The following is a 144,179-nucleotide window of genomic DNA, read 5'->3' as shown; positions in this document are numbered from 1 at the left end:
CAATCTCCGATGAAAGGAAGAATCAGAAGTAAAATGAGAGCCGAAATGACGACTCTCTCTCCCACGTTTGCAATCAAACAGCATTATGACGACTCCAAGATAACTTGTATTCGAAATTTCTGAAATGGAAGCAGCCGTGTTGGGGTTTGTCTAAATATTTAATACATGAAGAATGTACTGTCACGTATATTATTATAAGATACTACCTGAAAAGTAGAAACTACTACTAACATGCGAATGTAAATGCTAAAACGTTTTGCCTTTGGATCGTTTCAGAAGTTATCATAGAATTAAACTTCATTCAAATTTTTAAGATTTAATTCCATAATTCTGTATAACAAGTCCACTGGCAGCATTGTATAACGACGTAAATAATGTAATTGTACTAAGATTGTAACGTATTGTACCAGGAAAAGACAAAGGAAAAAGGGCATGAGAATTAACTAAAAGGTGTTCAGTTCTTAGGAGCAGGTACAGAGAGAGGTATTCGCAGTGCGAAGTAATATATGGTACTTTAAAATTTCAAGTTTATTCAACTTTCAATAGAATGAATAATTCCCCTATTATTTCGAATTTGAAAATAGAAAATAAAAATGTAAATATTTTATTTTGAATTTAATGTGCCCGACTCCAGCAATATCATAAATTTTCAATGAATGTTTGGAATAAATGAAATTCATAATTAATAATTCCTTTCAAGTTCTTAGAGTTCGTCTTGAGAAATAACGCAAAATATTATGTTAAAATAAATATCACTTCAGTTTGAGAATGAATAATCCTATAGTCTCTCTAAAATGTTATCATTTCAAAAATTCCTACAATCTCTTTGTAAAAGAACGTAAAGTAAATCTTCTTGCAAAGTATAGTGTTGTGTTCCATTGCATAAGTACTGTCCAACACTTGGAAATATTATGTTAATTACGTTACTTTCAATCAGCAATGATAGTTTGTCGAAAATGAAGAAATCACTGTCTTAAAGTTCAATCTTTGAGAAAACGATTGCTAGTAAAGGCACTTATATCACCTGATTAGTCTTGAAAGTGGAACTGGAAAATACGGTTCAGCGAACAGCATTTGGAACTCCTGTGCCATCGATGTCGTGATGTCCACCGTAATACCATGTACCATCTCCAGCGATGTACCACGTTAAGTCCCACGATGTACCATGTTAAGTCCCACGTTGACTTGAACATCAGGTTGATACGGTGAAAATCAATCAATCAATCAATCAATCAATCAATCAATCAATCAATCAATCAATCAATCAATCAATCAATCAATCAATCAATCAATCAATCAATCAATCAATCAATCAATCAATCAATCAATCAATACTGATCTGCATTTAGGGCATTCGCCCAGGTGGCAGATTCCCTATCTGTTGTTTTCCTAGCCTTTTCCTAAATGATTTCAAAGAAATTTGAATTTTTTTCTATTCGCTTTACGTCGCACTGACACAGATAGGTCTTATGGCGACGATGGGATAGGAGAGGCCTAGGAAGTGGAAGGAAGCGGCCGTGGCCTTAATTAAGGTACAGCCCCAGCATTTTCCTGGTGTGAAAATGGGAAACCACGGAAAACCATCTTCAGGGCTGCCGACAGTGGGGCTCAAACCTACTATCTCCCGATTACTGGATACTGGCCGCACTTAAGCGACTGCAGCTATCGAGCTCGGTAATTTGAAATTTATTGAACATCTCCCTTGGTAAGTTGTTCGAATCCCTAACTCCCCTTCCTATAAATGAATATTTGCCCCGGTTTGCACTCTTGAATTCCAACTTTATCTTCATATTGTGATCTTTCCTAATTTTATAAACGCCACTCAAACTTATTGGGCCGATGACCTTCGATGTTAGGCCCCTTAAAACAACAAGCATCATCAAACTTATTCGTCTACTAATATCATTCCACGCCATCTCTCCGCTGACAGCTCGGAACATACTACTTAGTCGAGCAGCTCGTCTTCTTTTTGCCAATTCTTCCCAGCCCAAACTTTGCAACATTTTTGTAACGCTACTCTTTTGTAGGAAATCACCCGGAACAAATCGGACTGCTTTTCTTTGGATTTTTTCCAGTTCTTGAATCAGGTAATCCTGGTGAGGGTCCCATACACTGGAGCCATACTCTAGTTGGGGGTCTTACCAGAGACTTATATGCCCTCTCCTTTACATCCTTACTACAACCCCTAAATACCCTCATAACCATGTGCAGAGATCTGTACCCTTTATTTACAATCCCATTTATGTGATTACCCCAGTGAAAAAGGTACTCTGTCAGGTTTTATGGTGTCATAACTGAATTTCGCGAACACGAGAAAGTTCAGCGGGCGGTGTGGGTTACGAGTGTCAAATTGGTACGATTTTACTGAGTGAAAAATGTTTAAGTCTTTAGCAGAAAGTAATTATTGCTTGACTAATTGGAAGCACAGTTCGAAACAAGGTTATCGTACACAGTTTATACTATTTACACACGTAATTCAAAGTTTGTTCAATGTACAACATATGTTTGAATTCTAATTGAATACGAGTTCAAATGAATACCATTCTACGAAGTGTAAAATGTAGTTCACTCGCGACACAAGTCTGGTTTAGTTCAAACTTTCCTAAATATTCATCGCACACGAAGTAAATAGATATTATGAATTATTTCCACTGAATAAAGTTAGTATTCAATTTATGTGTCGTAAAACTGCCTCACCGGGCGAGTTGGCCGTGCGCTTAGCGGCGCGCGGCTGTGAGCTTGCATCCGGGAGATAGTAGGTTCGAATCCCACTGTCGGCAGCCCTGAAGATGGTTTTCCTTGGTTTTCCATTTTCATACCAAGCAAATGCTGGGGCTGTACCATAATTAAGGCCACGGCCGCTTCCTTACAACTCCCAGGCCTTTCCTATCCCATCTTCGCCATAAGACCTATCTGTGACGCAAAGCCAATAGCAAACAAAATAGCCTTAATGTTCACTCAGTTATTCACTATAACAGTTCAAAGTAAATCACGTTTGAGTGTTAACACAAGACAAAGTTAAATAAAGTTGTTCACTTTCTACCACAAAAAGTACTGATTTTGTGAATCGTGGAAATATTATAAGTTCTGAAATGTTTAAGTTAGTCTCGAAGCACTGGAAATTTTCTATGTTCCAAAATACTGTACAATTTTTACAAGTACGACGAAGATGGCATCGAGGTTATTACGCGACAAAATTACTGGGATCGACTCTTGCAGACTCGTACGCGGAGATCAGCATGACAGTCTGTCAGCTGTGAGTTGCAAGTTGTAACTGAATATGCATTGCCAGACCCTATCCTTTTATACGGATTGTAGAGGTCAGCTGTTTCTCCTCGTGAAAAAAAAGCAGTTTCTTTGTAGCTGAATAACTTGAAAATCCCTGGATCGATTTTCATGAAATTATAGCTTGTTGACATTAAGATAATGAGCTACAGGATGGTATATGCCAGTTTTAAATATCTCAAAGGTTTTAGAAATTAGTAAAATTCTTCTGGGATATTCTAGACAGTCAGGTGAAGTTCACGTGATAGTTGCGTCATCCACATACTTGCAGCTGGTGACGTATCTCGCTCGTTGCTCGCAACTCCGTGGCGTACCGTTACCTCGCCCACTCTTCACATACGTTCGAGTCGTCCCGTTGCAAATATTCATGTAACCAAAACTATGTTCCAGGCCATAGGCATTTCCTGGTACAGTATTCAGTAACTTCATAAATTGGTCCGGTGTGAAATATGAAACTGGCTCAGATAAAAGTGTATGATTTGTATCCGTGGGAGATTAAAATGAGATTCGATCGTTAAGTTAAAAACCTCTGTAAATTTGATTTAACGACTGTCACGGTACAAGGCAAAAATGCATTTATGTGCAAGGGGCCTGACATTTTCTAGTAACTAAAATTATTTCCTCTGTGAATGTAATATGAATATTTAAGGTGAAAGTCTAAAGTGCTTGCAAGTATCGCCTCTTATACCTGAGTTAATTTACCCAAATCCCCGAAAGCGTACACCAATAATTAAATAATGAACACTAATCAGGAATTAAGTACGTGCATATTCTACAGACAACTCTCCAGTGCATATTGCATTACATTTCAATACACACCGTTTACTCTGGAGACAAACGACTAACTACTTCCACTCATCTTCAGTATTGAAGAAGGAAGTAGTGACGTGAAGACAGTAGTCACTTTCCTAGGTTATAACCAACCTAGGTTATACCCACCATGAGTCTACTGTTTTCAGTATTATGCAATTTACGCAATTTGGAAGACAGTAGCCGATTTGCGGTCAGAATAACTAAAGATTCTATGAGGATAAATAAGAATAACTTTCGCGGTTATCAAGCAAATATTTCTCGATTCGTCAAAATTAATATTGCTGATATAAACGAGGAATATGCTTATATACTCTACACACATTTGCAAAATGGGCACACCATGAATGGATCTTGCGGGTACAGCTAAGGTTGTCACACAGTATTATCCAACGTTGACGTGTCAAAATTCTGTCTAACACCGATTGCTTGCGTAGAAACGCCATCCATTCCTTTTACATAAGTCACAATACACCGAGTAAGGTACACAGCGCCCTATACACATAGGAACATGGCTCGGCGAACTCGGTTCCTAAAATTGGTTCTTGAACCAAGTTCGCTTCTCTTTCGCTACACACAGGTTTATCCAGCACGAAGAACTCAGCCTTACACTTGTGGAAATGAGCGTTTCGAATGTTGCGGCTGTTGTTATTGTGCTTGACGAGTTGCATTGTTTCTAGGAAGAAGAGGAAGAAAAGGAGTACATGGTGCAAGGACTGTTTACGGGAAAGAGGCATGTGGTCGCGTATGAATACTGTATTTTAAACATGCTCAGAGACACAAGTGAAACTTTCAAAATGCATGGAGGTCGCATTGCCTGCCATCCCGACTAATGTTCTTATCAACCGCTCGCTGCAAAAGCTTGGTCTCATATTGTCAACTCATCCGGCTATAACCGCTTTGTACAGCGGACAGGAAGACCATGTTTGCACCAACCACTACACATGATTCATCACTGGCAACTCCACGAACCAAATTTGCAACTCGAACATGGTTCGTGAGATAACACGCACAAGCGATCTTGGTTCGCGAAATTTGAATAAGACCCAAGTTCGCGGAATCATGTTCGTATGTGTACAGGGCACTTAGGAAGCCGTATGATCACTTTGAACCATATAGCTAAGTTGAGTGCACGTGCAGCGTACCCCGATGGCACATTTGACAAGCACTTGACCACCTACACGAGTTTGAGAGAGAGGCCACATCGTCGGCCTAATAGAGGTAACTTGGATGTTCTTCTCGCCTATTGAACGTTCCGGTTGTACTGTCCGTCAGTGTTGGATGAAGAGGGAGCGTGTGGATACAGACACGCGTCGAGAGGACTTGGATCGACCCCAGCGAGCTCTCAAATGGGGAATCGATTCTTTTTTCGACAGGCTGTACGCAATGCATGGGCGTCACTTCTCACTATCCAGAGACACGTCACGGTAGCTGGGGATACGCGTGTGCCGACCAATACCACATTTAGGTGGGCTTCCCTTACGGCGTCTACCATTGCGACTTGAACATCGCCAGGCATGTTCAAAAGTCTGCCACGATTCCCTCTCCCCACTGAAGATGATGGCCCCTGATGGTATGACTTTCATAAACTTTGTTTACTGAGTGTGCTTCTCTTCCTGATGCAGCTCGACAGCACAATTTTATGGCAGGATAACGCACGGCCTCACACAGCATGAATATCTCCGGATTGCCTTCGTGATGTTATCAAGCTTTCTTGGCTAGCAAGGTCTGAAGTTCCCTCATCCAGCGAGAACCTTTAGGACGAGATTGGATGACAACTTTGGCCAGCGACAACCACGTCGGGTTTGCATTGTCAGTTGGGCCAACTAGGGCAGGAAAATTTTTCTCAGGAAAACATCCGACGTCTGTATGCCTTCATGATAGACGTATTGCCACCTGAATGAGTACTGTGTATGCTCCAACACTATGCATAGAATTCTTGATGTCGTACAATATTTTAATACTTTCCTTATACTACCATATCCCATGCACTAATCCACCCACATGCCTCTATAATGGATGGCTCTGCCATGGTGCACATGGTTTCCGTTTGCATATGCGCTTATTTTTTATATTATTCAATCAAGCACCAAGCTGGATATAGAAAATGTACGACACATCGAAAACATCGAATGATTTTCATTTGTTCGGAAATTTCAAGCACGCAGTTTTATATTGCGCAATGGGAGAGGACAAACCATATTGAGGCAGAATTTTTTTATGATGCGTGTTGTGATTTGGTGAGCTAGGTTGAGAACAAATGTATCGAATATATAATTTTAATCCCATATTACGAAGAGAAAAATGGATGATAGATACATTAAATATACTGTATGCTCACCAGTGAAATTAATTGAAGAAATTATATTTTGATTTAGAGCCAGTTTAAGGTTATTTATTAGAAATTTAACGTACAAAGCGGAAGAACGGGAAATAACTGCACCATTATTTACTGTGTTTAATATATTGTGCCGTACATTGGAAGACTGTTATAATAATGGTCTATTTATCCACCATTGTTTCTTAAGTAAGAGGCTCCCACTCGTGAGAAGCATTTGAAGAGTAAGAAGTGCTGACAAATCTTTTGTGCCTGACTTCTCTCGTTTATCTTCCCTGACCGACAATTGTACGTTACTTCATTATCCTTCCATTGCAATAGTGTTTAACAATCTGAGGTCTGTATTACCTTTCAATTTCCCGCCTTTCATAATCGATCTGTTTCGGGTAGATATCCTCATTTCTTATGGAGACTGGAACTTTTCTTATTTAGAGCACTTCCTCTTCCGACGAATGGGGATTTGAACAAGCTCAAGGTACCCTTTACCTGACAAAATAGGCACTATAGAGATTTGTTTATGTAGCTCACTAATTGTTATATGATCACTTAGTAACGGCAAAAGGTGAGCTCAGAATCCTTGGAAATGAATATGCTATCTCTTCATCATGAGACTTTGTGAAGGACGCTTTTCATTATTTCATTGTCTTATATCTTGTTCCATGTTTTTTTAGTTTTCTCCAGTTATCATTCTTGTGTAATTGAGCGCATTGCTATTCTCTCCGTTCTTTGTCTTGCCTCAAATTACTATTTAGCATAACCATAAAGTTATCATGGGTTGACAACGATCATAACGGAATTCTCTGAGCAAAACCACTATCATAGTCATTGTTAATTTATATCCATGTGAGAAGGCACGATATCCGAGTGACATTGAAACCATGACGACACGCATCCTAGGCAACGCATGAGGGTATTTTGAAATGAAATTTCACATCCGTACGACTCGGATTCAGTGATAAAACTGGAGACCACGCGGCTATAATCACGATATGAACAGTAATGTGGAATTTAAAATATTCCATGTGAGAGGAATTTTTCGTAAACCGTTATCACTGCTTATTTCCTTGCTTTCGTGAAACACCAACTTATCTCCTTCTTCATTGCACGGATAATGAAATTTAACAATTCATTGTATGAAGTTAAATGGATTCTTTCCCAAGGTCATCCTAATACCATCAATTTACTAAGGGGTATTGTGATTGGTTTGTAGTAAATTCGCAATCAGAGATTATCGACTTCATGTTAAACTTCAAGATGCTGAAATATTCTGCTCCCAACTAACTCCTGTTTGTCATCACTTATATCGTTCGTACCACGCCTCTCTGACTTAGCTAATTTCTTATTCGTAACACCAAATCTCCGTAGTTTGTTACCCTAGGCTTCAAACTCATTTTGAAACATCAAAAATTAAATTAGGCACCGGTATATAAAGGATTATTTCTGATTATATTAGACATGTTTGCGAAATAGTAATATACACATGTTGAAAACTAGAAAATCAGCTGGAATTGATAAGAGTCCTGAGGATATACTAAAGACAATGGGTTGGGATATAGTATCATATCTGAAGTACTTATTTTATTATTATTTGCATGAAGGAGCTATACCAAATGAATGGAGAGTTGCTATAGTAGCCCCTGTGTATAAAGGAAAGGGTGATATACATAAAGCTGAAAATTACACACCAGTCAGTTTAAAATGCATTGCATGTACGCATTGGGAAAGCATTCTCTCTGAATTTATTAGACATGTTCTCGAAATTAATAACAGTTTAGATAGAAGGCAGTTCGGGTTTAAGAAAGGTTTTTCCACTGAAGCTCAACTTGTAGGATTTCAGCAAGGTATAACAGATATCTTGGATTCAGGATGTCAAATGGACTGTTTCGGGATTGACCTATCTAAGGCATTTGTTAGGGTAGATTATGGAAGACTACTGGCAAAAATGAGTGCAATTGGGCTAAATAAAAGAGTGAATGAATATCTGCTATATTTCTAGAAAACAGAACTCAGATAATTAGAGTCGGCGAAGCTTTATCTGAACCTGTAATAATTAAGGGAGGAATTCCTCAAGGCAGTATTTTTGGACCTTTACGTTTTCTTTTATACACGAATTATATGAGTTAAGAACTGGAAACAGACATGCTTTTTGCGGATGATGTTATTCTGTACAGAGTAATAAATAAGTTACAAGAATGTGAGCAACTGCAAAATGACCTCGATAATGTTGTGATACGGGCAGTAGGCAATGTTATGATGATAAACTGGGTTAAAAGTCAGGTTGTGAGTTTCACAAATAGGAAAAGTCCTCTCACTTTTAATTACTGCATGTATGTGGTGACAGTTCCTCTATTTGCTATTTGCTTTACATCGCACCGACACAGATAGGTCTTATGGCGAAGACGGGATAGTAAAGGCCTAGGAATGGGAAGGAAGCGGCCGTGGCCTTAATTAAGGTACAGCCTGGTATAAAAATGGGAAACCAAAGAAAATCATATTCCGGGCTGCCGACAGTGGGATTCGAACCCACTATCTCCCGGATGCAAGCTTAAAGCTGCGCGCCCCTAACCGCACGGCCAACTCGCAAGGTGAAAGTTCATTTTTGGGATCATTGTAAGTACCTAGGTGTTAATATACGGAAAAGTCTTTATTGGGGCAATCACATAAATGCGATTGTAAATAACGGGTACAGATCTCTGCCCATGGTTATGAGTGTGTTTAGGGGTTGTAGTAAAGACGTAACTGAGAGGGCATATAAGTCTCCGGTAATACCCCAACTAGAGTATGGTTCCAATGTATGGGAACTTCACCAGGATACTTGATTAAAGAACTGGATAATATCCAAGGAAAAACAGCTCGATGTGTTTTGGGTGATTTCCGACAAAGGAGCGGCGTTAAAAAATGTTGCAAAGCTTGGACTAGGATGACTTCGGAGAAAGAAGACGAGCTGCTCTGCTAAGTGGTAGGTTCTGAGCTGTCAATGGAGTGTTGGCAAGGAATGACATTAGTAGACGAATAAGTTTGAGTGGTGTTTTTAAAAGTAGGAAAGATCACAAAATGAAGATAAAGTTGGAATTCAAGAGGATAGATTTGGGCAAATATTAGTTTATGGGAAGGGTAGTTAGGGATTGGAGCAACTTATCAAGGGAGATGTTCAATAAATTTCCAATTTTTCTGCGATAATTTAAGAAAAGACTAGGAATCTGCCACCTGGGAGACTAATCTAAATAAAGATCAGTAGTGATTGATTGATCCTCTTCTTGTATATGCCTCATATCACGTTATTACATTTACGATTAAAACCATACAAGTAGGCCTATGCGTTTTGGTCATCCTAGGGTTCATTTTTTAAATTTGGGAAATATCAGATACTTACAATACAATACAATGGATTTATTTTGTCTGGCAATATTAAGGTCATTAGACCCTCTCTTCCATCTAACCAGATAATACAGTATTTACACTTGCAAAGTTAAAATAAATGGACTTAAAACGGAAACAGTCCGCCTCTGTGGTGTAGTGGCTAGCGTGATTAGCTGCCACCCCCGGAGGCCCGGGTTCGATTCCCGGCTCTGTCACGAAATTTGAAAAGTGGTACGAAGGCTGGAACGGGGTCCACTCAGCCTCGGGAGGTCAACTGAGTAGAGGTGGGTTCGATTCCCACCTCAGCCAACCTGGAAGTGGTTTTCCGTGGTTTCCCACTTCTCCTCCAGGCGAATGCCGGGATGGTACCTAACTTAAGGCCACGGCCGCTTCCTTCCCTCTTCCTTGCCCATCCCTTTCAATCTTCCCATCCCTCCACAAGGCCCCTCTTCAGCATAGCAGGTGAGGCCGCCTGGGCGAGGTACTGGTCATACTCCCCACTTGTATCCCCCGACCAAGAGTCTGAAGCTCCAGGACACTGCCCTTGAGGGGGTAGAGGCGGGATCCCTCGCTAAGTCCGGGGGAAAAAACCGAACCTGGAGAGTAAACAGATGATGGTGATGATGAAAACTGAAACATCTTGCAACAACTAAACAATAAAATATGATAAAGAGAAATAATACAAAATAGGAAAAATAGAAGAACGATGAAGATGAAGATGGTTATGACATGATTATCTAATTTACATTAACCTTATTATATATTATATATATCGTTTGAGGAAAGCTAAATCTACAATATTTCCATAACATACGAATTAAAATTTAGGACTTCATTTATTACTTAGTAGGTAGCGGTGACAAAGTTGCCTACAACTAGCAGGTGAGTCTCCTCTGACAGAGGCGGGTAGTGTATTCCATTGTCGTGCCGAAGAAATTACAAATGGGTTTGTGTATCGTGTGGTGCGGAGAAGTGCAATAAAGAAGAGTGTATCAAATTTTGACCCTGTTCCGAAACTGTGATTGGATGAGAGGTGGTGACGTTGATTTACAAGCAGGGAGGTGGGCATGAGGAGAGTATTCGATGAAGAAGGCATAAAGCATGAAGATTAAGGCACTGTAAATCTTTCAGAAATAAATGGGTAATAATGAAGGAAACAGTGTCTTTAAATCCTCCGTGGGTAAAGGCAGTTTATAGGCCTGTATAAGTTTAACTTTTGAAATTAGGTCAGATGAACATCAGTTGCATACAAGATTACATTTTACGTAATGGGACGAAATAAATTGAAAGTCTTATGAATGAAATTCATTGGTAAAAGGATTCCCAAAAATAAAATGAGAGTTTTTAAAATGTGTGCATGGATCATTATTCCAAGAACCTCCCTTGGGAGTCCCTCAAAATTAATTAAACATTCCTGTGCTATTATGCTTGACAATGAACAGCCAGTTTAGAAAGTTTATCCGATCATGCGATTCGGTTCACTTCACACTACAGCATTGTACGTAAACAACGATTTCGTACAGATGGGTATATGGAATGTGTTTGTAGTAACGAATGCAGTTCACATAATCAAACAACCTCAAGGGGTGGAAAGAACGAAAGGGACAAAATAAAACTAATTATCTCAGTGACTGGATGGAAGGTATGAATCGTGCACACCTTCATTATCACAAAATCGCATATCTGAAAACAAAATATCGTTTCGGATGTGGCAGATGCATCATGAATTGCCACTCTGCAAAGGTCTGAATCTTGAAGGAGGTTAAATGTATGTAATATGAAAGCCTCGCAAATAAGGTCACTGTCATCAAATATATTTCTTTCCTACTTTGAAATATAACATAGCTTTCTGATACTATGCACTGAAAAGTTAAACTTTGACTGGCATTTCTACTTAAGGTAACCAGGAAGTAAGAATCGCCGTAAAGCGCAACAGTTCAGATTTTTCTCTTATATTTCCTAAAATTTTCAAGGTAATTTCTTGATATTTTCTGGAGATGTTTAAGAATCTTTAATATAAGTTTTCTTTAACTTTGTTATCAAAAGATGAACAGAAAAGATTTTATGGACATTTTTAAGGGGGAAAAATTAAAAAATTTGACATTTATTTGTACCTATTTCTCATTACCAACTGGTGGAACTAAAATGAATTTTCTATTGTAAGTTCATCAGTTGTTGCTAGTTCATGGGAACTACAAAAAATTGTCTACCTTATTCTGGTTATAAGATACGATGTTTTAAAGTGTAGCCAATTTTTCAAGCTTTTTACTGTGTGTAATTTCATACAGTTCTGAAAATAATTATGGTACTTAAGCAATAATAGTTCGCAGGAATTATCTGAAACTAGATTGTATGTGTAAAAACTCATTAAGAGTGGTGCGACCAGTCCGGAGAAAATCTTACATTTACGTTCAATTTTTTTTTGTGGGAAATCAAGAAACAAAATAGTAGTGAAATGACCTGACATTAATACCTCCCAGGAAAATGATCCTCCCGACTATTCTCATCTCCCTCCTTTTTCTTTTTCTGAAATCTTCTTTCTCTCCTGGATTCCTTTGTCATGGCCTCAGTTGTACTATTGTTATAGAATATGCGATCATTATCAACGGAGCGAAGAGGTTTATTACAGTTACTTCCAGGTAATATTCCCATTGTTTTTAAGACTTCAATTCTTGATACTACACCATCATTATATGTCAGCACAGCATTATATGCACCTATCCTATGTGCCTGAATACCCAGTTGCAGTTGTTCAGACTTCCATTTACATTCTGCGTTTTTTTCATGAACACATTTTTTCATAAGAGAGGCTTCGGTGAGGTCTCGATAAATTTGTTTTATACCTTCCACTATTATCATTGGTAAGGCATGCTGATGACTGGGTTCCAGCTACTGCTACCGATTTTTCGTTCTTACACCATGAGTCAGCCTCCTTCGGACAAAGATATTGAATTGGATTTTCATCCCTTTTACGAAAACTGATTGTCAAATTCAAAGTGGGTGTGGCACTTTCTAGCTATACATTGAAAGCTTTTTTAATTAAAAAAGTAATTTCGCTGTGTTTGACATAAAACATTTCGTAAATAAATACAAATATTGTTAAGCCATACAAATATATTTTGGCCTTTTTTCACTTCCTGGCTGCCATAATTCTCTGCCTTGGCTGCTGCTGATTAACTGGTAGCTAATGTACTAGATGTACTTCACGTGTTACTACAGTAAATGAAATACATTTCTGTATCATCTGCAGAATACACTCCCAGTTGCATATGTTGGGATGAGAGGTAAATCAATATTCCTGAATTTTACATACTGTATAAATTAGTCTCTTCAATACCTATACATAAAAAGTAGAAATATGGACTTTTTCATATGTAGTACAGCTGTCAACGTCCTTTTATTGTCGAGAATGGCAAAGGGCAAAGTTTTCAGTTTTGCTTTACGTCGCACACGTGTTGAGTGTTTGCAAACATATATAGTACCCACTCATTGTACACAGGTGACCATCATACTATAAACCATGGAAATGGTGTTTGTAAATATGGTAAATAGCGAGCGTTTGTAAACGTCAATTAACATAACCTGAGGTAAGGCTTTTTGCAATGTTATTCTGTACAGAGTAATAAAGTTACAAGATTGTGGGCAACTGCAAAATGACCTCGATAATGTGAGATGGACAGTAGGCAATGGTATGATGATAAATGGGGTTAAAAGTCAGGTTGTGAGTTTCACAAATAGGAAAACTCCTCTCCGCTTATTACTGCTTTGATGGAGCGAAAGTTCCTTTCGGGGATCATTGTAAATATCTGGGGGTTAATATAAGGAAAGATCTCCAATGGGGTAATCACATAAATGGGAGTGTAAATAAAGGATACAGATCTCTGCACATGGTTATGAGGGTATTTAGGGGTTGTAGTAAGGATGTAAAGGAGAGGGCATATCAGTCCCTGGTAGGATCCCAACTAGAGTATGGTCCCGATGTATAGGACCCTCACCAGAATTACTTGATTCAAGAACTGGAAAAATTCAAAGAAAACCAGCTCGATTTTTTGGGTGATTTTCGACGAAAAAGTAGCGTTACAAAAATTTTGCAAAGTTTGGGCTGGGAAGAACTGGGAGAAAGAAGACGAGCTGCTTGACTAAGTGGTATGTTCCGAGCTGTCAGCGGAGAAATGGCGGGGAATGACATTAGTAGACGAATAAGTTTGAGTGCCGTCTTTAAAAGTAGGAAAGATCACAATATGACGGTAATGTTGGAATTCAAGAGGACAAATTGGGGCAAGTATTCATTTATAGGAAGAGGAGTTAGGGACTGGAATAACTTACCAAGGGAGATGTTCAATAAATGTCCAATGTCATTGAAATCATTTAAGAAAAGGCTAGGGAAACAACTGATAGGTAATCTGCCACCTGGGCGACTGCTCTAAATGCAGGTCAGTACCATTTTGATTGATTGATTGATTGGTTGATTGATTGACTGATTCATTGATTGATTGATTGATTGATTGATTGATTCGTGCTGTGATTTATTCTGTTACTCTGATTTTCGTCCAGATGTGTTCTGTTTCTCTTAAGAAATTGCTTGTCCTTACAATGGAAGTGACCATTCTCGCTTCGTCAGTCACAGAGTACGGACGTGCTCGGACAGCTCTTCCGTGTTAGTCGTGTCAACAAGTGAGGCGCTTCATATTAGTGTATTCGTATAATCGGACCATTATTTAATAGTGAACTAGGTGTCTAATGTTCATTTGTGGTATTTATTTGGACTAATATCTATTTAATATAAAAGTGCTACGGTGATGGCTGACCCGCCCGATACAGGACAACTTATCAACATCGCATTACAGGCATGCTATCAACTTCCGGAACATTCTACTCCGCCAGGACTGAGCGCCGGCCCACTAACGGAACTCCAGCAACATTCAATCACACCTCAACACCATCAACAAGATAATACTCAATCTCAATTACGTGACTCGTCTTCATAAGTAAAACTTGGTGAATGGAGTACTCAACGTTTACGTAGCCTAACCAATATCATGGACGTAGAGCAGGAGCCTAATGAAACGGATACACCTGTCCTGTTAAACATCATGAGCAATAGTAACGATGCCGCACATCAAAGTCAGTACCTACCGCGTTGTAAAATCCAGTCAATCAACTGGATGCTACTACCAATCGTTTAATTGTACAGGATCGTAGTAAAAATAACAGATATAGTAGCACGGATCAAGGACCATTTTACGTATTCGTCGAAAGCCTCAACAAGAACATAGGCAGACTCCACCCTATGGCGATAGGTAAATTGTTATATTCCACTAATCAGGGCTACAAACATGATATAGTTGACATAATACCTTCTGGACGTAATAGAATAAACGTAGAAACAAAGAGAGGTGGAGCAGGTAACAGTCTAGTTACATCTCCAGTGTTTACAACCAATAACCTTGAGGCGTATATTCCCAATTTTCTGATACAGAAACAAGGGATAATAAGAGATGTCGACAGAACATTAACCGAGGAGGAAATTAAAAGCTACATGAAGTGTGACGCTCCGATTGTCACTGTGAAACGCTTCACGCGTCCCAATACGGAAATCCTAATGAACACTCACCAATACCAGTATGTTCAATAACATTTCGGTCTCAGTGGCTTCCAACTCATGTGGCACTGTTTGGAACACGATGCCCTGTAGAACCATTAATATTACGACTTCTAGTATGTGGAAATTGTTTACGATTCTGACATCGTCACTTAGAATCCCGTAGTGCCACGCGCTGCAGCAAGTGCGGAGGTCCTCACTCAATGACGTCATGCTCGAACACAACTGAGCCACAATGTGTACACTGCATGGGCCCGCATCTCGCCACGGACCGGACCTGCCCTGTTTACAAACAACAACAGGAAGTCAAACAAACTCTCGATAAGTTCAACATGCGATACATGACTCAACCATATTCACAAGTTACTAGATTAGAACGCAGCCCGGAAGGCGGTTTCGTTGCGCAGAGAGAGACAGAAGTATGAGATGGTGGCTACTCATAACACCATGTATGTGTAAACATTTTTTCATCCAGTTATATCTTTAATTCCAAAGCGATGACCTATATTTTCTTCAGGCTTAAATGTTCCCTGAAAATCCAAATTAATTTTTAACATCAAACCCTGAGAAAGTGTTGAGGAAAATTTTCGAGATATTAAGGAAGGTTAATGGACGGTCCAGTTTCAATGCCGTAGGATATTCGCCGTTTTTATACATATCAAATATTGTTGTACGCAGAACATTTTTAATGAAATTATCGAGGACCGTCACTGGCTTCTTCCTCTAAGGGTTCTTCTCCGGCGACCTGAACACCGCATTATTTTTATTTCCGAAGCTTGTTTTATCCTCTGTATTGTACGCAGGCCGATACCACACGCGATTGCTGTCTTATTTTGAAGCGTGGCAACATGGCGTTTTTCACTTTCTCCGCCTATGAACGCCTGCTGCTGCATGCTTACCAAATACAAATACACTTTAAATACTATTTCCCTCGCCTGTCGACAGAATACTTGTCTTTGTGCTCTTCCTGGATCTATCGTACACACGCAAATAGTTCCCTAAATGCGTTGATTATGATATTTACAAATAAAACTCGAAACATTCACTCGTGACCCGCACAAACAGGCACCTCTTACTGAAATGATTCTATTGGCTCAGCGGAAAACACGTCATACTACAACGCGCGCGAATATTACTGCGCAACCCTCTTCAAACCGCCTTCCGGGCTGCGTTCTACTCTAGTACAGTATTTAACTACCAAGATCCAATATCGTTCCCTCGCTTACCGACAGTGGCTTTACAACCAGTTGCACAGAATCTTATGCCGACTAACAATTATACCATGGCACCTGGTTATCAGCAACAGTCAATCGAAGTTGAAACAAGTACTCGAAATAACTCTCAGCGAGGGTCAACATTTACTTCAAGACCAAGACTACCAAAAAGGAACCCAATAATACAAACACCTAATTACCCACCTATTCAACAGAAAATGTATGTTTCTCATCATCTCCACATTACACCCATTATTCATAACCCATATCCCCACAACCCCACAACGTCCAGCCTTCCCCCAATCGTTTTGTTCTCTAGCAGTTGAACAAATACTACAGCTCATAGTGCGTATGATCTCTGAAGTCCGGACATCCCCTTCTAGTAACATTCAACTAGATCCTCTTCGTCAATTGTTACTTATTTTGGAAGAAACAAAATAATCGATAAACAATCAACGTATTCAAATTAAGGAAATGGGGAAAATTATTCAATGGAATACACGCTCTCTGAATGCAAATCTAGCCTCACTTCTACATGAAATCGCTCAACGAAACATCGCTATTGTTGTACTTTCTGAAACGTGGTTGAAACAAGATAGTAATATATCGATTTCCGGCCATTTAATATGTCGTAATGACCGAGAAGATGGTTGGGGTGGAGTAGCTATTATAATTAACAGATCCTGCGATATTATTAATTCTTTACAAGAGTCTGATTCGCCCAATATTTGATTATGGTTGTTCTTCGGAAACGCACAAAGTTATTCGCACAGCTTCGGTCATTATGTATCCCATTCCCCACAAATGTTAACATTCTTCTTCAAGACCACGATAGCAAAATCTACAGAGCACTGGTCCAGTTTCGAAAAGACACCAATCTAACTCTGTAAACCCTGATGCATAAGCCACCAGCTGAAATAATTAATAAAGATAATCTCCTAACTGTTACACCCCATTAACTACTACATTTCTACCATGGCCTTCCCACCCTGTAGTAATGCTATGACCGGCCTCATGGCGAGAAGATATAGCACCATCCTTATCCTTATCACTACCAGCTGGCCATATGGTGTCTAACCAAAGTCCATTCTTGTAAAAAAAACTGAAGTGACTCACAGCGCACTGAGGAGTGTCTCTATACTGTGGTGTGCGTTCTTACCTATTAAATCAATTTATATAAAATAAGCGTTTTAAATGTACCATCTACAGCATATCCTAAAATATTTATCTCTGTAAGTATGCCTTTCAATGTCATTCTCTGCTATCCCATATGAATGCGGTACAATATTCTCCTTCATTCTACATAATAATATTATCCCGTATTGATGGAGAACCTACGTGGCTCAGGCGGCAGCGCGCCGGCCACTCACCGCTGGATACCTTGTTTCAAATCCTGGTCACTCCATACGAGATTTGTGCTGGACAAAGCGGAAGCGGGACAGGTTTAATCCGGGTACTCCGGTTTTCCCTGTCATCTTTCATTCCAGCAACCCTCTCCATTATCATTTCATTTCATCTGTCAGTCATTAATCTTTGCCCCAGATGAGTGCGACAGGCCTCGGCAGCCGGCACAATTCCTATCCTCGCCGCAAAATGGGGGTTTCGTTCATCCCACCGCTGACCCGGTCATTGACAGGAAAACAGGTTGTAGGTTTTCATTTTTATTATTGATAGAGTCTGGATGCTCTAAGAACCATAAATGAGAAGTATCTACTGAATCTTCAAGTTTGTTTAGTAGGCCAGTGCCTTCAAAAACCAGAGATTCTACATTTTGGCAGATGTGTCTGTTCTATTGCGGAATGCGATTCTGCATTAATTATAGAGAACTGAGAAGGAAGAGGCTTTAGCACAAGACTAATGAAGCACCCTAGGATTTTCATGGAACTAAAGGGACGGACCTTCAAATGCAACCTCGAGAACATCGAGATATGAATTCGTATTGAAAAATACTGTTCTCCCTGGCCAGAATTACAACACACATCCAACATACATACATACATACATACATACATACATACATACATACATACATACATACATACATATATACAGTACATACATTTCTGTTAGCTTATTTAATATTTCAATATAGCTATTTTGACCCTTTCAGCACCATAAGATTCCCAGGGAATAAAAAGTGATAAAACTAAATTTTATGTACAATTTAAGCTATAAAAATGAAATGCTTTGCTTATAAAACATTTATAGAAATTTTCACTTTTCCAATATAGCTTGTTTCATATGTGACCCAAATGCCGGAAAGGGTGAAAAAGTAAAAGAGTTTCCTTTTTTTTAGAACGCAGTTTATACCTCTGAATATTGTTGAACACTTCAAGTACTATTTGTAGAGTATACGGAAAGAGTTTTGCAAGTTTCAGAAACATAGAAATACATAAAATAGGTATTTGTACACCTAGAGATAGTTTCCATAACATTCTTGAACAGTTGGTAGAATTTTCTCACATAGAGAAGGTTCTCGAACTGCAACTTGAAACTGACTTGAGATCACTTTTCTCATTATCTTTGAAGTGAAGAGCAGCCCTAATTCCTTCAAATCGTTTCCTAGCCATCACAGATGATATGTAAGGTACTCGGAGAACAGCATGAGTTTACCAGTAATCCCTGATGGTAAACATTACCTCATTACAAATTTCATCCCTAAGAAAGCTTTCAATTCTTCTGCACTTATGACAAACGGGAGTCCATTCTGCATCACATTTAAACCCTCTGCTTTATGATCTCGATAATAAGCTTGTTAAGTCATAATGTCTTTTCAAAACAAGAAAAAGGATAAAAACTCTCCGTACCAAAATTAATTTTTATTTCACAGAATGGATATTGGACTCTACAACACTGACTTGTGTGAACACTTTGTTCCAAATGAACGTATCTTCATCATTATTCCGTTTCCCCTGGTGTATCCGAAGTGTGATAGGAGACACGGGTCACTCTGATGCAGATGGAATATTGCCGTCAGGAATAGGAGAATCTATTTCCAGTTCTTCTCCAACAACATCCAATCCCCTTCCAGAAAAACTAATTTTTCTGCATCAGGGGTAGATCTTCATAGCCACTTGAATCAGTGATGAGTAACTGCTCAATCTCCTCCTCCTTTGTAATAAAATATCTTTTCCTTCTGGACGACATCTGCAATAAATTGAAAATAAGATACATAGTTACGAAAAAATTGTTTTCACCAGAACTCAAACGTTCTAAAAGATAAAAACTGCGATTTATATAAGAACTGCGAATTCATCTGAGACAGCACCTTTCTTCTGGAAGCTAAATAATGAGTGAGTGTAACACTGATTGCCATCTAGTGCCGAGTGCACTCTGAATTTGGCGCCAATTTTTTATACATTATCGTCACACATAGTGAGTTCAGTGTTTCACAGACAACGTCGCAGGTAACGCCTAGACAATTGTTGTCTAATCTTGATTTAATTTAGTTTCCCTACAGAAAACTCAAGACAACCATACTTTTACCCTTACCGACATTTGGGTCACCCGTGACCCCTAAAGTTCATCGGTGTATAACGGATAATCGATTACAGAAAAAAGACTATTCTTAAGCAGATAACGACTAAGACGTATGCAATTTACAATCTTGTAGCGATAAGTAGTCTTCAGTATTTATGAACCACATAAATAAAGCACACATTCTTTAAGTCCGTTAAAGTCAAAATTTCTTGACTTTAAACATTTTTGTCTCAACCAAGTGGAAGACTCATAATAAACACTGCCCTACTCTTGAATAAGTTGTACTTTAAACATGTAATTATGCCAATAGAACATATTTAATTCCAGCTAGTAATCAAAAAATATTTCTGCGTATGGGTCACCGGTGCCCCTAATATCCTCAAACTTGGAAGAAATGGAACTGTTATTCATTAATAGCCATTACTTCATCTTGTAGAACTATAAAAGAACTTGAATAAGAATTTGTGATATCCGTTCTTGAGAAAAGAATGTAATTTTGCTCTTTAAATGGCTTGAGTCGCTGAGCAAATAAATGAGTGCACTGCAGTTAACTCCTCTCCCAGTCATTTCCATAACCTAATGAATCCGGGCGCTGCAAACCAGAGCGTGCATTGTGACAGTTCAGCTCTGTGAATTGGAATGGGCACGTTTAACAAAGTATAGTCATCTCAACTGTCACAAGCACACACTCTTTTGACATTTATTCGATTATCAACTTTCATTATTCACTTTAAATAGCAACTAACACACACTACTGCATTTGAATACCAATTTGTGCCAACCAGGCTATAAGCGGAGCAATTTTACGGTCAATCGACTCATTTTCACATTCATTTTAATACAAGAATGGCTGCATACAGTGCGATATCCAGACAGTGGAAACACACCAAGGAAAATATAATGTAAATCACAATTGTCACAAATTTCATAATACATACTGTCATGCTATTTAATCTGTAATGTTATTTAATTACCAGCGATTAGTGAGTTACCATTAAAAGGGAATACATTTCTGTACCACTTATCGATACCCACCTATTATTGAAATATTGTACAAACATTGTATAACGAGTCATTAGAATTCAGAGCATATTTTGAACATACTTCCTTTTCTGTAAAGACATCCGTTATGCATGCTTCACTAATTTCTAGAAGCCATGTGTACCTACTTCATTTGATACATCATATTATTATTATTATTATTATTATTATTATTATTATTATTATTATTATTATTATTATTATTATTATTATTATTATTATTATTATTATTATTATTAATGTTAATATTATTATTATTATTAAAATGCACTGTGTGTAGCAACAATAGCTGTAATAATGGCTGTAGTGAGGCATGGTGTCGTTCCCTATGACAGCTTCCATTATTTTCTCCTGATTGTTAACTTAACATATAACACTCATAAAACTTATAAATTATTAATAAATGTTTAAATGTTGTTCTTACTCAGTCTTTGTATTTGGCTAAAGGTTTTATTCAGCAATTGATCGAGCTATCCTATTATGACATACTTCATGTACTCTTGTCTTTACAATCTTTAAAATTTCACTTTATAAAACGATACGCTCTATTTACTTCTATGATTGTTTTCTTACGTTGTCCAACTGACTTAGAAAGTACTTTACGTAGTATAGTGGCTACTAAATGATGTACAAATTATTTGGCAATGACTATGCACGGTAATGTCAACACTGGACCAATTGCGCGTCAATGTTCTTTATGTAGACAAGTCAACTGTGTTCAGGAAGCATAAGCAAGCTTAGTAGATAACACGCAGTTAATAATAATATCATTAATAATAATGATGTTCAGTGATGCTATCGTAATTTATAAGGTAATTTTTGTAATGTTATGAGACTGCATAGAAATACAAGACATGAATCAGTATCAGCCTACCAGATGTTCAACATGGGTCCTTACATTGTATTTTTCAAGTTTAATCAGCAAGTTATATAATATATTATTACTAAGCAATCACCATATGCGTCACGTTGTAGTATACGTGCGTAGAAAGTCCTTCAAGTTTTCTTCGCATAAATCCCTTTCGCATACATATTATGTAAAATTATTGACCATTTATATACATCGCATCCAGTCTTACGTAATGCACCTTCGGAGCCACACTGAACATTTAAACTCCATGCAAGTGGTATTGACAATAAACCTCAAATCAAAAGTATATTAATCATTTTGGGAGAAATAATTTCTGATTGGTTTCTGATTGTATTTCAGTGTCCATTTGCTGAAACAAGAATGTGTTTAATGACGTCTTAAGTGTCCGTCTTTTATGTTATAAAAATGTTCGATCGCCTAGAAGTATTTTATATTTCCAAAAGAATGAACACATTTCCAAGTAAATCTCATGAAATTCTTATTGCTTCCAGTGAAAATTAATGTTTTTAATTCTCATTCACGGATATCGGAAAGTTACGTGCTAACCCTGCGGTAGCCCCTTTCGGTACCCCTTGATTGGGACTGGTGAGTCAGACGACTGGGAAGTTCCCAGCCGACCTGGAGGGCATGGCTGGCATTTCCATGTATTTCTCTCGCCGGCTGGCTTACTAGTGAGTTTCTTGGAGTTTCAGCGAGAATGTTCTGACTCTAGCCACCTCGCTAATATTCTGGTTCACATCACCCGAGCTATGAAATGGGAGGCTAGCTGCGGACAGTTAGTCAGCGTTGGGCTCCGTGGTGGAGTCAGAGTTGGTGCTGGACTCAGAGTCAGGGTCAGTGTTGAACTCCGTGGTTGAGTCAGTGTGAGACTCACAGTTTTTGGGTTCGGTCGCTGGGCTCAGAGCGATAGAGGTGTTGGCTGTCGATAGTATCCCAGCGAGGACGGAACGAGGAGCTGTTGTTGGTATCGGAGTGTCCTGAGAATGGCTGGACTGAAGACGCGTCGGGAACGGTGGAATGTGTACTATTTGAGAGTACTGTGTGTGCTTATGTAGATCTGTGAAATAAGCATCGCCATGAGTCACGAAGGGAAGCTGCTAACATGAGTGTGAGGATAATTGGACCTGTGTTAATATTCGCTGTTGTGAGTATCCTGCTCTTGAATACTCTTAAGCTGTTGTTGTTTATTTGTTTACTGCTTGTGACTGTGTGAATTACTGGACTGTCTCTGGAGTCGAACCAAGGAACAGTAATCATGTGTTGTGTAGCCCAAAGCCATGTATTTAAATCCAGCGGTCTACATACAACCGCTGTGTATGAAGTGACTGTGCTTGGCGAAGTGAAAGTAAAGACCGACTGCTGTGCCATAAGGAAGAGAGACTTGTAAACAGACAGCAATTTGTAAGCGTGACCATTCATGGTTGATTAGAATTGTGTGTGCATATACGCGCCTGTACATTTGTTGGGTCATTCTGAAATGAATTAGATTAATAAAACATACGGAGTTTTATTCGTAAGAGAAATGTTAGACTCCCAAGTTGTGTTATTACTGTAAGACGCGTAATTAGTTATGAACAAACGTTGGCTATTGAAAAGATCATCAATGTCGCAAACACAGTTACATAAAATTTCCCGTTCCTTTTAAAACGATGGTCATTCCTTTATATTTAAGTTACCGTCAAGTTATCCCTTTAATGTGAACGCCAAAGGGAACAACTCCCCTCTCACCCCCCCCCCCCCCAATATTCCGGTACCTACTTCTCCTCCGTGAAATTCTCTCTCAGTGTTCTTGTGACTGTTTCTAAGCAGTGTGCTGTATCCTTGACCGAACGAAACATTTATTTATAATCAAAGTAAGCTTCCAGTCCCTTACGTGACTACACGGGAACCACATTTCTGCCTGGAGTCTCTACGACAATGGCATTACTTTTCATTACATAAACGCACAATGACTCTTACAAAGAACTAATCCCTTTGGTGAAGTACTTAATAGCATGAACTATAATCACTTTCTGACCGAACTCAGGCATCAGTGGATTGCATTATTCCCTGGATCATCAAATGATACACCATTACAACACTTTCTGAAGCAACACTTCTCAATATCCTTAAAGTTTTCCTTTATCTGGAATTGAAAAAATTGCAATTTAATTTGCTAATTGTATCAACCTTCAGTGCAAAATGGGTCATGGACAGATTGATTACATGAGATTTTCCTTAACATAAAAACGTGTGATTTCTTTACATCTATGAGGGTCTTGTTAATAATAACTTTTGAATATATGATACAACGAATTTACTCATCTTGCATGATAGTAGATAGACAATGAGAAGCAACAAACATTCCTACATTAATATCCGACAGTGGTAATAAAAATGTCCATGGAGACTTTCAAATAATATTAAATGCAGTACCGGTACCTACATGACTGCAAATTTTATCAATACAGTACAGAAATACAAGAGACAATCTTACCTTTTATCAGCTGTGTTGATATATGACATGCCAGAATTACGGCGTATTTCCCTCGTCTGTAGCTTTCCTAATTCTGGGAAGAGTCTCTTCTACAGGCATTTATTTTCATATTTTCTCTAAACACGTATACGAAACATCTGAGCTTCGATTTGATATATATTCACTTCTATCAGCAGAAATGCCAGACGTTTCTCCTTCCGAGACTATTCATGCGTCAGCCATTTCGCTTGTGCTAACTCGCCGTTAAATCAGCCACGAGCAATTTGACAACAACGGCGCAACTCAATACAGAATATCGCATGCCATCTATGGACACTGCGGTGAAGCCATTCATGTAGTATCTAGAGTAGCTACCAGGGAAACTGTTTGTGAAAGTTACTGAATAATGAGAAAGTTACTGAATAACGAGACAAAACTTACTTACACCCTTCTTCCACCCATGTATTCAATTTTAACGAAGCAGAATATTGGGCTTTAAGAAAAAGAAACATATTTTATATTGTGGAGTAAGAAATTAAATTCCCTGTACATTCCAAACAAATCTGTTCTAAAAAATATAAACTTCATAAAATTAACTTCTGCTACAGTAATTTACTTATATTAGTCATCATTTTGTTTTCTTTCTTGCATTTTATTTTTATTACTTTCTTTCCTTTTTCTTCATCCTTTTACCCTCCAGGGTTGGATTTTCCCTCGGACTCAGCGAGGGATCCCACCTCTATCACTTTGTCATGCTGCGAGGAAAAACCGTGGTGACCTTGAGGTGAAGAGTCAGAGAGTATGTTTAATTTTACAAATCTGACAAACCTAGACTGGGAAGTTTCATTCCCTGTGCGTGACGTCACGCAGTAGACCGAAATGTTTCCTTGCTCCGGTATGGTATGCACAAGCATGGAGTGGCGATAGGTTATACTAAGAAATCAGCGGGTTACCTCCGCAGTTCACTCACAAGGAATTATAAGGGGTACGTGCAGGATTACGGAATACCTTACAGATGCTTCAGGAAGGAGGAAGACCTATATAAATAGTGGACAGTTTAATACTCATAACTAGTTCCTCTAAAATGTATGCCAGGTTGGCCGAGCGGTCTAAGGCGCCAGACTTAAGTTCTGGTTCCCGAGAGGGAGCGTGGGTTCGAACCCCACACCTGGCAATGTTTTTTCAGACTGAATATTACGTATCCCTTAAACACTAAACTAAATAATGAGAAAATAAAAGTATGCCAGTATATCAAAGTCGACCTATTCTTCTTCTTCTCCCTCCTCTATTCTTCTTCTTCCTCCTCCTCATTTTCTTCTTCTTCTTTATTCTCATCTGTCTCTCAGTCTTCTTATTTAACCCCACTCCACTGTCTTCACTCGTAATCTCTAGGTTCATGCCTTTGCGTACTCCTATTCGTTTGTTAAATTTTTATCACTGAGCGTTAAGGATAGTAGAATAGTTAAGAGAACTATTCATTATTACGATAACTGCGAGGCGAGAGAATGTTTGACGGTACACTGGTAAGTTAGATGCAGCAATTTGTAAACGGTCAAATGACAGTTGCCTGCAGTCCGACTCGTTGGCTGAATGGTCAGCGTACTGGCCTTCGGTTCAGACGGTCCCGTGTTCGATTCCCGGCCGGGTCGGGGGATTTTAACCTTCATTGGTTAATTCCAATTGCCCGGGGGCTGGGTGTTCGTGCTGTCCCCAACATCCCTGCAAATCACACACCACACATAACACTATCCTCCACCACAATAACACGCAGTGTCCTACAAATGGCAGATGCCGCCCACCCTCATCGGAGGGTCTGCCTTACATGGGCTGCACTCGGCTAGAAATAGCCACACGAAATTTAAAAAAAACAGTTGCCTGCAATAAGGTTGTTCGGGATTTATAGTAATGCTTATTTGGACAAGTCTCCATCTAGACAATGCTGAGTGTAGTGCATACTAGAAACATGTTCAACTGACTCTGTTTTTAGCGTTTTACTTCCGGTCAACATTATTCGACATTCTAAATTTTCTCTTTCCTGGCAAAGCTCCGTATTTTCCTTAGTCACCATTGCAAGAAAAATCTCTTGCGATATCTGTCCTAAACACACCTCCATTTCACTTTTCATACGTAAATCTAATTCCCGTAACATGATACCATTTCGTTCGCTTAATTAATTGTCTCTAGAAGTTGCATTCACCCACTGCTATAATCCGACGTGTGACCTCAGCATGGGCCAGCTGATATATGAGGTACGATGCAAGTCGTTAGCTCGTAGAACGGGGAAGGGATTTACGATTCGGCAATGTCGTGTTGAAAAGCCATGAACTAGTCCTAAGGAAGATGGTTCAGTTTATCCAACTTCGATACAGCTGATTAGGAGTATCCTTTATACTATTAAAATAAACATATGACTCACAATGCTCTCAAGGCACAATGGCAATTATATTACATTCACTTGATGAATCAGTTGATGGGTAACAAGGTCATAAATTGCACTTTTGTCTTCTGACGCAATAACACTACAGTGTTCTGCATCATCGAATTCACCTGTGATTTCATTTGAATTTTTACATCACATTCTATGATTAGTTACACGTTTTAAAAGTGAGTTGCACTTTCATTTTTATCTTATACTAGCTGTAGTACCCAGCGTTGCCCGGATAGTGTTTGAATGTTTACCTTTAAGATTTGTATTGCCAGTTAATTATGTGTAAAGTGAATTTTTGTAGAATTCCTTATTGAGACGTTGATTGATATTTTACTATATATAATGTAGTTTTAGAATCATTTAAATTTGTTCGATTTCGAGATTTAAGTTATTTCATTTTCGAGTGAAACTTTGTCCTTGTGGAAACCCGGACTTACTGGGAAAAATTTTATCATTTTCAGAAAAATAGAAGGCTATGCATGTAGTTACCCGTCGCGCTATAGATATGGTGTTCACGATTCCAACTCTCATTAAGACTGCCACCAATCAGCCTCGCGACCCACAAAAATGTGGATTCAACACTAATCTCCGTCATTTTAGACTATTAACTTTTTACCTCATATCATCCCCCGTACCAATGGAGGATGAACTTGGGCTTAAACGGTATCTAGAGCGTCACAATTCATCTCAGCGCCATATAAACAATGGATTTGACATTCATGTCGGTTATTTTTCATTATTTCTACGTGTCATCCACTTCCATTCCTCACCTCTAGTCGGGGTAGAAATTTCTCACCTCCATAGTATTTTGTTCCTTTTTTCCAGATAGTAAGCCGTACGTGTACCAAGTTTGGTTAAGAGCTATGCTGTTACATATACATATATCCATAATCATGATTATTTTGGGTGTTTTCAGTCTCATAACTTTTCACTCCCATGCCGACAGGGTTGTACTTGGACTTAGACGACATTCGGAATGTCATTATTCATCTCAACGACCCCGCAAACTATGGGTTCAAAAATAATAAATGGTTGGTTTCGACTATTCTTACATGCCATTCCCTTCCAATCCCCACCCCTAGGGTTGATAGGGATGTCTCACATCCTTAACCTGTATCTTTCAAATGTGTTCCAAGTTAGGTTGAGAGCTATGCTGGAACACACACACACACATATATACTGTACATCTATAATCCCGGCATTTTGGACATTCTTTTTCTTCTCATCCCTATGGAGACTGCCATTTTACATTTTGACTGGAATATCACTATCCACCTCAGCAATCAACATAACTACGGATTCGGCACAAATATAAGTCGATCGTTTTCGATTTTGTTTACACTTAACTCCCTCCCCTAGGGGCGCTAGGGGTATCTAACCTCTGCAGTACTTGTTTCCTGATAGTAAGTCATATGTAAACCAAGTTTGGTTAAAAGGTATATCCACATGCATCAATAAAGTCGGTTACTTTTACATTCATTTTCACCCCTTTCCAACCCCCATTTCCACTGCGGCTGAAGTATAACTTAACCGACATCTAGAGTATCACAGGTCAACTCAGTGACCTCGAACTATGGATTTGACATTAATATCAGTCACTTTCCATTATTTTTATATTTCACCTCTCCCGTAGGGTTGTTTAAGTGTGTTTACCCTCACAGTAATTTTGGTCGTTTTGTATTATTTTTGTAATTCACCTCTTTCTATTTCCGCTCCTGCGGGTGTCTTAGTCCCACAGTATTTTTTTCAGATATTAAGTCATATTCTGTGTGCCAAGTTTGGTTGACAGCTGTGCTGGAACGTACATACACGTAAGTCCATAGTCTCAATCATTTTTGGACGTATTATTTTTCACTCCCTCTAAACCCCCGTGCCGATCGGGGCTTAAATTTACTTAAACGGTATCTAGAGTGTCACAGATCATCTCCGAGACCCCAAAAACTTTAGATTCGACACTAATATCGGTCGTTTTCGATTAATTTTACATTTCATCTAGGGATGCTAGGGGTGTATGCCTCCACGGTATTTTTTTCCAGATAGTAATGCACATTTGTACCAAGTTTGATTGGAAGCTCTGATGGAACACACACACATATGTCCATAATCTCGGTCATTATTGGATATTTTATTTTCCACCCTTTCTCAGCCCCTGTGCCGATGGGGAATGAACTTTGACTTAATCGACATTCATAGTGTCATTGTTAATCTAAGCTACCTTGAAAACTATAAATTCGAATATTTTTATAAGCCAAGCCCTACCCACTCCATCCCTAGGTGTGCTAGGGGTGACATACCTCCACATTGTTTATCTCCAGATATGAAGTCGTAAGTGTACCAAGTTTGGTTGATATTGTCTAGTGGTTTAGGAGGATTTGTGGAATACATACTCATAAACTACATAATTCACTTCTTATTTCGTATTATATAGACTCGCCTTTGCTCGTTTTGGGCCCCGTCCTCATAACCCCCAGTTGCTCTTCGTTAGGAGTGGGTGAGAACTTGTGACATTCCACTGTGGATATTCTATATTCTTCACAGTACTGGTATCTTAAATTCTTTTCAAATCTATTGCACAGGAAACCAACCAACTAACCCAATGGAACTACAGCCCTTGAAGGGCCTTGGTCTACCAAGCGACCGCTGCTCAGCCCGAAGGCCTGCAGATTGGGAGAAGTCGTGTGGTCAGCGCGGCGAATCCTCTCGGCCATTATTCTTGGTTTTCTAGACGGGGCCGCTATCTCACCGTCAGATAGCTGCTCAATTCTAATCACGTAGGCTGAGTGGAACCCGAACCAGCCCTCAGGTCCAGGAAGAAATCCCTGACCTAGCCGGGAATCGAATCGAACCCGGGGTCTCCGGGTTAGAGGCATGCACGCTACCACTACACCATGGGGCCGGTCTATTGCATAACAACATTCTTCACACTTGGCAGCCTATCAAAATTGGTCCTACGACATGAAAGCACATCTCGATCACAGCATGTTGGACTGATATTTCCAATAAATACGCGCAGTCATGAACCTCCCAACAAGGAAGGTACTTTATAAACACGGCGGCGTGTTACCATTCTCCTACAGTATATACAGTATAGCATTTCCTACCAGGCTATCATGATACAGCGTAAGTTGCTATCGCCTAGGGACAATCTGTCCATCAACTCTCCCCAGTCTTAGTGTGGCTTTGCTATTAAATTAATTACATAAAATTATTCATAAAAACTTCCCATCGGATTTCGTTCAAACTACTTCCTAAACCACCTCAGGAGTAACAAGAACAAACTGAGAAATTTTCAGTGAAATCGGTCCAGTAGTTTTGGAATCCATTCAAGACAAGCACAAAAACAAAGATAGTTTCACTTGTCTATATACACTGACTGACAGAGCAAATGCAACACCAAGAAGGAGTGGTCAGAACTTTATGCCAATTGCAGGGTAGACTGGCGTCACTGAGGTGTGCTCATGATGTGAAATGCGCCGCTGTGCTGCGCACGTAGCGAACGATAAATGGGACACGGCGTTGCCGAATGGCCCACTTCGTACCGTGATTTCTCAGCCGACAGTCATTGTAGAACGTGTTGTCGTGTGCCACAGGACACGTGTATAGCTAAGAATGCCAGGCCGCCGTCAACGGAGGCATTTCCAGCAGACAGACGACTTTACGAGGGGTATGGTGATCGGGCTGAGAAGGGCAGGTTGGTCGCTTCGTCAAATCGCAGCCGATACCCATAGGGATGTGTCCACGGTGCAGCGCCTGTGGCGAAGATGGTTGGCGCAGGGACATGTGGCACGTGCGAGGGGTCCAGGCGCAGCCCGAATGACGTCAGCACGCGAGGATCGGCGCATCCGCCGCCAAGCGGTGGCAGCCCCGCACGCCACGTCAACCGCCATTCTTCAGCATGTGCAAGACACCCTGGCTGTTCCAATATCGACCAGAACAATTTCCCGTCGATTGGTTGAAGGAGGCCTGCACTCCCGGCGTCCGCTCAGAAGACTACCATTGACTCCACAGCATAGACGTGCACGCCTGGCATGGTGCCGGGCTAGAGCGACTTGGATTAGGGAATGGCGGAACGTCGTGTTCTCCGATGAGTCACGCTTCTGTTCTGTCAGTGATAGTCACCGCAGACGAGTGTGGCGTCGGCGTGGAGAAAGGTCAAATCCGGCAGTAACTGTGGAGCGCCCTACCGCTAGACAACGCGGCATCATGGTTTGGGGCGGTATTGCGTATGATTCCACGTCACCTCTAGTGCGTATTCAAGGCACGTTAAATGCCCACCGCTACGTGCAGCATGTGCTGCGGCCGGTGGCACTCCCGTACCTTCAGGGGCTGCCCAATGCTCTGTTTCAGCAGGATAATGCCCGCCCGCACACTGCTCGCATCTCCCAACAGGCTCAGCGAGGTGTACATATGCTTCCGTGGCCAGCGTACTCTCCGGATCTCTCACCAATCGAACACGTGTGGGATCTCACTGGACGCCGTTTGCAAACTCTGCCCCAGCCTCGCACGGACGATCAACTGTGGCAAATGGTTGACAGAGAATGGAGAACCATCCCTCAGGACACCATCCGCACTCTTATTGACTCTGTACCTCGACGTGTTTCTGCGTGCATCGCCGCTCGCGGTGGTCCTACATCCTACTGAGTCGATGCCGTGCGCATTGTGTAACCTGCATATCGGTTTGAAATAAACATCAATTATTCGTCCGTGCCGTCACCGTTTTTTCCCCAACTTTCATCCCTTTCGAACCACTCCTTCTTGGTGTTGCATTTGCTCTGTCAGTCAGTGTATATAAAGTAGCTTGTCCTGACTGACTGACTGACTGACTGACTGACTGATTCATCATCGCCGAGCCAAAACTACTGGACATAATGAAATTAAATTTTGGGGATACATTCATATTAAGATGTAGGTGCTCGCTAAGAGAGGATTTTTGGATATTCCTTCGGTAAGGGGGTGAAAAGGGGGGTAAAATTTTAAAATGAGTCAATCTATATCTCAAAACTTTACAAGTTTACAAATGTAAAAATTGGTATTTAGAATCTTCTTTAAAAATAAGGAAATACGTATTTTTTCAGGAAATCCCAATAGCAGGGATGAAAAAGGGTGAAAAAGGGGTTGAAAGCCTTTAATCAGGATACCGGTACTTATATCTCAGAAACTCAAGGTATTACAGACCTGAAAATTGGTACTTTTGATCTCTTTTAAAAATAAAGAAACACGTATTTTTTGTTTATGGAAAATCCAAATAATGGGAGGGAGAAAATGGGGGTGAATTTTTAAAATCAATGTATCTATATCTCAAAACTTTGAAAGTTTACAGATGTAGAAATTAGTATTTAGAGTCTTCATTAAAAATAAAGAAACACGTATTTTTTGTTTTCGGAAAATCCCAATAGGAAAGGTGGAAAGGGGTGGAAAAAGGGTAGAATGCCTTTAATGAGACTACTTATATCTCAGAAACTGAAGATATTACAGACCTGAAAATTGGTACCTTTGATCTCTTTTAAAAATAAAGAAACACGCATTTTTTTTGTTTTTGGAAAATGCAATTAATGGGAGGGTGAAAAGGGGGTGAATTTTTAAAATGAGTGAATCTCTATCTCCAAACTTTTAAAGTTTGCAGATGTAAAAACTGGTATTTAGAATCTTCATTAAAAATAAAGAAACACGTATTTTTTGTTTTCGGAAAATCGCAATAGGAGGAGTGAAAAGGGGTGGAAAAAGGTTAGAATGCCTTTAATGAGGCTACTTATATCTCAGAAACTGAAGATATTACAGACCTGAAAATCGGTGTTTGGGATCTCCTTTAAAAATAAAGAGACACGTATTTTTTTATTTCTGGAAAATCCAATTAAGGGAGGGGGTGAAAAGTGGGTAATATTTTAAAATGAGTGTATCTATATCTCAAAACTTTTAAAGGTTATAGATGTGAAAATTGGTATTTAGAATCTCCTTTAAAAATAAAAAAACACGTATATTTTGTTTTCGGAAGATCCAATTAATGGCGGTTAAACAGGAGTGACAAATTGGGGTGAATTTTTGAAAGACTATATCTACAGAATATCTTGGAAACGAAAAATGTTACAGACGTAAAAAGTGGGTGTTTGGAATCTCCTGTAAATGTAAAGAAACATAGGTGATTTGTTTTTGGAAACTCCACTTAAGGGGAACTCAAAAGGGGTGAAATTTTGAAATGAGAATTTTTACAGTATATCTAAAAAACTTAACATGTTACAGAAGTGAACAATGGTTTTTTTATCTCTATTAAACATAAAGGAACGTGTATTTTTAGTTTTCGGAAATATCACCTGGGTGGAGGCGGGGGGTAAAAGTGACTGAAAATGGTGTTGAATTCTTTTAATTAGGCTACTGATATATCAAAAATGAAGATTTTACAGACGTGAAATTTGAAATTTTCAATCTGCTTTAAAAGTAAAAACACACGTATTCTCTTAAAATCCAATGAGGCGGGGAGGGGGGTGAAAGAATTGAAAAATTAATTGGTTTAATTGTATGAGAATACATACATCTAATAAAAACTAAAGTTATTACAGATGTGAAAATTCGTATTTGGATCTCCTTTAAAAACAAAGAAAAACGCGTTTTGGGCGGGAAACCATCTTTGAGGGCGGGAGTGTAAAGGAGGTGAATTCTTTTCATGAGGACACATAAATCAAAAACTGAAGAAGTTAGAGTCGTGATAATTGGTATTTAGAAGATCCTTTACTATTAAAGAAACAAGTATTTTTTTCGGGAAAGTTCACTTAGGGGGGGGAGTAGTGTGAAATGAAGTGAAAAAAGTAAATTACTTTTATGGGGATACTTATATCTCAAAACTGAAGGTAATACACGTGAACATTGGTGTTTGGAATCTCCCTTAAACATAAAGAAACAAGCCTTCTTTTAATTTTTTTGGGGGGGGGGGGTGGCGGTAAATAAACTTAACGGCGGTGGGTTGTAGAAGGATGTGAGACCAATTGATTTTACTGTTATTAATGTACTTATAAGTATCCTCCGTTGCTCAGGCGGCACCGCGCCGGCCTCTCAAAGCTGGGTTCCGTGGTTAAAATCCCGGTCACTCCATGTGACATTCGTGCTGGACAAAACGGAGGCGGGACAGGTTTTTCTCCGGATACTCCGGTTTTTCCTGTCATCAATCATTCCAGCAACACATAATAGTTATAATAATAATAATAATAATAATAATAATAATAATAATAATAATAATAATAATAATAATAATAATAATGTTCCGGACCGTCGTCAATTGTGCGGACCGCGCTGGAAACGGCTCCTGGATGGGTAATGACTAAGAATGCAGTCCGGCCGCGGGTTCAGTGCCGCCAAATCACCCAATATGACACCATGCCGGATCTCCTGAAGGATTTTATCCATATTAAAAATGATTAAAGGAAATGATGGCAAAGATTTACGGACCCAACTGACCTATAGGAATACCTGAGCCTAGCCCGGGAAGTACGAAATCGATTGCTGGAAAGGAATATTGAAAAATGGGAGGAAACGTGCTGTAAAATAATAGAAAACGAGTCAGATCGGGAATTTTGGAGTATTCTCGCAGAAGACGAGTCAGATCGCGAATTTCGGCGGATTATATATCTAAAACAATAAGCATTCAATTATAAATTTCAGTATAATACCGTAGCGAAGCACGGGTATCTTGCTAGTATGTATATATAAATTCCTTTGATCATTTGATACTAAACGCTGCCAAGTTTAGGTGGTTGCAGTTAGAAGATAACCATATGCAACAGATTTATTAATACGCACTCCCGCATGTTTTTCTACACGCTAGCAATTAGCTACTGTGTGCACAAATAATTGCGCTCTCACTGTGCACCACCGTCTATTGTAATCTTCGAGTAACGTACAAGCAATAACACCTTGACTGTCTACTGTCTATAAACACGAGGTGATGATTCCTTCAACTCCAACTACACTGCACTTGTTGCAGGATAACAAGCTCTTTTGCCTTCACTGATGTGAATTTTAGGAAATACAAGGTTTTTCAGGGATACCATATTTGTGTGCATATCATAATATGCAAAAGTGTCTGCCGGAAAGAATGCTTATCGCAGAAATTCATTAGTCACGTATTCCTAAATATTAAATATCTTCCAGTATGTTCTGTTCATCCCAACTGCTTGTACTGCTCTTTTTATATCGTACATGGGAGCATTATTTCTTTAGTCGAACGCTTTTATTTTCTACTTCAGCACTGGGACATCATTTATCATGGAAGGTATGTAGTGTATTTATTGCAGCTTCAAAAAATATATTGAACTAGCTTTAAGAAACACTCAGTGTCAGTAAGGGAGTCTTTAAATTTATTTTCTGTCTACCTGTTCGCCGTGCCCGAGTACATGTGTGTGTGTGTGTGTGTTATTATGAACTTCTGAAGAGTTGCTTCGATTTTTGATAAAACAAAGTATGGTGACATATTTCTGTTTTAACTTGAGTACTACATTTTCCGATCAGGTCTAAGCTACGAAATGCTAATGTTAAATGCCTAATTTTCATAAGTCCTCCTTCACTAAATATAGAATGGATGAACCAGTTTCAGTCAAACTTGGTGTGGTATTACGGGGTAGTATAACTATCTTTGAAGGGTAAACTTCACGACATTCATTTTTATAACTGTCATTAACCACCTCAGCAGTTGTAGATTTAATTTCCATGCTCTTAAGAGTGTAAATCTTCAATGACGTATAATTTCAGTGGAGCTGTAAATGAATTATAGGAGCACCCGAATTTTTCACCTTTCTGTTTTATAAGTTCTTCTAGTTATGAACGGTGGCTGATCGAAAAATCACTGATCGATCTATTTATTTTGTTAGTTGCTTTACGTCGCACCGACACAGATAGGTCTTATGGCGACGAGATCTATTTTACTACCCCTGTTCTCTTTCAGAAACCTCAGAATAGCGAATCCAATTAAAAATAAATTTGGCATAATTTCAGGATGTCTTACAAGGATTTATTTAGATTTCCTTCATGTCGGTGGTGTAAACTGAAAGATTTGTAGACTCACCATCTAATTCTACCTAGAGTTCACCTTCATTGACGGTTTTAATTTTAACAGCTATATTGAGTCATGGTTCAAAAGGTCGAATTTCAATTTTTACTCAATATGTGCTGTTTGACGTATTCTTTGTAATAATATGCTTTGAACATACCCCAGCGCGAGTGGAGTGGATTAAAGTCCCATCCCAACTCTCGCCACGTGCGAGTAAGCTCTTGCAACTGGGCTCTCGTCCGCTGTACGCGCCAAAAGTCTCCTTCAGCTGGCTCTTCTATTAGTGGTTAAATTTCAAAACCTAAAAATCTGTAAAGGAATCTGCAGGAGTGGAGTAAACAAATAAAAAGATTCTATGAAATTGTGGAGAAGAACATGGTTTGGTATCTGGGAAAGTTATTCCTCGTAAAAACCCGATAAATATTGAGAAATTTTGTCAAGCAACATACCGGCTTGAGAGCACCAATCGAGGAAAGAAACTTTGACAGAGGAGGGATTTGAACATTGATCTCCGAGCTGACAGGGTCGCCATCGCCACGCAGCAAGCACGCTACAATGACACCGGTTGACAGTGAAGGTGTGTTTGTGTTTGATGGCTCTCACGCCGGTCTTAAACCACGTGCAAATTTTGCAGTACCGTCTCACAAAACCCACTTGAATTCGATCGCGATGCGATAGGATTTGCTGACTTCAGCAGCAGATAAAATGGCAACGGCGCGAGATATCGAAATATTCTTTAAAATTATTTATCTGTATGATCATTCCTCCAACGCTCATGTACGTGGTTCACGTTGCTTCCGACCACTCTGTATAATGATTCAGCTATGTCTTGCGAAAGATCAACAGTGTGGATCCTCATCACTCTGTCGGCTGAACGGGCACAATGCACTATATATGTACAGCAGGGCCTCTCAGGGTGCACGCGCGTGGTGCATGCACTGTGCACGGTGCAAAAGACGACTTGGCTTGGTTGACCAGAGTGCAGACCCCCCACTCCTCGATTTGTAGCAATAGCGCTTACTCTCCCTTTCCTCACGCCTGTCTCGCTCGCTCCGCCTGTCTCCCTCTACCCCACATGCGCCGTAGCGCTCCAAATCCGGGCTGACTTGAGCCGAGTATAGGCGAGTTGAGCCGAGCTCAGCCGAGTAGCCCAGAGACGAAGCGTTGATCCGAGCCATGCCGAGCGGCAGCGATGCACAGTGCACGGAGCTCTTGCGCCTCTATCTGCACGCGTGAGATTTTGGGCGTTTGAGAGGCCCTGATGTACAGTATACAGGAGTATCAAAACTCTATGATAAAATGTCAGGAATGAATACATATTATGAGGAGAAGAAAAATATGGTATGACGACGTGGGTCCGGAAATGCTCATTTACAGCGCTGTCCGAGTATGTATTTACTGAGTGCTCGCCAACACGTGCAGAATGAAATACTAGAAACTGGTTACAACTGTTACCCAAGTAATTACGTTGCGAATAAATTTGATGTGGCTCTTAACGACCTACAGATTATAGCCTGTCCCCTCCAGTTCTTGGTGATGGCTTGTTCGGACCCTGCATTAATGCGGAAGAGAACTACACCGATTCCTTGCGTACTACATTCATGATTACTTGGAAGACATACCACTAGCATATTGTAGACAGCCGTACTCCAAGCACGTTGCCGCTCCTGCACATTTCAGCCCCTTTCCGGTAGACACCTTAATGTGTAACTTATAACCCAGGGCGCTGGATGGGTGGAGTTGAAGCAAATGCTTGCCCAATACGCTCCGCTCACGTGAGCTCCCTGGACTTTTACCTCGGGGAACAAGTAAAGTCTGTCGTGTATTTGACTACTGTCGGTCATGAACCAATTTAAATGTCGGATAATTCTGGAATTATACAATTTCGGGCTCATGGTTTTATACCATTCCGTTTTCTCCTCCTCACATGAGGAATCCATTCCTAAAACTTTGCCGTTGAATTTTCATGCACCCTGCACAAAGTCCACGTGCGCAATGGCAAGAGAGGAAACCAGGTCTCGTGGCCTTGGCGGGTTACATAATGACGTGGGTAGAAAGGCGGAATTACATAAAGGAGTATTATATAGAGAATTGAATCATACGTGAAGTAAATAGTGGAATTTATTCAAATATTTGGCTCGCAATCGGTTAAACTGAAAATATGGATAAAATCCCGAACTGTCTAAACAATAATGACGGATGATCGCCAATTAACCCAAAATGAACAACATAGGAATCAAAGCTAGTACTGGGGTGATTCAGAAACTTGCTAATTTCGTTATGTAGATTACAATATGATTTTCGTTTTAGGTTTAAGATACAATTTACGACACTGGAAGAAAAATATGCAATCGCCATGAAATAAGGAACGTAGAATGCGGAAAGTTTCGCAATATATTTGTCGAGGTAACATGTTTAATTGATTAAAGTTACAAGATTATAGGTTAATATCCACGCGAGGAAAGCTATCGCAAATGTCCCACGCTGGTCCATTAAAAACGTGACTGTTGAACGCAGGCATGCAAACGTGCATGAATTGTGTCGTACAGGTGCCGGGTGTCAGTTCGTGGGATGGAGTTCCATTCCTATTGCAATTATTGGTCGTCCAATACAGGGACGGTTAATGTCGGTTGTGGATGGCGCTGGAGTTGCTGTCCCATATGTGCTCGATTTAGAGCAAGTTGGGTTACAACAGTGGCATGGGGGCGTACAATTACCTGTTGTAAAACACCCCCGGGAATGCTGTTCATGAATGGCAGCACAACTGGTCGAATCACCAGACCAACGTACATATCTGCAGTCAGGGTGCGTGGGATAACTACGAGAGTGCTCCTGCAGTCATAGGCAATTGCTCTCGATGTAGATCCAGTGTGTCGATGCCGCAGATTGGTGGAATGCAGGTGCTCACCTGGCCTCCTTCTAATAACACAGTGCAATCACTGGCACCAAGGCAGAACCGGCTTTCATCGGAAAACTCGACGGACCTCCACTCAATCCTCCAATGAGCTCTCGCTTGAAACCACTGAATTCGAAAACGTCGGTAGTCTGGACTAAGTGGAATGTACGGCGTAGGGCGTCCGGCTCGGTGCTGTCCTTCAGGTAACCGATTTCGAACAGTTGGTTGCGTCACTATTGTGCCAAATGCCGCTCGAATTGCTGCTGCAGACGCAATCCGCTGCGCCACAGCCATACAACGAATACGGTGGTCCTCCCTCTGGGTGGTGCGACGGGGACGTCCGAAGCCCGATTTCTTGCGAGCGTACCTTCTGGAGACCACTGCTGCCAGCACGCATGCATAGTGGAGACATTCCTGCCAAGTCGTTCTGCAATAGCGCGGAAGGAAAATGCACCTACACGTAGCCTTATTATACTGCCTCCTCCAACCGCAGTGAGCTGTTGATACTGGTCTATTCTTCGTCGCGTAAAGGCATTCTTAATCCACTCACAGTCACTGTATCCAATCTCACAGGTAACTAACGATCTCGTACAGAACAGCCCGCATTTAAAGTAAACCTAATGTGCTACGTCATGGGGACGCTACTAGCGCCACGCTAATGCGATTGTAGGGAAATTTGAATCAACGTCACCTTTGAGATTTATCAACACGCCGAGCAACGTTCATTAATCTGCCACAACCCACTCTTGGTGGGATATATTTTTCCGCCAGTGTATCTTGTGCGCGAACATGGCGATACCGCCGTCAGTTGGAACCTGAAATAAAAAAGATGCGAAATATGTTACCAATTCAAAAATATCACTCGGTGTCACAGATTATCCTAATAATTTTAAATTGCAGTTTTACTTAAATGGCCACGCGTTAAATGAAATATCATTCCTGAATAGTAAATAACACTTCTTCTTAAACTGTAGTACTCCTTACTGGAGGATACGGTTAACTAACATGACCTTACACTGAATCAAGTCTTAACATGACTTTAAAAAAATGAAATGGCCTAAGGCTTTGAGTGCCGGGAGTGTCCGAGGACAAGTTCGGCTCGCCAGGTGCAGGTCTTTTGATTTGACTCCCGTTGGCGACCTGCACGTCGTGATGAGGATGAAGTGATGATGAAGACGACACATACACCCAGCTCCCGTGTCAGCGAAATTAACTAATTATGGTTAAAATTCCAGACCCTGGCGGGAATCGAACCCGGGACCCCTGTGACCAAAGGCCAGCACGCTAACCATCTAGCCATGGAGCCGGACAACATGACTTTAAATAAAGCTGAAAAAATTTTTTCACCAAACTATAATGGCGCCTCACACGAAAATGGATAACAGGATTGGTTGGACGATAAAAGCGATGATTTTAACACATAGACAAAATATTACACAAAATAAGTCGCATCTTTTGGAACAGGATGGAACATCTGCAGATTCCTAAACTACCGACTACCGTAAAATCTACACAAATCATAAAACATGAAAAATAGGGAAAACACAATGATAATACGTTGCAATATTAGTCTCGCGACATAAAATTTATTTTCTGCGCATGGCCGGGCAGGGTAATACCACAAAATATGCACGGCTAAATTAACATGGTCATTAGTTGATATCAAATGCCATAATCATTCTAAATATGCATTTGACTCACGCGGTTCGAAAGAATGGCATTATGAAAATTTTACGACCACCCGATCGTAAAAATATTATGAGTTGAATTAAAAAATCCGCACAAAAGTCACGCGTTACACATGGCAAACAGAAATGCGTAACTGATCTATTATAGCATTTGAAATATGTAGTTAATCTCAGAAGATTAATAATATAATTCTCGTAAGTAGGCATCGCTATTTCAATAGTTTAATGTGAGTCCGCTCAATTCAAACTCAGTAAGACGGTGCTTCATATCATACAAAAGGGACTGATCCATATAACCAAGTCCCACATCAAAATTATTTCAGCGACAATTGTAAATATTCCACATAATAACCAATCCTATAAATTCACAAGACACGTACGAACACACATAATAACAGTGCAGAAATAACACAGAATGTGAATGACTTCACTCCGCCGTTATCAAAATTGAATCGTTTGTTTCAGAAACGACACTTCTCCAACGTACCAAATTGTTCATAAAACAGGAAAAACTGTCTGTAGTGTGTAATGTCATTTCTATCCTTCCCATATTTATTATGCTTATTCTACTGTTGAAATGACTATGAGAGATAGGTTATTTGTATGAATTAGTCCAATACGTTCCTTTACAGATTTTTGTTGAAAATGGTGGAGACGTACTGTTTCTGCAACAAACACCATTAATGAGAATATAAGGAAGTGTAACATTGATTTTAACGTCATTTCAATTTCAAAAGGAACTTTATTTGTACTGAGAAAATACAGTGTTTAAACCCATTATTTACTAGTTATTTGTAAGACTTACTTATTTGCACATATTATGATTAGGCCACATTGTATAGAAAAATAAACAGAAGAATACTCCTTTTATGTCCCTTTCCAAAGTTCAAAATATATATAAAACAAAACAACACAATATATTACAAGTAACATGTAAGTCTCTTATCTTTGAACAATGCTTCTCACTCCTATTGCGCTTGATGTTGTCCATGCAAACAGTTCATTATAAAACTCATGGTGTTCTTCTGGTATGTAAGATTCCAACTTCTTTTTGTCTGCTAATTTATTTTCATTTAATGGAACACAGCCTTGTGGATAAGCAAGTCTAGTTGGTAACACAGGGAGACGGGTTGCAGAAATAAGCAACTTGAAAGTATGAACGCACAGTCCATCAATACAGTATTTTCCTAAGACATGATTTGCCTCATACTGAAACTCCATAAATTGATTTATATGAAACGCGACTTTTGCATCTCTTTTCACACCTCTTCCTAGCGACTCAACTGAAAGAACTGACACAACTACTTTGTGAAGCGGGTTGGTTTGAAGTAAAAAAACACCGCTCCAGGATAAGTATTCTTTCTGCACAAAACGGAAACTTTAATTCGCGACTGACAGGCAGAGATATATGGTAGAAGTGTTTTCCTGCACAAAATGGTAGCCCTTCGTGCATTAATCATGGCAGTATTAATAACTCATATAGTGTCAACAAGTGGAAAAGTGCTGATTCTGCAACAAACGATTCAATTATTGTTAAACAACCGCCTATTAATTGTTGGTGGTATCATCCTGGTGCAGGTCAGTCTGCGACATTCCAGAGTCTTCTCCGGACGAACACTAACATTTAGCCCTCCATCATAGTCAACTTAGAAGGTTTGAACAAAACAAATCCATCGTCTTATTTCAAGCAAAGGTACACATCACACATGTGAAAATCCCGCATGACACTCGTTGAATTCCTGCTCGATGTCTTCTGCCTTGAACTTTTAGCATATGGTTGCCCGAAAGCCAACAACAGAGCGCTGAATGGGATTAGGGCCCATCCAACCAGACTAAGTGTAAAAAAACGGATTTACTTAGATTTCACATAATTCCAAATGCAAAGGTCGTGCGTAAATGACATTTGACATGTATATAATACATAAAATTAGCTTTTTACCTGCTAATGTTTAGTACGATGACAGGTTTTTGAAGGAAGGGTAAGTGATGTAAGAAAATTAATAATAGGAACATAAACTCAAATATACGTTTACACTATAATTATATTATGAATGAATTATTAAATAAATACGATTTAGTGCTCATTAATCCAGAATCATTGTTGTCTGAACTAAGACACTCGAAAAATATCTGGTGTGAAAGTGGTACAAATTTCATAAAGTTCAATATGTCCTCAGAGATTTTCTTCGTTGCATTTCTGCCATAGGGATATATTGTGTTCAACACAACGTCACGTAGTAAATATGGATTCCCCTTCTCTTTTCGTAGGCTTATTGTTTCCTCAGTACCCTCCCCCTCCCAAAATGAATACGCATAAAAACGGTTCGTTCCACAAACCGAAACTAAGATGCATTTCTTAAAATATCTACTTTATGGTTTTACACAGTCACCTTAATGAACATTTTATTTAAGCTTTTGCGATATATACAATCCTCAGTAGATTTTTTCAACGACAGCCAAGTAATTTTAAGTTGCATTCCATTGCAAGAAGTTAGGATATAACCTATATTTCTCGCATGCTTTTCTGCAGTCATGTTTTCCTGTAAAGTCAAGTAAATATGCTTTTTTCATATTACAGATAGGTAACTTGTAAAAGTCAAAAAATATATTTGCTTCTCTTTCCTGAGACAGTTTATAGGCCTACAAGGGATAAGGTAATGTTGTGCTACAAGCTAATAAATAAGAAACTATCAGTAATTGCAAAATTTATATAATCAAAGCTTATTCCAAAATCAAGCGTGTTTACTGATTTAAAATTCAACTGAATAAATAAAATAGAATTCAACTTACAATTACACTACGCAACCATACAAAACAAATTTTAAATAGTAGTAATAAATTATTGAAAACTGCATCACTGTTGAACAAATCCTTGGCAATTAATTTAATAATTTACTCTAGGAATGCTCATTTTCAAATAATTGCGTTCAGGAATATTATTGAAATTCGGGAAACGTAATAAAAATTAAATTATTAAAATTTCAGATATATGTGTTACTTTAATTTAAACGAAGTAAATTATCATCAGTGAAGCTTCGTCACAGAAGACGTGTAACCACACTTAAGTCTAGAGTCGCTACGTCTCCATTTTATGTAACACTAGCACGATACCCGTGCTTCGCTACGGTATTATAATGAAATTTATAACTGAATGCTTAACGTTTTATATATAATCCGACGAAATTCGCGATCTAACTCGTTTTCTGAGAGAATCCGCCAAAATTCGTTATCTGACTCGTTTTCTGAGAGATTACGGTAAAGTTCATCCCATTTTTCAATCTTTCTTTCCAGCAATCGATTTCGTACTTCCCGGGCTATGTCCAGGTATTCTACCCGGTCAGTTGGGTCCCTAAATCTTTGCCATCTATTTCTATTTTTAATATGGATCAAATCCTTGAGGAGATCCTGCGTGGTGTCGTCTTGGGTGTTTTGGCGGTACTGAAGCCGCAGCCGGACTGCAACCGTAGTCATTACCCTGCCAGGACCCGTTTCCAGCGCGGTCCGCACATTTTGACGACGGTCCAGAACATTATTATTATTATTATTATTATTATTATTATTATTATTATTATTATTATTATTATTCCCGACTCCTTGGCTGAACGGTCAGCGTACTGGTCTTCGGTTCAGATGGTCACGGGTTCGATTCCCGGCTGAGTCGGGGATTTTAACCTTAATTGGTTAATTCCAATGGCCCAGGGATGGGTGTGCGTGTTGTCTTCATCATCATTTCATCCTCATCACGACGCGCAGGTCGCCTACAGGAGTCAAATTGAAAGACCTGCACCCGGCGAGCCGAACCCGTCCTGGGATAACCCGGCATTAAAAGCCATACGACATTTCATTTTATTATTATTATTATTATTATTATTATTATTATTATTATTATTATTATTATTATTATTATTATTATTATTATTATTATTATTATTATTATTATTATTATTATTATTATTATTATTATTATTATTATTATTACTGATGATCTGGAACCCACAGCAACATGCAAGACCGCTATTTGGCCGTAAATTACATCTGCTGCCATTGTCATTGCTGACAATGTGTCCAGCACCATCGTCGCGCGTAGGCAAGTGTGCGAGATTTCTGGCGACACAAATGATATACTTCCATGCGTTATTGACCTTATTATGGAGGTGAACAATTGCACGGTCAATATAATTCCTATCATTTATTTCAATCGTGTTGAAATTTTTATTTATATGCCAGGAGAATCTACTGTAATCTAACTTTATAAAGATGGCTCTTGAAAACGAACACAGGAAAGATTAAAAATGATCAGTTTATGATCAGAATAAGTACATTATGAACAGTAAAATCAATTGGTCTCAACTCCTTTTTCACCCCATTGCCGTTACATTGATTTACCACCCACCCCCAAATAAGAAGGCGGGTTTCCATATGTTTAAATAAGATATCTAATACCAATGTTCATGTCTGTTACATTCAGTTCTGAGATATAAGTATCCCCATGTTAACAATTCACATTTATTTTACTTCCTTTCACACTCCCCCCCCCCCCCTTAAGTGAATTTTCCGTTAAAACACGTGTTTCTTTAATAGTAAAGGATCTTCTAAATACCAATTATCACGACTCTAACATCTTCAGTTTTTGAGATGTGTGCCCTCATAAAAGGAATTCAACTCAATTTTACCCCCGCCCCAAGATGATTTTCCCCAAAACATTTTTTCTTTTGTTTTTAATGGAGATCCAAATACCAATTTTAACGTCTGCAAAATCTTTCGTTTTTGAGATAATGGTATCCTCATATAAATAATTCAAATAATTTTTCAATTTCCCTCCCACCCTTTAGGCGGATTTCTGAAAACAAAACATACCTACTCCTTTATTTTTAAAGGAGATTCCAAATGCCAAATTTCACGTCTATAACATCTTCAGCTTTTGAGATATCAGTATCCTAATTAAAATAATTCAACCCCATTTTCAGACACTTTTACACCTACACCCAAGTCGTTTTTCAGAAAACAAAAAATACCGGTTTCTTTATTTTAATAGAGATAAAAATACTATTTTCCACTTCGGTAACATGTTAAGTTTTTCGATATACTGTAGAAATGCACATTTTAAAATTTCACCCCCTTTTTAGTTCCTCTTAAGTGGAGTTTCCAAAAACAAATCACCTATATTTCTTTACTTTTACATGAGATTCCAAATACCAATCTTTACGTCTGTAACATTTTACGTTTCTGAGATATACTGTAGATATATCTTTCTAAAAATTCACCCAAATTTGTCACTCCTCTTTAACCCCCATTTATTGGATTTTCCAAAAACAAAAAAATACATGTTTCTTTATTTTCAAAGGAAATCCTAAATACCAATTATCAGGTCTGCAGTATCTTCTGTTTCTGAGATATATGTATCCTCATTTAAGGTATTCAACCCATTTTTCACCCCTCCTATTGGGATTTTCCTAAAACAGAAAATACGTGTTTCTTTATTTTAAAGGGGATTCTAAATACCAATTTTTACATGTGTACAATTTAAAAGTTTTGGGATATATATATATACTAGCTGTAGTACCCGGCGTTGTCCGGGTAGCTTTTGATTGTTTACCTTTAGTATTTGTAGGTTCTACCAGTTAGTTAAGTGTGAAGTAGATGGTTATTGATTTATTTTTGAGATATTGATTTTACGACCTATTATGTAGTTTTAGAGTTATTTAGATGTATCTGGTTTCAAGTTAGATTATTTAATTTTCGAGTAATTTGCATGTCAGCCCCTCTCATTCCCCACACCCAGCGGAGGCTGTGATTCTTCATCTCCATAGTATTTTTTCTAAGATGGTAAGTCATATGTGTACCAAATTTCGTTGAGAGCAATTCTGGAACATACCCACATGCAGTACATCCATAATATCCGTTATATTTACATTCATTTTCACCCCCTCTCAACCTCCATACTGATTGCGGCTGAAGTATGCTTTAACCATCCACAGTGTCACAGATCAACTCTGTGACCTCGTAAAGAAAGTATTCGACATTAATATCAGTAAAAAATCGTTTATTTTTATATTCCACCGTCTCCCCCAGGTGTGCTAGGGTTTGTTTTACCCCAACAGTATTTTTTTCAGATAGCAAGTCATATGTGTACCAATTTTATATGAGGGCTATGCTGGATGAAAAATACATCCGTATTTTTGGTCATTTTGAGCATTTTCCTTTTCACCCCTTCTAATATCCATGCCGATAGGGGCTGAACAACGACAACCGGAGTCTGATTATTCATCTCAGCGACGTCGAAATGTATGTCTGTACCTTAATTAAGGCCCGGGCGCTTCCTTCCAATTCCTAGGCCTTTCCTATCCCATCGTCGCCGTAAGACATATCTGTGTCGGTACGACGTAAAGCAAATTAGCAAAAAGGAAATAAATAAATAGAAATGCATGGATTCGACACAACTGTCGGTTATTTTTATATATCATTCCCCATCGTTCCTCCACCCGGAAGGAGGCTAAAATTGGACATGAAAAATTTCCGGCGTGTCACTATTCATCTCAGCGACAGCGAAAAGTATGGATTCAACACTACTTTTGGTGATTTTTATATCTCACTCCCTGGCCCCCTGCCTAACCCCCACGTGGCTTGTCTCATGATACTAAAAATTCGGAGTGCCGCTATTCATCTCACTGACGGCGAAAAATGTGGATTCGACATTATTTTCGACAATTTTTATGTATAACTACCCCTTCGCCCCCACCCCAGAGAAGCTGAATTTGGACTTATAAAAAATCCGGAGTCTCACTATTCATCTCAACAACCACGAAAAGTATGGATTCGACACTTTTTCAAATATTTTATGTCACCCCTTCGCCCCCCCGCCTCAATGGGTACGTGGTGGTGTCCTACCCCCACGCGGTTTGTCAAAAGAAATCCGGAGTGTCAATATTCATCTCAGCGACCCCGAAAAGGATGGATTCGACCCCATGTTCTGTTATTTTGATTTATCACCCCCCCTCGACCCCCACCCCAAAGGCGGCAGAACTTCGACTTTAAAAAATTCCGGAATGTCACTATTCATCTCAGTGACAGTAAAAAGTATGGATTCGACACTATTTTCGAATATTTCATGTCACACCCTTACACCCCCCCGCCCCTATGGGTACATGGGGTGACTTACTCCCACGCGGCTTGTCAAAAGAAATCCGGTGTGTCGCTATTCATCTCAGCGACTCCGAAAAGGATGGATTCGACTCTATTTCCTATTACTTTGATATATCACTCCCTCCTCGCACCCCCCCCCCACCTTCCCAAAAGGGGGATGAATTTGGACTTGGAAAGATTCCGTAGTATCACTATTCATCTCAGAGAATCCGAAAACGATGGATTCGACACTATTTTCATATACTTTTATATGTGACACCCTTCGTCCCCCGCCCCTATGGGTACATGGTTGTCTTACCCCACGCGGTTTGTCAAAAGAAATCCAGAGTGTCACTATTCATTTCAGCGAACCCGAAAAGGATGGGTTCGACACTATTTCCTATTACTTTGATGTATCATTCCCCCTCGCCCCCACCTAAAAGGGGGCCGAATTTGGACTTGGAAAAATTCCATAGTATCACTATTCATCTCAGCGAATCCGAAAACGATGGATTCGGCACTATTTTCGTATATTCTTATATGTGACCCCACTCGCCCCCCCCTATGGGGACATGGGGTGTCTTACTCCCACGCGGTTTGTCAAAAGAAATCCGGAGGGTTACTATTCATCTCAGTGACCTCGAAAAGGGTGGATTCGACACTATTTCCTATTACTTTGATATATCACTCCCCCCCTCGCCCCCACCCAAAAGGCAGATGAATTTGGGTTTGGAAAAGCTCCGGAGTACCACTATTCATCTCAGCGAATCCGAAAACGATGGATTCGACACTATTTTCGTATATTTTGATATGTGACCCCACTCGCCCCCTCCTTCCCTAAGGGTACATGGGGTGTCCTCCTCCACGCGGTTTGTCAAAAGAAATCCGGAGTGTTACTATTCATCTCAGCGACCCCGAAAAGGATGGATTCGACACTATTTTCGATTATTTTGATATCTCACTCCCCTTTGCCCCCCAAACACAAAGGGGGCTGAAATTGATCTTTAAAAATTCCGGAGTGTCAGTATTCATCTGAGCGACCCCCGAAAAGTATGGATTGGACACTATTTTCGAATATTTTTAAATGTTACCCGCCTCGCCCCCCTCCCTAAGTATACTTCGGGTGTCTTTCCCCAGCGCGGTTTGTCAAAAGAAATCCGGAGTGTCACTATTCATCTCAGCGACCCCGAAAAGGATGGATTCGACACTATTTTCGATTATTTTGATATATCACTCGCCCTCGCTCCCCACTCCAAAGGGGGCTGAAAATGGTCTCTAAAAATTCCGGAGTGTCACGATTCATTTCAGCGACCACGAAAAGTATAGATTGGACACTATTTTCGAATATTTTATGTGTCACCCCTCCCCTCGCCCACCACCACCCCTATGGGTACGTGGGGTGTCTTACCCCACGCGGTTTGTCAAAAGAAATCAGGAGTGTCGCTATTCATCTCAGCGACCCCGAAAAGGATGGATTCGGCACTATTTTCGTTTATCTTGGCATATCACTCCCACTCGCCCCCCGCCCAGAAGGGCGCTGAATTTGGACTTGGAAAAATTCGGGATTATCACTATTCATCTCAGTGAATCCAAAAATGATGGATTCGACACCATTTTTGTATATTTTTATATGTGGCCCCCTCGCCCACCCGCCCCCACACCAAAGGTGACAGAAGTTGGACTTCAAAAATTCGGGTTGTCACTAATTATCTCAGCGACCATAAAAAGTATGGATTCGACACTATTTTCGAATATTTTATATGTCACCCCATTTGCGCCCCCCCCCCGCCCCTAAGGGGCCACGCGGTTTGTCAAAGGAAATCCGGAGTGTCACTATTCATCTCAGCGACCCCGAAAAGGATGGTTTCGACACCATTTCCTATTACTTTGATATATCACTTCCCCCTCGCCCCCTCCCAAAAGGGGGCTGAATGTGGACTTGGAAAAATTCGGGAGTATCACTTTTCATCTCAGTGAATCCAAAAATGATGTTATGGACACTATTTTCGTATATTTTTGTATGTATGACCCCCTCGCTCCCCCGCCCCCAAGGGTACTTAGGGTGTCTTACCCCCACGCGGTTTGTCTCCTGATACTAAGTCGTAAGTGTACCAAATTTGGTGTAAATTGCTCCACTGGTTTAGGAGGAGATGTAATACATACATACATACATACATACATACGTACATACATACATACAATGACATATATATATATATATATATATATATATATATATATATATATATATATATATATATATATCATTTTAAAAATTCAGCCCCCTTTTCACTCCCACAATTAACTGGATTTTCCAAAATAAAAATCGTGTTTCTTTATTTTTAAAGGAGATCCCTATTACCAAATTTTAGGTAAATTTAAAAACAAAAAATACGTATTTCTTTATTTTTGAAGGTGTTTCTAAATAGCAATTTTCAGTTTCTGAGATATAAGTATCCCCATAAAAGGCAATCAACCACTTTTTCACCCCTTTTCGTCCTTCGGATTGGGTTTTTCCGAAAATAAAAAATACGTATTTCTTTATTATTATAGGAGACTGTAAATACCTATTTTTACATCTGTAAACATTCAATGTTTTGAGATATAGATACACTCATTTTAAAATTTCACCCCCTTTTCACTTTCCATTAATTGGATTTTCCAAAAACAAAAAATGTATGTTTCTTTATTTTTAAAGGAGATCCCATATACTAATTTTCAGGTCTGTAATACGATCAGTGTCTGAGATATAAGTATCATCATTAAAGGAATTCAACCCATTTTTCACCCTTTTTCACCCCTCCTATTGGTATATTCCGAAAACAAAAAAAAGTGTTTATTTATTTTTAAGGGAGATTCTAAATACCAATTTTTACTTCTGCAAACTTTTAATGTTTTGAGATATAGATACACTCATTTTAAAATTTCATCCCCGCCTTTTTCACCCCCTTAGCGAGGGAATATCCAAAAATCCCTCCTTAGCGAGCACCTACATTGTAATCTAAATGTATCCTCAAAATTTCATTTCGTTATGTCTAGTAGTTTTGGCTCGGCGATGATGAATCAGTCAGTCAGTCAGTCAGTCAGTCAGTCAGTCAGGACATTTTCTTTTAAATATATAGATGTTACATTTGGTTACTTAATGCACTCTTAGAAATTCGTATCACTTTCGGTCATCCTATTACTTACACCTCGTGGGGTTCACCGATATCGCTAATGCATTTGTTAATATTTCCGCTCTGTATGTAAGTTGCTAGTGTTCTTGGTTGTATTTACTGTAAATGCACTCGTGCGCGATCTCTTGCTTTCTCATGAAACTACCGAGACTCACTGTCACGTAATATCATTGTCGCTTGGTGGTAATTAGCCGACCATCACTTAATAATTATGTTATTTGTTTAACGTCGCAATAACTACTCTTTTACGGTTTTCAGATACGCCGACGTGCCGGAATTTTTGTCCCGCAGTAGTTCTTTTACGTGCCAGTAAATCTACCGACACTAGGCTGACGCACCTTCAAATACCACCGGATCATCACTTGGTGCTACCTTGACTTACGCGCAACCTGTCTCGTTATCATGTGGGCCGATGACCTTAGATGTTAGGCTCCTTTAAACAACAAGCATCATCATCATCATCGCTATCGTGTCCAATGGTAAGTTCCCGTAATGAAAGGAAAGGTGAAATGGGTAGCTAATCTTGAGCCTTGATAATTGGACAGATATAAAGACCTCGGTAAATACTGCCATCAATATTTAAAGCTGTAAGAACCAGTTCAGCATAACAAACAATCTCTCCAGACCTGTTGCAAAGTAAGTACAAAGCGGAAGTAAAATTAAAACGACAAATTATTGCTGAAAACAAAAATTACTGACTCATCATTGCAATAAATTACTAAAGCATTCCCACAAGTGAAATAAACAATAAACAAATCCTATTCTGTGCTGGAATAAACTTCGCATGCCACACGATCATTCCAACACTCTGAAATATAATAATAATTTCGTGTGGCTATTTCTCATTTTTTTTTTTTTTTGCTAGTGGCTTTACGTCGCACCAACACAGATAAGTCTTATGGCAACGGCGGTATAGGAAAGACCTAGGAGTTGGAAGGAAGCGGCCGTGGCCTTAATTAAGGTATAGCCCCAGCATTTGCCTGGTGTGAAAATGGGAAACCACGGAAAACCATCTTTAGGGCTGCCGAACCCACTAGCTCCCGGATGCAAGCTCACAGCCGCGTGCTCCTGACCACACGGCCAACTCGCCCGGTGTGGCTATTTCTAGCCGGGTGCAGCTCTTGTAACGCAGACCATCCGATGAGGGTATGCGGCATCTGCCATGTGTAGGTAACTGCGTCCTATTATGGTGGAGGATAGTATTATGTGTGATGTGTGAGTTTCAGGGATGTTGGGTACAGCACAATCACCCAGTCCGCGAGCCAATGAGTTGTGGGTGATTGTCAATAAAAAGAGTGGCGTTATGAAAATATTGCATGCATTGGGCTGGGAAGACTTCCGAGTAAGGAGATGAACTTCTCGACTAAGCAGTAAGTTCCGAGCTGTCAGTGGAGAGGTGGGGTAGAAGGATGTTGGTAGACGAATAAACGTGAACGGGGTTTTTTAAAGTAGGATCGACCACAAATGGACATAAAGCCTGAAATTATGAGTACAAATTGGACAATTATTTGTTTATAGGAACCATTAAAGTTTAAAATCTCCTACGCGGCCGGGAAACGAACCCGGAGCCCTTTGAACCGACGAGCACTGCGCTGACCATTCAGCCAAAGAGCCGGACACAATCTGAATTAAGATACACGTTGTTTAGATGCACTATATTAGATTCTATATTATTAGTATTATTATTAAATTGAGGAAAGAAGAGTTCAAAAGATCCTGGATTATATCGAAGATCAAGTGAAAACTTAGCTTAAAATGCAGATCACGTCGTCCAGGTAACCGTCACCGTAATAAATGCAGTCACATGCACAGGTCCGTACAAATTACGGTGTTCATAAGTGAAATAAAACCTCCAACTGTGTGAAATCATGTGAAATGCGAACAAACTGGTTGCGTCAGCTAATTAGAAAATATCAAATTTCTAAATTCATATCGATAGGGACAAGCATTAGTCCTTACAGCACCCTAGCCTTACTATCAAATCTCCAATAGTGAATGGACATCTCCAATAATCGATAAATGATATAATACTCAAATAACCAATTAATATTCCTAGCTAATTGGTGCTCAGATTCTCTCCACTTCAACAACATAACAGGCTCGACGACATAACGGTATCTTCCAACTGCATACATTATTTCAAACATACCGACGCAGAATACGAACACACGTATTATTACTTAAGATTATCATCAGCAAGCATCATACAAACTCAATTCATACCATTCATCCTTTATTTTAATCATTATGGCATGTCAGCCTCCAAAACTCATTATCATAATTAATATTTGCCTCCCATGTCCATTCACTAAATGAATGAATAGTTAAAGATGAGCTGCTATCGGCATTTGACACCAGGCCCTATACAGTAGAACCGTACTTTTAATCTCTTAATAGGTCGATAGTATGATTCTGCTGTACGGGACCATTACCAGGATTACTTGATCCGAGAACTAGAAAAGATTCAACGGAATGCACCACGACTGGTTCTGGGTGATTTTCCACAAAAGAGTAATGTTATGAAAATGTTGCATACATTGGGCTGGGAAGACTTCCGAGTAAGGAGACGAACTTTTTGACTAAGCAGTATGTTCCGAGCTGTCAGTGGTAGAGGTGGCGTAGAATGATGTTGGTAGACGAATAAACTTGAACCGATCACAAATGAAAAAAGTCGAAGTTCATGGGGACAAACGGGACAATTATTTGTTTACAGGAAAAGGAATTAGAAATGGGAATTATTTATCAAGGAAAATATTCGTAGATTTCCAACTTATTTCAAATTATTTAAAAAAATATTAGGTAAAAATATGACAGGAATACTGCCACCTGGGCGAGAGACCAAAATGCAGATCAATGGTGACTCAATACACGTCATCAAACACATCAAACCCATCACGTGGCAATCCACCACAGAAATGCGCAACGACGAAGATGCATCACTCCACATGGCGTTAGATACCCAGCCGTGAAACTTGGCTAAACCCATTCAGACTGGGAAATGTTCAGGAAGAATAGGAAGAAAACGGTGAAGAATAAGCAAGTGGTTTCAAATATGACACACCACAGTCTTGACCCACTTATACGGGACTATACACGAATGCCGTCATGTCCCTTCGCGTTAGCCACACCTGATTCCGTCCAAATACTTCCCCACGATAAGTACAAAAATCACATCAAAGTAACTTGAGGCAAAAATGTCATACAAATACACGGATATATTGACAGCAACGATAAAAAATTCCGGTACCCGTTACATAACCCGACAACAGTAAAGACAATATTAGCAGTCATAAGGCAAAAGCCAAGGTACCAGACCTCGGCATTCAGTTGGCTCAAAACATAATTTCAAATTTCATCTGGTAGACGTTGTTTATCTTTCAGGCCCATGAATAAAGACCGATTTCTAGTGCAATGGATAATTGGTTCCTGATTAAAATAATTCCATTGTATCGGTGAAGTAACGTTTCTGACCTAATGAGTGCGGCAAATGGAGGTTTAGGATTCACACTCAAGTGACCTGAATAACAAGGGATTAATGTGACGAAGTGGACACTAAGACTTGACCGATTTAACGTCATTTTTACCGATATACTCTAGTAATATCTCCGGATTAAATTCGACACCTTTGGAAGCAATAGGTTTTACCCGTATTAGATAATTCAGCGTAACAAAACTCTCAACAACGGTAAATTTTAAAAAGAATCTGATGTCAGTTTTAACATATTTCAAGCATTCATTTATTTAAAAACAGTGTTAGGCAACACATTCATGGATAACACTTCGGTTACTTTCAGAAAAGTAGTTAAAGCCGCATTAAGGATTTGCTGCTTAAATACGTCCCTGGAGTACATTTCAATCTCTATTTAAATTATAAGAAGATATTGGTTAGCAGTTGCATAATGAATGCAATGTTACCCGAGGCTTATAGTAACGTTTCCTTTCGCGCATCTAGAGGAGATATGACGGAGTAACAAGATCATGTGAGAAACGATGAAATCAGGGACAAGAACAGGAAATTGAAGACCACTGATAATCGGGCTACAGTGACAATGGATGGTAAAATGATTTACTGTTTAAAAGTAGTTAGAGAGGTTAGAAAAGACTGTAATCCTTCACCTTCATTGTATCTGTTTTACATTATTCGTTCCTTAATCTGAATAAATTCAGTTGAGTGGAATGTAGTAAGCAGCTGAGCTTATGTTGACGACTTGGTTTTAATGGCAGATTGTGCTGAATGTCCGCAATCTAATATCTTGGAGCCTAGAAATGGTGCAACGAGTACGATATGGAAACTAGAATTTTTGTGATGAAGCGTTTTCAGTTGCAAAGAAATCAAACAAGATTGCATGACAGTTTGAAAAAAATCACTGAAATAGATAGATCATAGATCATTTCCAGGAATTATCAAATCAAGGTGTAGAATAACTAATGCCATGAACCAACGGGAAACCTACTGTCCTGCAGTGAGATGTTGGCCTACTGTTTAAGGTGGTGGATCGGTGACAGACGCTCGTAACTGGCAGACTGATATATTTTTATCACGACTACGTGATACAGTTTCGAAATATGTAGAATTGGAAAAGACTAGGTGTTCTCCGTAGGCGATGAGTGTTGACCTGCCTCGATCAACTAGAGAATTGTACAGTATTCACCGCCATTTTCAATGTGACGCTGGCTAAACAAGCGAGCTCTAGATACACGGTTTGTTTTAATATTGGCTCGATGACTGGAAGAGTACGTGAAGTTACTGAGGCACTAAACAAGTGGAAAATCGATACCTGCACACTCTACAGAAGACCAGGTGGAGTGGAGCATACTCACAAGCCACCGGTGAGGAATATAAAATAATTTATAATGGTAGCCGTAGCCCAAGGACAATCAATAGCGCGGAGACCATTGCTCGCATAAAATTCGGTGAGACTATAGCTAAAATTGTGTGTTTATATGATAATTTAATCAATATTATTTTAGCTACAGTTACATGGTATGTATTACCACCTGAAGTTATGCTCTGTACGTATAAAACAAACGGTGACTTCTAGAAGATACTTGATGGAAAAGTTTCGTAAGAGCCATCCGAGGATACCATTAACATTTTGGCGATCTCAGCGGTCATTTTGGTTCAACGTAGAAGGGTATTGAACCTGTACTGAGTTGGTACGTGTTCAATGATGTGAATAATAAATATAATTTTTATCATAGGACTAAAATATATTTTTATCTCTCCCGCTTGGTAGTGCGAGATGGATAATACTGGTGATGGGCGCCAGTTTTTCGGCAAGAAATATACTTGGAAAAAGGAAATTCAATCTTTTGTCTTTGTTCAGGTGAAGGAGAGGTAGCATTCCTAGAGAAAGGGAATACGGGGAAATGTGTCGTTACGGGACTCGGGAATAACCATTACGGTCTGTGCCTGAATATCCCTAACGAAAGTTCTTGACTGGGCATCTTTAACGTGATTTAATAAATTATATATCTTTCCCGATAGGAGATATTTGCATGATTCTTTTTTCTTTGCGCTTGGTTGAGCATGTAGTAATGAAAAAAATTGTTTGTTTTTCTTCAGTTAGCACCTGAGATTTTAAAAATTGTTTATATATTATACCATGTTTTGCGAATAAAAGTATCTGTCAGTCTACTAAGTAAGTACAGTTTCCTAAAATATTATTATATTCACCGTATTTTGATCATGTAAGACGTGCATTGTAATTACGAAAACAAGAAAAATAATGAAAAGTATATAAAAATAATAATTGTTCAAAAATAATTTTTAAACAATAACGAAAATTGGAGCTCTTATGAAGATTTATTTATACACCTTTATGTGACGATAGTGGCTCGGAAAGCGATGTGAGCTAAGATGTTCAGAGTGAAGGTGATATTGAATTATAATCTTATGCACAAATGTAAATATTATTGACATCCGATATGAATTGGAAACAACATTTTACATTTCATTATAAATGGAATTCGTTTTAAAAACTACAGCCATGTTGCTACGCATCTCATATTTGAAGTAATACGTAAGAATGTCTACATATTAGTAAAGTTTTCAGTTTTTTCTGGAAATGATGGATTACGATTAAATAAGATAACACTTTCATCAGATACTAGTTTGTTGCGAGAAGCCATGTTATAGAGCACACTGAGTGACAACATGTACTAATACACACTCGTCGAATATATCGTACATTCTCAGATTTAGATAATACTGCCATCAGTCGAAATACTTTTGTAACTAATACATGAAGAAACACGATGCTGCCACCAAAATGCGTGCATAGCTTGTCCTCGATTTTTAGCGAATTGTCAAACCTTACTACGGGCTATGATCACAGCGTGACGTGAACGTCATTAAGATCGCTGCAAGCATTGCTTGCAGTTAGACTGGAATGAATTAAGAGCTTTGTGTGAGGCTACATAGTTAAAAGAGGATAGACATGGTTATTGGTGGAAAGATTTGAAAGTTCCTCCGGTGTACATAGAAGAGGAATCGTGTGATTGCTGAGATCCAGTCAGTGAACGGCATCTTTGGATTTTAGTAAACTATTGGTCTGAGAATGAATCAGGCCACGAACTGGGGGTATGGTTGGTAAAACATTCGACACTAGTAAAGAGAGGGTCTGTATTCCTTGGTTTTTCGTGAGTGTAAGGTATAATATGCCTTGTGCGCATTGTATCCACGTGATCAGAAGAATTCCAGGTGGAAAGGACAACACGTAACATTTGCGCGTCGATTTTAGCCAACCCTGAGGATGAACGAGCAACAAGAGAGGCAACGTCACATGTGTTCGTCTTCCAGGAGTTGTGGCTTGTGGCGTAACGCACTCACAAGAGTTCCATTTTATCGGACCGAGCTCGAGAGCTCCAGTCGCTTAAGTGCGGCCAGTATCCAGTATTCGGGAGATAGTAGGTTCGAACCCTACTGTAGACAGCCCTGAAAATGGTTTTCCGTGGTTTCCCACTTTCACACCAGGCAAATGCTGGGGCTGTACCTTAATTAAGGCCACGGCCGCTTCCTTCCCACTCCTAGCCCTTCCCTGTCCCATCGTCGCCATAAGACCTATCTGTGTCGGTGCGACGTAAAGCAACTAGCTAGCCATTTTATCGCGAAGTGATTAAGATGTTTCTACAGTTGAACATTCTGGCTGTACTGGCTTTTCCTAAACAAGAACAACAATTAATTAAAGGAAATTTAACTCTGAAGCAATGTGTTAGTGCCGGGAGATCCCAGGACGGGTTCGGCTCGCCAGGTGCATGTCTTTTGAATTGACTCCCGTAAGCGACCTGCGCGTCGTGACGAGGATGATGTGATGATGAAGACAACACATACTTCCAGCCCCCGTGCCAGAGAAATAAACCAATGATGGTTAAAATTCCCGACCCTGCCAGGAATCGAACCAGGAACCCCTGTGACCAAAAGCCAGCACGCTAACCATTTAGGCATGGAGCCGGACAGTGCTCGAGGTAATCTCTCCCCAAAACGTATGGCATTTAATTGTTCGATCTTCTGATAATAACTCCATAGCAACGGTTTTTCAGACACACTTGCGTCTCTGATGATCGTAATTATTTAATTCCAGGTTATTTTTACTTTGGATGTTAAGGAATAAATTATTTATTATTATTATTAATAGTATTATTATTATTATTATTATTATTATTATTATTATTATTATTATTATTATTATTACCGGGCGAGTTGGCCGTGCGCGTAGAGGCGCGCGGCTGTGAGCTTGCATCCGGGAGATAGTAGGTTCGAATCCCACTATCGGCAGCCCTAAAAATGGTTTTCCGTGGTTTCCCATTTTCACACCAGGCAAATGCTGGGGCTGTACCTTAATTAAGGCCACGTCCGCTTCCTTCCAACTCGTAGGCCTTTTCTATCCCATCGTCGCCATAAGACCTATCTGTGTCGGTGCAACGTAAAGCCCATAGCAAAAATTATTATTATTATTATTATTATTATTATTATTATTATTATTATTATTTAATTATAACTACAATAATAATACACCGTATCAGAAATAAACTCAGCAGTTATATAAAATTCAATGGCATTATAAATGTGCAAATCATGATCATAATAAGAAGGAATATTTATATACCACAAAGTAGTTCGTGAAAAAAAAATGAATTGAAAAGACTGGTCTACGTAGCACGCTTTCCCATGTGAATAACTTGTGGACCTATGATATATATTCGGAAATATAGAATAGCGCACAGCACCTTGACCCATTCGAATACTAATAATGATCAGACTCGCATAAATATGAATATCTCATGCAATTCATTGTTTCTAAACTGCTAAAACAACGGAGTTTCATACATACCTTAAAATATTTCAGTAGTCGTTGACTGTTATAAGTTTTCAGTGCTTTTACTATACCGTTTTACTGCCATCTCTCTTCACAGTCTATGCGCCATAGCATAGCGGAGATTACTCACGAATTCGGATTTCCGAAGTCAACAGTGCTGAAGGTGTGTCTTCAATATCCCAGAGATAATGTTACCACCCGTGTAAACCACCGCACGGGAAGACCACAGGTGTTTAACGAACGGATATCACGTCACCTCCTCAGCAACATATTGGGCGCTCAACTGGCCACTGTGGCCCAGATCACTGCCCAGTTGAATGTTGGAAGTCAGGAACCCATTTCTACCAGGACTGTAAAGAGCAACTGCACCGTACAGGATTCACCAGCCGACGACCATCTCGTGTCCCTTTGCTGACACCTTGACACAGAGCTCAACGACGTGCATGGACCCGAGAACATCGGCAAAGGACCACGGAACACTGGTGGCGTGTGGTATGGTCCGATGAATCCCGGTTCCAGTTTTTCGATTTGATGGACGCGTGAGAGTGAGGCGCATGCCCCATGAAGCTATGGATCCTGCGTATCAACAGTGTTTTGTTCAGGTGAGGGATGGCTCAATTCTCGTCTGGGCAGTGTTCTCATGGTCGCAATTAGGCCCCATTTTCCGGCTGCTGGGAGCGCTGTCAGGTGCACGTCATATGGACATTCCTTCAGACCACCTGCATCCCTTTCTAACCACAGAGTGCCCTGATGGATATGGCATATTTCAACAAGAGAACGCGGCATTCCACTGCTCTGTGCTGGCACACAGTTTGTTGGAGGAGCACGCCAGTGAAGTTACGACCATTGATTGGCTCTCCAGATCTCCCGATCTTAATCAAATTCAGCATTTATGGGATTCTGTCCATGGTGGTATACGCTTAATGAACCCCGCACTAACTATGCAACACCAATATTATTGTGGAAAACAATATAAGGTTGCGTGAGTCCAGATTTCCCCAGAATGATTCGATCACCTTGTAGAGTTGATGGCTCGCGGTACTGATGCTGATTTAAGGCCTCGCGGAGAAGCAACTCGTTATGAACGTCACATTTAGTGCCTTTCAATGAGTTTTGGCCACTTTGTGTACAATAGAGGTGACCATAGGACGCATTGTGGGTATGTGGGAATGTGGTCGTCCGATATCAAATATTGCTGAAACACTCAGTCACTCAGAAGACACAGTTTGGTTTCAGATAAGCAGATATCAGGCAGAATGCACAGAGGGCCTTAAAACTCGTAAAAAATTGGGGCAAACTAAGAAGGCAACTGAGGAGGTGGGCAAGAAGCCAGGCAAAATAATGAATAACCATTCAGTTTCCTTTTTTCCCGGATTACTTTTCTCCAATTATTTCAATGGCTATAAAATTATAATTTTTGTGGAAAACTAGTGCATTGTTTTAGATTATACTCTACTTTTCATTTTATACAAAAAACCATTATTTTCGTATGCTAGAAGCGTTCATTTTTTGTATTGACTTCTTTCTTTAAAAATGGCACTCCCTTATTTCTTTAAGACGTTTTACTATTATATGATATGATCTTATTTTTATTTTTTATAACTCGCCTGATATGTTCCTTTTTTTTAAATTGTGAATAATATTTTTTATTTGCAAGTAACTTAAATGTAATAATTTTTTTCTGTCTTTTATACGTAATGTTATCCCATTTACTTTCTCCCCTTTCTCACATAATTATATTAATAAAAAGCATAGCATGATATTTAAAAAAACACTATGACTTTAAATGAAACACAAATCGAGGTATTACGTTCTTAATGAATTTCTTGCGTCCAAATTTGATGTCTGTGCATATTTTGTGCAAAATATATTACTTCTTCTTTTGACAGTGCTTGCTAGTATTATTATACATTGACGAAAATAAGGGACATTCTTTCTTACAATAGTCAGGCGCGATGCCATATGACAGTAAGTTCATGGTCGAGACCGGTAATATTTCAGCCAGCCTTTGCACAAAATATTACAAAGAATTAGAAGCATTTGACCCCGTGAATTGACATACTAGCCCGTGTGAATTCCTCCCTTCATTCCCCTTTCTAAGGCATACTCAAAGTCGAGCACAGTGGGCGTGTGGGCAGGTGGGGAATCAAGTACCTTCCCTTCTGCACGTGTTTGGTTCATGTTAGATCTCCCGTCATACGCTCTCTCCGTCCCTCTCGCTCTTCAAGTGTGAGCATGTCTTATGAATGTGACCAATGAGAGAGAATGTGTAAGCACATACTGGACGCTTCTGAGGGCTGTACTGATTTCTTGCCATATTTCTGGCCAAGAGATTTTAATGATCACTAGAATACAGAATTATACATTATGTCATCTGGTATCAATCAAGAACGAAGTTACCCTTGACGTGGAAAGTATGATACGGTATGTAATAATCAATGAGAAAATTACATAATTTTATTGCAAAGAAGAAAGAAATAGGCCTATTTGTCAAGTACACTGCCGCGGCAGTAAAGAGTTAACCATCGACTTGACTGCACGTGTCTACAGATGGTTATAATTCATTACCTAGGAATTAATAAGGTAGAAGGAACACGAAATCCTGTAATAAGGCGTTCAAAAGTCCATCCAGGATGTAATATTAACAATTTCAGCCGTAAATCGAAAGCTACAGTGACATTATTTTGTTCAAGTTTTACTAAATCTTAACCCTTTGTTGCATTGTGTAACATATATGCAACATAGATTAACAAACTGTTTTGCACAACTCTGGTGGGCACTTCATGAACCAATGCATCTTCCACATGTGTTCCGAGATGTTTATATAATATATTTGACCTTAGTTACTCATAGGTTGGCTGTACTGTAGCATATGGTTTGAGATGGGAGAGCCTACACCCCTTTGTTGCATGACGTAGCATATATGCAACATAGATTAACAAATTGATTTCCACTCCTCTGGTGGGCATTTCATGAACCAGTGCATGTTCCACATGAGTTCCAAGTTGTTTATAGAATATCTTTGACCTTAGTTACCCATTTGTATATATTTTATGTAGGAACTAGTTGAATGGCAACCGTATCAAAGAGAAGGTTTATTCATGATGTAGCATATATGCAGCATTATTGATATTTTTTCAATATTTTCCCCGTTCTATAAACCTTATGGAAAGTCCAAAAATAACTTTTAAACAGGAAAATAAAAAATCATGCATTAAAGGGTTAAGAGTAACGAAATTTAGGGGAATCGGTCAAAAACATAACCTAGGCTTGTAGAAATAGTTAAACTTTCAATATTTTCTTGCGAAAACACGAGCAAGTAGAATTTATTATATTGTTGTTTCCTAAATTTGCTCTTAAATTATGTATTAAAACTGAGAATATTTGTATAGATAGTGTGGTGGCCATAATGTCACTTTGGATGTAAAAGAACCTGTAATTGTTTAACTACAATTCCGTTCAATCATATTAAGTATGACATCATCTTGCAACTTTCACCTACAATATACCAGGACACTTGAAAGCATTGCAGTTGCGTAAAATGTTCTGGTCTCTTGTACCCTAACTCTGGAACGAAGATGAATATAGAGTGCCATCTACTGTGGGAAAATTATCATGAGAACGAACGCACGGTCAACTGTTGCCTGGATGAAGTGACGACCCAAGGTAATTTAATATTGTACAAACGTAGACTGCTTAGGTATTTCCATATCACTGGATATTGTGGTATACGATGCCTTTCGGTCATCCTGAGAATATATTCTCAGACACCACCAACATTGTCGGCGATATCAGACTTGTGACACTTTGCAGAGATATGCTCCCTTTTTTCAGTTGTATGATTTCAATTTTCATTTCTATTCCAATAGATTCCGACACAAGATTATTTGTTTGTTTACAGTAAGCGTTTATGTTTTAGGATATTAAAAATTAAATTTAATTAACCTTCCCTCCTTGGGCGTACTTTGCTATAAGCTATCAACTTGTTAACTTTCTATATGGCAGAATAACCGGCCGTAGCTATAACTTAAGGTGTGTCTTATTCATCTATTGAGTCTATTAACTTTAAAAGAGTTTACCCTAATTGAGGTACTTTACCTGAACTGAATGGTACAATTCCATACACAGAAGTGCCACAAGAGAACAGAGTGATAGAGCGGGTGAGATTAATTTGTGAACCTAGGCAAGTTTGTAAATGTTGCGTTTCCCGAGCAGAACAGCAGTACTATACATGTTCCAGACAAGTTATTTAAATCTCCTCATATACTAGAGAGAGATAGAGCAAGTAATTTATTTTACTCCGGCTGCTGTAATGAATTTAGTATTATAACCTTGCATATCTGAGTTATGAAGTAGCTTAAGTCGGCCTGGTATAATTTACGAGAGATTACTTTTGCATTGTGCCTACATATCGATCGTGAATGTCGCGGTGCGTAGTTATGCCAGCTCTGTTCGTTGTTATGAGCAGTAATCGTACGTGTTTCTTTACCTCTTAAAATGAATGAAGTTATAGGGAGCTGCTATAAGTCATACAAATTCAAACACTCCATAGTGCGAAACAACTGAGTTAATGTACTCTACATGGCAAAAGTTTAATTCCTATAAATAAGTATTGACTCGTTGATAAATGTTTCTTTTTGAAGAGTTCATTGAATAAACTGAGCTCCATGAATGACAATGATGTCCTTTAATCACATGTACAGAATGTTACATCTCACGATCAAAGCACGATAAATAACACTGAAATCAAATACTAAACCTCGTGTCATGTAAATTAGAGTGGATTGATTATTTTTCATAATCAATTATTTTGAGCACGACGTTTCGTTTTTACACAAAAAGTAATTAGCTCAAAATGTCTAAGCCCCCAAGTTCAACCACTTCGTAGATTAAGGTAGAATTCACCATCGTCTTTTCTAGTTATGGCACAGTGCTTTTCTTTTGACTCAACTCTGTCCATGCTTCGACAGTCGCACCTTCTTCCTGCAGATTACCTATGGTGGTCTCTCTATCTTCCTGATCTCCTCGCCATTATCTGCAATTCGATCCGCAACCTCTTGCGTAAGTTTTCCTTCCAGGGTTTTCATCTTTGCTTCGTTTCTCCGTTCCTTTTCAGATAGTTTAATTTCCAACATTTCTTCATTCTTCTGTTGCACTTCGGCCAACTGAGTCCTGATTTCTTCGGTGATGGTTGAAAATCTCGCCTCCGTATCTGCACTGATTTTATCAATCGCGCTCCTATTCTTGCATATTTTTGTACGTGCTTCATCTAAACTACTAGTCACTTCTTCTAGCCGTTTCTCTGTCTTTACGGCTCCATCGGATATTTTCCCTGTCAGCTCCTCAACGGTCTTTTGTATTTAGTCTACCTGTTCCTCGGTTCGAGTCTCTATTTCGTCTATGCGCTTCTCTAAGCGATTCATACCCTCCTGACAACATCTCTCAATATTACTTCAATCTTTCCCTCAAGCTTCTCATTCCCCTCTACTAGTTGTTTCACTACGTCTTCGGAAATCTTATCATAAAGTTCATTTGAGTTCTTAAGTTCGCGTTTCTCAGCCTCTATTGTTGCTAATTTGTTTCTGTTCATAATCTCTGCATTGTTTTCATGCTCGCATGTCATAGATTACTGTTCGCGCTCCCTCGACTCCGCAGCTACCAAGTCCATTTTCTCCGTAATCTTCTGCATACGATCCTTCGACTCCTGTTCGCGCTCCCTGGCTTCCGCCGCTGCCAAGTCCATCCTAGCCAGAAGATCGGCTACAGTTACCGCCATCTCATTCAATTCGAATACGACTACGCAGCCATGCTTCCGGCGTAAAAGTCTATAGATATAGTACCAAGATTTCGAAATTTTAATTTTGGTTCATGTTTATGAGTTACTGTAGTCACGTCCTAGTTCGTGAACCATGGGCAACGGCTGAGTGGCCTAGTAAGTGGTCCTGAGAGTCGGGATACCAGTTGCTATGGAATGGGAGTGGGCATCTCGGACATATTCTGAGTCGTGGCCCTCCTTGTGCTCAGGCAGTTAGGACTATACAATTCACCGGTGGCCCATAACCCGTTAGAGGAGAGATCCTCACTTGGACTATGTGCAAGTAGGGCAGCATCCTGCTTCATGAATTTTCCGAGCTCAGAACACTTTAAGCAAGCCTCGGACCTATGGGAGTAATGGAGTCCCACTCCCATTTGACAGGCGAGGGACTCCTTGGAAACAACTTGGCGAACGAAATGGAATTCGGTGGGGAACTATCGATATTAATGGGGCTTATGGAAGAAAGAAGGTAGAACTGGCTGAGTCAGCAAAGAGGATGCATCTGGATGTGCTAGGAGTAAGTGATATTCGGGTAAGGGGAGATAAGAAGGAAGAGATAGGAGATTATAAACTGTACTTGACGGGTGTTAGAAAGGGAAGGTCAGAGTCTGGGGTAGGGCTCTTTATCAGGAATACCATTGCACGCAACATAGTTTCGGTTAGGCACGTAAATGAGCTAATGATGTGGGTAGATTTGTCAGTGGGTGGGGGATTAGTACAAGAATTGTGTCTGTGTATTCACCATGTGAGGGTGCAGATGAGGATGAAGTTGACAAGTTTTATGAAGCATTGAGTGACATTGTGGTCAGGGTCAACAGCAAGGGTAGAATAGTGCTAATGGGCGATTTCAATGTGAGAGTTGGAAATAGAACTGAAGGATACGAAAGGGTGATTGGTAAATGTAGGGAAGATATGGAAGCTAATGGGAATGGGAAGCGTTTGCTGGACTTCTGTCGTAGTATGGGTTTAGCTGTTACGAATACATTATTCAAGCATAAGGCTATTCACCGCTACACATGGGAGGCTAGGGGTACCAGATCCATAATAGACTATATCTTAACAGACTTTGAATTCAGGAAATCTTTTAGGAATGTACGAGTTTTTCGGGGATTTTTCGATGATACAGACCACTATCTGATCTGTAGTGAAATAAGTATCTCTAGGCCTAGGGTAGAGAAAGTGAAATCTGTCTGCAAACGAATAAGTGTAGAAAATCTCCAGGACGAGGAAATTAGACAGAAGTACATGGATATGATTAGTGAGAAGTTTCGAACAGTAGACAGTAAGCAGGTTCAGGATATAGAAAGTGAATGGGTGGCATACAGGGATTCTGTAGTAGAAACAGCGAGGGAATGCCTAGGAACAACTGTGTGTAAAGATGGGAAAAGGCGAACATCTTGGTGGAATGATGAAGTGAGAGCAGTCTGTAAACGTAAAAAGAAGGCTTACCAGAAATGGCTCCAAACAAGGGCAGAGGCAGGCAGGGATTTGTACGTAGATGAAAGAAACAGAGCGAAACAAATAGTTGTTGAATCCAAAAAGAAGTCATAGGAAGATTTTGGTAATAACCTGGAAAGGCTAGGTCAAGCAGCAGAGAAACCTTTCTAGACAGTAATAAAGAATATTAGGAAGGAAGGGAAAAATGAAATGAACAGTGTTTTGAGTAATTCAGGTGAACTCATAATAGATCCCAGGGAATCACTGGAGAGGTGAAGGGAATATTTTGAACATCTTCTCAATGTAAAAGGAAATCAGCATGGTGGTGTTGCAAACAGCCAAGCTCATGGGGAGGAGAAAAATGATGTTGGTGAAATTATGCTTGAGGAAGTGGAAAGGATAGTAAATAAACTCCATTGTCATAAGGCAGCAGGAATAGATGAAATTAGACCTGAAATGGAGAAGTATAGTGGGAAGGCAGGGATGAAATGGCTTCATAGAGTAGTAAAATTAGCATTGAGTGTTGGTAACGTACCTTCAGATTGGACAAAAGCAGTAATTGCACCTATCTATAAGCAAGGGAACAGGAAGGATTGCAATAACTATCGAGGTATCTCATTGATTAGTATACCAGGCAAAGTATTCACTGGCATCTTGGAAGGGAGGGTGCGATCAGTCGTTGAGAGGAAGTTGGATGAAAACCAGTGTGGTTTCAGACCACAGAGAGGCTGTCAGGATCAGATTTTCAGTATGCGCCAGGTAATTGAAAAATGCTACGGGAGGAATAGGCAGTTCTGTTTATGTTTCGTAGATCTAGAGAAAGCATATGACAGGGTACCGAGGGAAAAGATGTTCGCAATACTGGGGGACTATGGAATTAAAGGTAGATTATTAAAGTCAATCAAAGGCATTTATGTTGACAATTGGGCTTCAGTGAGAATTGATGGTAGAATGAGTTCTTGGTTCAGGGTACTTACAGGAGTTACACAAGGCTGTAATCTTTCACCTTTGCTGTTTGTAGTTTACATGGATCATATGCTGAAATGTATAAAATGGCAGGGAGGGATTCAGTTAGGTGGAAATGTAGTAAGCAGTTTGGCCTATGCTGACGACTTGGTCTTAATGGCAGACTGTGCCGAAAGCCTGCAGTCTAACATCTTGGAACTTGAAAATAGGTGCAATGAGTATGGAATGAAAATTAGCCTCTCGAAGACTAAATTGATGTCAGTAGGTAAGAAATACAACAGAACTGAATGTCAGATTGGTGATACAAAGCTAGAACAGGTCGATAATTTCAAGTATTTAGGCTGTGTTTTTCCCAGGATGGTAATATAGTAAGCAAGTTTGAATCAAGGTGTAGTAATGCTAATGCATTGAGCTCGCAGTTGCGATCAGCAATATTCTGTAAGAAGGAAGTCAGCTCCCAGACGAAACTATCTTTACATCGGTCTGTTTTCAGACCAACTTTGCTTTACGGGAGCGAAAGCTGGGTGGAGTCAGGATATCTTATTCATAAGTTAGAAGTAACAGACATGAAAGTTGCAAGAATGATTGCTGGTACAAACAGGTGGGAACAATGGCAGGAGGGTACTCGGAATAAGGAGATAAAGGCTAATTTAGGAATGAACTCGATGGATGAATCTGTACGCATAAACCGGCTTCGGTGGTGGGGTCATGTGAGGCGAATGGAGGAGGATAGGTTACCGAGGAGAATAATGGACTCTGTTATGGAGGGTAAGAGAAGTAGGGGGAGACTAAGGCTACGATGGTTAGACTCTGTTTCTAACGATTTAAAGATAAGAGGTATAGAACTAAATGTGGCCACAACACTAGTTGCAAATCGAGGATGGTGGCGACGTTTAGTAAATTCTCAGATGCTTGCAGACTGAACGCTGAAAGGCATAACAGTCTATAATGATAATGTATGTAATGTATGTATGTAAATTTCCAGTTTTTGCTGTCTACTTTACATAATCACAAACAATATGGCTTCCAAAATTCGCCATGCAGAACTGCATAACGAATAACTGGCATGTGCTTATAATATCGCGATAAAAGAAACAAATATCCACGCGTGTACAAATAATGTAGAAAAAATGTTATTTATGTATCCCCAAATGTTTAATAAAAATGTAGGCCTGTCCTAATTCGAGCTCAAATTTATGCATTAGACATCAATGCGTAAATACATTTGCACATTATCTCCCATTAAAGAATATGCTCCCCACAAAAATAGCCCATACACCTTCAGTCAATGACAATGGTGCCACTGTAATTACAAATTTACATCCGAGCTTGAGGCTAGCTCATATCCCTATCTTACGCAACTCATGACAAATTTATAATCACTGGCAATGCAAATTTGTTACACAGAAGAAATTTTTAGGCTACGTCCGTAGTCGAAAATATCTGAAGGATACACATCGTCTACTTGCCTCAATTGAGAAATCATTTCATTGCTCTGGAATTCCCAATGGAATCACATAATTATTTGACATGCCTCCACTATCGCCAATAATACGGCTGGTTGAGTACCAATCAACTTAAGTGAACATTCCAATGGAAACTACTGCCATTAACCACTCTACATAAAGTCAAACTATGTGTAAATAGGGTAGCATCCTGCTTCATGAATTTAACGAGCTCAAAACATTTTAAGCAAGCCTTGAACCTATGGGAGTAACGGAGTCCCACTCCCATTTGACAGGCAAGGAACTCCTTGGAAACAACTTGGCGAACGAAATGGAATTCGGTGGGGAGCTATCAATATTAATAGGGCTTATGGGAGATAAAGTAGAACTGGCTGAGTCAGCGAAGAGGATGCATCTGGATGTACTAGGAGTAAGTAATATTCGGGTAAGGAGAGATAACGAGGAAGAGATACGTGATTATAAAGTGTACTTTACGGGTGTTAAAAAGGGGAGGGGAGATTATACAGTAGGGAATACTATTGCACGCAACGTAGTTTCTGTTAGGCACGTAAATGGGCGAATGATGTGGGTAGATTTCGCAGTTGGAGGAATTAGGACGCGAATTGTCTTAGTGTATTGATCCATGTGTGGGTGCAGATGAGGATGAAGTTGACAAGTTTTATGAAGCATTGAGTGACATCTTAGTCAGGGTCAACGGCAAGGATAGGATAGTGCTAATGGGCGATTTCAATGCGAGAGTTGCAAATAGAACTGAAGGATACGAAAGGGTGATTGGTAAATGTGAGGAAGATATGGAAGATAATTAATATGGTAAGCGTTTACTGGACTTCTTTGCTCGTATGTGTTTAGCAGTTACGAATACGTTCTTTAAACATAAGTCTATTCAGGGCTACAAATGGGAGGCTACGGGTACTTGATTTATAATAGACTGTATGATAACCGTCTTCGAATTCAGAAAGTCTGTTAGGAATGTACGGGATTTCGGCGATTTTTCTATGATACAGACAAATATCTATGACGAGGAAATTAGACAGAAGTGCATGGATATTAATAGTGAGAAGTTCCGAGCAGTTGACAGTGAGCAGGCTCAGGATGTAGAAAGAGAATGGGTGGCATACAGGGATGCTGTAGTAGCAAGCAAGGAAATACCTAGGAACAACTGTGTGTAAAGATAGGAAAAAGCGAACATCTCGGTGGAAAGATGAAGTGAAAGCAGCTTGTAAACATAAAAAGGAGGCTTATCATAAATGGCTCAAAACAATTGCTGATGCAGACAGGGAACTTTACGTAGATGAAAGAAACAGAGCGAAACATATAGTTATTGAATCCAAAAATAAGCCGTGGAAATGTTTTGGAAATAACCTGGAAAGGTTGGTCAATCACCAGGGAAACCTTTCTGGACAGTAATAAAGAATCTTAGGAAGGGAGGGAAAAATGAAATTAAGAGTGATTTGGGTTAATTCGGGTGATCTAATAATAGATCGCAGGGAATCACTTTAGAGGTGGAGGGGATATTTTGAAAATCATGTCAGCGATAAAGGAAATCTTCATGGTGGTGTCGTGAACAACCGAGCTCATGGGGAGGAGGAAAATAATGTTGGTAAAATTACGCTTGAGAAAGTGGAAAAGGCGGTAAATAAACTTCATTGTCATAAAGCAGCAGGAATACATGGAATTAGACCTGAAATGGTGAAGTTTAGTGGGAAGGTAGGGATGAAATGGCTGCATAGAGTAGTAATATTAGCATGGAATGTTGGTAAGGTATCTTCAGATTGGAGAAAAAAGTTATTGCACCTATCTACAAGCAAGGGAACAGGAAGGATTGCAACAACCATCGAGGTATCCCATTGATTAGTATACCATGTAAAGTATTCGCTGGCTTCTTGGAAGGGAGGGTGCGATCAGTGGTTGAGCGGAAGTAACTGAAAAATATTACGAGAGGAATAGACAGTTGTGTTTATGTTTCGTAGACCTAGAGAAAGCATATGGCCGGGTTCCGAGGGATAAAATGTTCGCCATACTGGTGTGCTATGGAATTAAGGGTAGAATATCAAAGTCAATCAAAGGCATTTATGTTGACAATTGGGTTGCAGTGAGAATTGATGTTAGAATGAGTTCTTGGTTGTGGGTACTTACAGGGGTTATACAAGGCTGTAACCTTTCACCTTTGCTGTTCGTAATTTACAGGGATAATCTGCTGAAAGGTATAAAATGGCAGGGAGGAATTCAGTTAGGTGGAAATGTAGTAAGCAGTCTGGCCTATGCTGACGAATTGGTCTTAATAGCAGTTTGTGCTGAAAGCCTGCAGTCTAATATCTTGGAACTTAAAAATAGGTGCAATGCGTATGATGTGAAAATTAGCCTCTCGAAAACTAAATTTATGTCAATAGATAAGAAAGTCAACAGAATTGAATGTCAAATTGGTGATACAAAGCTGGAACAGGGAGATAATTTTAAGTGTTTGTGTGTTCTCACAGGGTGGTAATGTAGTAATTGAGATTAAATCAAGGTGTAGTAAAGCTAATGCAGTGAGCTAGCAGTTGGGATCAACAGTGCTCTGTAGGAAGAAAGTCAACTTCCGGACGAAACTACCTTTTCATCGGTCTGTTTTCAAACCAACTTTGCTTTACGGGAGCGAAAGCTGGGTGGACTCAGGATTTCCTTTTCATAAGTTAGATATAACAGAATTGAAAGTAGCGAGAATGTTTGCTGGTACAAACAGGTGGAAGCAATGACAGGTGGGTAATCGGAACGAGGAGATAACGACTAAGTTAAGAATGAATTCAATAGATGAAGCTGTACGCATAAACCGGTTTCGGTGGTGGGATCGTGTGAGACTAATGGAGGAGGATAGTTTAGCTAGGAGAATAATGGACTCTGTTATGGAGTTTAAGGGGAGTAGAGGGAGACCAAGACGACCACGGTTGGACTCAGTTTCGAACGATTTATAGATAAGAGGCATAGAACTAAATGTGGCCACAGCACTAGTTGCAAATAGAGGATTGTGGCGACGTTCAGTAAATTCACAGAGGCTTGCAGACTGAACGCTGAAAGGCGTAACGGTCTATAATGATGGTGTATGTATGTTTGGGTTACTGAGTTGCCGTGTTATGTGAGAGCTGAAGTGACATAACCATCTCGCCAGCTGTAAAATGAGTTAGTCCATGTTGACAGGAGGTATTGAAGCCGGGGCACCTAGTGAAAAATATAAAACCCATGTGGTGGGTCGAGATATTTAGGGCCTCATTAATTACATGAAGTGATTGACGAATTATGTGTTGCCACATTGAAATGAATGAGCGAATTAAGTTTTTTGAATGAAGTCGATTAATTGCCATTTGAGATTAAAAGTGATAAAGTGTTAAGGAAGGAGCAGAGAGCCTCCCCAAGAAACTGTGAATGATGTGGGTGGGAACGCCTCCTGTAAACAAGAGAGAAGGGCCCGCGCGTATATTTTTTGCTCCCTAGAATGGTCGGTGGTTGTTGCTTTGTGTCAGCCCATATGGTGAGGACATACTGGTAGTGTGCTATTTATTGTGTTACACGTCGCCTCCTTAAAATTGTTTCATTAACGGATAGAAATCCCTCATCTATTTCAGCTGAAGTTAATTACCGACAGAGACCAGTAAACCCTTTGAGAAATAAATTATTATTATTATTATTAATATTAATATTAATATTATTATTATTTGTAGTTAGGGATTTAAATCCCATCTTCGAACGTCGCAGGATGTGAGTTCGGATCTCGCTGGCATCCGCCAAGAGCCGGTGGGTTTTCCCACGGGAACCAGGTGTATTCAGTGTATTTTTGTGTATTAGTTGTGTCTTGTATTGTATTTGTTGATTGTGTTATGGAATGACGTTGTTTCTGACCCAACGGTCAATTTATGTTATGTGTCCAGAGTCACGGATGTATTTTTGACCCGTGGCACTTCCATCATAATGTTTGTTTATATGTAATTACTAGCAATATACCCGTGCTTCGCTACGGTATTATACCGAAATTTATAATCGAATGCTTATTGTTTTAGATATATAATCCGCCAAAGTTCGCGATGTGACTCGTTTTCTGCGAGAATCCGCCAAAATACGCGATCTGACTCGTTTTCTAATAGATTACGGAAAGTTTCTTCCCATTTTTCAATCTTTATTCCCAGCAATCGATTTCGTACTTCCCGGGCTAGGTCCAGGTATTCCACCCGGTCAGATGGGTCCTAAATCTGTGCCATCTTTTCCTATAAGCATTTTTAATATGGATCAAATCCTTCAGGAGATCCGGCGTGGTGTCTTCTTGGGTGCCTTGGCGATATTGAACCCCCGGCCGGACTGCATTCTTAGGTATTAAACGTCCAGGACCCGTTTCCAGCGCGGTCCGCACATTTGACGACGGTCCGGAACATTATTATTATTATTATTATTATTATTATTATTATTATTATTATTATTATTATTATTATTATTACTACTATAGATGTTCTGGACCCAACTGCACGATGCAAGACCGCTACTTGGCGGTAAATTACATCTGCTGCCATTGTCATTGTTGAGAATGTGACCAGCAACATTGTCGCGCGTAGGCATGTGTGGGAGATTTCTGGCCATACGAATGAAATACTTTCGTGCATTATTGACCTTATTATAGAGGTGAAAAACTCGACGGTCAATCTCATTCCTATCGTTTATTTCAAATGTGTTTAAATTTTTATTTATATGCCAGGAGAAGGTACTGTAATCTAAGAACGTTCTCCGAAGGGAAAGATGGCTCTTGAAAACGAACCCAGGAAAGATTAAAAATGATCGGTTTATGATCAGAATAAGTACATCGAAAATCTACAGCCTGTTTCCAGTCATTCTACAGGGTCAGGAATGGAATGAATAAAGCCCCATCTAGCGGCGACAATAGGAATTGTGCCGGCAGCCGAAACCTGTCGCACTCCTCTGGGGCAATGATTAATAGATGACAAATGAAATGAAATTATATTGGACAGTGTTGCTGGAATGAATGATGACAGGGAAAACCGGAGTATCCGGAGAAAAACCTGTCCCACCTCCGTTTTTTCCAGCACGAATGTCACATGGAGAGACCAGGATTTGAACCACGGAAGCCAGATGTGAGAGGCCGCCGCGCTGCCTCCTGAACAACGGAGGCTCCTTATAAATACATTATGAACAGTAAAATCAATTGGTCTCAACTCCTTTTACAACCCACCGCAGTTAAGTTTATTTACCGACCCCCCCCCCCAAAAAAAATTAAAGAAGGCGTATTTCTTTATGTTTAAAGCAGATTCCAAACACCATTGTTTACGTCTATTACCTTCAGTTTTCAGATTCAAATAATTCACTTTTTTCACATTCGCACTCCTCCGCCCCCCCCCCCCGTCAAGTGAATTTTCCGGCAAAAAATACTTGTTTCTTAAATAGTAAAGGATCTTCTAAATACCAATTATCACGACTGTAACGTCTTCAGTTTTTGATTTATGTGTCCTCATGAAAGGAATTCAACTCCTTTTCACTCACGCCTCCCAAGATGATCCCCCCCACAAAACGGGCTTTTCTTTGTCTTTAAAGGAGATCCAAATACCAATTTTCACGTCTGTAGGCCCTAACAACTTTAGTTTTTATTAGATGTAAGTATTCTCATACAATTAAGTCAATTCATTTTTCAATTCTTTCACTTCCCCCCTCCCCATTCATGGATTTTCCGAGAATTCGTGCTTCTTTACGTTTAAAGCAAATTACAAATATCAAATTTCACGTCTAATTAAAAGAATTCAACACCATTTTCAGTCACTATTACCCCCCCCCCTCCTCCACCCAAGTGCTATATCCGAAAACTAAAAATACACGTTTCCTAATATTTTTAGAGATAAAAATACAATTTTTCACTTCTGTCACATGTTAAGTTTCTTGAGATATACTGTAGAAATTCTCATTTTAAAATTTAACCCCCTTTTTAGTTCCCCTTAAGAGGAGTTTCCAAAAACAAATCGCCTATGTTTCTTTACATTTACAGGAGATTCCAAATATCACTTTTTACGTCTGTAACATTCCATTTTTCTCAGATATTCTGTAGATACTTTCTTTCAAAAAATTCACCCAAATATGTCACTCCTGTTTAACCGCCATTAATTGGATTTTCCAAAAACCAAAAATACGTGTTTCTTTATTTTTAAAGGAGATCCCATATAAAAATTTTCAGTTATGTAAAATCTTCAGTTTCTGAAATATTTGTACCCTCATTAAAGGCATTCAACCCATTATTCACCCTTTTACACCCCTCCTATTGCGATTTTCTGAAAACAAAATATACATGTTTCTTTATTTTTAAAGGAGATTCAAAATACCAATTTTCACATCTGTAAACGTTTAAAATTTTAGGATGTAGATACACTCATTTTAAAAATTCACTCCCCTTTTCACCGCCCCCCCCCCCATTATTTGCATTTTCCAAAAACGAAAAATGCCTGCTTCTGTATTATTTTAAAGTAGATCCCAAATACCAATTTTCCGGTCTGTAATATCAGGTTCTGAAAAATAATTAGCCTCATTAAAGGCATTCAACACATTTTCACCCTTTTCAACCCTTCCTATTGGGATTTTCCGAAAACAAAAGTATACGTGTTTCTGTATTTTTAAAGGAGATTCTAAATACTATTTTTTTACATCTATAAACTTTAAAAGTTTTGTGATATAGATACACACATTTTAAAAATTCACCCCTCTCACCCCCCATTAATTGGATTTTCCAAAAACAAAAAATACGTGTTTCTTTATTTTTAAAGGAGATCCAAAACACCAATTCTCAGGTCTGTAATATATTCAGTTTCTGAGATATAAGTATCCTCATTAAATGAAATCAACCCATTTTTCACCCCTTTCCACCTTTCCTATTGGGATTTTCCGAAAACAAAAAATACGTGTTTCTTTATTTTTAATGAAGACTCTAAATACCAATTTCTACATCTGTAAACTTTCAAAGTTTTGAGATATAGATACACTGATTTTAAAAATTCACCCATATTTTCTCCCTCCCATTATTTGGATTTTTAAAAAACAAAAAATACGTGTTTCTTTATTTTTAAAAGAGATCAAAAGTACCAATTTCCAGGTCTGTAATACCTTCAGTTTCTGAGATATAAGTACCGGTATCCTGATTAAAGGCATTCAACCCATTTTTCACCCTTTTTCATCCCTGCTATTGGGATTTTCTGAAAACAAAAAAAATTCGCATTTCCTAATTTTTAATGAAGATTCTAAATACCAATTTTTACATTTGTAAACTTTTAAAGTTTTGAGATATAGATTCACTCATTTTAAAATTTCACCCCCCCTTTTCACCCCCTTAGCGACGGAATATCCAAAAATCCTCTCTTAGCGAGCACCTACATCTTAATATGAATGTATCCCCAAAATTTAATTTCATTATGTCCAGTAGTTTTGGCTCGGCGATGATGAATCAGTCAGTCAGTCAGTCAGTCAGTCAGGACAAGCTACTTTATATATATAGATGTACGTCATTCGTAGGGTAATGATAAAGACGTTATATAACGGTTGTACTTAGTCTCATCCTCAACAGATTTAAACAATTATAAGCATGTCATCTGCGAAATTTGTAATTATTCATGTATATTCAACATGGTTATTTTGCATCAGGTTCCATAAACATCAGGAGTATAATAAACCCTTTTATTTTCCTATTTTAAATAATGTTCTCATTCGTTTTGAGAGTCCGACTCGTTGGCTGAATGGTCAGCGTACTGGCCTTCGGTACAGAGGGTCCCGGGTTCAGTTCCCGGCCGTGTCGGGGATTTTAACCTTGATTGGTTAATTCCAATTGCCCGGGGGCTGGGTGTTTTTGCTGTCCCCAACATCCCTGCAACTCACACACCACACATAACACTATCCTCCACCACAATAACACGCAGATAACTACACATTGCAGATGCCGCCCACCCTTATCGGAGGGTCTGCCTGACAAGGGCTGCAATCGGCTAGAAATAGCCACACGAAATTAAAATTCGTTTTGAGTTAGATGACAACCGTATTCTCCTACACCTTAAGCCGCTAAGTTATATATATTTTTGATGCCCACTTGATTTAAATCCAGTTGACGACCCTGTAGATACAGTATGCCGCTGGTGATCCACTTGGGTAGGGGGCGGGTTCAATATCTCGTTCTTGTCAATTGTACAGTAGAATAATGTCTGTATTTTTCGCTATCGTAGGCCGTGGTCAAGGATCATATGATGATCTCGACGTTTCACCGAAAACTGCGTTTGTCATCTTCAAAGGTTCCGAATGATTTTAATGGCCAAAATGCAGTGGAATGGAGTGGTGGTCGCATTTCCAGCTCAATGTATAATGCAGGCTTTTCTCCACCATAAAGTGAGGCGTGGTCAGTAATTGGTCTGAAGCAGTGTAGAGCCAGGCGTTGGTCAACCTGCCTTAGCGGAGACAGGCAGCCGACCACCCGTTGCTGTTTATGGCCTAATGCGGACACCATGTTCCCCAGGATTACAGGTTTTCAGTGCTAGAAACCAGGCTTTGTGAACTTGTTCAGATTCCTCCTTACGATTGATGCTGTTGCTGTACTTTAGGATTTGGATGATGATTTTCCATCGTAGCCAGGCGTGGTAAGAAACAGTAGTTAACAATACGTCGATTTTCCTGAACTGAATGTCGTGGTTCGCTAGCAGAGAGGGTTCAGCGACTGATAAACATTCTGATTGTCCCAGCTGGCTGCGTCTGTTGTGCTCCTTTAGTCGGGTGGCGATGTTGCGTTTCGTAGTTCGTATGTACACCTGGCTGAGAATGCACGGCATCTTACGGACACCTGATGTGGAGAGAGGATGGTGCTTGTCTTTAGCAGTCCTTAACAATTCCTGCATTTTCTTCGTTGGCCTATATATGGGCTTTATTCCAGTAGCTTCTCTTTTCTATCAGTTATCTTACCAATGTATGGCAGATAGGCTTTAGCTGCCGGCCGCTCGTCTTGCTTCTTCCTGCTTGTCGGCCGTTTTGGATGGAGTGCTCATTTTATATCTTTATGGCTGCACCTCTAAGCACGTAGGGCCATACTGAGGTTGCTGAACTGCTCGCTTATGTGCTGAGGTTGATAAATTCTTCTTGCACGATCAGTAGCGTTTTAATTACACCGTTATTTTATCGTGGGTGGTGGTTGGATGTCTTCGCCAGATAGCTGTCTGGTTTGGCTGGCTTGCGATATAATGTGTGTCCCAAGGTTAAATTGGCCGTCTTCATTAGCAGAACATCGAGGAATGGGAATTTTCCTTCGCTTTCTCTATGCGTAGTGAACTGAATATTGGTGTTAATGCTATTCAAAAGCTATAGAAACCGCTGCAGTTATTCCTGTCCTTGTCTCCAGATAACAAAGGTGTTATCTATGTAGCGAAGCCACACCTTAGGTCTTTGTGATGTAGTCTCGAGTGCTGTTTTCTTAAAATTTTCCAGGAATCAGTTTGTGATCACCAGACTCATGGCGACACCGTCGATTTGTTCATAGAAACGGTCATTGTGTGGTATTTGTGGTGAGGCAATGGTTGCAGAAGTTGGTGATGTCATCGGAAAAAGTCATTTTATGTACATTCTTATAATTGGGGAAGAAATCTTGCCAGTATATTGTAGCTATTTAACCCTCCGGTTGGCGCGCCTTGAGAAATTACACGATCAGCTGTCGTGAGCTGTTGCTGTACTTGAGGATTTCGATGATGATTTTCCATTGTAGCCAGGCGTGGTAAGAAACAGTAGTTAACAATATTTAGGGCCTTATTAATTAGATGAAGTGATTGATGAATTATGTGTTGCCACGTTGAAATGAATGAGCGAATTAAGTGTGGGTCCTACAAAATATCACTTTAATGCACGTTTTTCGGAAAAATTAGAAAATGTGAGGCCATTTTCATAAAGATACAGTACGTTGCCAACTTATACCTGGAGTAATAGTTGTCGGTGGAAAGTTTCGTTTCGAAAGTTGTATCGAAACAGTAAATCATTTTACTATGTCAAATCGTTTATTGGACGACCTGATTTCTGAATTTCGCAATACAGCTCAAAATTAGATGTGTAATACGTTTTGCCGTCACACAGGGCGTATATTTTATGCCATATTTGACCGGTTTGTTTGGCATGTAGTGCACGAAACCCCAGCGACCTCGAATTGTACTGTACTATGGACGTCTGACGTGAAGTCGCGTGCATGCGGCCTAAGGGGTGCGGAGAGTTAGTATGGCTGCTGCGCATGCGCCAATCTCAAGTTTCAAGGCCTGACAAGAAACATTGATTCCGTACGCGGTGATTCTTCTCAAGTAAGGTGCTGCTGTGAAGTCTCAAATTGGTAGCGGAATTGTGCTTTAGTTACACATTTACTGTAAGTACTGCATAATGAACAGTTTAATAATGAACAAGCTTCTCTTTCAGTGATCTCGCACTGTTTATCACGAATAATGTTTGTAGCTTAGTGCAGTATCTCTTAATCGTGCCGTACCTACAAGCTGCCGCGACTTCTCGTGAGACGCAGATGTTACTGTGACGAACTCACTACTGCTACGCGAATTATTCAATTAACAATGGCTCAGAAGCTTGTATGATATTCCTTAATACCTGCGAGGTATGTGTCACAGCCAGATAGTGGGGCTTGCCCGAAACGTTACGTAATTGGAGGTTCGACCTGCGTGTTTATGTTCTGGTCTGTATGCCCATGTATGATAGTCTGTAACACATACCTTCCAGAATTCTCACGAGTCAGCCAGGGGGCTTACGTCAGCCGGAAAGGCTAAGATATATAAGACTAAGGTCAGGAACTACTCTTGCAGTGTGATTGCTGCCTGGGAGACTGATTACCTCGGATCGAATAGGGGTATTTCAGTCGCTTTGACAAAGAATACTGCAATCTATTCGAAACGTCGGCAAACTGTAGGTAATGTACAGAAAACAGCGACACGGTTAAACGCTGAAAATAAACTAAATATTTCTACACACCGTGGAAGCTTCACCTATAAGAAACAAAACATTTACGGGGAGTATATTCTCAAAGCTACTAGGCAGTTCGACAACCTTCGAAAGAAGATGAGCAATCAGCAATATACAACAAACTACCAGCATATGTGAAACTGAAACATCACACCAAGAACCGACGGACAGGCCGTATTCTTCACGAAACCAGCTTTAAACTTCTCAGGGAACAGATCAGTGAAACCAGACAGATTCTGGACCACCTCAACTATAAATTATTTCTACTCCACTTGGAATTTGCCAGCACTCTTTTCTCTCAATATGTGGACCACATTAGACAGCATTAGCAACACACAATCTCAGCATACACTGGAACTAGCCACCGCCAAACAAAACAAGAAATTCGACCGCCTCCTACGAAAACAGAAACCGAAAGCACTTGATTCACTACAGAAGAATGTGATAGTTAATCTCACAGATACGCTACTCAGTGAACATACTACCTCGGCCTTGGAAAGAGGTCGCAACTGCGCAGTATCTTCTAACAGGATACCTGTGGAAGAAATAATTAGCAAAGTTGAATTTGCAAAACGACACCTCCCAATAGAGTCTGCAGAAACGAACAGACAGGATTTATCATGTCTACTGAGAACCACAAAGACGCCTCCATCCAATTTCACCAAAGAACAAATTCATGCCCTCAAAACACTACGTCAAGGTACGGAAACAATAATCCTACCCGCAGATAAAGGCAACACTACGGTGATAATGACACGCACCGACTACACACGGAAAATTACTCACCTATTGTGCATACAGGAAAATAAGAAATCCAACCAACCGCATTAAGAACAAACTCCACAGACTAGTAAAAAATTCCAGTATCCAATCCGAAGTACAGAAGAAGCTGATCACCTCGGAACCCATACCTCCTAAATTGCATTGCCTCCCAAAAATCCATAACGAAGGCATACCTCTGCGACATATCGTGAGCGCTATACGATCTCCGACGCACGATATCGCCCGTTACCTAGCCGAACTGTTTCAGCCACATACGGGACACACTGAAACCTACGTGAAGGATTCCCGACATTTCAACCAGCACCTTAAGGTCCAATCAGTCGAAAGTACGGACTTATTAATAAGTTTTGACGTCACTTCACATTTCACCAAGTTGCCGCTAACAGAAGTATTTCCGCTATTAGACCAGAAACTTCCAGAAGACCTGTCAACACTAGCTAAACAATGCCTCAATGACACTAATTTATACTTCAATGGGGAGTTCTACGAACAAATAGAAGGGTCCGCGATGGAATCGCCGCTCTCTCCAATAGTAGCAAACATGTATATGGATCACTTCGAAAAGAAAGTCTTAGCCACATCTACCCTGAAAGTCAAATGTTTTCTCCGTTATGTGGATGACACGTTCGTGATCACGCCTCACGGAAGCAGCAACCTGCTGATATTTCTCGACTGCCTATTCACGTAAATATTCAGTTCACCATGGAAATCGAAGTAAACGGAGAACTACCGTTCCTGGATGTCCTAGTAAAACGCACCATCAATAGGACTGTGAGTCACGCAGTATACAGGAAACCAACTCACACAGACAGGTACCTGCACGCCTCTTCTCATCACAATCCATCACTAAAGCAGGCTGTTCTAACATTTATAGTAAACAGGACCATAGCGATATCAGACGCAGTACACCTCGAGGAAGAGAAAGAACACCCCACGAGAATCCTCAGGAGAAATGCCTACTCGCTCAGTAACATCCGAGGAGTCTTTAGAAAATCGAAAGGAAACAAAGAAAAGGGAGCCGTAGAAGAAATGACGGTAAACAATAACTGACCCGCCGGAAAACAGCGATACGGCCATACATTAAAGACACTACAGACAGGATCGGCAAGATATTGGGTATATACGACATAAAAACCACCTATAAACCACAACGGAAGCTACCCCGATATCTACATAGTCAAAGACACAATAGAACTACTGGCTCCTGGAGTATACCACACTGAATGTAGCTGCTGAACGTGCTATTTGGTAAAGCAAAACGTTTGATTTCCACCCGCCTAAAGGAACATATCCGTCACACCAAGAATCAAAAGACGGATATTTCAGCGGTAGCGAAGCATTCCTACGAAACAAGACACGGCATATTATTTGACAAGTCCAAGATCCTAGCAGCTATCCCTTGGAGTCTGGAAAGGAAATTCCGCGGGGCTATCGAAATCAAGAAACGTACGAACAATATGATTATAGAAGAAAGATATTGTAACCGTATCGACGACGCCCGTATTTAATTCAGTGGAGCGCATGGGTCTGACGCCAGGGCGTGTACGGTGCACACTTAGAAAACGTAACAGAGAGGTTAGCAAAATAAGTTCTTATAGTTTTGAACTTTTTGTTTATTCAAAAGAACCGAGCAAATCATATCACCTTCTTATAGATGAAGAACTGAATTTACAGAGTCGAGGTTGGTAAACGGGGGCCCCGTCCCCACGGCGTTGGCGTCAAGGATGTTCCATGAGGACTAGCTCCTTCCCCTCACCACTGAACACATCTCTGCACCATGAAAACGCGTAATCCCTCGGTGCTCGACGGCTCTGGAAGTTCTAGTAGATAGGCTCGAACCAAGGAGTTTGATGACATGTGCAGTGCAGCGTGGAATGTATAGTTAATGATTGATTTCCACTTAAGGGCCAAGAAGGGAGTAAAGAAGCGTGTAACACCGAACAGAATGTCAACAAAATATGAACGAACTTTCCTTACATCACTGCACTGGGTATAATAGCGTAACACTGTTCATACGAGTTACGAGTTCCACTGTTCGTAAACTTCAGCACACACAAATATGTTTCAAGCGATGCTCTTATCGAAGAGATTAAATAAGTTTTACAATCTACGACGAAAGGTAAATAAACATAGTTCAATAGTGAAAAAATAACTGTCCGATTCTTTCGTCGGAAAAATAGAAATTAATGGAGTAATGTGAAAAACACATTTCGTAACCTTCTCCATCACTAAGGTTAATGCAATGAATTTAACACTGTTTTTTAAGCACAGTCTAACGAAAATCAAAGAATGTCATTGGGATGTAGTTTTATAGAACACTTGAAAGAATAAGGGTCGTAATGAAGTACAGTAACATACATACTACAGTAACATAACATTCCTACAGCTGGTCCGCGCACGAGACGCCTGGGACGACACAAAGATACTGATTTACTACCGACCTCTTGGCCCTCTTTGATACGTGAAGGTCGGACCACAGACGTCTAAATTCATATAATTCTAACTACTAATTACTCGGCTCTCTTGCTGCCGATCTTCTTGGAACTCGGTACATCACCATATTCAATACTGTGCTACATGATGGAGTGATCAGAAATGTTATATTATGTTTCATTCAAGAGATAGTGACATAGAACTTATAGATGGTTTTATAGTAACGTCATTTTTCCTTGGCGAGCTCAGAGCAGCGAGCAGCCGCATGACTCACTGTCATATCCGCTGCCTGTGCATACAGCGGTAGTTTCAAATCCCCTAGACGGGTGTTAGCTTGCGTTGTCTCAGAAATACTTTGGGCGGAAAATATTGGCGCGCCATTCCCGTTTCATCCCCCCCCCCTTCATGGGAAAAGTAAATTGGCACAAGATTGTATTTTTCTCCTCATTCTTACATATTCCTTCAGGGTGGCAGTTTTGAATATCCCTTCGACGTCGCCTTTCAAGCGGTCAACCTCATACGAACCATTATCGATTGCAGTACTGGTCCTAAAAGGTTCACCAAATAAAGGACATAATTTAGCCTAAATCCTTTGTTTTGGATGAGAAACTGCAGGTTTACGGATTAAGACTAGATCTCCAAACGTACATGTTGTCGAAAGTTGTGTCGCCTCTGCTTCCTCTCGCGAGTTTGAGCAGCATGTCGAAGACTCTGAAGAGCAGTAGTGATGCGGGTTTATTATACCATCATTTTCCATCTGTCTAATTACAGTGCGGGCGTCTTCCAGGTACATATCAGGTATGGGGTAAGGCCTTTTCTTATAAGGTGATATGTCAGACACGTCTAGATGTTGTTTAAAACCTTTGATAACACCAGGATTGTCATCAAGTACGTCGGGGAAATTTTGAAAATTTTCTTGAACTGCCTCGGCCACTAAATCACAATCTGGGATTTCAGTCACACTGGTATAAATTGTGAAATCGTAGTGACCCTCAAACTAGTCATCAATGATGGACGCTACTTTGTACTCTACGGATTCCACTTCCTCGGGTCTCCAATCGTCGTGAATATCAATTTCGGCAGGCAGAGCCTCGCTCTTCTTGCCTTCTACTTCATCCACTGGGGTCTCAAATCCCTGATATTTCACGTCATTGTTGTTCACCAGCTGCAACTCTACAGATCTGATGTTGTAAAACTTAATCAAACCGGCAGGATAGCCGATAATTCCCCCGTTCTGAATTAGAAAATCCGATCCAAGGATCATGTTGGATTTCATCTGGTTCAGAATCAAAAATAAATGCCAAAATTACACACCTCCAATTTTCAGTTCAAGGAACGCTTGAAACTTTCACTTTATAGCCTTGCCTGGGACTATCCTTTTTACCGTGACCTGGACAGCTGGTATAATAGAAACATTGATCTTCCTTTGTGCGACATCAATTAACTTTTGTGAGATTTATGAAGCTTGGGAACTAGAATCTACTAACTAGTTGACATTAATGCCGCCTACTCTGACGTTAATAATAGTTAAACTGCGCTGTAGTTGAGGTTGCCTTTGAGTAGAGTCCTCATATTGTACCAGGAACTGTTCCAGCCCGGTACATTGTTTTATAATTGCCAGAATATATGGAAAAGGGACGGCAATAATATGTGTTCGTATGCCCGACATCTTGTACGAGCGCGATACGAAGCTCCTCGTGACGAACTGAACACGTCACGAGCAATGAACCTGCGGGTGACGTCATGGCCACATGTTGTACGCCTATCTCTCGAATGTACTGGAAAGAAAATGTCCAACGTTTTAGCCGATAGAGCTACAGAAATGAGACATACATCATCGTGTAGCTCATGTTCTGAACGTAAACATATGTCAATTTCAATAAAATCCATCACGGCATTCAAGAGATATAAGCGAGAAAGGAATCACACTTCCCCCAGTGACGTGGCAAGCAACGTTGGGACATACAGAATATAAGCAGCGGACCAAATCGTAGCAATTCAGTTCGCATTCTTCACAGCTGACTCACATGTCATGCTGCACACAACGAGTCGAACTCAGTGTTCGTTCCGCCGGAATGTCGCAATACTTATATAACTTCGACTGCAAGTTGACACTTAGTTTCTGTGAATACCAGTGAGTAACTTATAAACTGTTGGACTTGCAATTAGTCAGACATTCAAACTTAGGAAATTAACGTGTATATAACAACAAAGTGATAAGACTTGTAATATTTCACCAATATTTGAACTTGGCAAATATCTTAATTTTCGTGTGAATAACCATAACAAACTTGAAGTTAGCACGGCAACTTTACATTGTAATTGTCTCAGGCTGTTTCAACGTAGAATATCATGAGTGTAGGTTGCAACACGCTGACTATTTTGACTATTATCAGAGCCTAAAATATTTTAATTTGAGCCGAAAGACTGTTCGCGTATCGTCATAACAGGCTGTATCATTTGAAACAGCCCGTGTGGATAGACTGTGTAATGAAATTCGTAATTCAGTGTTATTGTGAAGTATAGTATTCATACATGAATACTTGTAGAACTGTGATAGTGAGAAGGAACATTACGAGATATTACGGGAGAGAGCCATTTATTTATTTCTTTGTTGTGAATGTGAGCCATAATAAACTGTGCTTCGAATGAAAGTTATTTTTGACAATACGAACAGTGTGCAGTAAGTGTCAAGATGAACTGTGAAGGGAAGTGTATTTTCTCATTATCGTGATTTACGATAATAGACAGGGCTCCGACGTATTTCTCATCCAGTGAATGGTGATTATTTATGAGACAGTGATAATCAGTTCTAACTGTGCAAAATCAAATGGTACACATTTCAACCTAGTCAGATGGACTTTCTCGTGTTAAAGCCACTCTTTTAGTAACATGAGAAATCCTGACTCGAGACGACGGAGAACGACGGAGATCGACGGAGAACGACGTAGATCGACGGAGATTTGATGCAGATCAACGTGAAATTGGTACTACGAGGGACAGTTCCAGGGATGTGGTACTATGGAACATCGTGGTGTTTGCTGTTAGCTGAGTTCCAGATTGCTGCTTGCAGAACAGTATTCAACTGCTCGAGCTCAACAAGAAGGCGTATATCAGGTGATATCAGTGCTTTTTCCATTCAAAAATATAATTCTGACTCTGAACAGAACTTTTGTAAACAATGTCATTACTGACAAAGAACATTAAAGCTCACTTACTTAATATTTTACTTGGAAAATTAACGTTTTACAACTCTTAAAAGTAGAGACAGACTTTCAAATAACAGTGCGCTCTCGTAATGTCGTATATTCTCATTTATTGGAAATTTAAAATATCAGTTGAGTGCTTCATTCCCAGTGGAAGTGTATCATAAACTCACAATTTGCAATATTTACGTATAGTGTACAATAATTTACAAAAATTTGGACAATACTCAGAACTTTATACAAGAAAATCAGATTTAATTTCAAGTGTTTCATATTTTAGTTTGATGTGATAACAAGAAGGAATTACCAAATATACGTTATTTAACTTATGTAAAAGGCATAATCTGCAATCATAAGTGCCAGTAGAAAAGACTTTGGGATTCCTTATTTACTTACAACATGCTTTATTATTAATTTATGCCATAAAAGTTATGATGGACCTAACTGATTGAAAATGGACATTATTCAGTTGAATTTTAATTGATCAACTTAATTTTCTGGTATTCTGTTGTTGAAATTGGAATCTATTTTCTAGTAAATATCTATGATTCGGCGATATAATAAGGTGACCTTCCAGAGATTGAATAAGGAAAGGAAAGATGTAATATCTACTATTTCGCCTTGCGATCCTCCCTCTCTGTACCATCTCCTAAGGACTAGATATCCCTCATAAAGATCACATGCGCTTGAAATCCACTTTTCCTGGTTCAATATAGTAGGTCTGCATCATCCAGGTACCAGTAATTAATGACTGTGGTACATATTATGTCTTCTTCCTCCGGGTTTTCAGTCAGTCTCCTTAATGCTTCGACGGGGTTGTTTTTTGTCCCCAAAGTTTCGGGGTTCATTTCGATGTTCTCGTTTTTTCTCTGTACATGTTCTTGGTACTCAAGAGAATTAGCTTCGGGTAGACCTATTTCTCTGTTTCTCACGTACTCTCGGGTGTATCTAAAACGTCTTTCAAGTGCTTCTCGCTGAGAATTCTTATTATCATTATTGGGCTGAGTAGGGGTTTGTCGCCATGAGGGCCCTTGCTGGAAGGAGGCTCTCACACCATAGGGACGTTTCCTAAATTTCCTATACCGGAAATGTACATCTCGACGATTCTCTCTTTCTTCCTACGCCTCCAGGTTTACTCTGGCTGGAGTCATGACTCAACGGATTCGTCTCGACTCCCTTGGCTTTGTTCGTCTTAGTCACACTCTGAGTATGAGCCGGTATCAAGCTTTCGTAAAACGTCATCAAGTTTTTCTAGGTCCAGTGCATTAGCTGCTACTAATTTTCTTGGACATTAGGCGGAAACTGGAGAGTGATGATCTATATAAGCTCTTGCTCCGGTAAAGGAGGATTGAAAAAATTGCATTTTCCTGAGCTGAAAAATCAGAAAATCTGAGTATCGAGATAAGTTGACGGATGCATTGTATTTCCGGGAGTATAATTGAAACGTAATCAGGTGTTGGGTCTCAGAGTCCCAAAAGCGTTTGAGTAATGCCTTTTTGAATTCCTGATAAGTTCGTATACTGAACATGAAAGCAGTGTACCCCATCAGTGCCCTTCCTTCAATATTCGTGAAGCTACACGCAATTGGTGATCAGATTTAACGCGATTCTTATGAAAGCATACTTCGAGATTCAGGGGAAACTCAGTAGCGGTGTACTTCTGTTTTCCCGAAGAATGTGTCTGGTTCTTCAGATAGCTTGAAAGCAGTACAGGCGTTAAGTGTTTCTCCACTGATAGTCTGAAAACTCGATGGTAGTACATCATGTTCAATCTGGGAGACCTTGCTGTTGAGAGATTCCATGTTCCATTGAAGTTCAAGTTTAATAGTCTTAATCTGCCCCTGAATGGATTTCAAAACCTCCTTTATCTCTCTCTCCAGGTCAGATTTACCTTCTGTTATGTCTCGACCTATACGGGTAATCTGAACGTGAGCAGTGACCGATTGAGAATTGAAGTATTTCTCAGCTTCCCATATTGCGTCTTCAATAAATTAATTTCGTTTCCCAGCTGGTTGAAATTGTTTTTAACGGAATCGTGAAGGTTGTCTTGAATAGAGGCAATCCTGGTTTGAGCATGTGACAACTGTGCATGCGATTCTTTAAAGTCGCCTTTCAAAGTCTCTACTTCTTTAAGAACATTCATAGAAGTAGGAAAGGCTACCTGCATTTTAATCTCTTCCTTCATGGATTCTAAGCAACGTGTTAACATTTCATTTATCTCCCTGAACTTAGAATCCATTCTATTATTTGTTTCCTAGAACAGTTTCTTAATCTCGGCACCAGCACTATTCAGTCTCCGTTCTAAATTACGATTAATGTTTGCGAATTTCTGATCAACAGATTCCGTTAATTTCGTAATATTGGCCTCATTAGCCACCTTAAGTTCAATTATGTTTGCATTAGTGGCCTCAGTACGATTTCCTATGGTATTATTTGATTCTGCAATCCTACTTTCTAACGTATTGCTAAGTTGGTTCATACCAACGTTAGTTGCCTCGATTCTACTCTTTAAAGTACTGCTAAGTTTTTCATACCAGCGTTAGTTGCCTCAATACGACGTACTACATTGACGTTAGTTTCGGAAATCTTCTCATTAAGACTAATTTTTAAAGACTCTATTGCTGCAAGTATATTTTCCATGTCGATTTTATTGTTTTCACAAATTTCAGAAAATACAATCATTCAAATAGGAATTGCTATTAATGTCCAATGGCAAAGTTCATTATTTCGTCACCAAAAATATGAAACACTTAAAGACTACACTGTGCACAAACTTCAATTACTGTCACTATACGATTTTTACAAATAAACAATATTATATCACTCGTGCCATACAGTGTTACATGCAGTCCTGTGCTCTAGGTTGAAATTCATCAAAGTCACTGAAATGATTAAAGTTTATCGGGCTTTATCTCTGAAAATTAAGATTGAATGTAAAGGAAAAGAAATCACTGTTCTATTACTGAATCCAGCTAGTGTCACTTTTCCTAGTTATTCGAACCCTGCACTTTTGGGATAAACTTTTTCATACTCCCACTGATCGGGCTCACTTTTCATACGTTTCCTGATCGAGCCCAATGCAGGGCGAAACTTTTTCATACTACTCCCTCTCTGTAACAATATCGACGACGCCCGTACATAATTCTGTGGAGAGCATGGGTTTGACGTCAGGACGTGTACGGTCCATGCTTAAGAAACGTGAGAGAGAGGGTAGCACAATAAATTCTTAAAGTTTTGAACTTTTGTTAAAAAAGAGCAAATCATACCACCTTGTCATAGATGAAGGGCTGAATTTACAGAGTCCAGGTTGGAAAATGAGGACGCCGTCCCAACGGCGTCGGCGTTAAGGAAGTCGCTTGAGGACGAGCTCCTTCCCCTCACCATTAAACACATCTCTGCACCATGGAAAGAGGTAATCCTTCGGGCTCGAACCAAGGAGACCGATGACAGATGAAGTGCAGCGTGGAATGTATAGTTAATGATTGAATTCCACTTAAGACCCAAGAAGGGAGTATATAAGCGTGTAAAACCGAACAGACTGTCAATAAAACATGAACGACACTTCCTTACAGCACTCCTCTGGATATAATTGCGTAACACTGTTCATACGAGTTACGAGTTCCAGTGTTCGTAAACTTCAGCACACATAAATAAGTTTCAAGCGACGTTTTATCGAAGATAATAAATCAGTTTTATAATCTACAACTAAAGGTAAATAAACATAGTTCAATAGTGAAATAACAACTGTCCGATTCATTCGTAGGAAAAATATAAATTAATGGAGTAATGTGAAAAGCACAGTTCGTAATCTTCTCCATCAATAAAGTTAATGCAATGAATTTAAGCACAGTCTAATGAAAATCAAAGAATGTCATTGATATGTAGTTTTTTAGAACACTTCAAAGTATGACAAGCGACGTAATGAAGTACAGTCCCATTAACATAATACAGCACTGTTCATGAAATGAAAACGATCGCTAAAACTATATCGAATGAAAGAAAGTCCTTTCTCGATATACCGTCTGTCGAAGTTTCCTAAAGCACACAGTCTTTCAAAGCACAATCTCAGAAAATGAACACAGTTCTTTCATTGAGAATCGTCATTCGAAATTAACACAGTTCTTCCATTTAGAAGTGTCATTCGAAATTAACACAGTTCTTTCATTTAGCACAGTCTTTAGAAGTACGAAAAGAAATTATGTTCCCGTACGGAAACACAGTCTGAAAGAGCACTGCTTCTACGGAAATAAACACAGTTTTTTTCACTGAGCACAGTAATGAAGATAAGTTAAGGCATAGTCTAACGCAAGGGGCGAGGTTCCAATACTGAGGCACAATCAATTCATATATGATAAGGTACGCTTTTTCCGAAAATAACGCACAGTTTTGTAAATGTACATTCGGAGTGTTATTCAAACGAAATAGATTTAATGCACGGTTTTTAGGAGAACAACTAAGTTTTTGTTCGAAGCACAATCTTTCAGAAAAAGAATTGAGTTCTCACGAGTCACTTTGCGAATATTTGTTCGTAGAATGAGTGTTACTTTTACGAGATGAATCCATTCACACTCGCGACACAGTCAAATGTAAATCAATCACTATAAATAACTTTTAAAATTTTAAACACCTCTTCTCACACTTGAAATTTAGAGTTATAGGTTCGCACCTCGGACTTAGAAAATTTACTGAGAAGTCGTAATTTACGCGCAGAATATCGGCGTTTCGCCGGGCAGGGTAACGGTGTAGAATTAAAGTCCCAGAGCTAGTCCGCGCATGAGACGGCTGGGACGACACAAAGATACTGATTAACTTCCGGCCTCGTGGCCCTCGTTTATAGTGAATGTCGGACCACAGGCTTCAAAATTTATATATCTCTAACTTCTAATTACTCGGCTATCATGCCGCCGATCTTCTTGAAACTTGCTACATCACCATATTTAATATAGGGCTGCTTGATGGTGTAGTCAGAAATTGGTATAGTGTTTCGTTCTAGAGGTAGTGACATAGAACTTATAGAAGGTTCTATTCTAACGTCATGTGTCTTTGGCTAGCTCAGAGCTGCGAGCAGCCGCATGGCTCACCGTCATATCCGCTGCCTGTGCATACAGCGGTAGTTTCAAATCACATAGACGGGTGTTAGCTTGCGTTGTCTCAGAAATACCTTGGGCGGAGAATGTCGGCACGGCAATCCCGTTTCAATATAAAATCAGTAATTCTTGGATGCCTATCATACATAGACTAAGACATAGAGACCACAACATAAACACGCAGGTCGAACCTCCAATTACATAACGGTGCTGGCAAGCCCCACTCCCTGGCTCTGACATATGCCTTTCAGAATTCTTACGAGAGAGAAAGAGGGCTTACGTCAGCCAGAAAGACTAGTATATATATATATACCAATGTATTTTGTAGTGTGATTGCTGCCTGGGAGACTGATTACCTCGGATCGAGTAAAGGTATTTCAATCGCCTTGACGCCTTGACAAAGAATACTGCAGTGTATTCGAAACGTCGGTAAACTGTAAGTAATGTACAGAAAACAAAAACACGGTTCAACCCGGAAAATAAACTAAATAGAAACTCCTAGAATTCACTAGAAATTGCAGCAATGAAACAGACCCATCTAAACGAAAATGCATGAAGTCAACTTACGACTACTTGGATGCAGCACTGTTACAATGGCTTTATCAGAAGAGATCGGACAGGATACCAATTTCGGTTGTTACGTGCGGTGAGAAAGCAAAATTTTGTCATGGGGCCGTATGTTTGGAAGGTCATTTTTTCCATCATCATGCTGGCTTACATTAAAATACACAAAATCGGATTATCCAGTGATTAGCCCCGATAATCGAGAGTTTGACGTATTTTAAAATTTCAGAAATAGAAAAGCCAAGTTAAAATTTTTATAGTGTTTGATCTGATGTGACGTGGACTTTCCCATAGACTTCCAGACACTCGTTTATGTGGTCTATTAAAACAGTACGTCGAATGTGAAGAGCAGGTTGCCTAAACGACGGCAAAGAAAACTGCACGTGCAGTAGAAGGTATTTGAGTCCTTACGGTTATTTATTATTATTATTATTATTATTATTATTATTATTATTATTATTATTATTATTATTATTATTATTATTATTACGGTGGTTTCGTGGATCAGCAGAGGTCAAAGAAGGTGCCGGGATGAATGGGTCTAACTACCAAATCAAAGTTAATTTAAAACTTTAACAAAGGTTATATTTTTTGAGTTCCAACAATTAATAACAACAAAAATCTAACAACTTTTGACTAGGTGAAGAAACAAGACTAGGAAGGATCCAAGATTTCAGAATTATAACACTCTTGGGCTACAAGCCCCTAGTTTTACAAGTTTGAGCTCCTAGGTCAGCATTACCAAACACTAATTTGTTCAAAGGGCAGAAATCCCCTAAAACATGGAGCACCAGCTCCGTAATTTACAATGTCAAGCCTCCTAGAGGCACTTTTACAATACTTGAAAAGAGCTGACACACTTTCAGTTTTTCAAGCCTATTCAAGGCAATCTCAGACCTTACAATAACTTGCTTTCAAGGCACAATTTACAAAAATGAAGCAGGGGTATCTCGTACCCAACCTACAGGGCCTTCGTGCAAAAGAAATAACAGTTAAATAAATGGCCCAAGCACAAAATGAAAGGAGGCGAATACTTTCACTCCTCTATGCAGCTTCTTAAAACCTAACAGGCACTAGGCCGATGAAACAGGGGCTATTACAAAACTATGGAGGTGACTCGTATAATAATTATTTAAGACCTTAAGGAAGAGAAGAAAATCAGTTATCGAAACCTAGTCACCTCAAACCAAAATGAAGGGGATCTCGAGAGGGAAAATCACTCTCTGTCCCCGAATTACAGTTACAGATTTAACTAAGTTTTCACATAAGCCGGCAGAAAATTACATGTTTAGAAAGATAGGTTACAGGATAAAGGTTTCGGACCTTTCCCGCGGGTTAAATTGCTGAGTTAGTAAGAAATAAGATGTTCAACGGCCATTACCTTGCTGAAGACCTGCTCCCTGATGAAAGAGGCGCCTCCTGCCTCCTGCCTCATATCCACACACTTAGATAGATATTGATCCAATAGCCAAGAGACGTGAAAATCCGCAGTTTATAAACCCTTGGGGAAGGTTCGAGACCTTTCATGAATAACTTAGCCACACCCTCTCAATTTTATTGGATAGCTTACAGTTACACACCAAATCGAAGAAGAAACCTGTGATTGGTAGGAAATTAATTACAGAAATTATGGATTGGCTAAATTCAAAACCGGCGGAAGGAAAAGTTAAATATTGCCAACCCGCCAATGAATGAACGAAATTTAGTAAAGAACAAACTTAGGCATACAAAATTTCTTCAAAAAAAGTTCCTTAATTCGCACGAGGGTGCATGATCATAGTTTTTTAGTAGAGACATCTATGAGGGAATGTCCACACTTCTTGAAGAATGGAAAACAAAACAAGTTGAAATGCACACAGTTCGGGAAACTTCACCACAAAAAAACTTACGGTAGTGACATCTTCTGAGGAAAAGTTTAAGTAAGTCAAGTTCCAAGTTCGGTGTTTCTCCTGTAGAGGAGGTTTTATTGGCGCAAGATTTAAAAGTGCGGCGTATGGGGGTATCGCCCCGTACAATTATTATTATTATTATTATTATTATTATTATTATTATTATTATTATTATTATTATTATTATTATTATTATTATTATTATGCGATACAATGGAAGTAGAAAGGAAGATGTGGCAGGGCCTAGACTACTGAAAAAATGGCAAAACAAAACTTTTAATTTAGAATCAATTTCCTAAATATTTTTTTGTGTTTGTTTTCCGTTCCTTTTCAAAAGCAATAACAGCAATAACAATTTAAGAAGAAAACTTAACTGCGGAATAAATATTTAGAACAACATTAAACAGTTCTACCTGTTAGAGCTCAGTATATGTCGGGGAGAGAAAACTCCCTATTAACGAGAGATTTTAGCCTTTCCAAGGGTATAACAAATCCTTTGTACATCGCACAAAATGCTGTAGCTTCCAATAGGGGGATATAACTCCCAAACGTCATGATGAATGGCCAATCGGCCTTAGACTTTACATCCAGGTATCTTTAGTATACATTTCATCAGCTTTTATACCTTCTTGACACTCGCTGCCCTTAATTCAGAGGGACGCAACAACACCGCATATGGATTAGAAGGATTCCGAAGAAATAGCAGCAAAAATTCATGCCGTAGGGCCAAGGATAAGAAAAATATAAGGTTAATAGGAAAGGCCGCAACAATAGACTGGGATGCTGAATGTAGTTGAGCAATCCCGTGACATGACTTAACAAAAAACCTAACGGTACAGAAGGACCGGTAACACAGCGGGTAAGCCATATTATGTTGTGACTACGAGAGGGGAAGGAACTTAAAAACCGAAAACGCAAGAAGAAATAACTTAATTGTTGAAATTTTCAGTCACAACAGCACAAAATGAACAAAAGAAACTAGGATCCACACTCGTACATCCTAAAGACCTTACATGAAATCACTCGGGTGTTTACACTCTGTCCTAGAAACCTACATGTTACAAAATTTAATGCAATTAAGATAGCCCACATTAAAATAAAGGCAAACGCAGCTAAACCCTAACCATTACATGCTAGAGGGGAAGGCTGGTATCTTGACATTGCCACACGGAAGCAACTTCACATGTTAGGGTAAGGATTTAGTCGCCTACCATTTTGCTTGTAGCCTCGTTTCAGGAGAGCCCCACAGCCCATTGCACTGTTCGAAATCCGATCAAGATGGATATATAAGGTCCACAATTACTTCTATTTATAGGAGCAAGCTGGGCGATGATTGGTTCATTCATGACACAGTAGTGGCGACTTAGAAGGTGACGAAATAAGCTCTCGAGTGCCATCCCCTTAACGGCTACAATACTCTACTGCATAATGTTCAATCCAAGCCCCTAGGTGGTACTTCAAACCAAAGCAAGTGACAACTGTTAATAAACTTGAAAATCGAGTACTATTCAGAAAGATCATTATATTTCCTCAAGATTACACCGCAATCGGGCATTTGAGGTAAGGTTTACTGCTAGGGATGGGCCGTATTATTATTATTATTATTATTATTATTATTATTATTATTATTATTATTACGGAGTTTCCGTGGAAAAGAGAGTGGTGAAAGAAGGTGTGGGCTTGAATTGGTCTAACTACGGTATCAGAAATTAAATTAAAGCTTTAAATAAAGGTTATATTTCTTTTCGGATCTCAAACTTAACTAATAATAAATAATAATGCTACTTTATTTACGTCCCACTAACTACTTTTACGGTCTTCGGAGATGCCGAGGTGCCGGAATTTAGTCCCGCAGGAGTTCTTTTACGTGCCAGTAAATCTACCGACACGAGGCTGTCGTATTTGAGCACCTTCAAATACCACCGGACTGAGCCAGGATCGAAACTGCCAAGTTGGGGTTAGAAGGCCAGCGCCTCAACCGTCTGAGCCACTCAGCCTGGCTCAAACTTAACAACATTCTTCAATTAGTGAAGAGAAACCAATGTATCAGGTACAATGACAATTTTTATGCCAGAATGAGAAATTTAATAGTTTTTGCTTCAAGCCCCAAATTTACAAGTTTAAAATGTCGCCAAAGTAGCGTTTAAGTAGGCAGAAAATTCCAGAGCACATTGCTCCAACAGACACAATTTACGGCCTTCTAAACGCACTACTCAATATTACTCTAAAATCTGAAAAGAGTTTACATGCTCTCCGAATTCAACAAAGGAGACTGGCTCCCAATTTCATACAGCCTATACAATGCAACTTTACAGAAATCTTATAATCTTTGGCCTCTCTAGGCACAACCTACCACTTACAATTTAGTTAATACAAGGGTATCTAGTACCCATACTACTAGGCCTTCGTGAAAAAGAAAAACAGGTTAACATTACTGGCCCAAACACAAAATATTTGGAGGCGTACACTTGCGCTCCTAGAAAACCAAGGATTAAAACCTACATGGGCTCGCTGCCCGATGATACAGAGGCTAATCCGAAGCAACTGAGGTGACTATTATGAAAGGTTAATTAATGTTTTACAGAAAGAAAAACAGTTACAAAATCGTAGTCACCTCAAGATAAATTGAAGGGGAACTCGAGAGGGTAACACACTCTCTATCCCCGATTTACAGTTTAAGTGTTTATAAAATTTGACATGAGAAGAAGTAGTTTACGTTCATAGGAAACGGAGAGTTACATAGCTAGAAATTAGAAACTTCCCCTCGGGTAAGTCTGCGGAGATAGCTACAGAGATATAAAACTGGTGGCCGTTACCTGGGCTGATGTTCTGCCTGCAGAAGAATGTGGCACCCCGCCTCCTGGCTTAACGCACACTCTAAGTAACTCGACGATGTATAAGACAAGGTAACTTGGAAAGGTCGCAGCTTATACACCCGAGGGGAGGGATCGAGAAGGCTTTGGACTGAATCCGGACACACCCTCTCATTTTTATTGGATAAACCAAAAACCTACAAGAAGCCTGTGATTGGCTGAAAAGTAATTAGAGAAAATTTGTTATTGGCCAGATTCCAAAGCTGGCGGGATGAGAAGGAAGTATTGCAAACCTTGAAGTACCAAAATAAATGAAAGTCAATTCTGTTGAGAAAACCTATAAACACAAAATTTCTTCCAATCACTAAATATTCCACCTTGCACCAGACTGCGTGACCTCATTTATTTTTCTAGAGACATCTATGCAGAAAAGTTCAACTTCTTGATGTATTCCAAAACAAAACAAATAAATCCAATCAGTTTAGGAAACTTTAAAATTACATATTACTTAGTTATTCAGTAGTGACTTCTTCTGATTAATGCTCCAACTTTATGCATTAGCTGTTTCAAGACTTGTTCGATAGATGGTGTTTGTTAAGGCGCTTCTTTTAAAAGTGCGGTGTTGAGGTGTACCTCCCGCTACAATTATTATTATTATTATTATTATTATTATTATTATTATTATTATTATTATTATTATTATTATTATTATTATTATTATTATTATTATTATTATTATTATTATTATTAAAGTTGAATTTCATCTCTTCAGTTATGAGTTATGTGTATGTAATGAATTTCAAAATTCAAGAATACATTCTACCTAAGGGAAGCAAATATATATACTTTTTACCTCTTCGAGTCCTGTGTTTCTAGTTCTGTGTGACTGTATATTATCTGGTTTTATCTCTTTTTTAATTACTGGCGCATACAAGCGAATGTTTTGTTAGCCACTGAATGGAACATATTTGTCGATAGGCTAACCTTGTTCTGATAGTTTTCAATGCAGTTGGTGATTTATGTAAAATCGCACGAACGTCTGTCATGCGTTTGACATATCATTATCAAGACACAAAATGATGGTTGACAACGGTAAACATGTTAAGCGATTCTATTGGGACCTGTCACTGGCCGAAATATATGGAAAATATTTTATAATGACAATGGATTTTTCCGAAATCAATGTCTATGATATTCACTAAATTATCTTAGCAGTGCTAAAGGATATTATACGTATTATTTTATTAATACCACTTTCGATGTATAAGCGCGTTGTGCACTCATTTTGTTAATTTCCTGAAAAGCCCAAATTTATTGTTCTATGTTCATATTCGTAAGTATAGGAGTATAGCATTACTTCAGCTGATAGTATCATAGCTCACTAAATTGAGCCTCTTACAATCATTCAAGATTTCCAAATAAGAAAGTCTTGATAACGCAATCGCTAATATTATATCCATTCAAATTAGGGGTACATCGAATGTACAGTATTTCAGGAAATTAAACAAACAATATGAAAAATATAGTAATTGTGGAAACCTAATAAATAAATAAATAAATAAATAAATAAATAAATAAATAAATAAATAAATAAATAAATAAATAAATAAATAAATAAATAAATAAATAAATAAATAAATAAATAAACAAATAAATAAATAAATAAATAAATAAATAAATAAATATATAAATAAGTAAATATATAAATAAATAACTAGTGCGACTATTACACAAATTTAATAATACCCCATTTCAACAATTCGAGTTAAATTTCGGACAGCGTGTACGAAATGCATAAAGAATTAATTATATGTGAAATGTATCAAAAATGGATTTCAATCTGGTGATTTCTTGTTTAATTACTGTTTAATTATGGTTTAATTTATGTACTGTTTATAAGGACGAATTTAAGAAATATGACTGTTTCATAGAACCTCTCACATGACCAAAATATCAGTAAAATCCCTGTATTTTACAGAAAATTAATCCTACTACAATTATTTCTGCTTTTGTATTGGAGTCGCTGTAATTGACTTAAACCATATTAAAATAAAATCAGGGACAACAGAGCAATCGGAATTCGTATAATTTTGACTAAGTTCCTTCGGCATAATTGTAATTAAACAATACATCCAGTTCTTGAAATTATAAATAATTAAATTACTTTTGTATACTCCCTTAAGCTTCATAAACTCGCAATGATTGCAGACAAAGGCCACTAAAATCTGTTATATTTAAAAATGAAAAGTGTATAAATATATAAAAATATTTGGAAGAACACAATTCTACGTTCATAGACAATTTTATTTAATTAATACTGTATCTGTTAGTACGGTATTAAAATTATTTTGTGGTGTTACCGAAATAAGTATATGAAAATTTAGCAGCAAAAAACAGGCTATTATTCTCGGTTTAAAGTGGATGTTTTGCTGAATAAGAAGAGGTAGTAGAGTTCTTAAGCTGGTAGAGAGTTATTTGGCTTAGAAGGTTCAATATGTTACAGTGAAGAGTATTTTAAATCAATTTGTAATATAAGTAATATTATTATCGCAGGCTAATATTCTGGTGTTTTTCTATTTTAATATTTTCAATGATGTTGCAACAACAATGAATATAATCGAAATGCAAATACTATATGCTGATGATACTTCAACATGTGTGGAGGGTAGCACACGGATATTAGTGTAAGAGAAAACAAATTCGTGAAGTTCAGAAAGAAATGAATGGGCAGGTAACTTCAATGTGTTACAGAAATCACATTTTATACGAAAAATAATACCCCATACTATTCTCCCACTCAAGTCAGGAAAAAATACGTGAAATACTATTTCTTCTCAAGGAGCAGAATATGAAAACTGAAGAAATAATCAAGGAAGCTCTGAAATATACGATATGAACTAAAGCAAACACGCTTATTCCTATATATCATGAAAATCCACTGAAATTTGTCTTCCTGTTTATGGGCAAAAGTCTAATTTATGAGACCCCAAGCCTGTATTCCTTAATGCATCCGATGTCTATTCTTACTTCCTGTCAGTGTGATATGATATCCTATAACAATATGTTTGATTTCGCTGATTACGAAGGTGAAATATATATATTTGCAAATGTGTTCTGTAAACGTAGATTGAAATAAACCAGGCTTAGTTAACGTCGTACCTAATTCTGCAATCACGCATTACTATGATACCTCTCCATTATTCTAGCCTGGGTTGGTGAATGCAATAGAACACTAAAGAAAGATCACGTAGTTTGGAGTCTCATCATGCTGAACGAAAACTGATGGCACCCAGATATTAAGTTATATTATAAAGTAAAATCTTCTTAATTTTAATCAACTTAATGTTTTCTAATGTTATGTGTACGTATATTTTCATTAGTAAAAATAGAATTAGGTAATGTATAACAGATATAATACATAAATACGTGGAACATATACAATAAAAACATTATCCGATTTACAACTTAATAATCAACAATAGAATAGGATGTTATAAAATATATCTGCAGTAATTTGTTGTATTACGGTTGATATAGAACATTTATATATAGTTGATATACCAGTAAAAAGATTTTGAATTAAGCGGTATAATATTCGATACTTTTCCCTATTAATTATTTAGTTTACATTCGTATGTTTCCAATTAACTAAAGTCTACTAAGTTTAACATGTACTGCTGATTGTATTTTTGCAGCAATAATAAAATAATGCTGCATCCAAAAGTGACTATCACAATACCACAATACAGCATACGGCTAAATTTCTTTCAGAACGGTTCTTTATGGATTCTGAATGAATTCAATGTAAATAGAATTTGAACTGCTATCTTATTTAGGTATTTGTATATTTATTCAGTGATTTTGGTACACATCTCAGGTAGGGTTGGGTCATGAATCTAACATGGTTGAAAATTGTAAGTCACCACTTAATATTTTCTATTATTTTTATTGATATTTTTGTTGGGAAAAAGACTTCAGTGTTACGTTGGATTAATGAAGCACAACAATGCTCAATAAGATGCACGTAGCTACTTACATATGATCTCACATCTTAATTGTCTAAATATATGTTTGTATTCATGATATTCAGGTTACCAATGCGTTAATTTTGAACGTTATTAATAATTTCTATTATATCTCCATTACTTTCACATTCTTTTGAATCCCCTCTCCATAGTGCGTTACCGTATGTGGAGCACAGCAGACAAGTCATAGAGCTTGTTATGAAGTTCTGCTCTTTTGCAGGTTTACCAACTGCTAATGTTTCCACCAGAGTTGTGGAAGTTAGCTATGAAAGCACCCTATTGGCGCTAATAGTGCTCCACAGACCTGACAAAACATGACCCCGGGGACTCGTGTCCAATTAGAAGATAATCCAGCGTTTCGGCACTGCCACTGCAGTTGGAAGTGGACGTTTGTGGTACCTGTGAGGCTTGTCACCAGGGAGACTTGGCAAAACAACCGCAAAACACCAAGTACTCCAAGCGGAAAGTTTCGGTATCTCCTATGTCCAGCGGAATACCAATTACAGTAAATATGTGAGCTTCAGTCCCTCATCGAGCAAATGCTCTGGACAACAGGTAGGGTAATTCATTTAGTGTATTGACAGCACACCATGTGGATAAAATTGAGCATAAATAGTGCTAAGTACCAAAAACATTTCTTATCAACTTGAAAGCTTTCATTGCTGATTCACGTTAGAGGCTTGAGTAGCTTCAATAAAGTACATGTGCGTTTGTGTGTGCGCGTGCACCTTATACTGTGGTGAGCCTTAAAGGTTACTGAAGGAAAACATTATCCGATTTACGACGGATTACGCAATTCAGCAGTGTTTAATTAAATTTTAAATGTTTCTCAAACGGAATGATTTTGAATTATAAGCATTAGATATCGAATCTCATATACTATATCTTGACATAGAGAACCTGGCCACATATGAAAAGGAGTCGCTACAAAATTGCCGTAAAATACTGCCACAATATTCCCATAACATAATAGCGAAGATATCTAAAAAAATCAATATAAGAATGAGCTACCCGAATTCAGGTATAACGTACGTGGGAGATGTTGGTGCTGCTGCTAACGAAGGGAAATTACCTTTTATCCTAAATATAAACAGCGCACAAAAATAAAGCAATATAACACTTAAAGGCATGCTCTAATGTAGCTTTCTAAAATTCGAAAACCTTTTTCGGTCGTCTTTTATGAAAGCGTATATTGACAGGAAGTACGAGTTTGGTGTACTACTCAGGGATGGATATCACAATCGAGATGTCATCGGGGATGAACTTTTGCCTGTTTGCAGTGAATTTCCCGGCAACCAAAATCGAGTATGACAAGTCTTAGTTAAGCTTATTAGTTGTAACATGGTCAAGGAGATTTTCCATTGAAAGTTATCTTATTTTACCTTATTCCTGATGTTTCGATACTCACTGGATGAGAAGTGTGCCAGGAATTATAAGATATATCTTCATTATATTCATCAGATTGTCTCTGTATTTCGAAGTATACTGAACCCATGGGTCACCGTCGACTGTCGGTCGTGTGCCTCGGCTGCATCGGTAGCGAATATTTGATTCTTCTACCTCTGGGCGTTACAGGTCTTTCCTTGTCACTTCACCCACCGATCCACAGGATTCGGAGGGATGCATAACTGCTTCATATGAAAAACTAAATATATTGACTCGAAATTATATAATAAAAGGCTTAAAATGAAGTTAAATTTTCAACAGAAATGCCAAAGAGAGGGAAAATACAACAGTCACATGGATTAAATATAGCTTAAAAATAGCTGAAAAATCGAACGCGCTTTTTCCCATTTAATATTGAACTTTGTGGTACATAAAACGATGGTGAAAAATATGAAAAATCTGAAAGTCACGAACTCGTATTCCAGATAAAACCGTAGGTTAATCCGTTTGATGCGTGCAAAATTTGGATTTCGTAATCGAACTCCGAACTTTCCTTTCATTAAGGTTATCCTCCCATTTAGGTACCAACACAGGATATTATACAAGCACCGAGTGGACCCGTAATCGAATTGAAAGTAACTCCAGTTACTTTGGGCAGGTTATATATCACTATACTCAAATAATGGTGCATTAAATGCTAAATTATAATAATTGAAGAATAAAACAAATTTGAAACGTCTTATCTCATCAATCCGTAGGAGTTCTTTTACGTGCGGGGAAATCTACTGATACGAGGTTGTCGTATTTGAGTGCGTTCAGGTACAACCGCACTGAGATGGGATCGAAATTTCAAACCTGAGATCTACTGACTGAACAACTCAGTCCAGCACATTAAAATTTCTGAATCTCCTAATACTTAGAAATTCTGAAAAAACCTTGGATCGACTCAGAAAAATAAGGCCAAACCACTCCTGTCCTACCCCACATCATTTAAACACCGTCCCACCGAACAACAACGATATAGCAGAACATTTCGACCGAATGCTAGGTAGTACGTGTGAAGAAGTTTCAAACGAATACGTGAAATATTTTCGTACAATATTTTATTTCATACGATACTGAATTTCTCATTTACATAACATTAGGATGGACGTTTTATGCTCAGTTCACGTCCCATAACTAAAACACTATACTGAGTTCAGGGCCACGGTTCAACCAGTCAATGCCTATCAATTCATGCCATGCATGAAAGAATCGATATCGTTCAAGAAATAATCGTCAGAAGTGTTGACTCGCCCACGTGATGCAGTGTAGCCCTCTGATAAATATCTAAGTAGCTGTTATACATACACAGAAAAAATATGATCATTATGCTTTTATGTTTTCAAAAGTTCAGTGTAGTAAGTTTCTGAAATATCGGTAAGTTCCACAGAATTTTGAAGTATGTAAGCACACGAAATTCAACGCATTATGAAGTAAGTGTTCTTAACATAATCAGAATCATACGTCCATCACACGTACGGATGTATTTTCTTACAATATACAGATCTGTTCTCAGTCTCACAAAATTAAAATATCCTAATATTATTGAACTTGCAGATAAGCCTGTCAGATTTACATTACTATCGATCCATCAGCTGACGACTCACCTTCTCCAAACACACAGAAAAACATCGTTGAGATTGTATGCATCTACCTGAATTCCTTGTTTTTAATTCCATCCTCTCAAGCCAGCTTCCATCCTCATATGTGTGCTCACAATTACCTTTTCTGTAACTCCTCCTTCCTTACTCCCTCACCACCCCTCCAACATGGCACTACAACCCTGAAGGTCCGTGGCCTACCAAGCGACCGCTGCTCAGCCAGAAGGCTTGGAGATTACGAGGTGTGGTGAGTCAGCTCGTCGAATCCTCTCGGCCATTATTATTGGCTTTCTAGACTGGGATCGCTATCTCACCGTATGTTAGCCCCTCAATTGTAATCACGTAGGCTGAGTGGACGCCGCTTCCTTACTCCCTACTATTCTTAAAAGAAAAAGAAATGTATTACTTTGTCTAAACGCTGGGAAAGCATTCAACTAACTCTGGCAACCTGAAATAACGCACAAACTTCTCCACCTGCGACTACCTTTGACATGCGATCACTTCCTTCCTAACCGCAACACCATAATCATCTTCCAAAGCTACCGTTGAACAACTTCCCTCTTACTCCCGCAATTTTCCAAGGTTCTTTATTTCCCATCTCCATGTTTTACTCATTGCACATATTTCTCATTTTAAGTCCTCCAATATTTTAACGATGAAATTGTCCTCGCCCTCATCTTTCAGAACCCAACTGCAGCCATCCCGCAAAACCACGGAACACAAGATCAATAGCTGGTACGTTATAATCAGTGGAAACAAGACACTGTACTCTAATGAAACACCTTAAAATTTACTACCCACCACGATGTTAAATATCACTAACACTATATAGATATCTTCTATAGTATGTGACAACAACCACCACACCTATAGTACCTTATATTATAAAACACATTTTAACATCAGCCGATATTTTGTTGGATACAGTGAAATCCTACGACTCACCTGACGTACAAACTTTTGTGGGATATTCGTACCCAGATTTATTATCTACTACTCTCTCACCTGGATTACTATCGATCGTATATTCTATCACAACGTTCATAGACCTGCTGTGGATTGACATAACATACGAATACTGTATGCCATCACAAACAACACACACTGCCAGCATTCATCCACTTCCCATTCATTCTCATTCATACAGGGTTATCGAAATTAACCGAGCAAAGTCACAAAGGATACGATAAGGATAAATAATCCTCCGCCAATATGTTTCACCTCGGTTAAATTGGCCACGTGGACATTTTAGTGTTTAAATCTTATATATATATATATATATATATATATATATATATATATATGCAGCAAAGTAATCTCCGTACAGGCTATGAAGGCCCCTGGATGGGTGTAATATAAAGGCCTCCACTATCTGTAACTTCGGCACTTGATGTGGTAGAGTGGTTAGCTCCATGCCCGACCACCTTTGCTCCCAGGAATTAACCTTTTACTGATTTCTGGTGTAAGCTGAATGAACATCCGGGCAATGTGAAACTCCAGAAGTGGAAATCTCGTTTCTTAAATTTTTCGACTTGGTGGCGGGGAATCGAACCCACCTCCTTCCGGGTGAACCGAGCACGCCTTAACCGCCTCGGCCAGGCAGCCACTGAATCTTATACATATGTAATTATTTACTCTTACAAAGTATGGCAACTCATGACTTCTCCATAAACGTTTCTTTCTCGGTAATCATATCATCATCTTAGTAGCACAACCAGGTAACTCCACAATTTCAAGTGAATGCTGTAATTTAAAAATGGTTTAACTGCCAAAATGCAATCATAAAAAGGCAGAAAACAATATTGGTACCGGGCGAGTTGGACGTGTGGTTAAGAGTGCGCAGCTGTGAGCTTGCATCCGGGAGATAGTCGGTTCGAATTCCACTGTCGGCAGACTTGAAGATGTTTTTCCGTGGTTTCCCATTTCTACACCAGGCAAATGCTGGGGATGTGCCTTAATTAAGACCACGGCCGCTTCCTTCCAAACTCCTAGCCCTTTACTCTCCCATCGTCGCCATAAGACCTATCTGTGTCGGACTTAAGTGACTGCAGCTAACGAGCTCAGTAAACTGAAATCTAAGAATGGATTTGTGTACCATGTACTTGTAACTACTCAATTTCTCTATTTTCATTATCAAACTTATTATATTCGTAATTTTGATAGCCACAATTTCAGTACACAAAAAACAGCAAACCTTCACCGTGAGATTATGTAATTATTTAGAAGTGAAGCTTCCACGGTGTTGACTTATTTAGTACTTTTTCCTGATTGAACTGTGTTGTTGTTTTCCGTACTTTACGTACAGTTCGCCGACGTTTCGAATACATTGCAGTATTCTTTGTCAAGGCGACTGAAATTCCCCATCTCGATCCGAGGTAATCAGTCTTCCAGGCAGCAATCACACTACAAGAGTTGTTTCTGACCTTGGTCATATATATCCTAGCCATTCTGGCTGACATAAGCCCCCTGGCTGTCTCGTAAGAATTCTGGAAGGTATGTGTCACAGCCAGGTAGAGGGATTTGCCCCCGCTGTTAGGCAATTAGAGGTTCGACCTGCGTGTTTATGTTGTGGTCTGTAAGTCTTAATCTCTGTATAATAGGCATCCAAGAATTCTGATTTTATATCCTTCTTCTTGTTCGGGTGTTTCTTGATTTCGATAGCCTAACCGATTTTCCTTTCCAGATTCCAAGGGATAGATGCTGGGATCTTGGTCTTGTCAAATGACATTGCGTGTCTTGTTTCATAGGAATGCTCGGCTACAGCTGAAATATTTGTGTTTTGGTTCTTGGTATGACGGATGTATTATTTTAGGCAGGTAGAGATCAGATTTTTTGTTTCACCAACACAGCAAATTCCGCAGCTACATTTAATGTGGTAAAATCCTGGAGCCTGTCATTCTATTGTCTTTTTTACTGATGGTAGGTAACGGGCTAGCTTCCGGTGTGGTTTGTACATGGTTTTAATGTCGTATTTATTCAGCATCTTGCTGATCCTTTCAGTAGTGTATCTTATGTATGGAAGTATCGCTGTTTTCGGGCGGTTCAATTCTTGTTTCCCGTTGTTTTATTTTACGGCGGCCTTTTCTTTGTTTCCTTCCGATTTTCTAAAGATTCGTCGGATGATATTTAGCGCGTAGGCATTTCTGCTGAGGGTTCTCATGAGGTGTTCTTTCTCTTCTTTGAGATATTCGGCGTCTGATATCGCTATGGCCCTGTTTACCAGTGATGTTAGAAAGCCTGCTTTCGTGATGGGTGGTGATGAGAAGAGGCGTGAAGGTACCTGTCTGTGTGTGTGGTTTTCCTGTATACTGCGTGACTCACAGTCCCGTTGAAGTTGCGTTTTACTAGGACATCCAGGAATGGTAGTTTTCCGTTTACTTCGATGTCCATGTTAAACTGAATATTTACGGGAATAGAGTTGAGATGGTCGAGAAATAGCTGCAGGTTATTGCTCCCGTGAGGCCAGATCACGAACGTGTCATCCACATAACGCAGATAAGATTTCGGCTTCAGGGTTGATGTGGCTAAGGCTTTCTGTTCGAAGTGTTCCGTATAGGCCTACATGTTTGCTATTATTGGAGAGAGCGGCGACTCCATCGCGGCCCCTTCTGTCTGCTAGCAGAACTCCCCATTAAAGAAGAAATTAGTGGCGTTAAGGCATTCTTTAGCTAGTGTTGACAGGTCATCTGGAAGTTTTTGGTCTAATAGCGGAAATATTTCTGTTAGCGGCTCCCTGGTGAATAGTGAAGTGACGTCAAAACTTACTAATACATTCTACTGATTGGACTTTAAGGAGTCTTTCACGTAGGTTTCAGTGCGTCCTGTATGTGGCTGAAATTGCCGGACTAGGTAACGGGCGATATCTTGCGTCGGAGATCCTATAGCGTTCACGATAGGTCGCAGAGGTATGCCTTCGTTATGGATTTTTGGGAGGCCATACAGTTTAGGAAGTGTCGGGTCCGAGGAAATCAGTTTCTTTTGTATATCGGTCGGAATACTGGAATTTTTTACTAGTCCGTGGAGTTTGTTCTTAATGCGGTTTGTAGGGTTTCTTATCTTCGTGTATGTAGAATCGGTGAGTAATTGTTATACTTTCAGAGTGTGTCATTATCATCGTAACGTTACCTTTATTTGTGCGTAGGAATATTGCTTTCGTATCTTGACGTAGTGTACTGAGGGCGTGGATTTCTTCTTTCGTCAAAATGGACGGCGGCAGTTTTGTAGTCCTTAATAGACATGATATATCCTGTGTGATCTCTTCTGCAGATTCGGTAGGGAGGGGTCGGATTGCAATTTAAACTTTGCTAATTATTTCCTTCACCGGTATCCGATTAGGAACTACTTCGTAGTTGAGTCATTTTTTCAAGGCCGAAGTAGTAGGTTCACTGAGTGGCTTACCTGTGAGATTAACTATTACATTCTTCTGGAGTGAATCAGATGGTTTCAGTTTCTGTTTTAGTAGGAGGCGGTCGAATTTTTGTTTTATTTGGCGGTGGCTAGTTCCAGTGTATGCTGGGATTGTGTGTTGCTAATGCTGCCTAATGTGGTCCAGTCATTGAGAGGAAAAAGTGCTGGAAAATTTCAAGTGGAGTTGAAATAATTTATTGTTGAGGTGGTCCAGAGTCTGTCTGTGTCACTGATCCGTTCCGTGAGAAGTTTAAAGCTGGTTTCGTGAATAATACAAGAATACGGTCTGTCCGTCGGTTCTTGGTGTGATATTCCAGTCTCACATGTGCTGGTATATTGATTATGTCCCTGCAGCGTTTCAGAAAGGCGAGTCGAGCCAGGTAATTACTCATCTTCTTTCGAAAGTTGTCGGACTGTCTTGTAGCTTTGAGAGTATCCTCCCCGTAAATATTTCATATCTTAGAAGTGAAGCTTCCACGGTGTGTAGAATTATTTATTTCCTTCCGGGTTGAACTGTGTTGGTGTTTTCGGGCATAACATAGTTTTATCCGGGGTTTCGTATACATTGCAGTATTCCTTGTCAAGGTGACTGAAATACTCCTACTCGATCCGTGGTAATGAGTCTCCCAGGCAGCAATCACACTACAAGAGTACTTCCTGACCTTGGTCATATATATCCTTGCCTTTCTGGTAGACCTTAAACCCCCTGGCTGTCTCGTGTGAAACCTGAAAACTATGTGTCACAGCTGTTATGCAATTAGAGGTTCGACTTGCGTGCTCATGTTGTGGTCTGTATGACTATGTATGTTAGGCATCCAAGAATTTCTGATTTTATATCCTTCTTCTAAATTCATATTGTTCGGGTGTATCTTGATTTCGATGGCCTCACTGATTTTCCTTTCCAGATTCCAAGGGATAGCTGCTAGGATCATTGTCTGCCGTCGTCTTCTAGTTTGCAATGTTGCATGTGATCCAGGTAGAAATATCATTAAATAACTTCATTACAAGAAAGTATACGATTTTGTTTCATGATTTTAATCCAGGATCTTGAGAAATATTTAACTTTCTGGTATTCAAAAAGGCATCTGCTGATTTACAATAATACTTGAAATCACTTACACCAATTTACAACAACATAAGGATATTTTTTTCAACTAAATACAAGGTGGTACACAAAATGTCATACATCGAAAATGGCTTAGGAAATGTGTAAATATGGGCTCAGAACTATGTCCTTTCGTGAACAGAATTCTTATTTCATGCGTGATTCGACAGATGGCAGCACATGCCCACTGGCTTCCAATTACACAACATGGTGGACAAAGGGAGATTGAAGCACGAGCAGAAGGTGAAAACAGTGCTGCTTATTGCGCAAACAAAACTTGTAGCTTGGACTCAGGAAAGATTTGGTGTTAATTTTGGTACCCGTTGAGCACCCTGTCGGCAGACGCTGTATAGACTGGCCAGCCAATTTGAAACTGAAGGCAATATCATGGAGAGAAAACGGCCCCGTCCCAAGCAGGGCCACTCATGGAAAATATTGCGGTTGTGAGACCGGCTGTGGCTGGAATCCACTCTAAATCCAACAGAATTGCCTGTGTTCAACTGGGCATCTATCGTTGGTCAGTTCAGAGAATATTGCAGTCTTCTTCTTCTTCTTGCATACAAAACGATAAAAGCTTATACACTGACCGTGAGTCCAGTTTGCTGCGTGGATGATCCCGTACTGCACAATACATGGTTCAGCGATGAGGCGCACGTTTACCTCAACGGTGTTGTAAGCAAACAGAATGTCCGGTTTTGGGCGAATGAACGGCCTCATATTGTGCACGAGTTTGAAGGCCATGGTGTGAAAGAGTATGAGAGCTGCAATTTCCAGTCATGGAATTATTGGGCCAATCTTTTGCAATTACACGGTGAACAGTGTGCTCAGGTGGTAATGTTACAAAACAATTTCCTCCACACCTCGTTACAACAAGGCCACCAATACAGGCACAATGGTTGCGTGCAAAATGGAGCTCGTCCGCACACGTCATATGTTGTTCTGGAATTCCTGCATGAATATTTCGGGACCCGTACGACGTCCCATCTACATCGTGAACGTTTCCAGTGCGGCTCAATTTGGCCACCACATAATCTTGTTCTTAATCCTTGCATCTTTTTGCAGTGGGGCTATTTGAAGGAGATAATCTACTGCCAGAAACAATAAAATGTACTGCAATTGTAAGGCGCTATTGTGATGTTTTTCCGAGGGTTGGGTGAGGGCATGTGTCGTAGAATGGTCGCAAACACGCAGGTTCGTCTCGAAGCTGTTGTACGCCGAGAAGGTGAGCACTTTGACCATGTCCTGCATACTGACTAATCGTGCTCATTTCAGGGAGTGTTGTATTGCCATTCCTTCATGAAATATGCTGTATATGAAATATTCTATAAAAAAATTCCACTGTATGACATTTCATGCCCCCCCCCCCTGTATGATTGAAGGTTCTAAGTCTTTTGGAACAAATATCCTTTTGCATTCTAGTATTATCAACGGAAATATTTACAAAGTTATCTGATCACAGTGAAGGCAGCGGTATCTAATGAAGAAAAGTAGGAAACAAGTGCGCACGATTCTAGCATTGTTCAACAAGTGTTAAGTCAGTTGGTAATTTTGTGGGAAATAAATATATGATTAATACTGGAAATGTTGCATTCAAAAAACACAAGTGAGTAACTCAACATCTCGTGAATTCCTGGCCACAGCAATAGCTAGATACCTTATTTTCAATTTCGAAACATCATTTGTGCAACAATATTCTGAGAAACCGCAATATACAGCATGCTTTACGCCAATTCAATGCATTTCCTCTGAATTCTTGCAAGGTGTTTTTCTGTAGCACATTAGAGTTCAAGAAAATGTTCAAAGCTGTTTTCTGTTGCAGTGCTAGTGTTAAGTAATTGTAGTACTAACGTGACGATATGTACACCGTTGTATTTATAACAACATTTAGCAATGTCTGATTGAGTGCTGGTTTAAAGTTTCTCATCCCCGTCTCCTATTTGCTTCCTACGTCTTTCCCACATCCTATCAATTTTGCTCCGTCCTTTCTGACCATCATCTATAGCCTATGTCAATCACTTAAAAAATCTGACCAATGATATCTTATTACCTGCGTACCAATCTCAACATATATTCCAGTAACTATGATCATACTCCTACTTCCAATCATCTTTAACAGACACTAATTTTATAGATCATCTTAGCGGTCCCGAAACTTACCTTTCCAGCCTTACAACAATTTACGTTGTCTACATTTGTCACCTAGCACCATGAGCTTCTCAGCACTCATATCAAAGCACGATTTGATAATGTCGACACTGAAGTGTTAATACTTGTGTCAATGCTAACGAGTCCCAAACGTTTAGCCGTTGTTTAGTGTCAGTATTTGGTCCCAAAAGAAGAAATACCACAAAGATGTTTATCATCTCGTAAGTATGGAACTTCTTATTTGATCCGTACTGTCACGGTATTCAGGAGAATAGGAGAGGAATTATCCACCTTTCAATACAAAATTAAATGGAAAATTAAAAAAATACATCATTTCATACGTTTTGGTCATTGCGTAGGGCCATCTTCGGTCACGTCATTTAATATCGGCAAGTTAATAAAAGTATACAAAACATACAAACTTATTATATTTGCTCTTCCACTTAACAATTATTATTGCTTACACTTTTCCTTTTCTTTCTACATGCACTGTCCTTAGTAATCCGATCCTAGTCGACACCCGGTCAGGAGGATACGTTTGGACCTATCGAACCTAATTCCATCACCTTTCATTTTAATTAGGAACCCCTGGTTACATGTTATAACCCAAAGCATCAACAGTCATTTTATCAATATCAGTTCAAGAAGGCAATCACGGTAGAGCTGAACACTGGACCCTCAATATCAAGTTGGACATACATGTGGTGATTAAAGGTGATAAGCAAAGTGCTTTTATGACAATTATTCATGTGGGACTTTCAAATAAGTGAATATAAACGAAATTTGACAAAGCCTTTATCGACTGACATATAGTAATTTAAAGTGTTTTAAGCTCTGTGTATGTAGTACCTTAACGTAATTTTATGATTTTAGATGTATTTTTATAGGTTTTAAATGTGTTGTATACTTTCATTAAATTGCCGATTTTAAATTACATGACTGAAGATGACCCTACGCGAGGGTAGAAACCGGTCTCACATATTTTATATGGTGTAATATTTATTCCATTTAATTATTTATTGAAGGATGGATAATTCATCTCCTCTTCTCCTGCGTGTTCATAGTATTAATACAAAATTAACATGATCCATATAAACATCCAGAGCTGCGCACATGTCCATTATGTTGAACATAATGTGTATCGTAATATACGCGCTATCTCTCTGGGCAAAGCTCTATTAGATTGAGTGACGGTGGCTGAAAATGGTAACTTCACCGCCAGACCAGCGAGGTTTTAGGCACCACTCCATTGTATGTCCAGCTTTGATAAGCAATGTGTTTCCTGCTTTGTATTCTCTGTTGACTTGTGCAACCACGTAATCATTTACGAAGAACCGACAGCAACTCATTTCTTGAACTTGTTGAGGAAACATGTATATGTTTCTAAAGTAAAATACAATGCCACATAATGTGTGAAATTTAATGATCTACATTCCGATTCTGTTCACTTAAACTTCAAGTCAGTGGAGTCACCATGTAACTTGCACTACTTCCCTCCAAGACATCCAGTTTTTTCCCATTCTTTCCCTCTTATATCTATCAGCCACGCAAACTTGCTCAATCCTACCTTAGGTGTGAATCGTACACGGTTTGTTATTTATTGTTTAGTTCTTCTCCCGCGTTGAACCGTGTTGTTGTTTCATGTACCATTGTAGATTTTGACGACGTATCGAATACCTCTACGCGATCCGAGGTAATCAGTCCGGCCAGGCAGCTAAAATCAACTCATATCTGTGGAATATGAAGATATTGAGATATACCATGTTCATGTCGGTAGGTTTACCGGCTCGCAAAATAACTCCTGTGGGGATAGAAACCCGGCAGCTCGCTATCTCGGAAAAAACAATACAGTAGTAGTTACAGGGACAGCCAATCACAGTATTAAAATTTCATTTTAATGAAATAACTTATTCAATAAACAAACGGTAGTGTGGATTGTATCTGGATGCCCAGTTGTCACCCTGAGTTCCTTATCGGAATTCTGATGGCTCTGCGCGGAATGAACTCTTCACTTCTTATTGGTTGTACAATCACACCTATACAATAACTTCATAAAAATAAAATTTCCAAACGTTCTTCCAAAGAGTTTTCTAGGTTGACTGTCGGCTTATTTGACTAATTTCACCCCCTTAGGGCGGCTGGAATGAAGTATTTTACCAATTGACTGATTGTTGACATTTTATCACTGTGAGGTTCTTCAGTCTGTCTAAATTAATTCAGTATAACAAATCATTAGAAAATGCCCGAAAAGCGTTTGTAAACGGATTTTACCTTAAAATATACCGGTATCTTGGCACCTGTTTCAGGTTTAATCCGTTAATAAATGTTTTATTTCTGGGATATTTCCTAAATTTATGCTATACTGAATTTCGTAGTTTCGAGAGATTGAAGAATCTCACAGTTATTAAATAAGTCGAAACTGCAGAAAAATCACTTCCATTATAATAAGTGATTGTCGACTGACACGCGCCATTTGATCTCAGTGGTCAAGTGCGTAACTGCCAGCACCGGAACAATTGAACAGCCGATAACTTATCTGCGGATTCGCAGCTTCATCGCTGTAATACGAACAGTTGATATCATATGGCAGTGATTGTGGAATGGATCATTCACTATACTTTCGTCTGATATTGAGAGAAACAGTCACGGAGTTTGCATATGGCATAATTATCGTCAGTAACAGCAAGAGTTCAGCGTTGATACTTGCAAACGGTGATATCCAACTGTTCAGTGAGATAAAATGTAAGGGGATATGCATTGAAAAAGGTCAACTGCATGAGGAGAATCTACCCATCACACCCATGAAAGGAATCAAATGCCTAACGAAAAATGACTTGATATGTTACCTTGGTGTAATCTATACACAAGAGATAGTATTCAACACAGAGGAGGTACCGAAATATTTGCAGTCAACTGTGTATCTCCCCATAGCTTCTTCACTTTTAAAATAGGATTAGAACTTCACCGTCTTGAACACCTAAATATGACCACGTAACCACTTACCATGTGCCGACAGCAACTCATTTATTGAAATTGTAGAGTATACATGCACATGTATCTAAAGTAAAATACAATGGCACATAATGTATCCTATTTTATGATCTACATGCCAATTCTGTCCACATAAACTGCAAGTCAGTGGAGTCACAATCGTATCTTGCACTACCTCCCTCGAAGACATCCATTCAGTTCCCATTCCTCCTCTTTTATATCTATCAGCCATGCACACTTGTCTAACGAAGCAGTTTCTCCTACCAAAGTCCCGCCGTGATGAAAGGGACACTGAAAGGGCTGCTACAATTGCCTGCCGATGTTCCCAATATACGCGGACACACAATTTAAGGTTTGGGTTTATTTTGTTCAGCCTGGGACGTCCTATTGAAACATCAATACATGAGAGATTCTGCAGCTCGTAGATAATTACATCCAATACAACCAGGAATTTCCCTCAATAAATTTCTGACAGTCTTCCATCACTGGGTATTAAGATTATGAAAGAATTTGGGCGAAGTGGCATGGTTGGGTTGACAAAAGGAATGTATGACAAGAGTTACGACTCAAGGTGTTCTAGAACTAGAGTAATAAGCCTCATAAAGGGAAGGGAATAATCCTTTTTAAGCAACATACACCAGCTAACAATTCAATTAGGGACTACAAGGGCTTAACGTGCAATGAATTGTGAGAAGCGATCAAGATGGCAGCAAATTTGTCAAGCATACGCTCTGTAACGAGCAGAACTCAGGACAATAGCCTCTGTCGACGCTGTCACAGAGAGACAGAAATACTTGCACATGTCATGGGATCCCGTGCACATGGTGAAATGCTCCGTAGTTCCCGCCGGCATACCACCAGATCCCTGACTTTTTTTGCTATTTGTTTTACGTCGCACCGATACATATAGGTCTTATGGAGACGATGGGATAGCAAAGACCTAGGAATGGGAAGGAAGCGGCCGTGGTCTTAATTAAGGTACAGCCCCAGCATTTGCCTGGTGAGAAAATGGGAAACCACGGAAAACAATCTTCAGGTCTGCCGACAGTGGGGTTCGAACCCGCTATCTCCCGGATTCAAGCTCACATATGCGCGCTCCTAACAGCACAGCCAACTCGCCCGGTAGATCCCTGATTACCCACGGTCTAAGACTATATGGCTACGCAACCTGTGAGGATGTTCGTGGTCTCTCAACTGACGGGAGCAACACTCGAATATACATCATCGCCATCGAACCTCACACTATCCGGTTTGAGACAAATGAAGACCAACCTGAAGAAATTGACTTTGAGAAAAGACAAATCTATGAAACCACAATACCTTACTACAAAGACAAATAAAATTATTGAGTGCATAAGCATCACTTACCTCATGATCTGTGATCGAGGTACAAGTCTGCGGCTACCCGTGGACTTCCTGACAGGATTTGGACTAAGTTCTGGCCTTTTCCGCTCAATTGTGACAGCCGCATTAAAGGAGTCGATAGCCATCTTCAGAAACCATACCTATAGAGTATAACAAACACCTTGAAGCTTCCCTGTTTTCATTTAACTATTAAAAATATTTATGTAATAATATCTGTTGGTTATGTTACTCATTGTCCTCATGACGACCTGAAAGTGTTGTAGGAAGGTATCTAATGTGTGTATATATACCATGTGATTCAGTCGCCCCTTCCAATGTAGCTTTATGCAACCACAACATCAATTCCGTTCTGAAAACATCTGCCCTGCCGATATGCCCAGAAAACACAACCGGATATCTTGGTATGTACCGCCTCACCCTGTTAGAACGCCGTAATAGTATACCCGTATTAAACACTGGAAGGCATGCGTGTGCCTTCTAGATCATATGAACCTAACACAAAATTCTAAAAGAATTTAATTATGTAAAGTCCACCTGTTCAATACACGTTTGCCATTCGATAAATTGTCTGTCTAGAAAGCTATATAGGACATGTTTCGACCTAGCCTCGAGGTAATCATCAGCTAAAATAACATAGAGAAGAATGACATATACAGAAACTGTAATACATAAAGAACTTGAGATTAAATACAATCAACAAATGCAAAGGAAATCTATGTTTAAAATGTATATATATTCAATTTTAAAATACACTCAACAAATGCAATAGAAATCTGTGTTTAAAATGTGCATAGCTTCAAACTTGGACGAATTTACTCATAAGTGTGGTTCAGCCGTATTTAATACAACTATTGGTTGGCTGGAGGAAATACTTAAAACTTGTGAGGACTGTTAAACTTTGTTCTAATTGTCATGCTTCTGGAAACGGAGTGAAGTTTTGAAAAATCCGTTATATTTCTACATAGAGAATACAAGTATAGCCAGGATCCAAAAGTGAAAACAAAAAGCAGATTATGAGAACGAAAAATGAAGCACAAGTAAAAGATAATATGAGGAGTCGCAAAATATTACTCATTTCCCCTTTACCCCAGCCCTGTGCTAGTATATATCAGGTTGGGTCGGTATTGACCTCCACACTGACCGGCGACCGTTCTGATGTTGCGTTCGTCGGGGGAAACGGCGGGAGGGGGGAGGGGGAGAGTGAGTAAAAGGATGGGAGGCCCGACAAGTAATGCTTGTTGTACCGAACTTTATTGAGCTCTGCTTGGATTTTTCTTGGATTTCGTTAAGATTATGGATGGGTTTAGATTTTTGTTCGAGTTTTATATGCATATTTTCTAAAATGTTTCATCAAGTTCCCTTTTTGTTTATATGTATGGTACCTTGATCTTTATCTATAGCGGAGAATGAGTGATTGTGATCTCACATGTGTTCACTCATAGCGGAAAATATTTTGTATTTTGTTACATTAAAATGTTATTAACAGCGGATTTGAAAATTTCTCCCAGTCTGTCCGATATAACTGACGTCGCACAGGTTACACGTCAACTTGTAGACCATTGACTGCAAATGATTGTCGGATTTGTTAAGTGTGTTTGTGTTATAGAAAAGTTTAAATGTAGTGTTGTTAGTTCTAAAGGTGAAATAGAGGTTCCGTTTTTTAAAATGTTTGAGATTTGGTACAGGTTATTGCTGTTGAAAGTGAAGGTGACAAAATCAGTATTGTCTTTCTCTTGTTTGTTAAGGGTGGTGGTGGTATATTTTTTATCTTATTGAGAATTCTGTCAAAGAAATTGCTATTAAACCCAATAAAGTGTGCTAAAGTGTGGATGGTGTTAATTTCTTTCTTATAAGTTTTCTTGGATATAGGAATGTTCAAGACAATAAAATACAATTAAAAAAGCCTTCTTTTGAGAGCCAGCGTGCAGTGAAGCTTGTCTGATCATGTTGGCTGTGCGGGTGGACTATCTGAAGATTTCAAATTTTAAATGGTTGTCGCTTCTCCTAATTTTTAAGATAAAGAAAGTTTAAATGTGTATCTGTTTCAGATTCAACTGTGAATTTTATGTAATGGTCACAAGTAGATTATTTAGCTCATTAAGGAGGATTGTAGTGTTAGTGATACGGTGATCAATAGTGGTGAAAATGCCACCTACGTATCTCGACCAATGGAATATACCTGGTGAATTGTTGAGTATTTTGGTTTTCCATATTGTTTATATAAAGTTTTGCCAAATTTACAGAAATAAAGGATCTCATTGGGAGTCTTTTCTGCAGATAAATTATGTTATTAAATGTAAAATAATTATTGTTGAGAACGAACTTCAGGATATGTACAAATTCTTCTATTTAAAGTTTACTTGAAAGGTTATGTTTGTTGAACTTGATTAATAGTTTCAAATATGGGAATGTTAGTGTACATATTCGTACGATCGAACGAGTTCATAGTGTGATTTGGATTTATTCTAAGTTTATTTGTGATGTTATTGAATTCTACGGTATTTTTGACGGAGGTTCTAGTAGAAAATGTATAATACTCAACCAAGAATTTTTGTATGAAACGAGAAACATTGTAAGTCGGACTACTTTTGAAATTAATTATTGGCCTGATTGGAACACTGGTCTTATGAATCCTTGGTAAATATCTATCAGTGAGGAGTTTGGGATTCATAAAATTAAGTTTGGAAATTCGTTGTTCACTGAAAAGAGTTACAATATTATTTAAAATTCCTTTAAGGCTTTTTGAATGTTATTGGTGGGATCATAAGCTATGACGGAGAAACTCTTATCAGAAAAGAAAAGTTCTGTTTTACTGACGTAATCATTCTTATTCATTAGAATTTTTGTGTTTCCCTTATTTTACTTTGTAAATATTACGTCATTTTTCTTTTTTATTTTAAGACTAGCAAGATACCCGTGCTTCGCTACGGTAATATACTGAAATTTATAATTGAATGCTTATCGTTTTATGTACAACCCGCCGATATTCGTGATCTGACTCGTTTACTGAGAGATTAGGGCAACGTTCCTCCCATTTTTCAATCTTTCTTTCCAGCAATCGATTTCGTATTTCCCGGGCTAGGTCCAGGTATTCCACCCGGTCAGTTAGGTTCCTAAATCTTAGCCATGCTTTCCTATAAGCATTTTTAATGTGGATCAAATCCTTGAGGAGATCCGGCGTGGTGTCCTCTTAGGTGCCTTGGCGGTACTAAACCGGCGGCCGGACTGCAATCGTAGTCATTACCCGTCCAGGACCCGTTTCCAGCACGGTCCGCACATGTTGACGACGGTCCAGGACATTATTATTATTATTATTATTATTATTATTATTATTATTATTATTATTATTATTATTATTGTTATTAGGGTGGTTGAAATTAATTGAATTTAAGTATTATTATTATTATTATTATTATTATTATTATTATTATTATTATTATTATTATTATTATTATTGATGTTCTGGACCCCACAGCAATATGCAAGACCGCTACTTGGCGGTAAAATATATCTGCTGCCATTGTCATTGCTAACAATGTGACCAGCACCATTGTTGCGCGTAGGCAAGAGTGTGGAATTTATGGCGATACGAATGACATACCTCCGTGTATTATTGACCTTATTATAGAGGTGAACAATTTGACGGCCAATCTCATTCCTATCGTTTATTTCAAATGTGTTTAAATTTTTATTTATATGCCAGGAGAATCTACTCTAATCTAAGAACGTTCTCCGAAGGAAAATATGGCTGTTGAAAAAGAACCCAGGAAAGATTAAAAATGATCGGTTTATGATCAGAATAAGTACATCGCAAGTCTACAGCCTGTTTCCTATCATTCGACAGGATCAGTGCTGGAATGAATAAAGCCCCATCTAGCGGCGACAATAGGAATTGTGCCGGCTGCCGAAGCTCCCCTCTGGGGCAATGATCGATGAGTGACAAATGAAATGAAATATTGGACAGTGTTGCTGGAATGAATGATGACAGGGAAAGCCGGAGTATCCGGAGAAAAACCTGTCCCGCCTCCATTTTGTCCAGCACGAATGTCACATGGAGTGACCGGGATTTGAAACACGGAACCCAGCTGTGAGAGGCCGGCGCGCTGCCGACTGAGCAACGGAGGCCCCTTATAAGTACATTACGAACAGTAAAATCAATTGGTCTCACCTCCTTTTACACCCCACCGCCGTTAAGTTTATTTACCCCCAACCTCCAAAAAATTAAAAGAAGGCTTGTTTCTTTATGTTTAAAGGAGATTCCAAATACCAATGTTCACGTTTATAACCTTCAGTTTTGAGATATAAGTATCCCCTTAAAAATAATTCACGTTTTTAACTTCCTTCCACACTCCCCCCCCCCCCAATCCCTCACAAAGTGATTTAAAGCAAAAAATACGTGTTCCTTTAATAGTAAAGGATCTTCAAAATACCAATTATCACCACTCTAACCTATTCAGTTTTTGATTTATGTGTCCTCAGGTAAAGAATTCAACTCCTTTCCACTCCCGCCCCTCCCCCCAAGATTGTTTCTCCCCTAAAACGCGCTTTTCTTTGTTTTTAAAGCAGATCAAAATACCAATTTTCACGTCTGTGACAACTTTAGTTTTTATTAGATGTATGTATTCTCATACAATTAAGTCAATTAATTTTTTCTATCCTTTAACAATTCAAATCCCCTTCATTGGATTTTCCGAGAATACGTGTTTGTTTACTTTTAAAGCAGATTCCAAAAATAAAATTTCACGTGTGTAACATCTCCATTTTTGAGATATCAGTAGCCTAATTAAAAGAATTCAACACCATTTTCAGTCACTTTTACCCCCCCACACCCCACTACCAAGTTGTATTTCCGAAAACTAAAACTACACTTTTCTTTATTTTTAATAGGATAAAAAATGACCATTTTTCACTTCTGTACATGTTACGTTTTTTGATATATACTGTAGAAATTCTCATTTTAAAATTTCACCCCATTTTAGTTCCCCTTAAGTGGAGTTTCCAAAGATAAATCACCTATGTTTCTTTACACTTACAGGAGATTCCAAATACCCACTATTTATGTCTGTAACATTTTACGCTTCTGAGATATTCTGTAGATATAGTCTGTCAAAAAATTCACCCCAATTTGCCACTCCTGTTTAACCGCCATTAATTGAATTTTCCAAAAGCAAAAATATACGTGTTTCTATATTTTTAAAGGAGATCCCATTTACAAATTTTCAGTTCTGTAATATCTTCAGTTTCTGGGATATATGTATCCTCATTAAAGGCATTCAACCCATTATTCACCCTTTTACACCCCTCCTATTGGGATTTAGAGAAAACAAAGAAATACGTGTTCCTTTATTTTTAAGGGAGATTCTAAACACCAATTTTTACATCTGTAAACGTTTAAATTTTTAAGATGTAGACACACTCCTTTTAAAAATTCACCCCCCTTTTCACTCCCATTATTTGGATTTTCCAAAAACGAAAAAATACCTGTTTCTTTATTTTTAAAGTAGATCCCAAATACCTATTTTCAGGTCTGTAATATCTTCAGGTTCTGAAATATAAGTAGCCTCATTAAAGGCATTCAACCTATTTTTCACCCTTTTTCACCCTTCCTATTAGGATTTTCCGAAAAAAAAAAGTACGTGTTTCTTTATTTTTAAAGGAGATTTCTAAATACGAAATTTTACATCTATAAACTTTAAAAGTTTTGAGATATAGATACACTCATTTTAAGAATTTCATCCCCCTTTTCACCCCCCATTATTTGGATTTTCCCAAAACGAAAAAAAACCTGTTTCTTTATTTTTAAAGTAGATCCCAAATACCAATTTTCAGGTCTGTAATATATTAAGTTTCTAAGATATAAGTATTCTCTTTAAAGGCATTCAACCCATTTTTCACCCCTTTTCACCCCTCCTATTGGTATTTTCCGAAAACAAAAAAATACGTGTTCCTTTATCTTTAATGAAGATTCTAAATACCAAATTTTACATCTCTAAACTTTAAAACTTTTGAGATATAGATGCACTCATTTTAAAAATTCCCCCCCCTTTTCACCCTCGCATTACTTGGATTTTCCAAAAACAAAAAATATGTGTTTCTTTATTTTTGAAAGCGATCAAAAGTACCAATTTTGAGGTCTGTAATATCTTCAGTTTCTGAGATATATGTATTCTCTTTAAAGGTATTCAACACATTTTTCACCCCTTTATCCCCTCCTATTCGGATTTTCCGAAAACAAAAAAAAGTGTTTCTTTATTTTTAATGAAGATTCTAAATACTAATTTTTACATCTCTAAACTTTCAAACTTTTGAGATATAGATGCACTCATTTAAAAATTCACCCCCCCTTTCACCCTCGCATTAATTGGATTTTCCAAAAACAAAAAATGTGTTTCTTTATTTTTCACAGCGTTCAAAAGTACCAATTTTGAGGTCTGTAATATCTTCAGTTTCTGAGATATAAGTAGCGTATCCGGATTAAAGGCATTCAACCACTTTTTCACCCTTTTTCACCCCTTCTATTGGGATTGTCTGAAAACAAATAAATACGTGTTTCCTTATTTTTAAAGAAGATTCTAAATACCAATTTTCACATCTGTAAACTTTTAAAGTTTTGAGATATAGACACACTCATTTTAAAATTTCACCCCCCTTTTCACCCCCTTAGCGACGGCATATCCAAAAATCCTCTCTTAGCGAGCACCTACATCTTAATATGAATATATCCCCAAAATTTCATTTGTTTATGTCCAGTAGTTTTGGCTCGGCGATGATGAATCAGTCAGTCAGTCAGTCAGTCAGGACAAGCTACTTTATATATATAGATGTGTTTGGTTGGGATGCTGAGATTTTTCGCATTTTTTCTGTCAGCGAATTCTGCAATTGTTTACTTTATTTCATATCTAATTTCATCATGTTTTACCCCCAACACAACATCAGAACGGTCGCCAGTCAGTGTGGAGGTCAACACCGACCCTACCTGATCTATACAAACACAGGGTTGGAAGAAAGAGGAAGTGAGTAATATATTGCGACTCTTCATATTATCTTTTACTTCTATTTCATTCTTCGTTCTCACACTCGGCATTTTTGTTTTCACTTTTAGATCCTGGCTATACTTGTATTCTCCATGAAAAAATGTAACGTATTTTTCAAAAGATCACTCCTTTTCCAGAAGCATGTCAAGTAGAACAACATTTAAGGGTCTTCACAAATTTTAAGTATTTCCTCCAGCCAACCAATAGTTGTATTTAATACTGTGTGGTCCACACTTACGACTAAATTCGTCCAAGTGTTAAACTGTGTACACCTTAAACACAGATTTCCATTGCATTTGTTGACTGTGTTTTAGAATTGAAGCTATTTACATTATAAACATAGATTTCCTTTGCATTTTCTGATTGTATTTCATCTAAAGATTTTTATGTATTACTTTTGTTTCTATACGTCATTTTTTTTTGGTAATTTAGCAGATGATGATCAGTAGGCTAGGTCGAAACATGTCCTATATAGTTTTCTAGACAGACCATTTATCAAATGGCAAACGTGTATTGAACAGGTAGACTTTAAACTATTCAATTCTTTTAGGATTTTTTCTCAGATATTTAAAATCAATACGGAACTGGAATGAAGTTGATTACTTGTAATAATATGAACCTGATACGCCGGCTAAACACGAAATTAATATTGTGACCACAGTAAACCTAATACGTGCTATAGGCTGTACAGAGTGCCGTACGGAACCGTAGCGTAGTTGAGAAAGGTACGGCGGTGAGGGCTTACGTGTGAGATGAGAGTTTCGTGTTCGTACTTTAAAATATTCGTTTACTACGTACCGTATTCTTCTTGTTAGTGGCTTTACGTCGCACGGACACAGATAAGTCATATGATGACGATGGGATAGGAAAGGCCTAGGAGTTCAAAGGAAGTGGCCTTGACCTTAATTAAGGGACAGCCCCAGCATTCGCGTGGTGTCGGAATGGTGTCGTGCGGCCGAGCGGATGGCGCTTTCGTGGTCAGCTACCGTTTAGGAGCAGGTGGGTAGGTTTCCCAGTGAATGCTAAGTTGAGAGACAACTGTTCCTCTTTTCCGTCCAATATATATATTATCTCTTACTTGCTGTATTTACAATTATTTACACTTGAAGTTATCTTTCTCTTCTAGGCACAGGAAGTCACGAGCTACTATTCCTTTACTAGTGCTCTGTCTAATACTTCACTATTCTCAAAGACCAAGACTTATTACTCTACTAATGGTCTTACTAATTCAGAAGAATAGGTCAGCCTTACGTATATTGTGTTGCAGGTTCACGGTTGAATCTCCTCTTCTGAGCGCTACGCTGCAGAGTCCCTGTCAATTACATGACTCACTATAACTGCTTATGACGACTGTCGGCAACTCCGACTAACTCTGAGTAACTCCCTATGAGTAACTAACTTTCCCTTTCGGCCGGTCCTCTTTTATACTCCTTATCTTGCGTACGTGACCGCCTATGTCATAAACATCCTGTTTTCCCTATGATTTCTCTTGTCTGTAAATATGATAACATTCCTTCTAGAAACTTCTATGCTTACTCCAGTGCCGCCTATTTCCAATAGTTGCGATACACTTGTTTACTAGTAGGTTCCACGCATGGTGCGGGCCGCGTGACTTGATATCACTTTCCCTCTGTATTGCCGGTGATTACAGCAATCCTAAATACACACTGGTATTGCTGCCGGTTACAGCAATAATAACTACGCCCTAACATCTCCTCGTGCGTTTCCTTGTGCCTTTACAATATTTCTCTGTACAATTTAATATCATTTAATATCCATGGGTTCGGGTTCGTACTTCCGACAGAACACCTCCCCCCTTGGGGAAAACGTTGGCATGGCAATGCAAACGTTTTGCCACCAATACTTTACATGTTTTAAATCTTATATCCCTTTTCATTACATTATCTCCTTTTTCATTTCATTGTTACATTATATCTCTTTTCATTACATTATTCCTTATATCCTTTTATACCTTATACTTTTCAACACATGGACAAGTGTCCAACATACATTTTTACATAACATACCATATTTCTTTCAATAATACAATATCATACACTTTTACATAATACATCATTGTTAAATACAATCAATACATCAACAATCACCTGTACCTTTACATCTAGTACTTACCCAATAATAAAACTCAAATATCAAAATGTTTTATTTCCTTAAATACATAGGATTATATCATTATTCACTTGATTACATTCATAAACACTCTTTTTAATCTTCTCTTTAATAGAGTTCAATAATCTCTTCTTGAGATTTTCAATAATATTTTGTTCTATGAGACTTAATCCCTACTCTGCTTACAGGTGTGGTCTCAGAACAATCTAAATCTACAATGTCATCTTGTTCACTTACATCCTGAGATAACACAATTGCACTTTCACTTCCTTGCTGATTAGCACTGTCTCTAATTCTCACTAAGGGACTTGTACGTCCTCCTGTGTATCTCACTTCACTTTCACGTACAACACTTGGTGTTTTAAGTCTCTGTAATGTACCACTATTACTACTTTTATTCACAATTGTTTGTTTAAAACAAATCTTAGAACAACAATCACTATAATCATGACATTTCTTAAATTGTTTATACAATCTACAACATTTACAAAGAAAACATAATATTATCATTAACACTGTACCAATTCCTAAATATTGTAGGAAATTTGTACGATATTCTTTAGCATTTCTTCTAATTTCATCTTCTTGTTCCTCTATTAATTCTTCTACTTCTTCAACTCTGTGACTGGCATATTTTAAATCTGATGTATGCGTTAATACATTTACTAATGGTAACTTGTTTTCAAGATGTAACGTTTCTAAAGTGATACTTGATCCTAAGTGTTCACAACAGAAATATTCTATAGGAATATCAGGTACGATATCCTTACTAGTGTTACTTTTTATAACTGTGTGACTTACAATTTTAGCATTCGTACTATAACATTTACAAGGTTCATAGAATGATATAATGCCTACTCCTTGTATAATCTTATCATTAGGATCTGTTGTACTACACATTACTGTTACCTTCTCTGGATATGGTGCTACATAAATCCACTGGCTTTGATCCTCTAATGGTATCCATAAAAATTCTTCTAAATGAATTATCTTTTTCATACAATCATTTGGAATTATATTTGATTGCATTAATCTAACTACACACTCTTGAGTAGTATGTGTAAACATTAAAGGAAGGACTTGTTTACAAATCCTTAATTCATCTGATAAAGATTTACACTCTCTTATCTCATACTCGTCCATTAATTGATACATTTGTTTAGCATTATCTATTAATAAGTATTCCTTGTGTGTATCAATGAAAATATACTCTGTCTTACTTTCATTTACACTGGTTGGAAATGGTATTAACTTATATACATTATACACAATGTTATTAACCAAAGGTGTCTGAATTACATAACTTAATATATCCTTTGAAATAAAAATACTTATTTCTGATATTTTCAATAACTTATCACTATTAGTCATGCTAAGAGCCACTGGTAAATAAACATCTTTTGGAAAAATATTCTGAGATCTCTGAAAAGATCTTATTAAGCCAGAAGGGCTGATAATTTCAGGTTGAATTACACCATTCTGCGCATTTGTTACCGCTCTCAGCAAAATACCATATTGTTCCTTAACTTGATTTATACAATCCTCTAGTTCAATAAAATGTCTATTTATTGCTATTCTCAATGAGTTTTGCAAAACTAGTTTCTGAATCTGGAGAGTCTCATTGTTCATATGCTCTTGAACTTCTTTAAGAGTTCCTTTGAGTCTTTGTTCATTTAATGTTACCTGATATAACGTTGAGTTAATCGTTTGTAACGTCGATCTCACTACTGTCATCTGATTCTTTGCTACTTTTAACATTCCTAATTGTTCCTGTTCTAGCTTACTTATCTTTTCCTGATAAAATTCTGCATCTGCTTCATCTAACGTTCCGAATAACGTTTTAGCAATTACACCTATAAAATTAAATACTCCTCTCTTTTGTCGTACTCGTTCCTCGTCATCTATTTTAACTATTTGCTTAAGAAGCGACTTAGTCTCTTGTACTGACTCTAACCTATTTTTAATCATTTGTATATCTCTTATACATGTATGTCTTTCCTCATCATTTAATTCCTTACACATTTGCTCTGTTTTCTGGGCTGAAATCTGTATTACTCTAAATACATCATTCAATCTACTAATATTTACATATGTTACTAACTTCCATGTCGTACTATAAAGTTGTGCTGATCCCATATGATCATAATATTGCCCCCATTTTTCCCGAGCTAAGCCCAGCCATCGAGCGATGAGTCCCAAGGTGGACCGTTCGATCGTTGGCTATCACTTTCTAGAGGCATTTAAGGGTTGTAAGGATTGATGACCAAGCAGGATAAAAAGAAATATTAAAACAACACACTGACATTTATTCACATAAGCAATTAAACAACAAAAATATTCTTGCTAGTATTTTTCTTTAACATAACAGAGCTTTCATAATATCGGGTTTCTTCCTCGATTTAGAGCGACTTGTGTTCATATCTCCAGCTCTACTGTGCTGTAAATGAAACCAAAGAAGTAATTAGGCCACTTGCCTTTTTAAACCAAACATTTGACTGAAAGAACTAAATAAACATGTGTTCAGAGTTTCACCAATTTAAAGTTGCCTCAACACGTGGTATTTACTATGTACACAGCTGAATTAGTCATTTACAATATTTAATAATGGTTAATGACACTAACATGAACTTCAGTAGCAAAGAAAAACTGTTTCCAAAATTCTTAAATTAATTAATTATTATCTTGATTATTATTATTACTATTATCATTCAATTAACCTGTTTCATTGTAACACGATCGTGTTCTTACTAATTCTCCACCGCATCATTTATCTAAGGTTCATCATTAGCATTTCAGAGTAATGATTTTTGATCAATTATTAATGACTTATTTTTACAATGTTTCAAAGCAATCATGCGGCTGACAAATTTCTACCTTTAATCTTTGCATTACATTTCTATTCAAATTAATCTTAAAGTATTTCAGATTTTTAGAAATTTACATTACCAACGTGTGAGCTAGTTAAATAAATTTTGTTACAAATCGAGTGCCTTTACAAAGTAACGAGATGATCTTTCCTTTTAAATCTCGCAGAAAAAAAATTAAATTCCTTCCTAGTCTTCCTTGACTTAATTTAATTAAACTTTCCCTTAAGGGCATGAAATTATTTCTTAAGGCAACACACAACGATGAATGTGATCCGCGTCTCGGCGAGTGCGCGACCAGATCAGAATTAAATGAAATAAACATGGCACAAGAGAAATATACACATTTACACACACATTCACACTAGGGAAACACGTTTTATGTACACTATTTACAACGAATCCTGACTTGGCAATTTTAGTTATGATTTTTATCGATGGTCGGGACGCGTAATGTCTCGCAAAAATAATTCGTGTACAGAAATTCTCTTACATTAATGGTGGCTAGTGATCGAAGTCATGGGTATCACTTGGTAGAAATACATCTCACATATCAGCGCAAGTTCATCTAATTCATGAGATTATAATGGAAGATTCTAGTAAAATCCATAAGCACTACCATCATGTGGGCTACAGGTTGAATTTACCGCAAGCGTGAGCCTTACTCGCATTATTTTTACTTCCTACCTGTGAAATACACTCACAAACACGTGCTCCACTAATTATAATCTATCTTGCGCTCCAAATACACAAGAATAAATCAATATCACCACTAATTCATCATTTACTCAATTATGCAACGAATATCCCTCAGGATAGGCCATATTCCAGACCCTTCATGAACAGAGCACATTCTATCTCACATTTAGGAATTCTACGGTAGTTTTATGGCTCACGGGCGTTTACTTCTGTTTTACCCGATCTTTAATCAATATTATTATTATTTAAGTGATTATTACATCTACTGATTCTCCTGGAATGTCGTAAAATTAGATGACTTCATCATGAAAAACAGCAAGTGATTTTAAAAGACACTAGGTTCGACCCTATTCACTCAAAATGTACACGCAAATTTTCCGTCCGGTAACTTTCAATATTACAAATAAAGTAGATTTATCGTGTGGTCAGTGATTATTAAACTTAAGCTCCTTAAGCATGGGAAGTCAGTCAAAGACAACCTACATGTCTACTCTAATAGATTCCAAAATCTCACTCACACGTACCTAGTCTACCATGACACCTTAAGAAGTAGGAAAATGAAATATTTCTAACTACAGCAAACTGATAGATCTACGACTTAAGAAGAAAGACCTCTAGTTGTACAGAAGATAGGACAGATAAATTAAATTAAAAAGGTACTCAAGTTTTTGTAGAGTTCGATTCCCGTCGACAGTCAGTTATTTCAGCATACTCCGGCCAGTCTTCTTCCAATTACCAGAGACGCCTTACATTTTTACAGGTCCATGGAGGCTCTGCGATGGATGTCCCTCGATGAAATGATGTTGGTAGTTGCGGAATTCATCATCTTGAAATCTTCAATTCCAAGACGTCTTCGTTGATTGCTGGTCACAAGCTGTAACTGAGATGACAAAATTAAGTATTTTGCACAAGCACACGCAGAATATAAGCAGTTCGTCTACACTGTCACACTTAACTTGGCTCCTAGACGTTTTTATTCCACAGAATTCACTAATTATCAGACTAAATTCTGGTAGAACGGGCGTCGACTTGTCTTGAAATTTCTCCTTCCACGTGGTCCGGTGATGTGATGTCTCTCACAGCAAACAAGCATTAAGAAGAGCGTAAAGCGAAGAGCATTAAGCATTAAGAGAGCGATTCACTCGAAGCAAGGCCTTTTATAATAATTAGCCCAGAGAGGCGTGTTCTTCAGCGAGTACGGTAATTGGCTGATGATCACCTTTAATTTGCGCAGACTATTCCAGAAACAGGCTGAGTCGCGCGTGCGAAGGTAGTCACGTGGTTAGCTATAACCTTGACACAGTCCTGCCGGTGACGTATCGCACCCCTCTGAATGACAAAAAAAACTCGTTCACGGCTCGCCACAAGTTCCCAAGTGATGTGTTGCAGCTTCAAGCAGACAATAAAATCTTTTGCTTTCCACTTGTTAAAATATTCATAAAATCGCCAATTTTCACGGGGACAATATATTCCTGGAGTCCTCTTATATTCTCTTATTTGGTAGTCAAGCGTTGAGCTTCCTCTGATACAACATATCATTGTCCACGTCATTAGTGTGAAGATCGTCCTCATCATCTTCATTTCTCTGAAAATGAACACATTATCTTGTATGGGTACCTGTTTGTTAATTTGATTAATAATTCTCTCTTAATTATTCTTTATACCGTTTCTATAAGAACAACTTTAACCTATTCATATGTACTTTCATAGTCTTATTTCCTCTCCTTTGAAGAATGCAATTTACCCCTTCAATCCTTATGATTGTATACGGTCCTATCCATTGGGCTGATAGTTTCTTTGATCGACCTCTCCTTACTGATTTATCATGCACCAAAACTTTGTCTCCTACTCTAAATGTAACTTCATGTATTTTCTTATCATACGCTTCTTTGGTTTTCTCTTTTGATTGAATAAGCGTCTTTCTGGCTATTTCATGGCTTTCTTGGAGGGTGTTCTTTAACTTCTCCAACATACTCTCTTCTTCACTATAATTTATTGATTCAGGTTTCCTCTGTAATATACCTGGTATGTTCGCTTTTCTTCCAAACATTAATTCGAATGGAGTGTATTTCGTGCTTGTGCTTGGTGTTGTGTTATATACAAACACTGCTGATGCCAAAAATAAATCCCAATTACTCTGATCTTGACTTACATAATGCCTTAAGTACTCAGTAATACTGGCATGCGATCTTTCAACTGATCCATTAGATTCCGGTCTATACGCTGTCGTATGTACCTTATTTATATGAAGAAATCTACATAGTTTCTTCATGACTTCACTCATAAAGTTAGCTCCTTGATCTGTAAGAATCGTACTTGGTATACCATATATCAAAATTACATTATCCATTAATGCTTTTGCTACTGTTTCCGCTTCCTGGTTTGGTATGGCTACTGATACTAGATACTTTGATAATAAATCTTGACATGTTAAAATGTACTGATTTCTGCTCTCTGTTTCTGGTAAAGGTCCTACTATATCCAACGCCATTTTTTCCATTACATCATGAGGTGTATCCGTTATTTTCATACTCATCCGAGTATAAGGTTGTGTCACCTTATTCCTTTGACATGATTCACACTTTCGAATATAATCCTCGACATCTCGTCTTATTCCAGGCCAATTTGTATATTGCCTTATCCTCTCTAACGTACGATGCGTTCCTTGATGTCCTCCGACTAGAGGTTCATGGAACTCTTTAATTATGGCTTTCTTTTCCTCTGGTGTTTTATCATTTTCTACTTTTTCTACCTTTGTCTCCTCACATTTTTCTATTGTTTCCATCTCACATGTCTGTGTATCACTACAGCTGGGTTTAACTTCTTCTACTACTTCACTTACTACTGGAAGTACTTCTATACCTGTATCTATACGACTTAATGCATCGGCATTGCCATTAAATTTCCCTTTCTTATATTGAATTTCATAATCGTATTCCTCTAGTTTTAATCTCCATCTCAAAAGTCTAGAACTCGGATCTTGTACAGAAAAGATCCACTTCAACGGTTTGTGGTCCGTTATTATTACAAATTTGCGACCATACACATACGGCCTAAAATATTTAACCGCAAAAATTATTGCACAAAGTTCTTTTTCTATAACGCTGTAATTCCTTTCTGCTTTGTTTAGAGTTCGTGATGCGTATGCTATTGGAAGATCTTTACCTACTGGTCCTTGAGATAGCACGCATCCTATTGCATAATCACTCGCATCTGTAGTAATATTGAAAGGTTTTGAAAAGTCAGGATATTGCAATATAGGTGATGTTATTAGCTTTTCTTTTAATGTTTTGAAAGCTTCCTCTTGGTCATATCCCCATTCATATTTTACACCTTTCTTTAATAGTTCATACAATGGTTTACCTATTTTGCTATAATTTGGTATAAACCTTCTATAATATCCTGAAAGTCCTAAGGAACTCTTATGTTGCTTAGTTGTCTGTGGTTGAGGGAAATTCTTAACCGCATCTACCTTCTTAGGGTCTGGTTCAATTCCCTTATCTGAAATTACATGTCCTAGGAATTGCGTTTCAGCTCTAAGAAATTCACATTTGTCTGGGTGAATCTTTAAATTATTTCCTCTTAATCTTTCGAAGACTTCACTTAACCTCTTATTATGTGTCTCAAATGAATCGCCATAGATTACGATATCGTCCAAATAGACCATGCATTTTAATCCATTTAATCCACTCAGTACGGACTGCACCAGTCTCATAAATGTAGCTGGCGAATTTTTCAATCCCATCGGCATTCTTTTGAACTGGAAGTGCCGATCTAACGCACTGAAAGCTGTCTTTTCACGATCTTTTTCGTTTAACTGAACTTGGTAATACCCACTGGCTAAGTCAATGGTGCTAAAGTATTTGGCTTTTCCTAATTGATCTAGGATATCCGTAATATTAGGTAATGGATGAGCGTCACCTATTGTGACGTCATTCAAACGCCTATAGTCCACGACCATGCGAAATTTTCGCTTGCCTGACGCATCCATCTTCTTCTGAACTAATAAGATTGGAGCGTTCCATGGAGAAATAGAGCTTTCTATAATATCATCCTCTAATAACTTATCTATCTGTTTCTGTAGCTCTTCCTTTTGTGATTCAGGTAATCTGTACGGTCGGACATTAATCGGAGCCGTATCTTGTTGTAACTGAATTGTGTGCTTAAGTGCATCTGTGCACGTCAACTTGTCTCCTTCAAGATAAAATATATCGTTGTATTCTGTACAAATTCTTAAAATTTCTTCCCGATCCCTTGCTACCATATGATCTGTTCGGATTTGCTCGATTACTCTCTGTATTCGCGATTTCTCAGCATTACTCACAACGCAACATTGTGTTTCCGTGTCTGATTTTTCGTCTACCTTATCAGTATGCTCAATCTCTTGGTCGACTGCATCCTCATCTGTGATATTTTCCAAATGAAATATCGGACTATTCATCTGAAATTCTTCCTCTGTAGTATTCAGAATACTAACCCTTGCTTGATACTTGTTTGCATAGGTTATACAACTTGATACTCGTATTCCTGGGCTTAATTCTTGCTTAAAAATTATCCCATCCCCATACTCTTTGTCTACTTCAACGTAACATAATGTTTCTGCTCTAGGTTTCAATTTTATTCCCACTGTACCTGAGCCTCCAAATTGGTATGTATGCTCTCCCATATGTAAAATTTTGCGTTCACAATCTATTACTGTATTCCATAGTACATTTTGCCCTAATATACCATCTTGTGAAATATCAAACTCATGTCCTACCACATGAAATCTAAAAACACGATCTCCTATTCTTAACCCTGTTACACCTTTTGTTTCTGACGAACCCTTCATAATCCCTTTAATTCTCATTACATTTTTCGTATTTATTCTACAATTAGCAGGAAGGCTGGTTTCTTTTATGATACTCACGTCTGCACCTGTATCAATTAAAAATCTCCTAACTGGTTCGTTTTCTGATGTCCTCATTAAAACAGTAAATGGTTTACTATCCTCTCTTACTATCCTTTCCTTTCGTTCTACTCTAGGGGTTTTGTTTCGTTCTACTCTGGGGGCATTTTCATATTTTCGGCTTGTACTGGCCCCTTCGGTACGAAGCCGTTCTAGTTTGACACTACCGAATTCATTTCGTTTTGCCTAACTTGTGGCCCTTTGTTCCCCTGTCTTAACTTTACCTGTCTTCTAGAGTGTTCAGGTCTTCCCTGAGACAAGAACCAACAATCTCTTATTAAGTGAGATGCCCGGTTGCAATTATAACATCGCTTGTGTCTTGACGGATTTTCTGCTGTCCGATTCCAGCATTCTCTTTTCATATGGCCTCTTTTACCACATTGAAAACATTTTACTTCTCCTTTTAGGAGCCCTATTCGCGTAGTATCTCGCGAATTTTCTTGGTTACTTCTACAGTTTCTACTTTCATGCCCTAGTTTATTACATTTTTCGCACTTAGAAACTCTACAGTTTTTTTGCTGTGTCTCCTGTTTTATGACATCTGTAACATTCTACAGACCCATCTACTTTCTTAGTTGTGCGGACTCTCGGTTGCTTTCGCTCTTCACGTCTTTTCTTTAAAAAACACTCTGTACTATTGTGACCTGTTTTACCGCAATTACTGCACGATCTTGTACTTGATACGTTTGATCGCTTGGTTTCGGCAAGAATAGAGGCTTCTTCCTCTATTGCGTACGTTACTGCACTTTGAAAATCCTTTGCGTGTTGCCTTCGTACATTAGATTTAACGCCTGGGTTACTTAGTCCCTTAACAAAATATGTACGTCCTAAATGTTCGGCAATCATTCTAATACCGTCTACTTCCTCTGGAGTAGCAATCTCTAATGCCGCATCTCGAAATGCCGTAAATAATGATTCTATCCGCGTCGCCCACTCTTGTACTTTTTCTGTTTTCCTTTGCTGTGCCTCTGACATTTCGCTAACATAGTGTTCTAGTGTCTGCTTTTCTGCATAATATTCCTGTAAAACGGCTTTCGCAGTTACCCAGTTTTTTACATCGCGCCTAACCATTAATTTGCGCCTAGCTTCTCCTTTAATCCGTGATAGTACATACTGGTAGAAGAACCCGTGTTCTTCTGGCTTAATTAGTTTAAATGCCGCATCTACATCTGAACAAAATTCCCTGAGCTGTCCCTTGTTTCTACCATCAAAATTTGATTCCACTAATTTACATGCAGAACTCACTGGCATATAAGTATTAATATTACTTTGAGAAGCTTCCATTCTAATTCTTTGACCAGTACCTTCAGTTACTGTTTCACTTTCATTCTCACTAGAGTATTCAGAAGGGTGTGACATATTGTACTACAGTACTTTTACTTTCAACTACTTTAATTAAGCGTGGCTCTGAGTATGACTCACCGTTACTGCTGTCTTCTTGGCTGGACTGCTGGCTGCCTGATGTCTTCTTCTCCTGCGGATGCCTTCTTCTTCTTTCTTCCTTCTTCTTTGGCGGACTGCTGGGCTGTTGTCCTCTGAGGTATTCGATGTCTGGAAAAGCCCCGCCGATGACACCACTTTTTGTCGTGCGGCCGAGCGGATGGCGCTTTCGTGGTCAGCTACCGTTTAGGAGCAGGTGGGTAGGTTTCCCAGTGAATGCTAAGTTGAGAGACAACTGTTCCTCTTTTCCGTCCAATATATATATTATCTCTTACTTGCTGTATTTACAATTATTTACACTTGAAGTTATCTTTCTCTTCTAGGCACAGGAAGTCACGAGCTACTATTCCTTTACTAGTGCTCTGTCTAATACTTCACTATTCTCAAAGACCAAGACTTATTACTCTACTAATGGTCTTACTAATTCAGAAGAATAGGTCAGCCTTACGTATATTGTGTTGCAGGTTCACGGTTGAATCTCCTCTTCTGAGCGCTACGCTGCAGAGTCCCTGTCAATTACATGACTCACTATAACTGCTTATGACGACTGTCGGCAACTCCGACTAACTCTGAGTAACTCCCTATGAGTAACTAACTTTCCCTTTCGGCCGGTCCTCTTTTATACTCCTTATCTTGCGTACGTGACCGCCTATGTCATAAACATCCTGTTTTCCCTATGATTTCTCTTGTCTGTAAATATGATAACATTCCTTCTAGAAACTTCTATGCTTACTCCAGTGCCGCCTATTTCCAATAGTTGCGATACACTTGTTTACTAGTAGGTTCCACGCATGGTGCGGGCCGCGTGACTTGATATCACTTTCCCTCTGTATTGCCAGTGATTACAGCAATCCTAAATACACACTGGTATTGCTGCCGGTTACAGCAATAATAACTACGCCCTAACATCTCCTCGTGCGTTTCCTTGTGCCTTTACAATATTTCTCTGTACAATTTAATATCATTTAATATCCATGGGTTCGGGTTCGTACTTCCGACAGAACAATGGGACACCACTGAAAAACATCTTCAGGGCTGCCGACAGTGGGACCCGAACCCAGTAATTCCCGGATACAAGCTCACAGCCGTGCGCCCCTAATCGCACGACCAACTCATGCGGTACGTAGTAGTTGAGTACCCACATTCATGCAAATTGTATGTCAATGAATGTGTATGTGGACCTAAGAAGGGCTGATTAGTTAACAGGCAGGAACATACAGGCCGGAAATAACAGTAACACAACAGCAATGACAATGTTTTATCGCAGCAAATGCTCGATGTAATGTCCATTTTGGTTTATGCAGATTCGGGCCCGGTGTCCAATAGATCGACATGCGCGCTGAAGCTTTCCAGACGTAATTACACGATAGGCGTCCGTGATGAGTTGCCGGAGCTGGTGGGGGCTTTCCGGTGCTTGAGTGTAAACGACGTTCTTCAAATACCCCCAAAAGAGGAATTCTAACGGCGTCAAATCCAGTGAAACAGGGCCTCCTCCTCCTATCTATTTCTCTGGCAGTTCCACGTTCAGGTGCTTACGAAGGGGTAAAGTCGAATGTGACGGAGCCCCATGCTGTTGCAACCACATTCTCAAACGATCGTGCATGGGCACATGCCTCAGCAGCAGTGGGAATTCCTGACGCAGAATGTGCAGTGAGATCGGGCCCATCCAATGGCCTTCAAGGAAATAAGGTCCAGTCAGGTGATCTCCCAAGATTCCATACCACATATTCACACCCCATCGTACTTGATGGGCCACCTGTTGCACCAGTGAGGATTGTCCGGACTACAATAGTGTATGTTGTGGCGATTGGCGTTCCCATTATTGTGGAAACGCGATTCGTCAGGGAACAAGATGTGCGATACGAATGCTGCATCATTGTCCAGCCTGCCTAACTGCCACCGACAGTACTCCATTCGAGCTTCGAAATCCCGCCCATAGAGCTCTTGGTGTAGCTCAAGATGGTATGGGTGAAATTTATGTTCAAGCAGAATTCGCCAGACGGACGGCTGGCTAGTGTTCATCTGTCGTGCAATCGCCCTTGTACTAATGAGTGGATTGTTATAAACTGGGTGCAGAACGGCCCATTCTGTTTCATCGGATGTAACAGGCCTATCGTGGACTGGTGGCTGCTTGGATATCATGCCTGTTGTCCTTAGGGTCTTTCAACACGGCGGAATGTCGTAGCAACTGGGTGTCACCTGTCGGGACACCGTTCCTGGTACAGACGTAGTGCCTCGCACGCGTTGCCTCTTGCTTCGCCATAAATGAGGAGAATGTCACGTATTTTTCTGTGGAAAACATGGAAAATGACAGCAGTGATTACATTCAGGCCCTAACCAGCAGAGTATGTGCAGGGCACAACATGAATAACAGCGTCGTTCTGCTATTTCAATGTGGTGTGTTCACGTAATGAAACATCTTGCCGACGCAAAAGTATTTGAACAATGCAGGATTCCAATCGCCCATGACACATTTCGTCCATTTCTAGGCTAACTTCTACCACATCTGCTATGCTACAATGCTGGGAATGTGTTGATAGTACGAAGAGGGTACATACGCCATCCTGTTCGGTGTTTAAGACATTAACTACTGCACTGTTTCCTAGTTTTATGCATTAATTCCCCTTCTTCGTTACACACGGTCACGAGACACGGCACATTAACATAGTTACATGGTCAAAGTACGTCGCTACATGAATTCAAATTGTCATGTTTTGTGAGCGGGCGGCATAATCTGTCGGTAGGGTTCAGAATCGTGGACAAAGTGTGCTCACTGGACATTACAGAAAGCTGCTCATTTAGTTCTGGATGTTTTGTAACAAAGAGCAGTGTCATGAAAATGTTTCAAAATTGGAGTGGGAAGATTTTAGAGGAAGGAAACGAGCTGTTAGACTAAGCGGTATGTTTCGAGCTGTCGGTGGAGGGATAGCGTGGAATGACATTAATGTATAAAAATAATCTTGAATTAAAGTTTAAAACTAAGAATGATGCAAAGATCAAGTTTGAATTCAATAGGAATAATATGGGCAAATATTCGTTCATAGGAAGAGGAGTTAGGGATTAAAATAATTTGCCAAGGGAGATGTTTCATAAAATTCTAACTTCTTTGAAATCGTTTAAAATAAGAATAGTAAACAATTGGCTTTCGCCGTGGTTTAGCGTAGCACGTCTGCCTTTTGCCATAAGGTCCGGGTTCATTTCCTGGCAAGTTCATAGATTTTTACCGGGAGCTAGGGGCTGGTTCGAAGTCCACTCTGCTGCGTGATTACAATTGAGAAGCTATCTGACGGTAAGATAGCGGCCCCCTTCTACAAGACAAATAATAACGGCCGTGATTATTCGTCGTGCTTACCACACAACATCTCGTAATCTGTACACCTTCGGGCTGAACAGTGGGCACTTTCTCGGCCAAATCTTTTCGGAGCTCTTGCGCCGTGCGGTTTGGAGCTTCTTATGGTTTAGTAAACAACTCATGAAGAATTTTTCCCCTGCCCGAGAGCCTTAAATGCAATTAAGTAGTAATAATTGATTGATTGATTGATTGATTGATTGATTGATTGATTGATTGATTGATTGATTGATTGATTGATTGATTGATTGATTGATTGATTGATTGATTGATTGATTGATTGATTGATTGATTGATTGATTGATTGATTGATTGATTGATCAAGAAATACGCCTTATGACGTTATTTATACCGTATGTCATCGTCTCCTGTTTGGGATGCTTTATCACTGAACTAGGGCAGCGATTTATAAATCTTATACATCTAATCCTTTCAAGATCATAGTGTACGTTATTCAAAAAATATCGTTCTCTCTCAGGTACTTATCATTTCATGATATAATCTAACAATTGTTCATCTATTATCTATTGAATTTTAGCTCCTTTAATATGAAAAAAACTGATGTGATCAACTTTGTGTTTTCTTCCGCGTAACGACTATAGTTTTTTAAACTGACTACTGGCCCAATTAACATGAAATATATGTTACATGTTTACTGAGAGAAATTATCAAGGCATCACATTAAATCTTAACACACACAGTACAAAGTGTATTGTATGCGTCAGCATGTGGCCTATGATAAACTACGGGATCCTTTATTCATACTCCTTACATTATTACAAGGACCAGGAATTTGATGCAGTGATAAATTAGATTAGCCGGGATAGTAAAGGAGTGTTGGGTTCACCATAAAGGACGTGTGTTCAAATTCTTGTCAGGAAGCCGTAAAATGTATAAACGAGGTTTTCAATTACGTTCGAGGGCTAGGTTTATGTGTGGACGAGTGGGAAGCCCATATACAGTAGTTCAGCATTGCCCAAATGCTGCTCCGAACTGATGATAACCATTTTAATATCTGCAAAGATCTTCGGGCATGAAAGAAAAAACTATTGCGATATTTCGATATTATTTCACTTAGTAAGGACACAATATTAAAGTCCGGCCTTTGCATACGAAATGAGATGAGGAATCGATCTTATTTTGCATAGCGAAGATCCACTCATGAAGGGGAAGGAGATGAAGTGTATGGGCAATATCTTAAGACTAATTCGCGGGTGAGCTTTAGGAAACTCTTATCGTGCTCCCAATGGGCTAACTCTCTTAATATGCTCTGTAACAGCTCGGGGGGGCGAGCGGAACCTGGAAGGAACCAACACAAGTAATTGTGCGAATACCCAGGATGTGGAGAACCGGAGACGTTATGTGCTGGGGAAGTGTTCTAAATGCGAATTGTTGAGAAACTCTCGTCGTCATAGAGTGTGTTCTTCAATTGCCACATTACTACATAAATTGCACTGTGAAGTTGGACTGTGCTTCAGAGCTCGGCAGTAATCGTCGAGCTGACATAATCTGTATTATCAGGAAAGAGAAACGAGTACTGATTTTGGACGAAAAGTTTCGAATGGAACAGGGCAGTCAAAGAGCTGTTCGCCTTGACGAGGGGGAAAAGTATATCTACCATCCATGCACACCTCACCACATCATTGAGAGATATAACATGAACACAAAGGCATGGGTTTTGGGTACAGCTTTCAAGCATAAGATAGCCATTACGAAAACATTCGGCACTACTGAAAAGGAAATAGGTTATGTCTGCGCGAATATTTTGAAAGAGTTGTTTAATATTTTACATTCATATTTGCATAGCATTTCCTTAAATATATCGTTAGACAAAGAAAATGGAGATATAATTTTGGGTATTTACGTGTAATTTTGTCACTTTTTGTGGAACCTTCTGGAACTATTTTAGAAATAGGTATATATTCTATCAGATACGCCGGAACAGCATTTGTGAAATAAAAACATGAATTACTTTCAGCGATTTGAAATATAACAGCCACATATGTTGAAACGTGGAAGGACTGACGTCGTGCCTGATCACTTCCGCCTTACTTCAGCTTTACGTTACTCAGAGCCAACTCATATCACATATCATTTAATATCTCTTTAAAATATCGGAATAGAATAAAAACTACACCGGTAACAAGTGCAGCCATACAATACACGAAGATGTAATCACATCACAAGGCAATTACAAGAGTCCTATGGCTTGTAATGAATTAAAAATACAGCTGTTTCAACACGGACGCCCGATGACCCTACCTACCCTCTGCACTAAACTAGTGGAAAACTGACCAAGCATCAGTCACATACCGCTGCTGGGGCGAGACCGCACGTGAAAGAACTTAGTGTGTGAGATATGAAATGCGTAATCCGCAATGTGAATTTTCGAATTCCTCGCACATAAAATTTCTGCGGATGTGCGACATTCAAAGGTGCTGGTGGTGATGATGATTATTGTTTTAAGATGAAGTAAAACTGGGCAACCATCCTCTCGACACCCAAAGGTGTTACAATAATTGTAAAGTCAGTTCAGTGACGTGAACATTTAATCTCAGAGTTTCTTCTACGCCAAGTGTTGATAGTTCGTAAAGTCAGTGCTTAGGGACTTGTATTAATTTCTGAAACATGAACGTTTAAGGGAATTGTGTCTATTTCTGAGGCTAGTGATTTAAATGTTGAATATTTAAAGTCGTATTTTTTGTACTTTGTGTGTTGCAATAGTTTCTAGATTAGCACTTAAAAACTTCGTGCTCGACAGTGTCAAGTGTTCACACAATTGTGTAGAAACCTGAATACATTCGTAATTCAGACCATGCAAATGGTGAAACGTTGAATAATTTTTGTTAAATGCCAGATATCAGTGTGACTCGCCCAGACTTGTATTTGTGAATAGCCTTTTGTATAAAATTTCATTCAATAATTTCGCTTACGGACTCTAGGGTAGAGACGAGTGAAATCAGTGTAAATTCTGCATTAAAGCACTGCATTTGGTAGCATGGTATTAATTTTAACCAATTTAGTGTGACGAATGAACCTCCACCAACGTACCTTCAAGCGAGGGATTACGGCATAAGTCACCCTATGATTTATGACCAGGAAACTTCATGGAGATTTCTGATAGAACTTCATGCTGCCCACGGTGTGTGGTGATTGCTGATAGAACTTCACGGTGCCCGTGGTGGACGGTAATTGACGATGGAGTATGATGACGTGGCGAACGTGTACTCGAGTGTCCGTTTCCAACAGAAGCCAACAGGAAGAACAACTGTATAGGTGAAAATGGTCTTGACTTTGTTGAGGATAAGTAGGTAGTTTAACTTATCTCATGTTCATTACGGAAACCACTCACTGTACTCTCTCCAACTAGTGTACCGCACACTACCCTGCAAACAATACCCTTCGTGCTCCTAAAGCTAGCCATTTGTACGAGATTTTCCTGGTATAATATTACTCTGAATTGTTGTTGAAGGCTGAATAAGCTTCAGGTTCATATAACTCTCTCTCTCTCTCTCTCTCTCTATATATATATATATATAGTTAAAGTCAGCCTTAAACAATAAACAATACCAGATTAAATCCGGGAGGTAAAGGTGGCCACGCAGAGGGCTGATAATTCTATCCCATTTAAGGCTGAAGTTACGAGTATAAGGAGCCTTCACCTTCCACTCGATCAAGCACTCCTGTTGGTTAATTTCAGTAGGATATTCAATGTAAAAGTGCGATAACTTCCAAATATAGAACATTAGCCCCTTGTAATACATATCATTTACATTAGAGTATTTCTGAAAGATATTCAGTTGAAAACAGCGTCATGAGAAGATGTGTCGGTTTTACACTGGAAATTGAAGGAGAATTCAGTCACCTTCAGTGCAAGACAACGATATCCGTATTTTATCAGGGAATTGTTTTTAATCTTCAGAAAACTTCGAACTCCTATTTCCCAATAACCTTGTTTTTGTAGATATCGTAGTATGCACTGGCTCGGTGACTTATAATTAGAATGCAATCGACCGGGCAGGTTGGCGGCGCGCAGCTGTAAGCTTGCATCTGGGAGATAGTGAGTTCGAGCCCCACTGTCGGCAGCCCTGAAGATGGTTCTCCGTTGTTTCCAATTTTCATACCAGGCAAATGCTAGGACTGTACCTTAATTAAGACCACGGCCGCTTCCTTCCCACTCCTAGGCCTTTCCTCTCCCATCGTCGCCATAAGGCCTATCTGTGTCGGTGCGACGTTAAACCAATTGTAAGAAAAATAATGCAATCGAGTATGAAGCATCCTCTTTCACACACAGCAGTTAGGTATGGGTTTTACGTACCTTCCGTACTTACCACTTGTATAATAAATACCTCCGGATAGGCCTGGTGCAGGTCTATCGAGTTGACTCCTGAAGGCGACCTGCGTGTCTGTGAGAAGGGGGTCCTACATAAGATGACTTCTAATGCTGAATACTATACACACACACCCAGCCCCCGAACTTGTAGAATTAACTAACGATTACTAAAATCCCTGATTCAGCCGGGAATAGAACCCGGGACCTCTCGGATCAATGGACAGCACGCTAAACATTTATCCATGGAGTCGGACACCACCTGTTATAAGTCCTACAAGTTATGCAACTCTACGTAGACAAGTGTAGAGTGGGCAAGACTATCCTTAGGACTCGTGTGCATGCAATGTTTAATTGCATAGAATTCCTGGCCCTAATTATTACTCTTTGACACCAGAGAGATAATCCAATGAATCTTCTATATTCTTGATTCTTTATTCTTTCCTCCATACCATACGGTACATTACCTAATTGATCTATTGATTGAGAAAAATATAATATCCAAACCTAAGCAAGCTATTTCAGCTCATACTCTACCTAAATATACAATCGAATATCACTTACTGAACAAATAGACAATCAAACAAACAAACAAAATAAATTAGCATAAAATAATCGATAATCACGGTCACATAGCTCACCGTCAACTCCTGTTCGGATATCCGATAGCCATGGCAATAATAATGAAACTAGTACCTTCCAACTTTTCCAGATGGATCCAGGCACTAAATAAATATGCATTAAATTAAAATAATATTCATGGACAAAAACTAAACAATAATATTTGTACCTTCCCTCTATTCCAGATGGATCCAAGCACTAATCCATTTGGCATTAAATTAAAATAATCGGTATGGGCAAATAAACTAACAAAATAGGATAAAATGTGTTAAAATAATATGATAATACGGTGCAGGAATGGTAATGACCTTCCTTCCTCACCTGGCTGGACTCGCAAGCCTTTACACATTCCACACTTTATACCATGCACTCTCTCGACCTACTAAATCTTGATGATTCGACACCTCCTCTTCCATACTTTTATTTTCTCTCTTATTAACACAATTTCTTTCTCACTGTTTTCCACTTTAGTCTTAGTTTCTTCCGTCTTTTCCTGAATCCAATGCCTCATATCTTCGTAATCCTAAACTTGCTCCAGTAACATCTTTTTTATTCTGTTCAAAATGACAAACTTCTTGCACTACCTCCATTAATACCTTCCTCGTGACTTCTACGTCCTCCCACCACATGTTGCCACTGTTATGCGGGCCTGGATTTATTTCCACACCCCTATTAACCAGCAGCACAGTGATCTCCGCTGCCACCAACAGCATCTCACCCTTCAATCCCATCTCCACTTTACTTCCTTTCCTTTGGTTGTTTCCATTTTCGTTCTTCCCTGCCATCATCTGATAACGACCCGATTTTGTTCTATACCAATTATCTTGCTCGTCACTCTCCACTTGACCCGTCCACTCCCCTCTCTTACTCAACTCCACTTTACCGATACACTCAACTCACCACGTCCGTTCCCGTTGCTTGCTTAGGCTAGACTGGCAATGAACCCCTCTTCGAGAAATATTCTTATCTAACACAATACCTTTTTATGTTGAAACAGACTTCTATATCTCCAATCCTAAAGATAGTCTTCGAGTTTACTGATCCAGTCTCTCTCAAAACAGTTATATGTATTTTAGGGTGATTATATTATACGTTTGAAGTGAATTGGACTCGCACAATGCAACTGACAGTC

General features: G+C 39.0%; 1 protein-coding gene and 1 non-coding gene across 2 annotated transcripts; one reads left to right on the top strand and one right to left on the bottom strand.

Moving 5' to 3' along the window:
- Positions 1 to 25,546: 25,546 nt before the first annotated feature.
- TRNAL-UAA (transfer RNA leucine (anticodon UAA)) lies at positions 25,547 to 25,630 on the top strand. Its single transcript has one exon. It is a non-coding gene; the product is annotated as a tRNA-Leu (tRNA).
- A 58,374-nt stretch (positions 25,631 to 84,004) lies between these two features.
- On the bottom strand, positions 84,005 to 126,764 carry LOC137498473 (uncharacterized). The gene is made up of 3 exons (XM_068226012.1): positions 125,598 to 126,764; positions 124,983 to 125,165; positions 84,005 to 84,283 (listed from the first exon to the last, which is right to left on the bottom strand). The coding sequence occupies exons 1-3, from the start codon at positions 126,762 to 126,764 to the stop codon at positions 84,005 to 84,007; spliced, it is 1,629 nt and encodes a 542-aa protein (XP_068082113.1).
- Positions 126,765 to 144,179: the final 17,415 nt, after the last annotated feature.

This window comes from Anabrus simplex, chromosome 2 (assembly GCF_040414725.1).
Source record: "Anabrus simplex isolate iqAnaSimp1 chromosome 2, ASM4041472v1, whole genome shotgun sequence".
NCBI lineage: Eukaryota > Metazoa > Arthropoda > Insecta > Orthoptera > Tettigoniidae > Anabrus > Anabrus simplex.
Note: the sequence above shows the minus strand (reverse complement) of the source record. Positions and strands in the feature narration are given on the sequence as shown.

Excerpts from the sequence above, each read along its gene's own strand:
- LOC137498473 (XM_068226012.1), bottom strand. The coding sequence starts at position 126,764 with ATGATTAAAAATAGGTTAGAGTCAGTACAAGAGACTAAGTCGCTTCTT. Across the intron at positions 125,166-125,597 it reads ATAGTACGAATGCTAAAATT|AGACTTAAAACACCAAGTGT; the intron begins GTAAGTCACACA and ends GGTACATTACAG. Across the intron at positions 84,284-124,982 it reads ATTGTTCTGAGACCACACCT|ATGAAATCCAACATGATCCT; the intron begins GTAAGCAGAGTA and ends ATTCTGAACCAG.